The sequence below is a fragment of the Gambusia affinis genome, linkage group LG19 (assembly GCF_019740435.1).
Source record: "Gambusia affinis linkage group LG19, SWU_Gaff_1.0, whole genome shotgun sequence".
Classification (NCBI taxonomy): domain Eukaryota; kingdom Metazoa; phylum Chordata; class Actinopteri; order Cyprinodontiformes; family Poeciliidae; genus Gambusia; species Gambusia affinis.
The window spans coordinates 18,695,540-18,833,862 of record NC_057886.1 but is presented as its reverse complement, the minus strand read 5'-3'; the positions used below and the strand labels follow the sequence as shown (position 1 = coordinate 18,833,862).

The following is a 138,323-nucleotide window of genomic DNA, read 5'->3' as shown; positions in this document are numbered from 1 at the left end:
TTATCAGTAATGATTTACCATGGCAGATATGGTTAATCTTTTTATTTTTTTTACACAAACAATGCTAAATAATAAAGACATGGAAGTGTAGCCTACCTGTATGATCCACGGACAGAGGAGGATGTAGATTCCCAGGTTCAGGTGGTGTCAGACGTCCAAAGGAGGAGAAGGTGAAGCAACAATGTTTGCTTAATTGGGGAACGTTTTCGACTAGATTAAATTCTTTAGCGCACAAAGTCAGGAAGAGCTTCCCTCGCAGTTCTGAACCTTAACCATAGAAAAGAGTTTTATGCATAAAACAATTTATTCTAAACATTTTTTATAATTTACTTTAAAAAATTCTAATTATAAACAAATGTTATTAATTCAATTTAAAAACATTAAATTAAATAATTTCTTTGGCAGTGCTCCCTAATGACAATGGCTATTTTTAGAACTTGCTCCATGGGCGACTGGATGCTGTGTGCACCATGTTGGTGACCCCTGGTCTAAACTATATCTAATATCCATGTTTTGGGTAGGGGGAGGCAAGTGGAAAACCCAGGAGTGATACATGTAGGCTATAAGAGAACATATAAACTCTGCTTATAGCTAATAAATACTCCGCCAAGCAGGTTTAACTGTAACCCACACCCTAGTTAATGTACCCGTAATTTCCGGACAATAGAGAGCACCTGATTATAAGCCGCACCCTACTACATTTTTAAAGGAAACACATTTTCCACAAGCCGCACCGGTGTATAAGCCGCATGTGCATACATTGAAACATGATATATTTACAAAGAAAGACGGTACACAAAAGGTGTTTTTAAAGTTTTAATAATATGCTGTAGCTTCTTTCAGAACAGCAGCAATATAGCAAAACAGCACTAACAGGGCTGGTTTAAATAACATACGGTTAAAAGTCGTCACCTCTTCCTCCTGTGCACTGAAACCATGGAAGTCTTCAGTTTACGTGCAGCAGCTCTGTTTCCTTCTTTATCGGACAGCTCGATTGCTTTTAACTTGAAAGCTGCATCATATGCATTTCTTCTTGCATTCTCCATCATAAGGGTCTGTTCAAGCTAATTTTATTCATGCACAAAGCACGATGTTACATTAGTCTTCCTCTACAGATATATTCCACGCTTACCTTTTCTGCTCCAGCGCCCCTACTGGCCGTTAGAAAAAAATCATAAATAAACCGCATCATTGTATAATCCGCAGGGTCGAAAGCGTGAGACAAAAGTCGCGGCTTATAGTCCGGAAATTACGGTAATTCATCTCACAGTTGAAACACTATAATGTTATAGTATATGAATTCCTGGCTGTGGTTTAGAAACAAATAGAAAGTGATTTTTTTTTTTGCTGTTTTGTTTTTGTAAAAACATGACTCTAAATAGTTATATTATCAAGATTTTTTCTTGGTATCGTGGTATTGTGACAAACCCTTAACTTAATATAGTGTACTGTTTTATTTAAAATACATTGTCCACCATGGTTTAAAATAAATATTGGCAGTGAATTATATGCACTCCCTCCAAAGTGGGTGTGGAACAATCTGTTTCTACTGTAATGAGAGAGCATTCTCTGTCACCCTCCAGTGGGTTCCACCACATTGCTTTTGCTTGATGGTGGATGTCAGTGTGAACAGAACAAATAGGTTTTGAATGAATACTGGCAAATTGAATTCTTTCCTCATTTGTTGGGTGCCACTGTAAATGGATACTTATTGACGTCCATACTTTCCTTGCCAAGAGGAGCAACCCTCGATGTTAGAGATCAATAATAGCAACTGAGACATTTCAATTCTGAATCTGTGTGAACAGAGATGGAGTAAAATAGCAAATATGAGATAATAGGGTGAAAGTAACAGGAATCCGGACTTTTCATGAGTGAGCCGATAAGCTCCCACATGGCCTCCTTGGACCAGTGTGCTTTCTTTATCAAGTCCCTTCATCTGATTCATTATTTCATGCCAACCCAGTGATATTGTACATTAATCAAAAAGAGAAAGAAAAAAAAATATTCAAACAAAGCCAACATGAAGATTATTTTAAAGCAGAATAGTTGTTGAATATAACTATTCTGCTATATTCAATAGCAGAATATAGCAGAATAGCACCAGTACCCTGGCACCAGTACCAGGGTACTGGTGCACTTTCGCCCATGTCGGTTATTCTTTCATATACATGTGCCATATGAAATAAATAGAGCTCCATCTGTTTTTTGAGTCAGTGGCTTGTTTGTAAATCTTTACATTGATTTGTTTTTAGGTAGCTCTCTGAAAAAAAACGGAGGTGGGGTGAATTAAGCACATCATTGCAAAAGTGATTATCTCCATTCTTTAACCTAATGGTGAATTTGACAGAGAATGCTAAATAGAAAGGCCTGATGAGCCTGGGGCATTTTGGAAGAAACTGCCTTCGCTGCAATCACTGCTTGAAGCTCTGGCAAAATGTAGCCAGGGACATGTTGTCAGAAATTATGTCTCTGTCTCCCTGAGTAAACAAGCCAGCACACATTCATTAAAGAGCTCTTGACTGGAGCTCAAATGTGTATTGACCAGCTCAGGGAAAAAAATAGGAACCATTTCCCTGTATGAACTGTGGCCATTTGTTACAGTTTAGGATTGATTCTTTGTCATGGCAACCACCACTGTGTGGTCAAGAAACAAAAAATTGTATCTTCTCAACAAAAATTGATTTAAAACTAAATGCTCCCATCAATATGTGACAGGGTACTGGTGCACTTTTGCGCATGTCGGTTATTTTACTTTTTTCAGAACTCACATATAAGTCATTATTTATAAAGTTGCATGTCTCTGTTGCATGCTAGAATGGATATGAAAAACACTTTTTTTTCCCAAGAAATTATTTAACCAGTCATAGTGTGGTGGTTGCCTAATTACAGGAACCTATGACGTTAATGCAATCAACTCATCTTTTGACTATACTTGTTTATCGTGTAGGAATGTAAGGAACTCAAGTGCCAGCTGACTTGAGTTGAAAGGCATGTAACATCAAGGGCAGATCAATAGTCTGTCACAAGTTTAACACATAGACACAGATATATATTTACTAACATTTAAATGAAATATATTTAAATATCCATGTGGCAAAGTCAGTGTCTGCAATAGATTTACCAGATTATATCCCTCCAAAGACAAGACTTTCATGGATATGCCTGTACGTCTCAATTTAGATTCTGTACTTATAAAGTGACTTAAAAAAAACTTGACTTTGCTCTTTTATAAAGCTTTTATTTTTATCTGAACAGTGTTTGATTCCCGACCTTTCTGTTGTGTTTCTTGGTCTTCATGACGTTTATTTAGAAAATTTGATGAACTGGGTTTTATTTAAAGCATTTTTAAAACTATATTTTAAAAATAGATTTATTTATAAAAAAAGGCTCCTGCTTTTCTGATTCTGCATTCAGCACATCATCACAACATTACTTCTCATTATGCCTTTTACAGCATTCTTTGGAGTGTTGGACCGAGAAGTATTTGTTTGATAAGCTCACCAGACTTGAAGTTCCATTAGAAATGTATGAAAGAATCAAAACAACTCTCCAAGTATGTTTTTGATGAGAGGATAACATTACAACATAAAGCTCAAAAATGTTGATTTTACATAATACTCCCCCTTTAAGAAATCAACACAGACTTTTTTTAGAAAGGGGAATTAAAGTGTAAGAGAATACCATTGGAAGCGGATGGTCAGCTTCTACCACTGAGAGCATGTTAACCTACTGCCACATTCTGTGGTACTCTAGCTGCACTGTTGCAGAAAAAAAGAATCTCCAAAGGGTTTTAGAGGGTCACTGGCTGCCCTCTGACCTGCTCTTGATCTGATTACTCACATCACCCAAGAAAATCCTGCGGGGCCCCTTTTACCTCCTTTTCATCACATTCCCAGCAGGTAGACTCAGAACCTGAAACAAACACGCACACAATCATGCTGTGGAACAGCTAGTAAAACTTCCCAGCCAAGCAGCCATTTTTCATGAATAAAGAAAACAGGGATTAAGTCTATTAATTTTTTGTTATAAAAAAGCCTTTTCTCTCTTTACTTTTTACAGCTAGCTTTTCTTAAATTCTTTATTTTTAACCACAAATCTCAAAATTTAATTAAATCTAACATCACCAAACAACCATACTGTGAATTTTTTTTTTTATATATAGGCCATTTGGCTCACCCATTCTTTCACAAAAAAATTCCAAAATTATATCAATAGCTTTGTCACCTTTGCTTCAAATTTGTTTTCTATTGTTTTTGTTGTGCTCAAAACTGGCTGATGATTTTAAAGTAGCTGTGTAATTCAGGACTCCTATTGGGTGTCATTTTAAATGGCTATTTAATTTTTAGGAAATCTAATCATTTCTAGCAAAATATAAAGTCAACATCAAATCTGAACTGAATCTGAACACTCAAAAATATATCTTTTAAAACAATTTGGGAATTATGAAGCATGTTTTTTTTCTTTCTATTTCATTCTTTAACCTTCTGCTGAACAGCTTTTTTCAGCGAACCCCTGTGCTGTTTGTTTGTTGCACATCTGATACTAAAAGTACATTTATAGGGGGCCCATGTGGATCCACAATTTAAGTGAACTCTGTTTGAGCCCTAAAAGCAACAAGAAAGTTCTCTCTTCCTTCAAAAGATGAGGCAGTCTTATTCTACAAAACAACTCTGACACAGAATAAGTATTTCATTTAACACTGGTTTGAGAAGCCATTACCCTGGCACACACTAGACAGCTTTATTTAATCTACAAGCTGCCTTCTCTGTCCCCTTCCCAGACTGGCACAGCAGGTGCTTGTTCATTCAATCTGCAGGGGCTGGCATTCGTTGAGAAATTTGATTATATCTGGAGCCTGAATAAACTGGCAATGAGCAAAGTTCAAACTGGTGCCTATGTGTGTATCAGTACAGCGGAATCAGATTGAGTGTTGCAACAGAAAATGTGCTTTAAATATGTTTTGCTCTGAGTATTCAAGGTTGATACATGTTTCAAACAAGAATAAACAAATGTATTTATTTCTTGATTCTTTCAACATTCCTTTTGCAAATTTTTTCCTCCATCAAGTCATGCCAAACTTGTGTCATTTGCTCCACTGTTGACTTGAAGTGTCTAACCAATGAATATCTTTGTAATCCACCACTTACATCTCACCGTTCACCTCAAAGATTCAAGCAGCATTTTTATTTTTAGATTTTACAAGATCTAGTTGGTTGGAGGTAAACAAGCATAATGTGACTCCTGCATAAAGGTGGATATTCAGGCTGTAGGATTAAATCCCAGCAACCATAACCAGAAACCAAAAATGTTGCATCTCTGTAGCAGGCTCTAGTGAGTATTTATTAGTCTTAGATGGAATTGAGGTTATTTTGACTTGCTCTTTCATCCAAAACATTTAAAGATACATCAGCTTACATACTCCTTTCTGAGATGTTATTCTGATCAGATCAATTTTAATGACTATTTCCTTGTCATTAAAGGAAATATATATATATATATATGTAGAGAGAGAGAGAGAGAGAGAGAGAGAGAGAGAGAGAGAGAGAGAGAGACGTGGGGAATCTGACCAGAAGCACAGGAATCATGTTCCACAGCAAGAAAAACATACTCAGTCCTGGACAAATGCAATGAATATTTTTCTACAGACAGATATTTTGATTTTTGCGTCTTCACAGCATTGCCTCTCTCGTCCCATTTCTGTGACAGACGGAATATAAATTGAGAATTTATATTGTTTTCTCCTAGAGTTTGATTGGTGAAAGAAAAATCTTGCGACTTTTGAAAAAAGCTAATGTCATTTTTTGTAGGGCTTTTTTCTATTCTTGTCCTCTTAATAAATAAGACATAGTCCATATATATATAAAATCTTAGTGCACATAGAAGTATGAATTCCGAAAGTATACACAAACATATAAGGGAATAGTTTTGGTAAGTCTAACTTTGCAAAAATAGGAAAGGTTTGGTCTTATTTATTGTCTAACAGAGAGAAAAAAATAATTAATAATTTTATATATTGCATATAATTGAAATTGTCTAAACAAGGATTTATACAGGTGCTGAAGCTATTGTTTAGGAAGTTACCTTTTTACGCCACCACATGTTATGACTTCTCTTCTTCCCTGTATGCTAACAAATCGCACCAACCTGGCACACTAAATAGACACAGTGGAACTGTTTGTTTTCAGCATCCTCTTCTGGAGACTAAGTCAAGACTAAATGTTTGTTGTAGCTTCAAGGTGTTTCTCTCCAAGCGACGCCTTGGGTCTATTTGGCTTGTGCTGTAATTATTCTGTTTTATATTTCATGCTTGTTGGTTCTGCATACAACACATAGCGATCACAGAGCCAACACATATTTCCTGAAGCTGTAATTGAATAGAGAAAGGAAGAAGGCAGCTGTGACTGCAATGTGCTGCAGATGGCAGTAGTTGAACAGGCACAAGCTGATAAGCTCTTTCCTTTTTTTTCTTGTCTCCAATGTTAACTCTTCCTGCAGTGACAGATGAGAACACAGAGCTTCCCCAACAGTGTAGTAGTACTTTTAATCTAGTTCAGATTTATGATATCAACAAGGGAAAATTCTCCCTTGCTTCTTGTCAGGAATGAAATGGAGAGTGAGGAAAGACATTAAATAGGGAGGAGGGTGTTTTGGTTGGAAATAATTTGCCCAGTATTCGCCAAAGTCAGTACCTCATGTGATTCATCCCCAGCACCTTTAGAGGTATGACTAAGGAAAAGCATGAGGTGAACAGATACCGAAGATCCACATTGGACAGGACTGAATTGAACGACAAAGTGTAAATTGCAGCAACACCAGGAGATGAAAGACAGAACCTGAAGAAAGTTCAAATTGGAAGTTAAAACAGGCCCTGAAAAAAGATGATGAACAGCCTATATACATTTACTTTATCTAGTGCCTCATTCAACATGTTCACCCTGTGGCTGGGTTCCTCATTTCCATAAAAGTCTGGGCCTTCATCTGTTGAGAGAAAAGAAGAGAGAAAGAGAGAGAAAAAAAGAGAGAGAAATAACTTGCTGCTTGCTTGAAGAGAACACAAACCATGACAGAGATTGCGTCATAGCTTTATTCTGGAGACTCTCCTATGAGGTTACACTTGACATATTCATTCACACATTGCCGTGCCGTGCAAGGACAGACGCATTAAACATTGATCCAGATGAAGTCAGTCCTATGCGGCTGCTGTGCAAAGCAAAGCTGATTAAGAGGACATTTCTAAACAGGTCATGATGAGCCAATCAGGCAAGTCAACATTAGCCACCACTGAAAGGCAAATTTGAATTAAAAGATGGGTCTCTGAAAAAATAGCTAAGTCAACCCATGAAAGATTTATATATTAGAGAGTACCAAAGATTTACAGTCTCATCTAGTGTCAAAGTTTGACTATCCTGCCAAAAGGTTCAAAGCTAAAGGTATCCCAATAAATTAATGTCACATTGTACCGTGAAGACCACTGTTTATTGCATCTCAAAGATCTGAGCTTGACCTTAATGATTCGTGAAATACAGAGTTGAATTACCACGTTACTTGAGATGACCACTGAAATCCATACTGCATGTTATATTTTGATTGTGTGGGCAGGAGCCAATACACTCTCTGCCCTCCTTGTAAGGAATCTGACAGAGGGACACTCGGGGGAGACTTCTGCAGGATGAGGCATTCAGCTGAACGGCAATGCCACACAGCTCTGTAATTTGTCTTCCTCTTCCTCTGGATACACCTCATGAAAACAAATGAACTCTCACCTTTCCTGCTGCAGCCAGAAGGCATGCAACATCATTGGAGGCAACAGCTCCTTGTATAATGTCAGTGTTGTTAGAGCTCTTAAGCACCAGCGCCTTAGGGTTCCGATGGACATCTATGCAGTTGTGACTGGAATAAAAAAAAATTGAGAAGATAGCATAAATAAATAAAAGCAAATAGCACTTTCTAAACAATGATAGCCACTGCTGTTTGCCATCAAAGCTTGTTGACAAGATAAAAGACAGCAGAATAAAGCTGGTTTAAGAAATACATTTTAGGTCAGAGCCTGACTCCTGTATAAGCACTTGTGATGCAGAAAGATCATAAAACAGTGGGTGACCTATTGATTTTAAAGTCTTTATCAGTGTTTCTATTCAGCCAGTGGCTGAAACACTGTGGAGAGAAACATGTCTGTCATCTTTATGTGAACATTTACAGTGCCCAAGAGAAACAGAATGTCAAACTCTCATCTATTGCTTTCTGTCAACTATAGAAAAAATGTTATCCTGTTTGTGTTTTCTATATAAAAAATGGCTAATCTGAACCCCAACAGAATTTTATGACTGTTGTATTCAAAACAGAGAATTGTGTTATTTATTTTATTTTTAAATTGAACAAAGCTGCATGAGCATTTTTATTCTACTTTTGGGTTTGTTTTGCAGGAAATGTGGCATTTTATAATATGGCTGTAACAGCAAATACAATCGGGGGAAAAAGTGAGCAGTGCAGCAAACAGTCATTACTTCAATCTATTTCTTTTAAAGGTAAGGGTGTGAGATTATTTCCATTAAGTTTTTTATAGTGTGTTGCGGCTGTAAAAGCTGTGATCATGATTTGAGCAGTAATTCTTGTTTATGTTCCAAATAATTTTAACCAACCCGGGCGGTCCAGTTAAAAGCTTGTCTGACAGCTGTTCATTTTGGTCCTGTTGGACATTTTAGAAAATTGCAGAATCACTCAAGTAACCAGCAATTAACTTATATGTTGTTGTCAGAAAAGTATGTCTTTATTACTTCAGCAATAACCACTTCTGGCAGAAATAATAAACACTAAAAAGATAATGGGACAATTGTGAGTCTTGAAGATTTTTCAAATAATTTTTAAATGTCAGCAAATGCCTCAAAGCACTCGAGAATGTATCAAACCAAGTTGGTGAGGCAACAGACTAGAAACAAATCTAAAAAATAAATAAAGCATCATGTCCTTATTAAAGTGAGAAAAGGATTATTACCACATCTGGAAAAATGATTGGCAGATTTGAACACAATATAATACTTCTTTAAGACTAAATTACAATTAGGCTCAATTGACTTGATCTTCAAATAAACAGCAAATCATATAATGTTATCATAAACTTTGAAGTTACTAGACAGCACAGTATTTCTTCTCCAGGTCTTCGTGTTTCTGGCAGTAGAAGATCAAACATGAGGAATAAAAAATGGATGAGACAGATTTCTATCAGCCAAACAGTTCACTTAAAAGCTAGAGCTTGTCTGGGTCATGATAGACTCAACAACCGGAGTTCATATTCAGGTTAATTATGTATTTCTGTGTAAATAAACACAGATTGTCACTTTTAAAACCTGATACATCTCATTTCCACTGACTGTGATCGACTTTCTTTGTAGGTTTAGGGGATTAGTTTGACCCTTGAGAAGAATTGGATCAGCTTTTGTACATAGTTCAGCAGTGTAATTATGGCAGGACATCAGGACTCCAGTTATTGAACAAGTCTGTCTTGTCATAGTTTTTGACAGCAATTAATTATTTTCATGCAGGTTTTTTTTCTGTTTAGACAGCAGCTTAAAATTAACTATTAATTTTGGACTGTTATGTTATACCATTTCTGGTCATTACTTTCCATTACCTATAGAGATTACTCTAGCTGTTGTTTAAACAAATCTTGAATATGGACTTATTTTTTCATCCTGTAATCATTTCTAGTAAGAATCCAAAGCACCTGATATTGCAGCTGAATGTTGCTAAAGAGGGATAATGTAAAGTTGTTAAGTTCATAAGATAAAAAATTATATGGTTGTTTATCAAATGAGGATGTGGAAGCCAGGATGCATTTTGTCTGAGAGCTTTATTCTCAAGATCTAAAGTACCAACACTACCCGAGAATTTAACAGCTCAACTTATATTAGCAAGCTGTGTAGGGATTAAGCAGGGAAGCATTACAACCAGAGGCATGCAAGCACTAGAGAAAAAGATAATGATCTGTGAGTTCAGCCTTGAAAAAGTTTTCTATGTACAGGCATTTGAAAATGTGTTGGAAATTTCTGGTTTTATCTGCCTTGTTCAGTTTATTTTGTTTTATTTACATTGTTTTAAACCTGCTTTTTATGTTTTCTCCTTTATATTGATTTTGTTAAGCAGTTTGGTCACTAGATATTGCGTATGTGAAAGTGGACCATATAAATAAATGATTGATTTAAATGAATGTGCAATCAATGGGGACTTGACACCACCTATTTCTGGCCTAGAATAAAAAGACGGTTTTACGTCTTTTGTGTAGTACTTGGCTGTTTAAACTCTCCATAGGATTCCTGCATTTTGACTGGTTGATGGTTGGCAGCAGACGTATGCCATACATTCAGGAACTGACACTGCTTTGTGGTGAGCACTCATTGATTTAACCCATATTGTAGACATCAGCAGACATTTTTTGCTGACACAAGAGACATGGTAAGAACTGTATTTTCTTCTCCCCCTGCGCTTGGAAATGATTGTTCCTTTAAATCCCTGATATGAAAGTACATATCAGGTATGAGGGTCATGACTCAAACAACTTTTTGTAACATCAGAAAAGTGTTTTAAGATTATTTAATCACTTAAAAAAATATTTCAATATTTATTTATTTATGATTTATATTTTAATTTTTTTTACTCCAAAATGTAATTGAAAAATATTTTTGGTCTTTAAACTGAAGTATCCATAAAATTACATTACAGCTTAAACCAGAAATGCAGGCACCCAATAAATAAGTTAAATGAGATCAGTTGGAATTACCAACATTATTCCTATTTGCTAAATTCCACAGTCAGAGAGTAAAATATGTTAGGGATTCATTTATTATTGTCTTCAAAATCTGAAGTTTACATACAGAAATGTTGCTACTTCTTTAAACAATGAGGGACAGATGGTGTTGGTATATCTTTGGAAGCACCTGGTAGGATAACTGACACATTTGAGTTAATTTTAGGTGCATTTTCAGAACACAACTGGAACACACTTGTTTTTGGTTTGATGCCTTTGAAAAGTCAAATGAAGTGTGGAGCTGCACATATCTGGTTCATCCTTGGGAACAATTAATACACTTAACGGTGCCACATTCAACAGTTCTAACAATTACAGGCTATGTCTTTGTAGACATTATGGGTGTGTAAACTTGTAGTTTTATAGTTTTTAGATTTCAAGTGTTCCCTTTAAAACGCCAGCCTTTTCTGTCACGATGAAAGTTCAGTTCAATGTTGATTTTTTTTTTTTTTTTTTTGGGATTTATGACATATTAACTTAAATGTCAGAAAAATAATTATTAAATCAGCTTAGGGCGATGTAATGTAAATGTAGATTGACAATAATTAAACTTTTAGACATGTAAATAGCTACTCCTTTCCACTGAACATGTACCAGCTTTGACAAAATATTTGGCATACAAGAAAAATGTTTCACACTTGTGATAAATGTCAGTGTCAAAGCTGACTGTTAGCAAACACATTAAAATATTTGGCTTTGCCTTGTCTCATTCACTTGCCTTGCAGTCAGAATAAATGGGATTGAATATGGAGGAGTGGAAGGTCAGTGGTACTGAGTGTGCAGGTGTGCATGTGTCAGAAGTTAATAGAGGCAACTGTGGTTTTGTAACAGATTACAGCAGCTCTGTCAAAGGAAGAAGGGAGGCAAGGCCTGCAGCCCATTCATCACCAGCGCTGTCTACTCCTCAGCCTTAGTCTCCTTAAGCCAAGTGATAAAGGTGCATGTCAGCTCCTCTCTGCTGCTCAACTGAATCAACTTCCTGCTGAATCCTAACACACAGGATCAAATGCCTTCTCAGTGTGACTCTAGCAGTAGAAGCACAAACACTTGCATGCGCTTGATAAGGTGGTATGCAGATCTTTATTTTAAGTATGTATTTTAATTCATTTTTTTCTGGTTTAGAGTATAGCTATACACAAATCGCTAACATTTCAAAAATCAGTTCAACAGCTTATTCTTGTCGTAAAATGTGTGCGCATGGTCTTACTACATGCAGTTTTTAAACTTCAAGATCGCTAATATAACCTCACTCAGCTTATAAAACACTTGGAAGTAATATCTGTCTGACCTAGATTACAACATCAGGATATATTTTTTCCTCCATTAGTGACACAAGCTTATATTTGCTCTCAACTATGTGTAGGTGGCAGTTGGTTGAGTCATTTCATAAAGGATAAGCCATTAAATCACACCATGCTCTGGTATAAGTCTTGCATTTTCACGTATTAATGAATGTTTATCGTGTCTGCAAATACTTGTCAGACATGGTAAACCTTTAAAAAGTGAGTCAATCATTTCGAATTGAAAAAAGAAAACCCAACTATACCAGTTCCTAAAAAACTAAATCAATAATCAAAACATATTCTACAAGCATCAAACAGCTCCATATGTCTAAACATATAAACAATTAACTTGATTTTGCGATGAGGAATAACCACACGTCACATTACCTTCCTTTATTATCTGCAACAAAAAAGTCTTCAGTCATCTCTGAAAACATAAAACGATAGACATCTCTTCAGACTAAGGAACTACTCACAAACACTGTGGAGGAGCTACTTAAAATATAAAGATGATTAGGTCTTTTCCAAGCTTAATTAAAGATCTTGACGACTTTTCATTATTTTCATCCAACTGAATCATTCAAAATTCCTTTATTGTCATTGTCCAAGAAAGCACATCAAAATTTAAAGATGACATATCAGAAAAGGCTTTTTTTTCAATTTCAAGTCAAACACAGATTTACTGGGTTCTTAGAACATGTAATAACTTTTGCTCTGTTGGTTTCTTGTTCATCTTTTGACAGTCCACATGTATTATATTAATACAAAGATATATATTCACAATCTAATGACTTCTCTGTTACACACAGATAAGATCAAATATTTTGACACTCCACACAATGACACAAACAGTTTCTTTACTTTCTAAAATTAAAGTGGAAAGGATTTTTTATTACCTTTGGTGAATCCGATCCACTTCTGTAGAAATCAGAGCAGCTCCATAACTTTTATTTGTAATTATGGAGGTTTATGGTTAATTTATTTACAGATTGAAGCATGATTGTAATTCAACAATAAGAATCCCCACATTACTGTTTTGATTCCTTCAACAACTCGGACAGGAAAAGTCAACACATTTCTTATCCTCAAGTACCAGTAGTACCGTTATATACAGTTTTGGCTTTACTTTGGGCCCAAGAAATGGGCCTAAAGTAAAGCCTGCTGTTTTCCTGTAACAGCTAGCAAATTAATCACAATTGAGCTGTTGTTCTAGGAAACAAAAGCCTAGAACAAAGAAAAAAATCCTTTAATAGTGCATAGGACTAGAGGTGCATTGCAACATCTTAAAGGAACCAGTCAGCAGTATAAAGGAGGGCATCTCATAATGAAACTTTACTTTTAATTCTACAGTCCATTTCATTTAAACCCCTTCACTTTGAATGGGGTCCTTGAGGTAAACAAGATGAAATGCTGCCCCAAAGTGAATAAATGTGCAGAGACCTGGTTATTCCTTCATTCATTTCGCAATCAGTTCCTTTCTGTGCCTCCAACATAATAAGGGTACTTGTGTTAACAACTGTGCCCTGTGAAACCTAATCCAGCTACTTGAAGTCCGGTCTGAAATGAAATTCTTTCCGCCACCTAACAATACAACATCTTTGAGATGCAGTCCATATCAAAGTAGTTACAAGAACTGAGACATTCCAGGTGAAACAAGGTGTGCTGTCCTCCAGAGACATCAATTTTTGGACTGATGAGGATTAGGATGGAGAAAATTATTTCTATGATGATGGGATCAAACAGATCACATGAATTATTAATCATCCACATTTTGTCCATGATACCCAGAGGAAAAAGCTGCTACTTCTAACACAATCTGCTTCGCATTAATTTTAAGGAAAGTTATTCAGTATTTAATATTAACTTGACACAAAGAAAAACTACAAATGTGTGCTCCCCAATATAGGCTTAAAAAGTATTACCAAAACACTGATTTATTGAGCAAAATTACATCTGCTGTAAAAAAAAAAAAAAAAAAAAAAAACATTCAGTGAATTTTTATTTTACGGCAAACACATCGTGTAACAACAGAATGGACACTAAAAGACAAAGCAAGACTTTTAAATAAGAAAATGCTTATAAAAGTCTTCATAGTTGAGTTGGTAAGTACTGGAGAATGGTTGGTAAGCAAGTTAGAAATTAATGTCAAAACCAGATACAAAACACTTTAGTAGCTTTGTTAGAGCAAAGATAATGTTCATAGCTGAAACAAAACTTTACATACACCAAAAAAAAAAAAAAAAAAAAAGACACAAACGCCTTTTATTTTACTATCTGAAAAGGCTTGTTAGAGTAAAGCAGTCTACAAACCTAAGTTGTGGCAGTTCTGTCAGGGCGAATGGGCTAGAACCCCAGCAGACTATGAAACTTGTTGAAGGAAACCAAAATATTTGTGAAAAAATTAGCATATGTCCTTACTATGTTTGTTTAAATATCTGATTTTAGCTGTATTAGCCATATTAATCAGAAAATGTGTGAGTCCATCAATTTTACAGTAAGTCTCAAGCATCTAGCATGCAGAGGTGAGTGAAACAGTGTGTGTACATTTCTGTCATGAGTCAAGTGCAGTGATATCTGCAGAAGTCATAAGGTGAATATTGGAAACATAAACACAAATCTGTGGCAGCATGATTTATTTGATTGTCAGATTGTTTATACTAGAGTGTCAAACATATAGTTAAGTGACGTTTGAGAGTTATTGATTATTTATTAGTTAATTATAAGGGCTCTTGCTTTCTTACGCCATGGAATGATGAACAGAAAACTGGAAAAGCAAATATCCTGAGGAAAGGAATCAGAATAAACAGTGTAAGAGCTGTGTATAATCAGAGAATGAGATCATGATGCGACTCAGCTGTCCAAGATGGAAAGGTAAAAACAAATGCTAGAATATGAGAAATCTGACCTGAAGGCAGGACATTCATCTAAGCCTACAAAAACAAATGAAAACGTAGAGATAATAGAAATACTAACAAATAGACAATAAAATGCTACAGATGCATGGAACATAGTGTTGTAATTACTTTAAATGGACACATATTTTCCATTAATCAAATAACTCAAAGGATGTGTGCCAACATTTTCTGCATTTTAAAGTGCTTCAGAACATCTCTGAAAAGCATTAAATCAAATTGCTGCTGTCTTGCTGAATTATTGTCACCCCACATTTTCTGTGTAGAACACACAGTGTGTGTTTTGCCTCAATTTTCATTAATATAACAGCCTTGAGAGAAATATTAATGTGAAGCAAACAACCAATCTTAGGGGCCCAGCTCGCTTGTGTTGATAAAAGCTTGTGCCACATTACAGTGTGATGTAAACTCATTGCAATCAAATGTTTATTTTGTGTTTTTTTTTTCCTGCCTCAGTGCTGCTGGCATTTGTACCTACATTTTCCAAGGAAACATTGCTATGATTTTAAGTGCTCCACTTCAGAGCATAAGGCTTTGTTTTTCTGCCAGCCATCTTGAGAGGTTCCCTTCCTGTGAGGATGTAGACAATGCCTAGAGCACTTGTCTGTGATGGTGAGAGCTGATGAAGAAATACAATGCCATGGCCAGTGGTCAGTAGTGTTTATGAGGAGTGCCATCACATTTGACAGCCTTCCTGTTCTATGATTTATACACTTCCAATCACAACAGAGAAGTAACAACTTGCCTGCAGAAAAGTGTTAAAGTGTTTGGAGATTGTTGCGTCCTTGAATGACTTTGAATGACACACTTCAGTATTTACATTGAACAGCTGGAAAATCATGGAAATGTTTGTAGAGACACATTTTGTCAGGAAATTATCTTATTTACAATCGGACACTTTCATCTCCTCATTTTTGTCAATTTATGCTGCAGTTATATCGCTAAATAGTTCAAATAATTCCCTACTTCAATGCAATATTACCCTTAGGACATTCTTAGATTGTCATGTTATGTAGAATAAGTCTTTCTGGAACTTTGTGCCCAAAATCATTTTGATGATGTGTAGAGTTGAGTTTGGCGAATACATCCACAGTCTGACATCTCAAACTTTTCATACAAAACAATTTTGATATGTCCAATTAATATTTCACCTTGTAACATATTTTGGTATAAATCTAAGTAACAGAAAAAATATTTTCTTCTAATTTGAAGAATTAGCCTTTTGTGCTATTGCCCAAAAGGCAACAGCCCTTTCAATGGCGAGTGTTTCATCTGTGCTCTGTGTGGAATAAAAAAAAAAAGGTCTTTTTTGTTGTTTTTAACTGCAAATGCCATTGTGAAAAAGAAAAAAAGAAACACTTTGATTGGTCTGGAAAAAAAAACTAATTTGAGAGAATGGTATATAGTTTTGCAACACCTTTCCAGGTAACTGAAAATAGGTCATGATTTGCAAAACATGGCAGAAAGGGAGAGGCGGACATTAAACAGCAAGTATTGTAAGAGAGCAAATCTGAAAGGAATATCTTTAAAAAAGCCTTATTCTTGATAATCAACTATTGTAGTATTGTATGTTTCATTACCGATCAACTTGAAAAATCATTATGGCTGAGAATTGATGAGATCATTTGCAATAGTTTTGAAACCATGCCTTTGATTTGATACATTAACTAGAATACTTTTTGTGTAACATTTTCTATTTCTATAGGACAACTGGTAGTAACCCCACAGGCAATTTTACAGTGGTGCCTATATAAACTTTGCAAGACTAAAATACTGTGACCTCGAGTTCACAATGAGCTTCCTGTATGACATTTGATTGGATTAAATAATTATGAACCATGTCAGCTATTTTATGTACATCTTAAAAAGGGAAATTAAGAAAGTTTGTTTAAACTTACCAGTAATTCAAGAATCAACATGAATCCCCCTTTTCACCCACATTTAATCTATGTTAAATATGTATAGGCATATTTACTTGGACTTGTGATGCAAAATGTGAACAATCTCATGTGAGGCCAATTTACCTTAACAGTCCAAACCTTAATTCTCACATTTTAAAGTTCCTTATTTTATTCCATCATAACAATGAACATTTTTTTTAATATTAGTTTTGATAATACAGATTCTAAAAAGTGTCAGCAACCAAAGAATGGCCTCACATGCTTTTTTTTTTAATATATATATATATAACGATAACAGAAGTACACTAAAGAGATGCCTGTCATTCTTTGCTAGCCAATGTTTTAATTTCATTTCAGTTTTATTTTCAGGGATTATGACGTTGCCTCTTATTCACAATTACATACACTATAGACTGAATAATAAAAATTTCTACTTGCCATTACACAACCTCTATCTTGTGGTTGTAACTCAAATGAAATTCATCCGAAAGAAATGCGAGGCCAGCTAAAAATAACTCCTCTCATATTGTTGTGCTGCCCATTAGGAGGTTGATTCGTTTCTGTGTTTGACTTTCTCTTGCTGTTTGATGCCACATCAGGGATTTTGTAACACACCCATTTGCTGTGTAACTCTGTGTCTAAAGCACACAGCAATGTAATTTCTTTTTTAAAGACTGATATATAAATGGACGATTCCTTTGTAATTTAAGTGACAATTAATCATGACTCCCCATAAAAGAGGCAGTGATACAAGAAGAGTTTTGGAATCATTACTCAATTGGTTATTTAATAGGTGATACATTCAGTTCTTGATTCTTTAGACAGTTACAGTCACATGTTTTTATCACCTTTTCTATTAAGTGACGTTTTTTGTTCTTGTGAAGTGAAGATAAGACTAATTTGACAGTTTAATCCTATGAATTGATGGTGTTGCTTGAGCTGCTTTCTTTCAGAACATGGCATGAATTTATAAAGATTTTTCTTCAGTTTACTTATTCCCTATGACCTTCAACAAGGTACAGAAAGTTAGAGAAATATTATAGCTGTTAATTTATTAACCCTTAACAAATTGCTCAGGTTGGAGACAAACATTATTGGTTTCAGTATAATATTGATTTTCCAAAGACCAAAATTGTATGTGAACAAAATAATAAAGTAGATGTTTCTCTCTCTTTCTAAAGTTTTCCCTGTGTTGTTTGGAATGTTTATTGAATAACCAAATTTAAATGTTGATTCCTTAATATACTAATTACATATACATACCACAGAAAGTGGCTGATTGCAGTTGCAGTATTTGTAAGATAATACAGTCATTAGCAGCTTTTTCATGAATAGTGCCCTAGGTGAGCCCCTGCTTCTGTCAGCCACCATCAAACCAATTGACATGCAGGGTTAATCTATCTGAGGCAGGATGAAATACAATGCAGTTCCTCATACAGCATTTGAAATGGTTTAAGCAGGAAGTAGCAAATTTTGCATTGACTGCACATGCATAAAAGCAATAGAAAACTTGTTTAAGATGCAACTGACAAATAGGTTGTATATTTTTAACTGTTGCATCTTCATCCCTTCTTCCTAATGCTACACTGGGCTGCTGCCTGTAATGTCTATATCAAATACCTTCTTGTTATCGGTCACAAATTCTCCTTGAAATTAAAAGATAAAAAATGCAATGAGTAACTTCGCGCCTGGTGAACTTTTGAAAAAGTTGTTCTTGTATTGTTTTACTTTATTAGAAGAAAAAATTATAATTTGAGGTGGCAGGTGATTTGTAGCTTCCAATTTTTTGGTTATGTAAGCTGAACTACTTGATACCTAGAAAATATAACTTTCAACACTTATGCTTGTCAAACCTGGGAATATTAATTTGTACAATTGTCAGGTTTTAACATAATTTCTGATATTTGAAAGCATTTTAGCAGTGTAAACACACACTTTTTATTGTTACTTTTACTAAATTGATTCATGTTACAGTGACAAGCCTTTACTCTCCTTCAAAGAAGAAGCCAAGAAACACATGTCAACTTCAGTATCTCTGGTTTGGTAACTTTAATTAGCTCATCCTTAGCTTAAGGGTAAAGTTAGAAAGGTTAGCTTTCACCCTCAAACACTTTGCACAGTGCAATTAGGAGTCTTTGAAAGAAAAACAGAAAAGTAATAAAGTTAAAACTCACTTCACTTATCTACCTTCTTTGGGTCTGAAGTTTAACTTTAACAGGATGGATTATTTCAATGCAAATGGCCATGAATGAACAATCTGAAATGGTCACAAATTATCACAGTATTACAGATATTATTCCTAGTTAAACAAACCTAATGTTATTTTAAAAGAATGATTTTTAAAAAAAAAGTTTGCTTTTTTTAGGATGATGTTCACATTTTGCCATCATAAATAGTTAGATGGAGCAGTCATACAAATGGATAAAAAATATCCAGTTTACAGTAGCTGTATTTTAACTGGTGAAAGAACAGAGTAATATTCCCAAGTCAAGGAAAAAGACAAATAAAGAATTATTAGCTCCAAGGATTTTTTTAAGCTTCATAAATTATCATGGCCTGATCTGAGTAATCAATATGTAATCTACTACATTGCTTTTCCAATGTTCCAACAAATTTAGCTTCTGTTTTTCACTGAGCCACCCTTTAGTGATAAGGACTCACTATATCCTGGAAGAAATGGAAAAACCAAACCAGAATCTTTATCTCTCGACATAGTGGATAAACCTAACCTCTGCCTGAGTGTTATCAAGCACCTTTGAGCAGGACCATATTTCTTATTCATGTGAACATTTACCCTCTGGTCCTCCCCGTGTGGAAAGCTACTGTATACTCCAAATCACCCATGTGGACAAATGTTCTCTTTGCACCAGTCTTCGCCTATGATAAATCTTTTAAATTATTCCATGCATGTTCAGAGGAAGAAACATAGCTTTATTCCTTCCACGTCTTTCGGCATAGAGGAATATAATTTACAACATGTAGAACAAATGATGGTGGTGCAATCTTTACCTCCTACTAGTCTAATTCATAGTGCATACTCAGAAAAAACTGCTTAGCCACACACTCATCACTGTATAATTAAGATCTTCTAAGAAGGAATTAAATTACAAAAATATCAGCTAACTGAAAGGAGGAGAGGATTTAAAATACCAACACTGTAATTAAAGCACATGAGGTAAAACTGAGGTTAAAAGCCTAAAAAGGTATGTCAAGGAAAGAAAAAATTATGGAATGCTCACTGAAAACACCAATGCAATAGAAGAGGCTTAAGGAGTAGCCTAACCAAAGTGTGATACAATTTCTGAAGACTGTTCATGGTATTGGAATATGGTTGAGGGTTCGTAAATCACAAGCGTTGAAGAGGATGAACTATTTAAGATTCGAGAGCTTCACTGCTGTATCCAAGAAATATGATAGAAGTGTGATAGGCTTTTTATGATGTAAAGCACTTTGAACTGCCTTGTTGCTGAAATGTGGCATACCAATAAACTTAATTGATTAATAAGTGGACCACCATGATCTTATTTGCACGACAGGCAGCTAAATGCTTCATAGTGTTTTACTTTTTGAAAAAACCCTATCAAGATCTTTTAAAAAATATGTTTTATTTGCACATAAATACTTGCAAGGTTTATCGACCATGGTGCATGGTCCTTCCAAAAAGTCATTACTATGAGAAAGAGAGGGAGTGGATTTACATATGCATGACCAACAGAATGCAGATGTAATTCTTTGCCCAGCACTATTAAGGGTGTTCTCCATTCACTGCACATGTTTTGTGAACAGTATAGCATTCTAATTTTTTTTCATTTCAGACGTATGGAGCACACTCTCTGCAGCTCAAGCCCTGGAGCTAGAGACTGCATGTCTCATCTACTGCAGGAGCCAAGGCCATAAGAATAATTTGTTTGGGAAACCCATCATAAAATCAACTGGAAGTATCATGTCACTCTGACTTATGTCGTGGTAGCTCATTTTATCTTTCAAGTCAAAAGAATAACAGAAACATATGGTTTAGTTTCCTACTCTCAGAATCTTGCTCTTAAAAATGAAAATAGCGATAGCTTAAGAAGAATTCTCACAGGCTTGCAGCACTGTGTGGACTAACTGAGTCTTTTGTCACATTTCACAGCAAAGCTGGTTAACAGGTATATTAGAGGCACAGTCACGCTTTGTGTGGTAAAAAGGGAAAATACAAAGAGCTGGACACATGTTCCACAGAAATGAGCAAGTTCTATCAATTTATTTATTTTTTTTAAACTCTGTTGTTTCATTTTATTGAAGTTGTAAGACCGTGAATCTAAAGACTCACATCTATGTATTTCCAATGTGAATTAGAAATGTGCAATGCTATTAAAGAAGTAAATACAGAACCCATTTTGCTGATACCAAAACTGATAGATTCTTTTCATTTAACTATTACATACCATTACTTAGTAGTATTTCTACTCAATAAAAAGCTTATTAAACTGATAATATTGGAAGATTTCTTTATACTCGAGGAGGCAACTTTGACAGAATGCCAGCTGCACAAAGCAGTGGTCTCATGTTGCTTTTTATAAAGTCTCTCATCATTTTTATGGATCATTCAGATATTTTAAAAGTACAAGCTGCAAAATACCACGTTTTGTAAGTATTCATGCTGTGCCATGCTTTTGATGTGCTCCGCTGTGTATTTGTTTATGTCTTGGAGACAGAATATGTGATTTATAGTTAGACTGGTGGGGGTGGCAGCAAGGGAAGCTGTTATGTTCTTCCTTTACTGTTTGTCGTGCGCTGGTGCTGTTCTCTTCAGCTTGCTGTACGTTCACCCCGATACACACCCTGAGGCAGTGTGCCTTTCATTATTTCTTTTGAAACTTTCATCTGAAGTCTCTGAGGGATTAGCCCTCTTGATTCCTGACACAGTCAATGAAAAACAAGCCTCATATACAGGAAGGCTTACAGCTGGAGAAGCGGCACTCAGCCCTCCCTTCATATCTCAGTGTGAAGCTGTATAATGCTTTACACAAGATTTTTATTCCATTTTGGCACATTCAGATTTGCATTAATTATTATGTGTGCAAGTTTTTTTTTCCTCTGTACAACTGGTAATATTATATTTCACCACGTTTTATATATAAATCCTAATTGGTGAACATGTAGTTGTGGCTTGTATCATCAAATCAGAAGACAAACTAAAATTTTGTGTACCTTGCAAAATAAATATCAGTTGTTTGGTCTTGCCAGCCTACACCCAGGCATAATGTACACATGTTGACCTGCATTTGTGGAACCTTTTAAGCCTAGTGTATTTCAATGATTGGCTTAGAGATATAAAAATAAAAAATAAATTACCGTAGAGTAATATGACAAAGAATTAGTTTTTGTAAAATAAAACCTTTGTGTACAAGGTTTAAATGTTAAAAGATTGAAGTCCTCTTCATCAGAATTCTTTGAAGACTGTATTTCAACTTCTTATTCCCTATATTGCAATATCTATGTATACATTTTGTATCTGTCTGAGTTTACTTATTTTAGTTGAAAATCCCATTTTATTTAGAAAAACTGTAAGTTCCTTTGTTCAGTGCTGCATACCAGATCCCTGTGTGCTAACACGAATGCACTGTCGAACCAGCAAACACGACAGACAGGAGAAAGAATTATGAGGCACACTGAAGGGGAGAGACTGTGCTCCCAGTATTAATATTGAGCTTATTTATTGCTAAGAGGTCGTTTGGTGACCTACAGAAAATTATTACTTGACTTTATAGAGCTTTATAGTGATTTCCAGCTCTTTGTTCGTGTGTGCGAGTTATTCCTATATAACAAATAAGTTCTAAACACCCACAGCTCACCATGTGCTCAGCACCAAACAGGAGACAGGCACAGTTAGCAATTAGCTGATTGAGAGACTATAAACAGAGCTATCAGAAAGAACTGTAATTATATTCCCACTGCGTTTGAATGAATGTTAACAGTGATACATAACTGCGGGATATACAAATACTCAGTGAATAGGCTTATTGAGTTTAACTTAAAAGAGGTGAGGCAATGACAGATCTTCCTATTCAAAGTGTAGATGAACTTGCAGTTGTAATGGTCTGTCAAAATAACACAAAGCGATAATTGCATGTTTGCTTCCAGTATATCTCATTGGAAGGAATCACTATATGTAAAAGCGGATTTCTAAAGTAGGAGACAAATATAGTTCAGAGCAGCCATTTTGTAGCTAACTAATAAACTGACATAAATGATTACCAAAGCTGCAAATATTCCAAAATACATGAAAGTTTTGAGCATGAATAATAAGTATCTTGCATTAAATATGGAACATTATGGAGTCTGGGTATGTTGAAGGAAGTAATCAATAAATGCAGTGTGCATAAAGGACAGTTGGAAAATAGGTTAAATTCAAGGACGATGCCCACTGGCTAACACAGAGAAATAAAGAAAATTAAACAGACAGATCTAAGCAAATGTGAAAGAGCCATCAGATGTGACATTAGAAACCACAAGATATAGAGTCAAAAGCTAAATCTGAGCATACATTAAATACTCACATTATACTTGCATCAGACTTTTAAACAAGTACAAGCTATTTACCTACCGCTAATAGTACAAGTAACACTTAACTTTAAGCACAATCAGTGAAAGCTGGCAAAATATTTTAGCTTTTGCTCCACATGCAATGAAAACTTGAGCTATTAATTTAAGTTCCTTTGGGATTTACATGCTGTGTGATGACACACTCCCTCCTTTGAGCTTACTCTTGTCAGCAGTTTCATTACTTTGCACTTTGCTACCAAGCAGGTGGAGCTAATCTATCTAGTTTGCCCTTCAGTTATGGTTTACTGTCCGGGGGACTGGACACAAGTGTCTCCAATAATCCCTTAATTAGGCAATGATGGACTGTTCATTTAGTATGCAAAGCTGCAAATCTTCCCATACACAGAGTGGAGTCCTCCGCAGTCATACGGAGGCCAACGCTAATGATCTCAGCAAGTGGCAGCAATCCATTGGAGCGCTGCAGCAAGAGCGCATTAATCTTACGGGTGATCCAGTTGATGAATAACCCTGGCCCAGAAGCCCTGGCAGATCCCACCTTAATTATGCTGAGAGAGCCACACCTGGGAGGCACCGGGGGGACATTGCTAACTCAGAAACAACGACTCAGGAGAAGGCCTCTGGTCCACAGACAGAGCGTTCCATTCAGATCAGCCCAAGTTCCACTGTATCACTTTAGTAAAAGAGAGAGTCCTTAAAACAATGTCAAAGAGGACATTATTGCTGGAACGCAGGACAGACTGCACAATGTGCAAGAGAAGAGAAAGTCATTAGCTTGGGACACTCAATTGATAGATCATTAGAGAAAAGTGACTCTTAGACCAGACTCAAATGAAAGTCATTTGAGAAGTTGCTTTTTCTGTAACGATGCTTCCCACCGAACATTTTCACCTCTGCTCTAATTGTACCCTGTTATCTGATTGTGCTCCGACATGTTTAAAGAAAAAAGCACAAAGCACAGCAGGCCAAGTGTTGCGTCAGTCTAACATCAACACCCTGAAGATAACGCACTGCCGCAACGGGAGGACGGCAAAGAAGAGAGTGCAATCAAAAAGCATGAGCAAACAATTCGAGAAAATGGGAAGAAAACACTAAGTTCTCTTTAAACATTACAAAGAAAGACACGACCACTATCTTCCTAGTTTACTTTGACATAAGCTGCCCTTAGTTAGGGAAACTAGCTTATTGTATTTTAAAAACCCAAATATTAATTAAATATCTCAATTATTTTAATCCCATGGATTCCATTTTTTATCAAAAAACATTAGGGTGTTAAATGTTTTTAAATGTAAAATATGGAGAAGAAAATCTGAGAATTAGCTTTTGCTTCTGGGCCTTGAATATTGTTTTGTTATGTTCATAAAAAGAGGAAGTCATACTTTTGTCCATATTAGAAAAAAAAGCATGTTGCCTTCTTTGATTCAAAATCCTAAAGAATGTTACTTGGCATTGCTTAGTAATATTGTAATATTGTTCGGAACATTCATGTTCTATACACAATTCTTTTTTCAAACTAAATGGGAAACTGATTGGTTATGCTTTCATAAATCATTACCAGAGGGTTTTTTTTTTAAATTCATATAACTTATTGGTATCTCTGACACGACACTTGAAAAAGGATAATTTGTCTCTTTTAATGAAGCAAAGCCACTGTGACCTATGCAGAAACATCTGTTGAAAATCAATAGTTGTTTATGCTGTTTTCCTTATTTCTTCTGTCTACCCATAATTTTTACAACAAAAGCTCCTCGAAAACTGATCATACTGCATCGCAGTAACATGTTGGATCAAAAGGTCGGCTGAAAATTGGACAATGCCCACAGGATTTCTCTTAAGGGCCTCCTGAATTTAATACACATCCATCACTTTTTATCATCTAATTAGTCTACAGTGTGGCAGCCAGCGCAACACTGGAAGAAGGCAGAATTATTGATCAGGTAAAGGACAGTATCTATCATTTCACTTCAACATTGACCCTCCAGCCACTTAAAAACAAGGAAGACAATATTGTTGCAACAGCACGGGATGTGAATCATGAATGTTACACACAATGTTTTGTTTGTACTCACAAATAGACTTGTTCCTGATTCTATAACCACTTGGCTAACATGGGAAATACATTTCTAAGTTCTTGGCAGCTGGCCCTGCATTGATCTTTCATCTTTCATACAATGAAAGCAGTTTTGCGTCATTGGGATGTTGTTTATAAAGTTACACAATAAAAAATAACAGCTTACCAACTAAATATTTAGTTTATGAAACTAAATGAGAAATTTTTAAGGAAAGGTTTTTTTGTAACTGAACATAAAACCTATTATATTATTAGAATTATTCAGGATAGACCAGACTCTAGAAATTGTCATTTCAAACATATATTATGATTACATATATTGTAAATATTAACACATCATCTTTCCTTGAAGACCATAATGTGACCACAGTGTGATATATCTTGTATTAAGAGAAGCCTGCCAATAGACATCATTCAAAACATCAAAATGCTTTGAATGGCCAAGCTCCAGTATACAACAGCAGACTAAGTCATGTATTTACACATTATATTTATGTGTTTACATCTTGGCTCTGTTTATGTGTAAACCCTGAGGCTTCCTGTCTCCAGGTAGATAGAATTCATGACTTTGCTTTCCCCATTTTTTCCATATCGTTCATGAATATAAACATTAACCAGATTCTTGTTTGTATGATTTGTATACCAGTGAACAAAAAAGAACTAAAGGATTTCACCAGAGATTTCTGTCAGTAAAACATGGGCAAGGAGTGTCCAAACTGACAAAATGCCCAAGGCATTTTATTTTTGTTGGCTTAAGTGAAATTCCTATTCTCAGCTGTGTAGCAGTCCTTGCTCTTTGCTGCTATGCTTAATAATACTAAAAATAATAATTACATTTTTTTTCAGGGTGTTTCTCAACACATAAAATGAAATAAAGTATTCCTTCATCCATTCATTCTGCAGAAAGACAAATGGGAATATGCGTTTAGGTGACACTCAGAAACATTTTCCATGGGAATTCTGTTTTCATGATTAAATATAGACAGCTAAAGCTAACGTAATAGGAAACAGCGCAATATCCTTTATATTTCTACAGTGTATTTCAGTTTGACTTTCACTTTACACATTTCCTCGCAAGATTAAAAATTGCAGACACCCTTATTTGTGACTACAAAGCCTATGAACAATTCAGAGGGTGCAATGAAAAGAGAGAAAATAAATAACACGGTGTTATTGATTCGTCATTTCTTAGTCTGAGGATTGTTGTGTTTTGCAGCTCATAGATCTGTGTTCCTTTATTGTTGTTTTCTGCGTTCAATTGCATTACTGGACAAAGTCCCTTAACAATTAATTTTTCACAGACATAGAGATGGTCAACACCAACTCAATTTGATTGTTCTAGACCTTATTTTTGTATCCCAGGTGATTGCTTTTTAGCTTTAGTTAATAATTTAAATAATTGACTGAGGTGTCAGTATATCTGTACCTGCTAAAGGATGCGCACAGTGCCTGTTTGTCTCAATTCCATCAGAGTTCAGAATCAGGTCATTTCATAGCAGAAGACCCAAATCTCACAGGTGCTGCAGCAGCTCCTGAGCAGTAACTATATTGAGAGGGTGCCTCAGGGTTGATGTATTTTACACTGACAGCATAGGAACATCATGTTTGTTGAATTCTACAAATTTGGACAGATATTGAGGTACAGTCTTAGGGGTCCATGATTTCTTCAAACTCCTCTGTATTATACATTCTGAAGCAGAATCACATCATGAAGGAAATCTGTTCTCACATTAATATGTCATTAGCATATCAATGAGAGTGTGGCTGTTGTTTAAGATGCTAATTACCTTCAGGATAACCAAGTTTAATTCCCACAACAGAACTGCTGACCAAAAGATGTGCACAGCTGAAAGACTCCATACATTTGTTTTCAGTTCATTTATTTTGGTTAAATTAAACAGTGGGTTCATTAAAATATGAGGCGCATGGGTTTTACATATTGAACAATGAGAACGCACTACTGAAGATTACTGCGTTTTTATATTTCCAACAAATCAGGTAAATAAATCTGTTTCACAAACTACATAATATTATCAGGCAAATTTAATGTTAATTCAAGTTGGAGGTACAGTGCCACATGAGGTTCAAAATTAAAACCTGATATTTTACTTTTAACTTACTGCACTGGAGCAACTAACCTTTATCGTATTATATTCAGTGATGTTGTTCTCACTCTACATTTTTGCAATGCTTCACTCACCTCATTATGTTGGAATCTTAAAATTATAATCTCAAGCTTCTTTCAGCACCAGAACATTTAAAATAAAAATTATGTGGACTTTACCAGTAAACAAAAAATCAGTTGTTACTGACTCTTTATTAGGATGTGGAAATCAATATAGCAATGGTTTATCAAAGACTGACTTCCATGACTATGATATTACCCTAAACTAAAATCTATAGAAATCCTGGTGGATACATTGAGGAGATGAGAGCATGAGAGGTACCTGGCTCCTGAATGTTCTGAAAGAAATTTCTCTGTCTGCTCTAAATTTGTAAAATGTTTTAGTAGAAAACTACTCTTTTGCTTTGAATTATGACGGGCACCAATAATTGCACCATGATTTCAATTTCAATCACTGGATTTTTTTCCACCACTCTATTAAGTGTACTCAAATTAAAGGCTGGATTTTACTGTAATAAGCAATAAAATTATCTAAGGGTCTTGATACAACTTCACTGAGGGTGCCGATAAATTTAACAAGCACTGTTTATCTATATTTGAAGCAGCACTGGTCAAAAATTGATTTAAATAACATGAAATCATTTAATCCTATGAAGACCTGTTGGCTGAAGGTAAATTTAACATTAGCCTTTAAACTCGATTTACTGAATCTTATGCAACAGGGCTGTCTGACCCCACCTCATCCTCATTGAACGCAATTTTTCTTGAGCGACTGCTTATTTGTTAACGCAAATAGACACTATCTCATCACAAAGCATCCATGGGGACGCACGATGTCTGAGCGATTTATGAATGGCTGAGATAACAGGCGCAACAAAGGGAAGATCAAACAGCTCAATATATTGTCTCTCGTGCTTAGATAGTAATTTATCATCAGTTGGGAGGAAGAAAAGCCATGTTAATTAAGATACTTCCTACTGTTAAACTGAGATATTCTGCTGTAGCTGTTTTATATCATGGCTGTCTGAGCATGCTCGCAAAACTGTGTCTGGGTGGCTCTTAGACAGGTAGTCGGAAAACAGCAGGACCTTACAAACGTGGCAGTTGGTGTTAGAGAGCTCTGTGCTTCACCAAGTGGCAATTTGCGAATACAACAATTTCAACAAACTCATTGAGCTCTCCTACGCTCTCTTGACAGCAAAACATCCAGGAACCATTGTGCTCCAAACACTTGCCCGTGCTCTCCTCCCACTCACCCAATCACCTGCATTGCTACGGAAAGCTCTTGTTTGTCACGCACAAGATGTTTCAAACTGAGAAATGGAGTTGGGACAGAGATTCTGAACGGATTATTTCAGATTTGATATGTTTTTAAGAGAATGTCGCTTTGTTTTTATTCAGCAGAAGATTAAAGTTGCTCTTCACGGAAACATTGGTGATCACATATAAACAACTAACACATTGAATGTTGCTTGACATATTTTTTATATTTGGTGAAGTTTAATTTGCATTATGTAAGCTCATATTTCATTTTAATTTCTGTGTAAATTAGGCATCAGCATTATTTCATAACTACTTGATATTGCTTCCAAAAAGGATCTTAGCTGTTCTTACTTGTAGTAAAAATACTAGTTTTAGATTTTAAACATGACCTCCTCTAACCTGAGCACAAGAATGAGGCACATAAAGGTTTGCAATGATACTGTTTTCTTCAGCTCTGTATAAAAACTTGAATAGCACCAGGGTTTCTCATTCAGTGGAAGCACACTTGTTGAATGTCAACGTGCAATGGCAGTAAACTAACTTTGTCAAAGATATCAAGGATTTTCGCACTATCCCTCCTATGCATCCCCAGTAAGTAACAGGCATTTAGAAGTAAGTAACAGGCATTTAGAACTGACAAACGTAATCAAGCAGCAAGTTCATATAAATATTTCTTCTTTCCCAGCACAGAAACCCCAGCAGCTTTTGTGTCCAGACAACCAGGCCCCTGCAAATTATTTGTGACTGATTACTTATTGTGACAATGACTCTCCTGGTGTGTGATGAATTAGATTCACTAATACAGGGAGGCATGTGGGTGACATGCAATTTTAGATCATCATATTGTGGGAATGGAGTGTACAAGTTGAGGTCCACTGAATATTCCAGGCAGTAATTACAGTCAGTGCCCATAAATGTGTAATATGTTTAGAGTATGATGTGCCAAAGCAGCGGCATGGTACAGAATACATGACTGCTTTCTTTGATATTTACAGAGGAAAACTTCACATTCCCTTTGATCTCTCATTCTGATATCAGAATATCACAGCACATTCTTTTTTGTGTTATACATCAACAATCTTAACATAGTGTAATCTAAACTAAACACTAATTTCTGTTTTATGCTTATGCCACTGCTCCCCGTTAATCACCTTAGCTCCAGGATTATTTTAAAACACTTTAAGATAGTTTGTTATTCTGAACTATTATGGAAGACTAGTTGGAGCATGCCAAACTCCAACTCTACCCAAATTTAAACCTAACATTTGTCACTAAAGATAGTTCCCACAAGACCAAACCAGATGTACGTGTATACTATGTAATACTGTACTATGTGATACTGTTTCTTCATAGGAAACAGTATCACATAGAAGTAGCATTTTTTTCAGGCTTGTTCTAATCTTCAGGAAAATCAGTTCAGTGTCTAGCAAAAGTAGAACTTATGAAATAGTCAACAAGTCATTTGTGTTTTCTGACAGCAATGAGGAGAATGATGATGTGACTGTCTGGGTCAATAAGAATTGTCTGCATGTGTAGTTGCATTTTAAGTGGATAAAGTTGATCAGTGTCCTGAGAGGATCTTTCTGTTGTGGTAATTGTGAGTGTATATTCCAGAAACAGGAAAAGAAGCATTAGTAACATCATATAGGCCTGAGTATCAACAAAAATGTACTGTCTACTGTCTCCATCCGTACTACGTGCAACTGTGAGACAAAATAAACAAATGGGATGTAAATTTTAGCAAGTATTGTTTATTAACACAGTGCGATTACAAATATGGACACATAAGCAGTAATCATATGTGCTGAAGTACATCAGCAGCTCTGAGTGTTAGATTTTTTTTGTTGAAGTGCAGGTATGCAGCAAGAAGAAATGCATATTTTTACATTTGCACATCAAGATTTTATAGTTATGTTTCATACTTTTTGAAAATGGATTTGTTGTACAGTCTGCAGGTTTATCTATAAAGTACATATTTTGTAACAATTTGCTCGACACACTATAAACTGTATTTTTAATTTATGATAGAATTACAAAAATTTCAATTTGTGGAAATAAATTTGCTAAATGAAAACATGGCAGTTTAGAAAAATAAAAGAATCAAGTTTTTTGATAAAAAGTTGTTGTGTTAGGAGGAGTTGGTTTTTTTGTGGCTGTATCAAAATAGATGGATCTCACCAAACTGCAATGGAAACACTTATTTTTTTTTTTTTTATCACAGGATAAATCAACAGCCGGATGTGGCACAAAGCACAAAGAAGATGGCAGAAAGTAGTAGGAGGATGATGGTTTGTTTTTGTTTATTTTTGTTTGTTTTTTTGGACAATGTGCAGCTGGCTCCACCAGAGAAAAAAAATCGAACAGTTGTGTCTCATTTGAACATACTGAATCCATAGCTCTTCTGGCAAACCACAATTTCCCCAAATGCTGCATATGAAGAGTGCTAGCGCCATGGCTGAAATATGAACCTGTCTCATGTAGCTGTTTACATCTGTTCCTGCCATGATTTTTGATTACTTATCGTGTGAACATACGTATTCATTTGTGATTTTCATGTAATTTGTTATTTAATGGACACGCCACAATTTTTTTTTTTACAATAGCAGAATGTGGACAAATATTTGTGCAATGGAGATGCATCTAGAGCCACAATTTTGATTACAGCTAATAAAGTGATCACAGTATATCCATGCCACATAATGGACTTGTGTTTGTTTCCTCTAAGTAGCCAGGTACACTCATCGGCGCTCAATGGATAGTAGCAAAGTTTGCTCACCTTCATGTGATGTAATGAAAACTTCTCTTTCCTGTTTTATTACCCATGTTCATGTTATATCAAACCATCGCGATCCTCTCTCGTGTGATCAGTGAAGTGGAAAACTGCTTCTCCCCTATCAAGATGGCGATAGAGCACCTAGATGTTGGATGTCTATTAATGCCTAAATCCAAATTAATGATTTGGAGATCCAAGTACTGACTGATTAAAAACACTGATGCATTTTACTAATGATCTTCTCTCCTTAAAGTCGGACATAAAGCAAATGGTTAAAAAAATCTTTTAAAACACAGTTTTTGTTTTGACTTTTGATGCTGAAAAGCCTCATAAGTTCCTTATGTTTTTGTATTTTCAGAGATAGAATTTAAATCACAGTTTATATTTACAGTCAAATATCTTGAAGCGGTCTACCATAAACTTCAAAACTCTGACTCGCCTTTTGATTTTGTATTAGCGCACTAGATGTTCTGCTTTGCTGGAAAGATAATTATGATGTTCACCTTCATGATATATATATATATATATATATATATATATATATATATATATATATATATATATATATATATATTGCTCCTCAATCATGGAAATAGCTTTGAAATCAATTGCATTTGAACACATTTCTTTCACTGTGCGCAAAAGAATCAAATTTTTGTATGACAAGATTTTGATGATTATTTTAGTTGACAAGACTTTTGATTGAACATGCTATTGAGATTCTTTTTAGTTTTGCTTACGCTTCTGGTGATCTTTTCTGCTTTATAATGTGTGTAATATTTACTGCAGATTTAATTTATTTAACTTATACAGTTTGTGTCAGTAGATAAGCATACATGAGATTCAAAATTCCAGTGATTGAATAAAGTATAAATTGAATACCAGACAACTGTATCACTGTGAACAAAACTTTTTTGTAAGTTTAACTATTGCAATTCTCTATAAAAAACCAGCAGGGTGCAGGCATGAGCTTTTACTAAAAAAGAAAAAAAAACATATCTAAATGATGTTTCTGAGATTGATCTTAATTGTGAACTCCAAACACTCCGAGTTAATTCACCTCATGGAAAGCGCTACGAAATCTCAGCAGCGGGAGTCTAATTCCCGTCAGCAACCACAGGAATGAGCGGAATTTTCTCTATCACAAAACTCTCAGATTAGAAAATCTGACGTTTACAGCGCTGTTTTCTGCGCGGACACGAGGAAAGGTGGGTGTACACACTAGTTGTACTGTGTGGCTTTACTGTGCCTCAGCTCAGATGAGCTCACACAGTCGATGCGCACATCGTAGGATCCTACCAATGTGAGAAGGCGTAAGGACACTGAGCGGCAGCCTGGTAGTCAGTGGGAAGTGTGTAAGCTTTTGTGCAAAGGCTGTCGACTTTCCGCAGCACAAAGTAAATAGAGAGAAGCACAAACGCTCTTGTGTTCATTTATTTCATGTTGGAGAGATTCGGTGGATTTGTAGGGTTTCTGTCTGAATGGAAATCCACTCTTTTCATCGCAGACGGGACTGGACTTCAGACTCAGCGGCTGATGGGAAGAAGGCTGTACTTTGAACACTCTGCTTTCTTCTTTCTTCCTTCTTCATAAAATGCCAGGATTCCGTCTATCGTACACTGTCCACTTCAAGCCGGACTGTTCATCTGGAAGGGCGCCAGACCTTCAGTCTCTCAAATATGCAAGTTCAGTCCAATAAATTGTGTCATTGTCTGTCTGCACTGGAATAAGAAATCAATACCCAAGAAAAGAGACGTGATATTCCTCCGGAATTTTAACGACCCTCTCCCTTCTCCCCTCCTCAGCCATCCTGATAAATATGCGCTTTGGTTGGATTAGGGTGGTCTGGTCCAGCTTAGCGCTGTTTTAGCTGGAGCAGCGCTCATGGGGACTGATTTTTACTGTTGATTTTGTCCATGCAAGACTCGGGGTGGAAACATGTCTGGCCACTTCTTTGAGAGGATCGCTGCTATCAGAGATGGCATTTTGGTCCAGCACTTCGGTTTTCACCTCTAAAGTGCCCCGGAAAATCTTATTCATGTTCACCCTCTCCCTTTCTATCACCTACTTGTTCTACAGCTTGATGAGCTGCTACAACTCGCTGCAGTTCCCGCTGCAGGAGAACTATGTGTTTCAAGGCAGGCTGGTAACGGAGGATACAACTTTTGTGACACTGAGGGAGAAACTTTACTCGGCTTCGCCAGGCTTCACGGAATTCACACAGGCTGAGAGAACAACCGCGGCTCCGACGGGGGAGCACGATGAGGCCGAACAAAGGACAGTGGAGTGGATTAGGACGCAGGCATCTCCAACTAAATCTGCGGCGGCGTTTCGCCCCACCGCGCCGGAGAGGGAGCACCAGGAGATCAGCACCACGGACAGCGAACTCAGGGTGAATTGCACCTCGGATTACGGGGAGAAGAAACTTCCCCAAGCCATTATAATCGGGGTGAAGAAAGGGGGTACCAGAGCCCTGCTGGAGGCTCTCAGGGTGCACCCAGACGTGAGAGCCGTTGGGAATGAGCCACACTTCTTTGACAGGAACTACGAGAAGGGACTGGACTGGTACAGGTGAGCTCTCAAATTAAACCTTTTAATGGGCTCAAACAATGCTTTGCAGATTTAATTAAAATCAGCACAAATGAGATCTGTGAATCGCAATTTTTGGCACCTGACTTATGATTGATGATGACAATTACCTTTTGTTTGATTCACAAATTAGTTTTCATTATCTGGCTTAAACTTACTGTGCAGTATCAGCTGCATTTCTTGAGAATAAAAACTTTTACAGACCCTGATATCAATGTAATGTAACATCCATTGCAAAGATTAGAACATTTTGTGACTTCTCTTTTATATTATAAAGCACTTGTTTTATAATAGTGAATAAACTTTTTCCAAAATCTTGTTTTTATCATAATAATTTGTTTGACCTCATCAGAAGTCCAAAAAGGATTTTAAACAAAATTTTTCCAAGTGTCAATTAAAATATAAATATTTTAAAACTAATGTACACAAGACTAGTTTTCAGTTCAGGGCCGTTACCATTTTCTAAAACAAGATAGATGTTTTAAGTGCCAGTGGATTTATTTTCCTGTAACTTTATTCTTTAATGTCACTTTAAAGTCCCTCTTTCTACATTTATACTCTGTAGATATTGTAATAAATGTCTACAGTTATTTTCAGATGCCTTAATGTTGACACCAATAATATTTGAGCCATTCTAGAGTGTTTGTGATAAAATGTTGTCATATATCTGATTTTTAAAAATATTGCTATTTTTATATTACTATATCCATCCAGGGAATATTCAAAAAGTAAATAACTAAACATTTTTATAACACACATGTTCCAAGCTTGTTACCTAAATGTTTCAAAATTGTTCTCAAATCGTTTTGAACTGTTGACAACACATTCACTTTGACTCCAAGTCAATTAGCTGTACATTTTTGATGCTTTCATATGGGAAAGAAAAAAAAAATCAATTTCAGGCCTCGTTCGTGGTTAGTTGGCCATGGCTCATTTAGGTGTTGTTCTCACAAGCTTTTTAACATACACACATCTTCAAATTGAGTCAATGAGCTGATGAGAACGATGCTGACTCTAAGTCCCTTCTGCTCCTTTGTAGAACTTTGTTTGTTATGTTTGGGTTGTGGAACATCTGCTTTCATCCTGCTGCATAGACACGGGAACTCTCGGCTGCTCATTTAGCCTGTGCTAATGCAAGCTGTTTCATTATGCTTACGGTGAAAGGCTCATTAGACGAGAGGACGACATGCTTACATAAATAATAACAAATGTGCTTGTTGCTTTTTGGGTCCCTGAGCTTACAAACTTTGTGAAGAAGGATTCATTTCACTTTTAACTTTACCAGTTTTAAAACATCCACCAAAGGATTTAACTCTCAGAGAAGAAAAAAATAATAATAAAAAATCCTCCATAAAAAAAAAAAGATACACTGAAGAAATCGAGATTTATTTTCTAATTTCAGCAGCCAAGGAATATAGTTAAATGGTTAAAAAGTAGAAAACCACTTTTCTTTTTCATCGATAAAGAAATTAATTTGACTAAAGCATGCCTCGAATGATGCATTACATGTCATCGTTCTCCTCAGCTGGTAATGCTCTGACTAATGTGCACTTAATGGAAGTGAAATTATGATCACTTACAGATGTTTGAAACATCAGTGTAGTTAAATGAGACCAGTGATCTCATAAAGTGTGATTCATAAATTTAGGACTGTCTAAGTAACACCTGCTCCACATCTTGATGGAGATGATATATAAACTACAGAATATGACCCTAACACTTCATCTATAGCTGTTTTTAATGTGTGTATGTGTGTGTTTTTTATTTTTTACCCAAAATCCTAACCTTGTTTGGCACAGTTTCTTAATCTTATTACACAGTCCTACACATATCCAGTTTTAGTCATCTCAAGAGAGAACTGGTATTAATGGACTATATTTATTTATTTAATTATGTTTATTTTATTTTTGGAGTAATTTAATTTAAATGGTGATATAAAGCAAGCAAAAGAAGTACGAGACGTAACTACACAATTAACGTCAAATAAAAAAAAAAAGAATATTTCAAATTCTAACCTAATGCTTTGAAGTGTTTCATCATTAGAGACAAACAAAACATGTGAACAATTTTCAGAAGAAATACTACAATGTTTAATCCTGAAAGCCTTTAGAATTGCTATTGTTTTCTATATCCAGTGTCTGAAAATTCTCCCTGTGAGGGATAAATTGAAAAAATGTGTGTGTGGTGATGTGTCACACCAGTCTTTAGCAGCGCAATGCAGGCAGAATATTGTTTCCAGACCTGCCTATATTTCTTGTACTTACAGTTCTATCTCCAAATACTAAAATTAAAAAAATTATAAAATAAATTATTCATCTAAAAAATTATCTAAAAAAACAACCTTTAAAGTATTTTTTCTTTTTGTAGAGAACAAAAAAAACAGTGTTTCGAAAAATTATTAGAACATTGTTATTGTACCATTCGTTTTTTGCCAGCTATTGTCTTCTATAGAAATTTAAAGTTAAAGCACATAGGGAGAGGGATCTTTGACAATTCCTCCGCACCCTCTAGATCTAGATTGTAAGTTCATTGGTTGCTACACTGAAAGTTTTCGGAGAGAGACTAACAGATTTCTATTACAATGTCCTGGTTTTTCAAAAACATGTCTAGATGACATTTATTCAAACAAGGTAAAATGTGCATATAGAGAGGTAACAAGATACAAGCATCACAGGCCCTCCTCAGTGGTTAACAATGGGTGTTATTTGGCATACCATCTGTTCAACTGTTCTTTTAGAGAAAAAAAAAACCCTGACACATGCAGGCATGTAACATGCGTACCTGGCACAATAGGAAACGGTGTGAAAGTGACTTTAGTCTCTTCCAACCAGAGCACAGTTTCAGTTCATGTCCTAGTAGCATATAGAGAACTCCACATTTTTGCATTTCTGATCGTAGGACAAAGAACCTTTTTTATTCCGGCATGGCATTAAAAAAATATTTAGAAGCATGTTTTACTTCTTTACTATCCTTCTCTGTGTGTGTGGCAGGATAAAGGTGAGTTCTTGTCATGCCCAGTGGCCAAGGGGAAAAAGAAATGGGCTCCTGTGTCTTATTCTATTTGAACCACAGGAAAACAGCAAGCCATGGATTCCTAACTGAAATCATCTTAAAATCAGGTTATGAAGACCTTTTATAAAATACTTAAAATAAGGTATTCTGTTTTTTTCTAGACACATAGTGTGATTTTACAGCACAATCTAGTAACTATGTTATTTTCACTTATTATTTTTTTTTTGAGCATAATATGTTAACTGAAACAAAAAATCTGTATTTTCTCTTCTTTCTTATGCACTTCTTGTTACTGTGCACTATTTTATTTTTATATTTGTATCATGTTCGAACTTATTTTTTAAAAAAAAGTGTACATATCAAACATGACTTTCAGGAGATTTGTCATGGCATCGCAGCCACATCTGATGCCTTAAAATTGGACTCCGTCTCTTTAAGAACCTGGTAACCATGCTGACTTTCCCCCTTCACCACACCATCATAACAACGCTTTTCATGGTGTCCATTGATGCTGCTTTCAAAGAGCACTGGACTGAAAAGTAGTTAGTATAATGATCTCAGCAGTCACGCAGATTTCACGAGGTGTTTGCTGATTTTTGCCACCACTATTCTGGTTGAGTTCTGTGGTCGAGGTGTATGGGGGGAAGCGGGAGCTTGGCTGATGCCTGAAGCTCCAAGGCAGAGCTTTCAGTAAATAGGCAGGCATTGTATGACTAAACGCTAAGACGTCCCCAGGTGGCTGCCACAAGAGATTAAAAAATTAATTTTAAGTTATTTTAGAAATTCCAATAACTGTGGAGACAGCTACTAGATATTTGATAAAGTAATTCAAGTTGGAAATTTGGACAGTTCCGTATTTCTCATTGAGATTACTCATATATTCTTGTAAAAACAGCATTAGCTTTTTCAAAAAATATGAAATTATATGTTTATTAAAAAAAGGCGCAGATCCACAGATTTCTAGTAAAATATTAAAAAATCCAAATACCACAGACAGAGTCCAGTACTTGTTTTTTTCTACTTTGTACTCTTGAACAGCTTATTTAAGCAGTACCATCATCACCACACACACACCGGATCTCCAATAGCGCTTCAACACGTCTATCTTTATTTGTCAGTAAAGAGAATGAGTCATCACAGAAAGCATTTTATCTCTTTCCTTTATTTTTGCCTCAAACTGGTACATATGCTCACTCACTTTGCAATCGAAAATTCCTGATGCATAATAATCAATACAGCCATTTTTATCACAGATTCTCAAGTCTCTGCTGTTTATGCTTTAGTGGAAAGATAATGTAGGTTGTAAATTGCACTACAGAATGCCATTGATTATCAGTCATACATGAAGATGTGTGCCCACCGAGGGTGAACACTCACAGCAGGAAGTTACTCTTTGTAGACATGTTTAATGAGGATGTAATGCATTAGACATGTTGACTGTTTGGTATTTTCACTTTAGGTAAATGTCAAACAACGGTGTTTACTGAAATGTTACCTAACAGAATGGATACCAAAGTAAGAATTATCTATTCAGCTAAAATAAATAAAAAAATAAAAAACATACATACATTAATTAAATATCAAACAGATTTATTCAGTTGATATGGTTGTCACCATCCTTCCAATATGTTAAGAATAACATGCTGTCGAGAGCTGACAGAGACTGTCCATTTCAGGAGCATGTGGGATGGAAAGCAAAGTGACCATGATCAAACAATACAACAGGGGACTTCTTGTCATCCAAGATTATCTTCTGCATAGCATTAATGTCTGCCAGCAACAGTCTAGAACATGTTATTAGGCTGTTCACAAGGTGTAACAATGTTTTGTTTTGTTTTTTTGTAACTGTGCTCGAAAATGTAATTTTTAATTATTGGTAACTATGGCTGGATATTGTAAGCAGTTCCTAATAACTTTCCTTTTTTTAAATTGTTTGTGTGACAGTTAAATTGATAACTAACAAGTATGACTATATGAATGCAAATGCAGAGATTTGAAAAAGCTAATAATGTTCAATTTGTCAAAATTCCACTTTAGAATGAAGCATTTGTTACAGGTAGCTTTCCACTGGCTTTCTGGTATCTTTATGTGGCTCCGTCTGTGCACTGTGCAAATCAAGCAATTAACAATTTAACCAATGGATGTTGGCGAGATGGACATCCATTTCTTTTGTATTCTGCAAAAGAAAAGTTAAAAAAACAACTTACCTAACATTTTCTTTTGACTATGCTCTGTATGAATAAATTATTTAGCAATTCTTAACTTGCTCCTTACAAAAACTGGGTAAAAGTGGCAAGTTAATATACACTCATAACATTTATCAGTATAAAGCTTTACAGAATATAAAAATCAATATATGTGCTGGACTTTATCAAATAACCTGTGCTATGAGGGTTTTGGCACGTAAAGGTAACAGCAGCCTGGAGGAATTGTAACACCCTTAGACAGGACTATAGATCCTGAATTATAAACCTGCAAAAGAAAAGAAAAATGTGAGCTTTAACAGAATAAGCGTGGTCTAAAATAAAAATGCTATTTGAGGTTTTATAAGGTTTTGTTGAGTTGTGACTTGCCACAAAAAGGAAAAATAAAAAATAAAAAAGAGATTTGTACACTGCGCAGAATTCTAACTTCATCTAAATAACAATAAAATGTTGAGAATTTACAAGAAAATACCTCTGTACTTCTAGTGCCTCAGAGGTTAAAATGTGCTCACTTTAGGGAATCAAATTTCTCCAGTGGAAAAACATTTAAATACAAGATAAATCAGCTCCCTGCAAAGCAGAGCCAGAGTCTTACTAAGGTTTGCAAGCTCTAATGTCGCTATGTTATTAAAATGACACTATAACCCCTTTGCAATAAAAGCCAAAAGGATGTTCCCATAAATCTTTTGCAAGAGATATTCCTACCCTTTCACTGCTGCATCCCTGAGCTCAGACAGGAGCCAGCAGTAGTGCTAAACCCAGAGAAATTTAGTTAACACAGACTCTCGTTTCATTTCAGCCAATTCCATTCAACAGACAATGTTTTTATTTTTGTTGTCAGTTTTCCAGTCATCTTTTATTCATGATTAAACATGGCCTTTGTAAATAGATGTCACACTGTTGCCATTTCCAAGGATTTCTTTTTGTTTTGTATGAGTTGCAGTGTTCTGTAATCAATAGATCATTTACAATTAAAACTTTTGGCTCAGGCAAGGTTGCTCAATATGGTTTAGTCATTCCACCTATATCTTATCACTGAGTTACAATATTTCTTTGCACACAGCAAGAATATATGTTTAAAAGTAAATGCCTTTTCATGGTAAACCTCAGTGTATTAAGATGAAATGTGGATTGTTGAAGAAAACGTGGGTTTATGGGTTTAGTGTGTCATCATTATTTGGTCATGAGAAAAGACTTGGTGACAGGAGGAGTTTAATGGAGATGGGAATCCATGGGCAAGTCCAGCAGCAAAAAGTCCAAATCCAACATTTATTCCTTGTTTAGCCCTTCTTTACCTCTCTTGGTCCACTTCATGGGGGCAGCTTAGCTCCTGACTCCTTCCACCTGATTGGTAGCCCAGGACTCCACTCACTAAGAAGATGAGACGGAGTAAGGTGGGCCAGATCCCCAAGCAGGCAGGATGCCATCCTCTCCAGCTGGGCCTATGAGCCGCAGCAGTGCCTTCCTGTCCCACAGCTCCCCGACGTGGCAGAATCTGCCGACGCCTGATAAGACGGCGCCAAGACTCACAAGGACGTACCTCTCAGTGCTCTGATGCCGATGTTGCAGTTGTGGAATTAAACTTTTTAATTAGCAGAACACCCCTGAACTGTCAGGAGAGTGGACCACATCACTCTGGTTTTCCTCAATGCCCACCTCCTTCCTACTTGATCCAACTAACAAACACCACAGAGCTGAGAGACTTGAGCTACAACAGAAGCAATCATTCTTATTTCCTGTTTGCCAGTCTGTTTAAACTCAGCACAGCTCAGAAAGATAACACATTATTTCAAACCACTAGTAGGCCAGACAGCATATCTGCTCCTTGCACACATACACACGCACCAATTTCTAAAATAATGTATCAGGCAGTCACTCTGCCACTATATCATATTTTCCTCCTTGTTAGATCAATATTATGATGAAGTCATGTACTTCAAGTTAGAATTGACTTCTTGTGGTGAAAGGGCACTGGTTGGTGATTGTCAAACAGTCAGCTGATTGCAAAGTGTAGTAGAGTACCAATGAGTGCTTATGCAATCTAAAAGTTAAAAGTGGAAACTCTCATATACAACTCGGTGAAGAAGTAATTGCTCATTTACAGATGTCTGCAGTTTTAGCTATTTTGTGTCAGAAGATCAAAAATGTATAGAAGAAAAAAAACAAACCCAAGTAAATGCACCGTTTTCAAATAAGGATCGACTTTGTTAAGTCATTAAAGCTATTCAAACCTATGTGATCTTATTTCAGAATATACTTACTCCCTAAGCAGGAAAGTAGGGTTTTATAACTTTTGTGGCAAAAACTGCCATCAAGCATCTCAGACAATTGACAATGCATCTTTTATGTCAGGGTACAGGATTTTGTGCAGGACTTCTGTTTTCACAATTGTTTTAATTCAGCCACAATTGAGGATTTTGAGTAAGAACACTACATTTAAGATAATTCCACAACATCTCAATCAGATTTAAGTCCAGACTTTAACCTGAGCAAACCAAAAACTATCCAGCTGTATAACCTGAGAAGCTTTGTCTTATAGTCAAAAGCTAATGAGCAGAGATCAGAATTTAAGGTTCCAGCAATTGTGGTCATCAAGATTTTAAAACATCAAAACCACCCCAGACCATGTCACGACCACCACCATGTATGATGTTTTTTTTTTTTTTTTATATGCTGTGTTAGTTTTATACTAGATGCAACAGGACCCACATCATCCAAGATTTTTTCTTTTTTTCATTTAGAACACATGGAATATTAAAATCTCTTTAATGGCAGGCTATGTGGTGGTGGTGGTATGTTACACATTAACGGAAAGCGGAGTTGATTATTTCAAGTAAAAAAGAAAACATTTCACACTAAAACATGTGCAATGAAGGTGTAAATATTTGGGATTTTTCTGTCCAGTATGAGGTGAAACCTACACATTTTATTAGGTTCAAACACAATCTATTTTACACAGAACCATTTCAAGTGGTTCACAAGGTTTCCATCTGATCTGCAGGAAATATTACAATTTGATAGGGATAGTTTCATGTCGGGCAGGCAAAAGAGTTACATTTTCATTCTGAAGGCTTTTATTTTTACCACTGATTCATTGTTGCTAAATTAAAGTGCCCTTGCTTCCAGAACCACAGATAAGTTTGATCTTTTTTTCCAGAGATCAATGGGAGAAGTAATAACACACCATAGTATTTGCATATGAAGAAAAAATCCCTCTGGAGAAGTTAATGGGTAGAGTCAATTTCATCCTGCCTTTGAAATCTATTTATTTGCTCCTCCTTCTCTCTTATACATTTGTCCTTTTCTCTTAGCCCTCTATAGCTACTCTACAATCCTTCAAGTAAAAGTCTATTTTACTCATGGCAAGAATTTAATTCACCAGTTTCCTCTTTCCTGTTCCTTTGAAATAGCCGTGAGTAATGGTTTTCCATCAAGTCTCATATCCACTGTTTTGTGTCCATCAACATTGTGGGATCAAATTCTTTAGCTGTCTATTCCTCTAACGCTCCATGGGTTAGTGGTAAGGACTCACACTTGTGTTTTTTCTGCCCACAACACAGACAGACTTTCTGAAATAAAATTACATTGCTTCATCTGTTAAATTATTTATTTTAGCCCCAAAATAAAGTATTAGCTGAAGTCATTTTATGCTCAAAGGGATTCATTTCTCCCAAAAGATTATTTGCATGCGACGGAATTGGAGTGTTCTGCTTCCAGTCTGGAGAAACAATGACTCTGCTCGGCAGAATGCTGGTTTACAGACGTCTTTAAATCTCTGCAAATAAGGCTACCTTGGGACAAATACGCATGTCAATCATACTTGTCAGGATTCCAATTTCCCTTCCACATCTCCTGGAGCACTTGTGCTGCCTGTGCTCCTTATTGGCTGGGAGGGATCTGGTCTCATGACACAAGCTGATGCATTTGTTCATTCGAAGGGAAAACCCTGACAGGAATGGCCATGGAGCCAAGATACAGGGGCCTCTGGGAGTATGTTTCAAATGTGTTTCCAGGAGCTGATAGGTGCTTCTGTAGTATGTTATGCTGAAAGATGGTAGAAAGAAAATGTTATCCTCTCTTTCTGGAACTGGGAGTATTATCACGTGAGTATGACCATTACGCACTAAATATATCCTCCAAAATGCTGAATGAACCTTTGTTCTCATCAAGAAAAAAAAAACAAAAAACTTTTGCTGGTTTTGAAAGAAATTAACATAAATGTGTGGTCTTTACCAGAACACATTTAATTTTAACTGCTATAATTCACAAAAAAGCAAAAAAAAAAAAAAACTGACAGACTTAATTCAATTATAGCTGTGTGATGTGTTGAGACTCTAGAGGTGTGAGCTAATTCCTCTGTTTACACCCGTGAGTCACTGTCACAAACAAATACAAACACATTCATTGGCTTCCATGATGTTGTCTGTTCGCCTGTCCCACCATCTTTGAAGTTTTTCATCGCTTTATGTTTGCTCATTTATGCTGTTTCTCTCAAACCACCATGTGGCGTTCTGTATAATTTTAGCACAGTGTGAAACATTGTATGAGCTGTGTATTAGAAGCGTGAACTCCCCTTCTGACATGCAGCTGAGAGATGCCGTGGTGATGGGTTAACTTTGAACTGGAAATCTTCACAGTGCAATCCCGATTCCGCAGCTCTGCGGCAAAACATATTGCTGACATCTCTGCCACGGACACTCAAAGCATTTGGTAACTTGGAAGTCATTAACACAAGCTGTGGCATTTGCCAAACTCCCCTGAGACTTTGGATTAAGCCACTGAAATGCAAAAGGATGCTTTTAGGGATTATGCTAATTGCTAATTGCTGTATCAGGATATGATTGTTTTTCCTGGGTAATTTGGATTATTGGCATTAGAGATTCAGAAGAAAGTTGACGTGTTCTGCCTCTCTAATAACATTGTTACCTGCTCTCAACCATGAAGCCAACTCTTCCCTTGTGGGGGAAATATTGTCTGCAAGCTTATGCAGGCACAGTAGACAACACAATCACACACAATGAAATGAACAATAAAATATGCTGCAGACAAATTGAAAACACTTTTAGTTTAAATTAGTGCTCATGTAACAGCATTAGTCCTGCCCTGGGGTTACTGTGAAGAATTTATTTCTGCCCTCCTCTGGCTCTTCTCATAGTCAATATTCATCAAATGAGTTCTGCATATTTCTTTTTTTATTCTAAAAACTAAAATGTTAGAATCACAACATTGCATGTATAATCACTTTCAAAAAATGCTAAAAGCTTTGTGTCTGTGACCAACAGAGGGCCTTCTTCAACCTTGTCACCCAGCAATAGCACCTTTCAGAAATCAATTATTTTCTAGAGTGAGGCAACCTGCCTTAGCAGTGTTTCCATTTAACTTCTCTTAAAGTTAAGATAAACATCCCAGAATACTATTGTCAGAAATTATTTATTTTTAATCTTCCTAAGAACAGCTTTACTCTTTACCTCTGTCATTAGACAAATATATGTAATTGTAGACAGTTTTACCATTATAAAATCATTTGTTAAAAAAATGCAACAAATAATTCCAAAGTTTGAAGTTGTAGACCAAGATTGATCACCACACTGATAGAAATCTGTGTAATAATTTAAAATCTTTTACAAACATGTACAAAAATTTGCATTAGTATAGAAAATGAGCATTTTTTAAAAGTGATTATAGGGTAGATGTTGATTTTGAACTTTCAGTACATTGTTTTGACCATTCTTGTACAGTTAGAGCAGCATCTGAAAATAGCACCACTCTTGAGGTGCTTTATTTGGTAGCAAAAAACCTGAATGTCTCCACCTTTATCTGCTGGCCTTACCACGGTGAAATATATAATATACACACAAGATACAGTTTGGTATATTTTAATTAAAGACCAATTATATGGCCTTAAGGATATTATGGCAGAACATCAATTTGAATCCAATGGTGAGAAATTAAATTTAATGCCACAAGATCAAGTTGTATGGATGGCTGATTTTCAGGGTAAATTAGTTAAAAAGCACTAACATTTTCCTGACAGTAGGGATGTCCTGTTTTGATGCTAAACATGGTCTCAGCATTTTGATTAAGTTGTTTTTTCAATGGTTAATATTAAAAATTCTGACTGATATAATTTCTCAAGAAAGTGATACAAAATATAGACCTTCAGTTTGTAAGAAAAAAATCACAGTGCATGTCTTGAAGAACAAAAAGTATTGAAAATTGTGTTGTTCATCAATCCAATCTAAATTTTTGTCAGCAAAGTGTTTTTCACTCTTTACCATGATGTTCAGTGAGAAACATACAGAAGACGCAAAAGATCTGTGCTTCTGCATCCTCTGTCTGGTTTGCATTTTGTTTGCTAGAACAGTACCAATTAAATTGCATCATGCATTTTAATTGTTGTTTATGAAGCAGCAGAAAAGTGATAATTTAAGAAGGAGTCTTAAATTACCAAGTTGGCAAGTTTCAGTCGATGGAAGCACATAGGTTTCTCTGCTGAGTTCAGATTTCTATTTGCTATCAATCTCACTGACTTCTATCAGTAACTGTGGCTTTCTGGTAGTACTGCTTTCACAGTTTAAGATTATTAGTTTGATCCCATGTCTATCAGCGTCTAACTGCCCCATGCATATAAGCGTTCATTTGCATTTCATTTTCTAATCAGTGTATGCCTATAAAATATATTGAAAATTAACATTAAGAAAAAGTTAAACAAATTGGAAATATTCATGTTCTATTTGATATATTAATGCATAGATTTGTAATTACTAAAGGAAAGCATTTTGCCTTGTTGCAACTGTCTCACAACATTCACTTCACCTGTCCCAATGCACTAGGATAGAGAGAGAAAAAGAAAAAGAAACCCTTGCTGGACCAAAAATAAATAAATAAAACGTTGTCAACTCGATGTGTTGAAAGGTGGAGCAACAAAGTACATATGCTGTATTTATAGTGATAAAAATCTCATGAAAAACAGCTAACATCATCACAAATTCAATAGCACCTTTACTGCTGATAACTCATATAGCCACATATGCAATATGTTACAAAGCTTACAGGAAGGCAAGCTGTGGTGGCGCAGGGGATAGCGCAACCCACATTTGGAGGCCTTGAGTCCTCAACGCGGCCGTCGCGGGTTGGATTCCCGGACCCGTCAACATTTACCGCAAGTCTTTCCCCCTTTCCTGTCAGCCTACTTTCAATTAAGGGACACCAGAGCCCACAAAAGACCCCCTGGAGGGGAGGAAAAAATAAAAAAAACAAAGCTTACAGGAAAAGAAAAAGGCTACTCCCAAATCTTTTTTCGTAGATTTACACATCTCTCACCTAAAATTTAACCACACAGTATTATGGTCTTATTAAAAACACAGCCAGTGTGGTGGAACTTCACTGCTCACCCAAACAGACGGTGTTCCCCAGATTTAGGCAAGAGACAAGAGAAACAGAATAAATCAGATCAAATACCTTGCTACAGAGTAATAAAACTGTTGGCCAGAAGTCTGTTCAAGTCATCTACCTCAGTAAAGCAGCAAGCTATAAGCATTCTATTAGGATCATTTTGCATTAGGATCCTTGACTGCTCCTTGGTTTCTCTTTTATATGAAATGTGAACTGCAGTAGGTTTTTCATTCTTTGCATCTTAAGTACGACCATGGTGAACCGACAAAAAGTTGCTTTGTACTCTAATCGACCTCTAGTTTGTTTCATGTCCACAAGTAGGGAGGAGACAGAATCCTAACTATGAATTGATTTTTGAATGAGCATACATTTACTCTAAAATGCTTGCATGACTCACTGAGGCTATGCAGTGCAGCAACCCCGCTGTCTTAACTGATTTGAGTAACGAACACACATTCTTCTTTTGACTCAAGGTCATTTTGTCATCGCAGACTTAAGCAGTGTCCTCTGGTTTTTATAAAGGACCAACTTACCATGAAAGTGTATCTGGGCTGAGGTGAGAAGGTGACTGCTGTAACTAATGGGTTTATTTAATTCAATTTATTGCCTCTGCTGCCACATCATATGAGACATGCTGGTCACTGTAGGATTGAGGTTTCATAAAAGAAAGAGAGATTACTCCCTTTTTGAAAAGGGCAGAATATAGTCTAATGTCATGCTGGATTTTGGTGCCTGCAAAGCCGGATGTAAATCTGCAGAACTAAATGAGTATAGGTTTGTGGTAAAATTTTGATTCTTAGGCTTATCGTGGGCAAGCCAACCAATCCGAAACCCGCCGTTGCTATGCTCACAGAGCTGGGAATCTGTAATAAATGAGGGCTTTGTCAACATGTCCACTGTTGGATCCTGGAAGGCAGAGTCTTTTGATTTCAGTGTGTCAGCTGAAAGGCACTCCAGCACACTCTTTTTTTCTCTTCTTGCCCATGTTTAACATTTACTGCTATCTTTTTCATCTATTATTTATCTCTATGGATTGAGTGTGGCATTCTGTCTCTGCTTTAAGCATACTAGAATAATTAATTAATCCTTAACATTATTAAGTTGGATACATGTCAAGCTATATCTCCCTCCAAACACATTGTCTCCAATTAACATTTTCTAAATTTCAGATATAATCTGTAGAATACAAATGAAGCAGTCCGAGCTGCTGGCAACACGTTGTCTTGGCTCAGAGCAAACAGCTTTCTCTTAAACTTATTTTGCATTTTACCTTTTCTTTACAGCAATAAACATGTACACTGTTTTGGGGGGTTTTGGGCTTTGGAAATTTAATGCACCATGATAATTATGTAAGAAATGGAGCAGTGCTTAAGGACGGAATTTCACACCTTGAGTTTAAATAATGCACGGTGTAAATTTCCTAGGCTGTTATGTGCACATGTTTCTTCATGTTGTTTTTATGGCCTTAATGTGCAAAAACACAAGGTGGTGGTGCGGTGGCATGTTTTTATTTAACTAATCTCTGAGAGGGGATTATAGGCTACAAGAATCTGCTTGAATCTATATGTTGAATAAATAAATGTTTGTTGTTGTGTAGAATCTATAAAGACAAACCTTACGATAGTGGAGTGAGTGCTCCAGCATGTTCACAGTATAAACCCTTACACGGCTCAGACAACAAGGAATAAAGCTCTGAGGACCCAGAATACTGCTGTTTTCCTCCACTACTGTGTTGATTGCAGGTAATGTTTTTCACCTGCCATCCCAGATGTGAACAGACTCCTGATTACACATTCAAAATGCTTCTTTTCCCTTAACTCGTCATGTTTTGTCTTTAAAAAATACGTATTTGTACTATTTGACATATACCGATGCCTGAACAATGTTGAGGGGAGGGGAGGAACTAGAATATTTTTGATTTTTTAGGCTTGACACTCTTTACCTCACAGAGGGATGTCTGTGGAGGTGCAGAAGAAAAATATTCTGACGTATAATGAGAGAGTGGGTTGCTCAGGCTCTTTGACATCAGACAGGCTATGCCTCCTGCCCTGTATAAGTGCTAACCCACAGAGTCAGATGTGGTTCTTTTTTCCCTCTATGAATCCATTGGTTTTTGTGTCCTCAGACCTCTTTTCTCTTTTCTTAGCTTTTTGTGAAAGCTCAAAATGTGAAAAGCACAACAATGTCCACCACATGTTATGTCGTTTTATAAAGTTGCCAGAAAAATCATGCAGTGAAAATGAACACAATTATCCAGCCACCCATTGTTCTGACACAATTACAAAAAAAGCACAGAAAGTTTAGTGCATCTTTTGAGCAACTTTCCTACAGAATTTTGAGGAATTGTATTATTTTATTACAGTAAAATATATGTTAGGGTGACTAAAACAAACTTCAAACACAATGTCTTATAGTAAACTGCATATACATCAAGTATAAAAAGAGGTTAAAATGCAAACCTAATTTTATTGTAATTTTTGAAAATCATAAAGAATGACCAAATGTGGTCAATATAAAATATGTCAAAGGAGTGGAAACTTATTTTGCTGTTATTTGCATCACGATTTTCTGTTCTTATGGTCAAAAAGTTTTTAATTTAACACCTCTAGAACATTTGCTTTACTTCTATTTGTAACCCTCACCAAGTCATATTGGAGTCAAACCAGAAACCCACAGTTGACAACAACTAGTCATAAGTATGTGAACATTTTTAGAATCAGGTCTTCACAATCTAGTAGTTCTGCAAACTGTGAAGAATCCAACATTTTTTCTAATCCTGTCACATAAAGTGGTGTATCTTATAATGTTACGTAGGTCACAACCTGTTTTAATGCCTATAAAATGTGAGTCCTGCTTATGGTACTCCTCGTTTTGTAAGCTCCTTGTGTCTTGGGAAAAATGTTGTGAAATTTACAGACTGCAATTGCATTCAGACAGATTGAGTGCTATAGTGTGATAGTTTTCATTGGGGTTTTATGCCTAGTTTTCTTATCTGTAATAAAACAAAAAACCCTGATAATATTGCTATAATAGCTGAAACAGAAAAGGCATTATATTAAATCTCAATATTACAAGAATAGCATAAAACAGTCACTCTGCAAGGACATTTAGTGTTGCTTTTTGTGTTACAATGACATTTAACCCTGGATCTGACTCATATCACAAGCTTAATTGGAAGGTCCTGCTCTGTTGCTCTGCACCAAAAGAAACCATTTTATGCCTTATACATGTCGTATACATTCATTTTTTATATGCCACTTGATTGATATGCTAATTATTGGTGAACTTTTTACCTTACATAAATGCCATGGGGAAATGATTGGAGTGCTTAGGTGATTGGATACTTATTTTTAAATGTATCAGATTATATGCTTGTTTGCAGGCTCTTCATAAAACTTTGTTGATCTGGTCATGAGAAGGTTTAGAGCATGTCAGTTCTTGAACTGCAGTCTGTGATGTATTTCCAGAGAAACAAAAAAGGAAAGAAAAAATTACAATGATGAATGTAAAAACACGTTTTAAAATTTATTCTGTAGAGTTCTCTAACTCTAAATAAGGTTCTACATATTTTTCTTGGTTTAAGTATAGGCCTAAGAACCCAATTTAGGTTCCTGACACAGACACTATAAATTTTATTTTTGGGTATGTTCTTCAGTACTCATTGCCTTGTGTGGGGCTTATTTCTTGTATTCTAACTTACAATCACAAATAAACACAATTTATACATATATCTGTCAAATTGTCTCACTTGTTTAGCAGCTACTCATACTGAGTGGTGACAAATAAACAAAAATCAGTCTTTTATTGTTATGCTCAGTGAGAGGTAAGGAACAAAAGAGCCTAATAAGATGTGGATGTGTTGTTCAAGTTATTTATATAAGGGAACCTTATTTTTTAGTACAGGTAATGAGGTATGAAATTATAATGCTGCATAAATTGGCCAATATATACAGCAAGAAAAAAAATATTTTTGTTTCGTCAGTACTTTCATCATTTGAGAATGATTAGACAACAGCTGCATGGCTTTGAGTATAATTTCTGCCTCCTCTAGGAAAGTGTTTTGAGTCAGTGCAATGCCTTGTCTCTTTATACCTCTATTCCATGATGCCTTGATTTAATGTCCTCTCAGAGGTCAGACAATAGTTTTGGCAACAACAAACCACTTGCTTCAACACTACTCTATTAATAATCGCAAATAAATCAGGACCCAAAAGGAGTTAACTAATTTGCATGCAGTTTTTCAATCCCCAATTTAAAACATGTGGTTCATGTCCAGAATAATCAAATCTGATTAATTGTTGTATTCTTATGTGTGCATTTTTTAGGCTTCTTGATTAACCTGTAAGTGGTGCAACGTGAGCTCTGCTCAGGAAGTTCATGAACAAATGTATCTAAAGCAAAACATTTTGTATTAATTTTGCTTGTCTGGTTTATCACAGAAGTAATTTGTTGTGCATTGTCAGAGATGTTCTTTTGTTGAAGCTCTTTGTCAAATTTTTGCTCATCATCCAAAATATTGGTGTGGTTAAACAGAATTATTACGCACACTAATGTCAATATGGAATTTTTTTCAGTGTAATGTATTCTACCCAGAAAGGCTGTTTCATTATATTGAGTTACAAAATTCTGGGGAATAATTTTGAGTAATTATTTTCACCTGTGTTGCATTATGCAATTTCTGTCTATCCTGAAGGAAAATAGTGTTTGGATATTGTTATTGAGACTCTCAGTATGGGGGTGAAAGTTATATTTGCCATTTAAATTATTAATTTGAATAATGGTATTCAAATAAGATGATTAAATAATATTGGAAACCTCTTATAAAAAATAACATTTCATTTTATATAAAACACAAGCACTGAGTTTGCAAGTTTGAATTTATTGTAATATCTTTAGCCCATATGTGGTCCAATCTAAAACCAAAGGCTCAAATACGCCACAATAATATTTGGTAGAAGTTTGTTAAGTTTGATTACAGAAAATCCACAATGAATTTTCCATTTTGCTTCAAATCTTGTTTATAAAATCAAATCAATGCAAATTATTCTAAGTGTATCTGTGTACGTGTATATAAAGATTTTTTGGAGCTGAGTTTGTTTTGAAAACCGTATTGATACAGCTTACATACAGACTACATTTTAGCTGCATATATTCCAACCATACCATGAATTACTGGAGTGGTGCTCTTATAAACACATACATACATTTGGAATGTAAAAATGTTGTTTCTTTTTTAAGCAAAGCTAATGCTTGACTGAAACTATCTAAATGAATACATGCATAAAGATAAAAAAAAAAGCAATGAGAAGATAGGACACCAGTTCTATGGTTATTGAGGCATTTATATTGTTTATGTACCATTAAGCTCACGCCATATTCTCCCCCTCACTTTTCACATGAAAGCATATATTGCTCCAGGCCACTCTCATTGAACAGCAGCTTGTATGATCCAAGCTGCAACAGAGACATTCACAAAACACTCTGAGATAAAACAAACACTAAAATTACAACAATACAAATTAAGCATATAAAAACAGTGGACAATGTGGTTGAAGGCATTTTCTGCACACATAATTTTGATTTTGTGGAGATGCATTTTGCCAAGGCGAGACATTGGTATCAAACTCTGATGAAAATGAAGCCGCAGTAATCAAAGACTCTGCATTAATTACATAAATGAACAAAGGAATCTTGTTGCTCAAGATAAACACCATCAAAGTTACTGAAGGAAGCTAATGCAAATAGGGTCCTTGGAGAGAGGCTGCGAAAGTGTCTTTATACGCTTGTTGACAAAAAGACATGCATGATTTTACGGCCAAGCATAATAATAATTACAATCATTGTGAATCTGTGCATTTCTCAGAAAAAAAAAAAAAAAAACTGACATTCTGAGCATTGGGATCATTAGCTATTCCATTTTTTCCTCAACTCGCCATTAAAAATGTACAAAGCCACCATAGCTGCAAAACATGGCAGTCGGGACTTTGTCTTGATTTGCAAAGCAGCCAGTAAAACGTCTCGGAGTGGGTGGGCATTCTCTTAGATGTTAAAATGTATGAATTATTCATTAAGCTGCTATTCCAATATATGTATCTGTGTATGTGATAGCCCTTATTGTGTGGGAGGTAGCAGGTATGACGTCACATCTCATGGAAACAGCTAGGTGAATCCAAAGAATTTAATGTCAGAAACAGGGTCCAATTATCTACTTTTCAGTTTTTCAATTACAGCAAACTCATTAGAAGTCTGCAGTCAACTTAAGTGGATTTCAAGAAAGCAACAAGGTAAAGGAAGATTGAATGGATCTCATGTTTTTCACTCCCATGCTTAACCAAATTATGCACTGAAGCATTGTTTATCCATCAAACTAGGCCCTCTTCCAGCAATCCACTCACAAAGAAATTCAAAATTAATTGGCAACACCAAAGCAGAGTCACAGCAAACAGACAACTTTCTTCCTCTCCCCATGATGCAAATGATATTCAGAACAGAAAAAAAAGCAACGCTCGCTGCGTTTTATGTCTTATCCGTCTCGGTTGTAATGCCAAAACGCAGTTGGTCTGTGGAGTGTTTTACCTCTCCACCCACACTTCTCTGGGGTTCCAGCTGGATTTTCCTGAATAGAATTAATGCAGGATAGAAAGCAGCAATCGGGAAGGCAAATGAAGGATTGTGAGTGACGGTCTGATAATTGGGGTCTGGTCCTGCTCTCCATCCTCTTGCTGATCTGGGGACAGGAAACGAATACAATTCATGGAGGAGTAAAGGAGTAGGGCTTACTCAGCAGAATAAACTATTTGAAGCAGGGACACACACACTACCACACTTGCGCTCTTGAAACATCCCTTTAGTGTACTCTTTAAGTGACTTCCTCAGATATATTGCATGTGCCTCATCTGTTCTGAAAGTTACCCTTCAACTGTCATTGGCCCTTGTGGAGCGTGCTTTTCATTCATGTGAGGTGATGAAGGGGAGAGTTGCTAAATGCTGCACCTTGGTGTGAGCTGTTTACTACTGAGCCACTCAGCGAAGTGACACATGCATTTACTTTGACTAATAAATCATTGATGGTCTTATGTGCATCGATGGAAATGCAGTGTCAGTTTTGATACTTGATTAGCATTTCTGTCACTTCACCTTATGTTTAACATAACTCCAGCTGTGCAACTCAATTCATGTTGCCCATGGGCATGACTGTGATGAGCCATTCCTCAAACTGACAGCCAACCATAGCAGCACATCAACAAATGTGTAATTTCCCTGAATATATGCAGCAAATAAAATGCAATGTATGTAGTATTTGAATCTTGCAAAATTAGGAATAGGACCTGATGGTGAATATTCTCTGTTTTTCATAGAAACTGAAATATATCCATTTTGTTTCATAAAACAGTGTTCTATGATCAAAAAATTTTTTATTTTCAATTTTACTCTCAACTCTATTATAGAAATTGAGAGTAAAGCTAATTTCGGTATTCCTAAGGTACATAATTTGTGCCGAACATTCATTTTGCTGTAAAGTCGTACACACATCACTGTTATATTTTTAAAGCAAACTATGAATCATACATTGGGTACATATTATTGCTAAACCGAAATATTAAACTAAACCATGTCTACGAAGCAGGAACCAATCTCTCAGTAACTTTAGCCCGGTAACAAATACAAAAAGAAAACTGGCTGATGGTGGACAAATCTGCTCCAATCCGAGTAATGTGTATCTCCAAATAGAGGCTGTTCACACAACGCTCCACTGCAGACAAAATACTGACTCCTTTTAACACCATATAACCCCACTTCAAAGAATGTAAAGGCTTTCAGGTTAAGAACATATTCAATGAAAAATTCCATCATGCTACCTGTTATGAACAGAATTCAGTGCAACAGTTTACCTCTAAGCATCTCATTATTTGCCTTTCAGCTACATGTTACCTTGAATACATAGGTTCTCCATAGGCAGAGAGCTCTATATGTGCCTGAATCTAAGGTCGTTTCAACTCACTGATGCTAATTTGTTGGACACATCCATCCACGCCCATTTGATGTTTGATTTAGTCAATTATTCTTTGTTTGGTTTGGACTTTACAGGACAATATGGTTACTCAGTATTCACTAGAACCTGACAGAGACACACATTTATATATATATATATATATATATATATATATATATATATATATATATATATATATATATATATATATATATATATATATATATATAATAGATGTCATGCAAGAGTCTGATGAAAGTGTACTGTTTGTATAGTCTGTAATCTGCATTTGTGAACAATACATTGTTTGGATTGTTCAAGACTCTCAACAAAGTATAGTGTGCAACTTTACACGTATATTGGATTATCATGTAATAGAATATGAGCACATGCAATTTTTCAATGAAACCCTGCTGCTCAAAATATTTAAAGACAACACATCTGCAGATATTTTTACCTTATCATATTAGTTTCTACATCAACCAACTCCTCCTTTATATAGAATATTTAACTGTAATCACACCTCTACTAATAGGTTATGTTATATCCACCTTAAATAAAGTTAATATTATACTTGGTGTTTAAGTATTCACTTCCATGACTAATTTGCAAGAAAATCTGTCTGCTGAGTTTCAGTCTTCAAGTAAACCTGACACTAATTGCAGCGTAAGCTAAATACACAAGATAAACAATTATACAATTGTTGAAACCCATCAATAAAAAAACTGACATCTTTGTTTCCTTTTTCGAGATTTAGAGATAATGTGGGTCTGACCTTGGAAGTTTGCCATAATTTAATATGCTTGCGGCACTTTTTCATGCACGCATTTAATGTGGTGATGAGAGGATATGGTAATGTCCACCTTTATTCTTTTCCTCATTCATCCTGGTAGTGGTGATTCCTGTCCATGTTAATGTCCGCTGCATACCTCCTGATGAGGGTTGGTCAGCTACGTCACCATTTGCAAAATTCTTGTCAGGTCAGAACCCCTCTGTGGACGTGACAAGCTTTTACTTCTCAGTTCATTAGTTTATTTTGAATCCACATGCTATGGACCTAAGCTATCATTAAATAATGATACTCTCCTTCATAATGACCAGCTATAAGATTTTGAACCACTTATATTTTCAGCATTAAATTATCAAAAGGTCTATTTTACTTATTCAGTTCAGAAAGCAAAAAGCTAATCAAAACCAAATCATGTAACCAATAAAACCTATTTTTTGTTTTTTTCTTTAAAAGAGATGTTATCTACTAACCATGTCATTTTACTGACTTGACAGTTGTTCAATAAACAGTCTCTGATGCCCTCCACAAGTAGGATCAGCCACAAAATGACATTGCTATAGAAGTTGGTTGTTCACAAAGTGATATATCCAATTACATTTTTAGAAAATTAAGTAAAAAGAAAAAGTCAATGCAGTAAAAATGCACAACCAAAAGGGATACCTACAGCTTAGAGAGGATTGCAATCAAAATGGTTTTCAAGAGTGATGATGAATCCTTTAGTGTGAACTGTGCAGAAAAACATTGCTTTCGTAATCACCACACACAAACATATCTAGGAGGCAGACTGCAACTGGGTTAGACCCTTCCCCAATCAGAGACACTCTCAGAAAGGTCTAATGTGAGTTAATTAATTAATTTTGCTTCAGTTGATGATGGTTCACTGTGTTTTCTTAGATCCAAAGTAAGGGCCATCTACCAGGAAGTGTAAGGGCACTTCATAATTATCCCTAGTGAAAAGCTTTATGGAGATGCTAATGTCAATTTCCAGCAGGACTTGGCACCTTCTCACACTGCCAAACATATAAATACTTTGCTTAATAGTTATGGTATCACTGACTGGCCAGCAAATTTGCCTGACCTAAATTTCACAGTGTATCTACAGGTTTTTATCAGGAGGATAACAAAATGGCAAAACCCCACAATTATTAAGTCGACCTGGGCTTCCTTTACCCTTCACCAGAGAGACGAGCTGATACTATTGTGGTGTTTATCCTAGCTTCTAGTTTCCAGTGTCAAACATTCTCCCCATTTACATATCAAGCCATGCTGGTTCCGGATTGAAGCTAGGGAGTCATGTGTTGTCGTAGGAGTGACATCATCAGGACGTTGTATTAATTGAGTGTTTTCTATATATTAAATTGAGCATTTTATTTTGGATACAGATTTCTTTTTGTGTGTTATGGTTATCGTATTTATGTTATTTTATTTATTTTGTACTTACTTTGGTAGGTGTCTACTTGAATTAGAAGTATTTTCTTTTTGTCTTCTTGTGGACGGAGCCTCTGCCTATAAAAGGGGGCTCTACACCGCAGGGAGGCAGTTTGATTTTAGATTCCCAAGAGGTTATGCTGAAGATGATGAATTTCTTTTTATATGTATATATATATATATATATATATATATATATATATATATATATATATATATATATATATATATAAACATGTCTCATGCCCATTGTAATATACTGCACAACTTCTCCAGCATTTTTTACCTTAAGATGAGCACAATAAACATCATCTAAAGTGAACTATGGTACCTGCTTATCAATTTCATTGAAATCACAACAGAGCCCTGCCATATGTGTGTCTTACAAACAGAGAGGCACTGTGGCATAATTGATAGCATTATTCCCTTGCAGCACGAAGGTCCTGGGTTTGAATGCCAGCCTGAGTTTTTTTCTGCATGGAGTTTGCATGTTCCCTCTGTGCATATGTGGGTTCTTTCTAGGTATTCTGGCTTCTGTTGTTTTCATTAATGGACCACTAAATATCCTGTGCGGACCCGATACCATATTTAAGAATATTCCAGTCTTCAAGATACTTAAAAGTCCCTTAATAAGATTAATAAATACTTCCATGTATTCTTGTTGAATGCAAAAATAATGTAAGTAAAAAAATGCTACAATTGAATCCATGACTGTCTTCCAAATTAGCGTATGATAATGTTAAAAATACAGTTAGAATTGCCCACTACATAGATTTGAAATTGTAAAAGCAAGAATAAGCCCTTTCACTGTAAAAATAGCTTACAGTTCATATGAAAACAGACCAGAGGTGAAACAAAAGAAAGAAGCATGCCTTACATAACAAAATAATGTAATTATGTTTGTTCTCTCATGGATTTTTTTGTTTTACCACTGTATGTAATAACATTGGAGTGTACAAAATCCCACTAGATAAGTCTAGGTTTAGTGGTTTTCTCTGATTCTCTTCCAGAGCAGGTCAGATAATACTCTCTGGGGCTTGACCCTTGCTTTAAGGCTTATGGACTACGTTCTACTGAACAAAGCAAATCTTCTTTATTTTCTCCTTTGAGAATTTCTGAATCTGAATATAATGAATACAAACAGAAATAGTGTTGCTGTGTGTCTTTTTGTTTTCCATTTGTCTGTATTATATTTAAAAACATGTTTTCTTGTTCTGCACATGGAGATAGAATTGCACAACACAACACTTGCATTGTCAGTTTTTTCTTTGTAGAGAACTCTATATGACATAATTCTGTAGTAAAACTGATGTTTTTATTCAGGGCCTTCCCAAATTATTGGCACTAATGGTAAAGATGTGTAAACAAGTACCCCATTCTTTACTTCTCCTTACTCTTATTATTTTAAAAGACAGCTTCTGTTTTATTTTTTTAATGGTCCTTGCCATCCTCCTCACTCTATGGGCTTGAAAGGTAAATGGATGCTTATCCAGCCTTGTTTATCACAGTTCCAGTTGTTTCAAAGTGTTGTAATTGTTGCTCAAACTGCAAACATAGGCAAGTTCAGGTCAATAGCTTTTTATTTATTTCCTGATTTACGAAGATTAGCATACCTGCCTAACTTGAATGGGATGTCCTTTGTTTGTCCCATTTTAAACAGAGGCTTAGTGAAACTGGCCTTTGTGTAAGTTCATAACCTCAGGAGAAAAAAATATTAATCGACTCCATGATCTTCTTAGAAAATAGAAGCATACATATTTTTTTTTAAATTACCCAGTTCCAACATGTGTGTGATCATTAAGATAAGGCTTGTATATTCTAGAAAAAATAGTGTATAATTATATTCCCTAAGGTTTTCTTTTTACATTTACCAAAAATTGCTTCTAAAGCATTTTACCCACAAAAATCACGTTTCCTCAAATTATTCAACTATCAAAATCACAGGTCAGTCTTTTATACTCAAAACTGAAACACATTTTACTTTTTAACTCCAGGATTGAATGTTAAAACGATTTTCAAATAACAGAAGTATTTTCATGCTTGTAACATTGAAGCCCTGGGCATAGGGGTTCAGACTTTGTACTATGCCTTTTAAGTGCAGGTAAATATCTCTTTTTATGTCCGTATATCTTATTACTGCAGTAACCTTCATAAGGCAGTAATATGTTTCACATCAACCAGCAATGATTAGGTTTACAAAGCTGAGAAGGGGTGCAAATGTATGGCAGAACTTTAAAAAAAAAACAAATAAAACTTTAATATACTACTCAACAATCACGAGCAGCGGGTACAGTTTTAGTGCAATCATTCTAACTGAAAATAATGATAGAAAACATCCATGCTGCAGGTTGCACTGCATTTTAAATGAATCTATGTGACTGCATTGTATTTTTAGCTTAACAAATTCAAAATTATCAGATGATGTACCAACTTCTAATGGGAATAATGGGAACTTTCTCGTTTCATTTCTTTTTGACACCCTGAGTGCCAGTTCTGGCAGGATGTAACTTTTGTGAGACAGTATCATCTGGTACACGAGAAACACTCTAAAGTAGGGTGTTGCACATCAGCAACTCTAACTCATACTAATATATTCAAAGAAATGTTATATGGAGTTATTTTAAGTGCCTACATTGGAACAGTCAGGTTATTAAATCAGTTTGGGATTGCAACAATATTTTTCTGGCCATTTGCACTACCGTTACAAAAGCACATATGAGCAACTGGCTGTACATCTTTCCCGCTGCTACAGGCTCTGACAGGTTTAGTGACAAAACTGCATTAACCCATTACCGAGGAAAAGAGCTGAGTCTGCCAGTCCTTGCTCCCATTTTCGCCGACTGATCTCACTCTGGACAAAGCCTCACACTTTGATCTGTGGAGCGAGCTCTGCCAGAACATCTTAACTGCCTCAGACTTTTTCCTCCTGAGTCTTCTGTGTAGCTCGGATATGTGCTTGTTTTACAAAGAGCCAAGGAATGGCTCAAAGGTTTGACTACCGCTGTAGGCAAAATGGATATTCTGAGGTGACGTTTATCACTTCATCTTCGCTTTGATGACAGTTTGATCTTCCAACTCATTTTTAATGTTGTTCATTGTAATTTATATTTATCCTCAAAGAGGCAAATAGTGACGACTTTCCAATTAGAGAGTGTGAGGTTGATTTCATTTGGACGTCCTTCTCCATTTTAATGAGGTAATTGAAATGGATTTCAGAGGGATTTTTCTGTGTTAAAACCTTGAAGAGAGTTGATGCTCTTGAGATCCCTCTTTTTAAATTTATTTTAAAAAATACCTAAAAACATGTCTCTTACTTAGAACTAATTCAGTTGCTTTAAGCTGTTGGCATTTAAGCAGCAAAGTGAAACTAACTGTAAGTAATGCTAAGCAGTGGGCAGCCTTTGTACCTCTTCACATTTTGTCCTTTACAATGCTCTCTTTTTCTGGTATAGCTTAATTCCATTACTGAATAATTAGGGCACCCTAACTGAATAGTTGCAATGTCAATTTGGATACCATTAACAGAAATGAAGGTCATGTATTTGTAGAAATTGTTACTCACTCTCTGTAATTATGTCTCTGAATTGCTAATTAAAATCCTTGTTAGAGGTTGTGATATTCCTTTATTTATCCTCTCTCTCAGGAGTTCCATGCTCTTGTCATTCCTTACAGCTTTGCATGAAAGCAGTTCTTTGCAAGCACACACACGTACACGCACGCACACAACTCACACACTATCATCACCGCTGCTGCTGATCCCATGTCTGCTCTTGCCATGCTGGTTGAATAAGAAATAGTACTGAGCTCAAGAAGACAATACGGGGTGTTTGCACTCTCCCATTCTGGGGTTATGGTCTGAGGAAGCTGATTAAATATCTTGGGAGCAGCTGTCCAACCAGTTTAATCAGGAAATATAGTAAGTTGGTGCACAATGTTCCAAAGTGTTAACACCCGCCTATGCTAACGAATGAAAGTAGCCACACATTCCACAGCTTCAAGCCTTTTCTTTCTCTGAAATTTACTTCTGCAATTTTTAGTTGGAAACAGCAACTATATCCATTGCAGAAATCTTTCTCAAAGCAGACAGTTTACATCAATGCGAAATCCAAATGAAGACTTATTCAAATGTTTCATTTGCTGTCCTTATGTGAGCAATAAAAAAAATTCAGCTGGATGGATTGTTTATTTTTTTATTTTGGGGAGGAAGAAAAACACAACTTAGCAAATCTAAGAGTATTTATTGGTGCAACGTTACCAGGTGTTACGTATAACAAGGACACAACATATTTAAGGACATGTAGGCAAAACTGACGGTTCAATTTTGTATTTTGTTGTTTTTTTTTGCAATTAGCACATAATAATCCACTAGTTGGCCCCTTTGGTATAAGGAAAACCTATGATCGCGTTTTGCGTCATTTATTTTGGCCAGGGTTGAAGAGTGATGTCGTGCGCTACTGTAATTTGTGTTATTTCTGTCAAGTATCTGGAAAACCCAGTCAGACAATTCCCCCCGCTCTGTTGTATCCCCTTCCAGCCATCCCTGAACCATTTGAACGAGTGCTGGTTGACTGTGTTGGTCAGTTGCCTCGAACCAAAGCGGAGAATAAGTTCTTGGTAACACTGATGTGTACATCCACTCGTTTTCCAGAGGTTTTTCCGGTGCGTAAAAAATCTACGCCAGTAGTGGTGAAAACATTAAAGAAGTTTGTTTCATTGTTTGGTTTACCTCGGGTTGTGCAGACTGACCAAGGATCTAACTTTATGTCTAAAGTATTTGCGCAGGTTTTAAATCAACTTGACATAAAGCACTCTCATTCCAGTGCTTATCACCCAGAAAGTCAGGGCGCACTCAAGCGTTTCCATCAAACATTAAAAACAATACTTTGCACCTACTGTTTGGAGTTCGAAAAGGACGGGAATGAAGGGGTACATTTACAACTGTTTGCTATACGGGAAATTAAAATTAGAATGATACATAAAATCCACACGTAAAAATCATTGTGATTTTATTCCTTACTTTTACCTTGATGTTAAAATCAATGAAATAAAAAATCTAAAACATAGTCAACAAACTGTATCAAAAACTCTACATAAGATCATAAGATCATCTCATTCAAAATGTGTGTTTGTTGATGTTCTTGTATTCGGTGCCAGTCTTGTTGAAGGACAGGCAATCAGTGGATGAAACTTGATGAGCTAAGAGAAGTGAAGCGCCTGACAAGCAACCCTTTACCTTTTCTCCTTGTGCCTAATTCACAAGCCAAACAGTTAACACTGTCCTTAGACATGAGGTCTATGTGTTTCTAACCATCACATAATCTTTGGGTGGTTTAACAGTTCTTCTGCCTCCTTGCCCGTTACCGTAAACATTCATTCCGCCATCCAAAGGCATTAGATGACATGAAGGCCTCAAGGTTGTGCCTCCAACAGCAGCAGGGTGAGGTTGTGCAGCTTCAAAGGCAGATTATATTTTTTCTAGGTCTGGCGAAATATAAACATTTACTCTTTTCCTGGTTTTTATTTATCTTCAAACCAGTACAAAAATAGAAATTATGTACTTCATCATAAAAATACTTGACACAAACAAAATATAACTTCAAAATGTCACAGAAGATATTAAGTATATATATTTTTTTTTACATGTATGCTGTTATAGGTGTCTGAAATAATTTATTCAAATCTGCTGCCTGACTTAAAGGTAAATAGTGGCGCATGCTGTTTAAGCTCACAGCAACTACATCACAAATGTTCTGCCACTGGAACCCTGGGGGGTTTCCAATGATGGCACGGTGCACAGCCCATGATGCTATAGAAAAAGTTAGAAAGCCACAGCTGATCCGCTCTCATTTCAGTGCACTCAGCACTTGGGCCCATAATGCCTTGAGTGCTTGCCTGAGCTCATGACATCGCTCAGTGCAGCCATTCTCCAGTTCTAGTTTCTCCTTCGATATTCAGGCAAACAAGAATAGAATAACTGGAAGAGAAAAAGGTAGAATAGGGGGTTTTGGCAGGGGGAGGCAAAGAATGAGAAAGCTTGCCCGGGGCAGAGCACACCAGAGAGCTCTCTATGGTACACACTAATCTGGCCACCCACTAGTTGTGAACCATGTATTCCCTGTGTGAGTAGTGTATTCCAGGACAAGCCCACCCTTCCATCACTGTCACAAGCTGCACTAATGAGTGCCAGAGGGCATGAGGTCAATGACTAAGCTGATTTGCCTGCTGATAAGTGATCCCCATGAGGTGCAGTGGAACAACTGAAAAGAAGTCTTTCCTACCAGGATACTCTCAACCTCCCTTCACTTAGGAAAATGAAACATGTTGTCCCACTTCAGTATTCTCCCATATGTTCAGCGCTAAAATTTTCAAGAAACAAAATAAAGAAAAAAAAAAATCACTGGGCCATGCTTTTTGTAAGAACTGACTTGTAGAATGACTGCTTTTTTCTAACCACAAATACTCTATTTGTTGTGGAACAGGGTTTTGTGAACCATGTATTCCCTGTGTGAGTGGTGTATTCCAGGATGATGACCCTAAACATTGACTTTGTAACCAGTTTGGTAGTATGCTAAGGGTCATTGTTCATTTCAAAGATACACTTGTGCCCAGCATTCCTGGTTTATGTCTTGAGATGTTGCTTCAGTATGTCCCAATACTCTTCTTTCTTTATGACGCCATTTATCTGCCCCTTCCGCAGCAAAACACCCACACGACAGGATGCCACCATCACCATACTGCAAGCACTGTTTGGATGATATTCTCAGGAAGATTTTCTGTTTTTCCTCTAACTGTAGTAATACTCATTAATTTCAAACACTTCAATTTTAGAGAAAATGTCTTCTAAATTGGTTTGTCCAAGTATGGCTTTCCAAACTGTAATCTGGTTTTAGAGATTATTCTTCTTCCTCTGATATCAGTATATTACATATGCGGGACACTACTAAGAACAGTTCAACAGGTAACAGAATTGATAATGTGCTGTAAAACATAATTCAATCATCTATAGTACCTCAGATTTACAGCATACTTTTCACATTGTGCAAAGAAGCATCTTCAATCACAGACCCATTTCTTCTAGCAGCCATTAGCCTCTTTAACAAACAATAATAGAACTAAATATTACATTCACTCATTTATTTAGTTGTGTACATATGTATAGATAAATTACCAATTTGGCCTCTTTGCACAGCTATTTTTATATTAAGCATTACATACTAGTGTTTTCTCAGCAGCTCATGGAAATGGTAAAGGAAAAATACTAATATAGTGCTTCTAATCATATGAAGAGTGAAACTGATTTTGTAATTCTCTAAGACATCTTATTTTGATGCAGAAATCCCAAATTCAAACTTGTAATTATTATTTTTTGGTTGTGTTGGTTATATGTAAAAATGTTTACAGCTAGATTTAGTTAGAAAAAAATGCTGAAACCCAGAGTTCCTTTAAATCAAGGTTAAGACCTCCTTCTTTAGTGCTGCCTTTGATGATAATGTCTAGAATAAAAATGTTCTTTACCTTCTTTCCAATATTTTAAGATTATGATTTCTGATTAGTTTGATGATGATGATTTGATTTGTTGTTAATGTTTTTACCATATAAAACACCTTTAAATGCTTTTTGCTGAGATTTACTATAGAAATAAACTTGCCTTGCCTTGGATTGCTTTGCAACTCTGGTCACTTTTCAAGCTGTTTGAAAAAAACACCTTTAATGCCATAAAATGTTTGTTTTTTTACTGCATTTTGTAAGATTTCTGGTAACATTTAAAAAGCCCATTGAGATTTTGTTAATGTCAGCTTTCCTGTAAATTACTGTACACAGTCTGACAGAAGATATCATGACGATCGTTTATGTAGCAAATTGGAATGAATCAAGACAATTATTCCAATTATTTTTAATATTAAGTTTTGTTTTTGTTTCCTGTATATAACCCTTATGCTATCACTAATGGGTGAATAAGTAATCTGAGAATTACATTCTCAGTGATTTGCACATGCTATTCAGATGTGTAAGTGATAACAGTAATCAAAACTAATTTGCATATGATTATTTAGCTGTTATTGTGGAGAACAAAATATAGACATAATTGTCAAACTTTTAGCACCCAATTACACAAGACTAGACACATGAGAGTTAAACTGTTTGATTAAAAATGGATTGTGTTGATATATACCGTAGGTCTTAACTTAGAACTCCTAACATTTGTCTTTTTAATTTTACCTTCATGTGGCTCTTAAATGAGTCCAAGACACGGTTATGGCTTCCAGCTTTCCCCTTTTAAAAGTATTTTCTTCTTCACTGGTGTAATTATCATCTATCTTACAAACCAGAACAGCTTTTTTCTTTTTCTTTTTTTTTTTAATCTGAATTCTGGGGTTGCCTCGCTCAGTCATAATATTTCCATCCATCTGGCACGCTCTTGAAACTGTAGCTGAAGCAGCATTAAAGTGTCTGATAACTTTATTCTTAAAGAGATGAAATTTAAGAAAATGTAAAACCCGCAGTAAATAAAATTTTAGACACTGAATGTTATATGCAACCAATGTGTAAATATTTGAAACTTTGTAACTATAGAGACAGATCTGATGCTTTTATTTTGGCAGGACATTGAATAGCGGTTCTCAGGCAGACTGAAGGTAGCTGTAATCAATTTGGTCATCTGTTGTCAGAAGAAAACAAATAAAACCAGAGATGCCCTGTTCACCTGGAAGTGAAGAAGACATCCCACTTAGAGTACATACGTGCAAATAAATAGGTTGTGTAAATTAGCCAGTGCAATGCCTCTTTGGTTTTATTAAGCTTTCAATATCACTGAGGTTGCTTAAATTATGTATTAGGTGCAGAAACAGAGAAAGGTTTTACAGGCTCCAACTCAGAGCTTTTATGCCTTAGAGATGAAATAGTTCAGGGATCTAAACGTTTTACATCAGGATGGGTTCAGGCAATGTCAAAGGAATCTCGTGGAGACATGTGCTTTTTTTAAGTGAATCAGTATAACTTTTTTTTTTCATTCTTCATGTTGAATGAAATAACATGAACCCTGTTGCGAGCCTTTTCCCTAGTCTAAGCCAAATAAATTGAGAAACAAAGCTTGCTAGTAACCAAATATAATTGTATGAAATATTTCACTTTTTGTGCCTAATTTTTCTTACTGACTTTAAGTCAACTTGTACAGCAGCGTATTGCTGTCATATGAAAATATGCTTTAAACGCTATCACGTTATAACATAACTATATTGTGCTAATGTGATAGTATATTATACAAACATGATATATTGTGCATACAAGATAGTATTTGTGCACAAATAATAATTGCAAAAATGTGATAATTAAATTGTATAAACATGATAATTTTGTCCAGACGGGGGTGGAAATGTGCTTTTAGTACAAGCATAATGAAGGCTAGCACAGGGGCTAATTTACATGGGTTAGTCAACTTCTACTTTAACTTTTGTCTAACACATGGAGAGATACTGATGCTGCTCCACACTGTGGATGAAGTCATTATTATTATGCAGATTTTGTGAGGGATCCTATAAAAATGACACCATACAGAAGGACAAAACAGTTTGATCCCCTAAATGTGGTGACATTTCTCACTGACCAGCTGTAGAATATGGTTTTTGGTTTTGACGGGCACTGCCACAACAAAGGGTCAGCCATATATTTAGCCAATCATTCCTTACTACATGTATCTCAAATTAAAATTGTATGCTAACTTCTCCCTACTGTTGAGTCTCATTTTCAATGCAGCATAAAAGCATATACTGCCGTCATCTGGAAAAAATGATCACATTTATGCAACATAATTATCACGTTTGTACAAAACATGACAATATCTTGTGTTAAGATGTTAACACAAGATATTGTCATGTTTGTTCAATATAGCTATCATGTAAAACAAGTGTTTAAAAATAAAAAGATTTAGGGGAATATAATAAGACATGAAATATTCTAACTTTTGCAATAAAATAAAACAAACTTCTCCAAGGTTCATTCCAGAAAACTTCTGCATAACACTTAAGAATATTTTTATTGTCCAACCTTTGCTATGTGAACTTTCATACTGGTTCCATTTTGAAGTTAGTTCAGTTTGTTTAGTCTTGTAGAAGAATAGAAACAACATATGCCACTGCAGGTGGTGTCCATCTGCAGGCCTATAAAACTGATTCCATTCAAATTTATTATTCATTTTGTTGGCGATGCACAAGCACAAATTAAAGTAGCAACAGTCAATTTGACTAAATGCTTCTTTCATACACCTGTAGGCTGGAAAAAAAAAACCTCAACAAGTGATCTTGTCAAAGCTACAGCAGTGCTTATTTAAAATTTTAATAATACCGATTTTGAGGCCTCAAGCCAAATAGTGAAAATGAAAGAGTATTATGATATATATGTATACAATGTGTCTTCCTTCTAGAAGATTTCAACAAAAAAAATAAATTTGTAAAAAAATTATGTATATGAATTTGGAGCAGGCTCAGTTTTTAATTTTTAAAATTAAGCAATCACAAACAATTTCAGAGAAACTACAGCAAACATTTATTCACTAAAAGAAATACATTCACTTTAGTTGTTTTGTCAGATGTACCTACGTCTGTTGCTGTTAAACTTAAGCCTGCTTTCACATGCTGCTTTAATGTTCCTGCCTTCAGGATTTTTATTACTATTCTTTGTGTATGTGTGTCCAGGCGTGGGCGTGTAGGGGTGTGTGTGTGTGTGTGTGTGTGTGTGTGTTGCCACTAGTCCATGAATGATGCATACACATGCAGAGCTGCAGGGGCTCTCAAACAGTGACCCTGTGTTGCTTCACTCCCAGGACTGAAAGGGAGAAAGAAAAGAAGGAAGGCCTGGAAGTGTGTTGTGACATTTTGGAGTGAGTGATCCACAACGAATGTCCATTAATGGAATGTTCCATTTCATGGAAGTCTGTTGCATTCTTCCAGCATGGCACAGGTCATCCCAACTCAGTCAGCAGAGGTGACGCTCCACCAAGCTGTGCAAATCAGTTTCCTGTTTCACTTTGCATGAAATGCTGTTTAAAACCAGATTTTGATTCATAAGTACCTGTTTCTCTGATAGGAATGAAAGTGACACTTCCTCCAGCGTCAGCCTTACTCTGCAGTATTGTTATGTTTGTGCTTTCCACCTGCAGGGTGTTTTGTAGTCAGTGCTCAGAATTGGAAGAAAGAAAGTCATTAAAGTTAATAGATAAGAAACAAGATGTTATTAGTGCCCTTGTGTTCCACAATAAAATTAGGGTTAATATACAAGAAACCTCCTGGAATGTGTTTTTAGCTGCAACTGTGCCTCCATTATACATTAAATTTAAAATGTAAAAGGCAACAAATCTTGGACATCTGATGAGCAGTCTAAAATTACTCACACCCATCCAACCAATTTAAAGCTAGTTATAAGCTATCAACAACAAGGCGCAACATTTGATCCTGTAAACTTAGCAGTTTCAGGCAGAAACTGATCAAATTTGTTGTGCACAACATAAAAAATACAAAGAATGCACCAGAAGCATTACCATCTATTATCAACAAAGAAGATCCCCCAGCTTCTAAATAAAGATAATAATACAAAAACACTACTTTAGTTAACAATGTTTTCAATCAGAGGCTTCGTCATATTTGCTGTAACACAGACTGCTACAAGAATTCCTTCCTGCACACAGCCTTTAGTTTTAAAGGAGCAGTATTACATAGATTTCAGGCAGGCACTGCCATTTTTTAGCACAATCAAACAGACATATCCCAAAAATTCCATGTTTGTCTTATCAGTCCAGAATATTTTCATAAAGGTCTTCAGGATCATTTTTTGGCAAATTTTACATGGACTATTACCTTTTCTTTGGTCAGTAAGGGAGGTTTGGGGGGGGGGAGGGGGGGGTTCCCTTGAAACACTCTTGTGGATAAATTTTTTGCCTTTTTGTCTCTTTTTTTAGTGTTGAGTCCTAATCACAAATGTTAACTGAGCCAAATAAGACTCCAGTGCTTTAAGTCTTCAGTGAAGTGCTTTTGGAACTTCACTGAAGTCCAAGATTTTTTTCAAATACAGACATGGCATGTTGCTTTTAAAGAGTAGTTTGGCTACTTGATACTGTTTAGATTACATTTAAATAATTGATTTATTCTTTGGATTGTACTCAGATTTTGTTATTAATATCAGCTTTTTCACAATTTACCAAAAGGGGAAATTACATTTTCACACATGGGCATAAAAGAACATTAATGGGTCTTGGACAAAATATTTGTGATTAATTATTGAGCTTCAAAAAATTAATTTTAGATTAATTAAATTTTTTCTGCATTTCCCACAAATAAAAAATGCTTAATTGATTAAGATTTAACTTCATTAACAGACTAATTAACAATTGAAGAAATTGTCTTCTAAGGCACTCTGCAAGTGGAATACTTATGATACAGAACAAAATATCTACAAATATTCTACCAAGTATAAAACAAAAAGTTTAATCACATTTGCCAATTGCTCTGTCAGTCAAATCAATGGAAATGCTCTTTTTCCCATTAATAACCATCATTTGAATTTCTGCAAAACTGCACTCATTACAGAATTACTTGTATTATGTCATATGTTCAGATTTTATCATGAAATAAAGTAGTAAGGGGAAAGTGAGTATTTGCTTTTCCATCTACATATCCTTTCACCAGCAGTACTTATACCATGAACCAACATTGGATCTTGAAGCTGCAAGGAGCTGCATGAATATGAGAGCCAACTTGCTAGATTACATTTAATTTGTACCATTTATCCAAGGAGATAGAGGGACTCAGACATTGTATTTCTTGAAAAGCTTCAGATGAATCATTAGAATAATGTCAGTGTGTTGGGAAAAGATGAAATAATATTCCTTCCCACATTCAGACCCACTGAGGAATAAAGGGAGACTTCTATCTTGCTGCACAGCTATTCTCATGAAAGATTGTTTTGCTTCTTGGTTTTTTTTAATTGAAAACAGCACTAATGTCCAGCTGTAAATTCAAATTGTTAGAGTGGAGATAAAGTGAAGCCTCAGGTAGCACCTCTTTGTGGCGCAGTTATCTTGGGGTGTGGAAAGAATTCTTACATTCTCTGTCCTCATGCATACAAATAGAAGTAACACAGAACATTATCCTGCCAAAGGTCCAGAAATACTAATTACCTGCTGTTTACTGGGCTTTGAACACCCCACCTTCTTGGGAAAATCAATAATTACATACAAAGGCCGAGGGAATGAATTCACCCTGATAACCATTAGCATGAAAGAGGATGAAGTTCATTAGTGATTCTATGTGCATGGCGAGTAATATCCAATATCGGAGACAACTAGCTCTGTTATGCCTTTGTTTTTTGTTTTTTTTATTCCCATCAAGGGGCGTAGGCACACAAGATGGTTTTCTGTGACAATTAATTACACTCTTACACAACAGAAAAAATGAGCTGTTTATGATACATCTTTATACTGTTTACATGTCCTCTGTCTCACTCTTCCTGGTTTGAATTACCAAACTGACTGACAATTATTCAACCCCCTCGACCCCCCCACCCCCATATTCCCCCCAGAGTGACATTCTATCAAATTGAATGCAAATGTGGAGGAGATTAATAAACAAAAAAAACAAAAAATCATCATGAGTTTGGGTTAATGGAGTAAAGTAAAACTGGTTGCTTCAAAATTTTATTCTAGGTACTTGCATGAGTCTCTTTTATTTTACTATTATATGTGACAAGCTTCAGGATCACAGTTACAACCCTTTTCACTGTCAGTGTCTTTCTAAATGCATTTAGTGTCATTTACTTACAGGCACTTAGTAAATCACACCTACATTTGCACATTATGAAAGGAAATTGGTGAAGCAGAGGCTTTTAAACTAATCTAAATAATAATTATAGAACTGTGGCACAGTAATCAAAGAATCTGTTATGCACCTATTTCCATCAGCTAAACTATTCAGACCTATTCAGAATTCATGTATGATCCTCTTATAGTTCCTCAGAAAACTCAAAGAACTGAAGGTTGATGTATCCTGGTGATATTATGTATGCAACATATATACCATTCATCTGCAAAAAAGGTTAACTGTAGTGAAAATTCTCCAATTTTTGTTACTCATTGGAAAAAATGACTTCATTTCAGGAAATAAAATTAATTTAGATTTGAAGTTTCAAACACATAAGCTAAATGAATTTCTCTCAGATAGGCAAAGACTTTTCTAATTTAAGGCTTTCAATCCATTTGGAATATATCTCCAATTTAGCAGAGAGAGAAATGTACAATAACTATTTATTTTCTTTTTTAATTAAAAAAGAGAAAAGATTTAAGGACAGTTTTTAAATGGTATTTCTATTTTAAAACAGTATAGATTTTACATAGTAGTTTTTTGTTTACACATTTATCTTGACTTTCAAGTTTTAAAAATATCTTTCGAAAAGTAATGTAACCAAATGTCAAAAATCTAAATAAACTGAAAAATCAATCTCAGCACACAACAAAACAATGTAATAATTGAGTACCACTACATAAAAAAAAATCATGAAAGTCAATTGAAATATACATTTTGCCTCCATATCCCCAGAAAATGCAGAGTTGGTCTTTCCATGTCTATTCTATTCTTCGGTCCAAAGTTGGTAACACAGGACAATGTAAGCATTCACTGTGCCTGGATGTTGAGTCCTGAGCACTGTACAGATGACCTGGCTTTTCATATGTTTTCTCTATAAGGTTGATGTTGGTTTTGGCTGGTTTCAATAGAAATGTCTGAACAATTATGGTTTGCAAAAACATGCACAGCTCTCTACAGATATGTCTTGCAGTATATCTACAGAAATTTAGATTTTATTTACTCAATTTACTTGTTTAAAAATATGGAAAATAAAGAAGTTGCATTTTTTAAAATGGAACATGTGACAGCAAAGGGTGTGTTTCAATATACATGCATATATACTTAATTTATCTCTCTATCTATTACTAGACTCTTCTTTTTTCATATTTATGTTAGTAAATATTCAGAAAATTGCATTCAGCACATAAGGACATGCATGCTTGTCTTTACGTCCAGCATTATTCCACTTTTTTGCAATACCTTTTGCAATCCCAATACCTTGTCATGTCATGGGAAGTTGTGAGAAAACCCTGCTTTATTTCTGGAAGGCTCTCCGCTACTTTATCAGCCACAGAAAATTGTGCGTCTAGGAGAGGACGTAATTCCTTTCAAGCAAGGTATGGTTTAATGTTACATCTTTGAAAAGCACATGGTTCTGAAATTAGTGTTGCAAAGCTGTAATTAGTCAAGGCGATTTGAATAATTGCTGATGTGCACACAAATTACACAATTTGGTGCACACTTTTAAAGCAATGGGTAGCTGAAATGTCATAGGAACAGTTGAAGTAAATACTTTGAAGGGATCAAAGCACAGTGAAATGTTGAAAATACACAAAAGCTGTAAAATAATAAACCATGCAGTATGAAAACTAATAGCCATGTCTCACTGCATGGGCTTCCACTTGAATTTGCAGGACATTGAATAAAAGTCTTGGCATGTAAACATTCTTTTTCATTCTGGATATAAATAGATCATTCTTTAACAGATGTCCATCCTTCCCTCATGTTCCACCTGTGCTTCCACAGTTCAAAGTGAAAAATGGAATTTATTGTCTGCTAAAGAACACTTTGCTTCACTCTGGCAAACTTGCATCTTTCAAGTTTTCGTTTTCTTTTGTTTTTTTCTAGTTTCGGCAGTAAATTAGTTGATTGTGGTTCTGTTTTTCTTTTCTCCATAGACACATTTTGTTTCAGTTTTCTGAAAATCACAGATTTATTGAGGCTTTCAAGCTGTTGTTTACTGCAGAATAGACCCTGCTTTGGAGGAAAACTGTCTTGCAACAAATTACTTGTTTTGAGAAAAACTGTATGAAAACTACAAGGGCTTGTATATACTTCTTTTTTTGTTGACCGAATGACCCAGTGATGATGCAGTGAAGCTCCAGGAGTATTTCGTCATTGAATGCATTGTGAAAAAACTTGTGAGCACCCTTGTTATTTTAGAAAAATAATCTTGATTTATAGTAAGAGCAAAAATCACATCAAAAAGACTAAAAGACACAAGTGTTGAAAAAAAAAACAACTGGATTTTCAAAATTGTCAATTAACATATTAGTGGAAGAAGCTCTATAAGTTACTTTATATCTGCCAGAGAGGTGTGAGATTGTTTTCACACTCAATGAATGTGGACTGACCAAGGCAGACATAATGTAACAGATATAATGGTATCATCTGTTGAGAGATTTTATTTATTGATTTTCTTTATTTTTAGTTGAATATCATCACAACCCAATGTTCCTGCGGGATTTCAATTTTGTCAACTAGACATATCAAAACTTTCATTTTTATCTCAACAGTTAAAAAGACAACTAGGCAGGTTTGAACTATGAGGTGCTAAGTTGATTAATTTGGACTTATTTATTCTAAATTGTCTGTCCTGGTGAGGTGCAGCATCCTGGTGGCACTAAAAGTTCAAGTGCATTTCAATGACATTTTGTGCAATCTTGTCCTTACTCTTGCCAAAACCCAAATGCCATTTAATATATTTTCCGTCAACTCAGACAGTCTTGTTCCAGAGCTTCAAATCAAAAATCAAATCAAATTTTATTTGTATAGCACATTTCAGCAGCAAGGTGTCCCAAAGTGCTTTACATCAAATCAAACACAAAAACACAATGCAACATAGAATCAACAATCAAAACAGAACACCAAGTCGGATTCCGTAATTAAATTTGCAATTGATTACGTTTCAAATACAACTATAAACAAGTGGGTTCCTGGTTTAAATGCAGGCACTCAAAATTCTTTCGGGGGCACACTTAGAAAAAATAAGTGATTGAAGCTACACTTATAAATACATTCACAAATAGGAGTATTTTCTCATTTTAATCTATTTTTACACTGGAGCAAATTTAATCATTTTGACCTATTGTTAATTGTCTTTAAAAATATTGAAAACATTGAAACATAAATCTTGTATCTCACTTCTTAGTTTTTTGTTTATGCCGATGTATGAGTGCATACATCCAAATTTAATTTAGTATACTTTAGTAATTTAGAAAAGGAAAATAATATTTTATTATTGCTGTCTATTCTGATGTGTTCCATTGTGTCACTTTTTTCCACTATAGTTGTTCTTCAATAAAAATTATTAAAAAATCTCTGTAGTCTGTGATGACCTTGTTAACCAGTTACATGACACATATTGAACACTCGTCTCTTTATGTACAAGAAATAATTGATAATTAATGGTGAACTGGCACCAGAAGCGGTGCCCCATTTTGCAAAGAAATATTTAACTGTTGCTCTTTGTGACTTTAAATGTAGTGCCAAGGGACAGGAGCAGGCGTGGGTGTTGGCATAACATTAAAAATTTGGCTCTCCCACAAGAAAAACATTATTTTTATGAGCCCATAAACTGACATCAAAAGACAGATTGATTTATATTTCTTTTGATTTTGAAACCTCACAAACTGAAAAAGCATGACACTCTTTGACCTCATTAATTACTCAAGCATGTATGAGTTGAAGTGCCAGACCATTTACTTTTACAAACATATGACCTTAAGTGTTTCCATGCCAGTAAACATGCACTGGAATGGACAAAATCTTTGACCAGACCTTATCTTAGCTAAAAGTCTAGCTTTTAGCGCCTTTTCACCCCAGGCATATCACTTACAAGAGCAGAACAGAATACTTGAGCCAAAAAAAGAAAAATTCTATCATATATGCGGGGCGTTTCACTATTTCAGGGGTTTCTTTGAAATGTTTCTTCTTATGAAATAACAGCAAAACCTATATTAATAAACAGTATCTTACAGAAGTTAAAATAAAGTCTTTCACATTTTGTAACATTGCAACCACAAATTTAAATAAGTGCTAGTGATATTTTATGTGATAGAAACAACACAAAGTAGTGCATAACTGTGGCTTGTCAAAGTTGATGTGAAGATTGTATTGAATATTGGACAATCCTGGTTGAAAACCAGTTGCAGACTGCAAAAGACCTGAGATGAGGCCAGAGGTTCTTATTTAGGCATACAGTCCAGGGGTGGCCACCTCCATTTCTTAGGAACCAGTGGACTGAATGCATATGTAGTACATGCCTCAGATTACAAAATTTACATAAGTGGAATATTTTTAAACTATTTCTCAATCTCAATATGATACATTACTTCCATAGTTTTGTGTTTAAAACTATCCTTTTTCATTTGATTCAGCTATGTTACTTTGTGTTTGTCTAATAATGTTGTGGCTGATTACATCAGTGGGAAAAGTTATCTTGTGACTGGAACATTGTGGGTTTGATTACAGTTTTCTCCTGTGCTGTGTGTTGATGTAGTCTTGATTAAGAGTCTTCACCCCAAGTGTCGCATCAATAAATTTTATGCTGCAAACACTATACAACTTGGGGGATGGAACTTTAAGGCTATAAGTGATCAGTTGATAATAAAAAATGTTATTTAAATGTACCGGTAGATAAATTTTTTTTATAAGGATGAAAAAGGTTTAAAAGCTTATGGGGTATGAAGACTTTACCAAGTCACTATAAAGAAAATCTCATGCTGTTGTCCACTATGCTTCTTCTATTAAACCTTTTCACTGCAGTTTATATTATGGAGTACAGCCATTTAAAAACAGCTATCGTATTTTGACAGGAATGTTTATTTTAAGACATGATCTGAGCTGCAGCTAAAATTGTTTGCTTGCTCAGTTTTTTTTGTGTTTATCAATTTGATTCCCCCATCCCACCTGGATTAGCTGTAAATCGGTCTAGAGAGGGTTAGCGCAACTATTTTCCCTGTTTCTAAAATGATAAATGCCATCAAAGAATCAGAAGACTCTGCTAATAGTGTCTGGCTTACAGCTTCTCAAGTAATTAAATGGGTGAGCAGCTACTTTTCTAATGTCAAAGGGATTTTGTTATCACTCTCCCAAACTGCTATAAAATAAGCCTCAGTGAGCTGTAGCCTTAGCTTGTGTTTCCTTTCTTCATTTGGGCTAGAGTTGTGGTTTTTGGACAAGATTACCGTCCTGGGCCACATGGCTTGACTATTAAAAGGTCGGAGCCACACAACAAGAGACTGATCACACAGCCACCCCTCAACAGGAATCATCTCATCTCGTTTACAGCACAGTGGGTGGCTTTCACGGTGTTACGCTCAGAAATGTGACCTGGCCAACAGTGACTGCTTGAAACATACATAAGACGCAGCGAGAGTTGGCGTTCCATCATGCCCACTGAAAGAAGATTTGTTTTGAGATGCAAATTTTTCATTAAGTCTCGTTACACCTCACTTTTCTTGACAGCGTTGTCACATGGCTGAGTGCCACTCACACACCGTTCAGCCTAATGATGTTGCCGTTAATGAGGCAGTGTTTGATGACACACTGCTCAACATCTATTGAATCTGAACACACAACACATGCAGTTTATAGAAACGGGATGAAAACAGACATTTAAAAAAAAAGGTATTTTACATATTATGTAGTTTTATTAAGTGTAGTTTATTAGCATATTTCAGCAACGAGGCAATTCAAAGGGCTTTACATGTTGAAAATGTGAACAACAAACAGGAAACATTGCATCACAGAGGCAAAATATAAAAGCTTGAAACACAATGTAAAGCTAAAAATCGTCCAATTTTTATTAATCAAAGACAACTTCTTAACCTTGATTAAAAAACAAAAAAAAACTGTGTTTCAGCATTTTTGCAGTTTTATGGAATTGTGTTCCAGATTAGAAGAACATAAAATCTGAATGCTGCTCCTATTTATTTTTGTTTCCGATTCTGGGAATGGAGCATAGTGTTGACCCAGAAAACCTGATTATTCTGGAGAGTTAAAAGGCTCAGTAACAGGTATCTTATGCATGTTGATATTCAGCTATTCAGTGATATATAAGAAAACTAACGTAATGTAGAGTCCATTTTTAGAGCTACAGGAAGCCAGTGTAAGAACTTTAGAAGTGGGAAGATGTACTCTATTTTATTAGTTTCACTCAGCAGCATTATGGATTAGTTGCATGTCTGATTGACTGTTCAGGTGGGCTGGTGAAGACACTGTAGCAGTAATCAATGTAACTGAAGATACATGCATGAATGAGTTTATCAAGATCTTGTTGGGACATTATTCCTTTAGTCCTTGAAATATTCTTCAGGTGTTAGATGACTGCCTTTGTAATTTTCTCTGAAGGTTCAGATCTGAGTCCATCACTATTCCCAGATTCTAGGCCTGATTAGCAGATTCTAGCTGTAAATGCTGTTTGCTGAATCTCGATCGTAACTGTTTTGATTTTAAAATAATTGCTTCGGTTTATTTTCTCTTCACCTGGGCAATGTTATGCCACATCTATTCATTGATTTGTTCTAAGCGTCAGCTCAGTACTTGCTTGAATGGTCTCAAAGTCATCTGGTGAAACTGTGATGTAGAGCTGTAGAAAAAGAGTAATTATGGTAACTTATTTTATTATTTCCTATAATCTGAGCTAGTAGATATCATATAAAAGGAACCCAGGATGGAACCTCAGGATGCCCTGCATGTGTGCTTACATTTTAATGTTTTTTTTTATTCTGAGAGGAAAAAAGCATTGTATATGTCATTAAGCTGAATGTCTACCTAAGTTTTTTTAAAAATCTGGAAATAAAAATGTATATTTAGTTGTCATTGTGCGTCGTCACACAAATGAGGTAAGACTGCTTTCCCCCTTCATACTTCCCCCCTTCCCTCCCTGCAAAAAACAAAGATGCATAATATGAAGAATTTTTTTCAGTATAAATAAAAAATTTTCACATTTAACAGAAACTCTGAGTCTGTTCTATGCCTTAGTCGAGTGCTGTAATTTGCATTTGCAAGATAATCTGGATCGGCTGTAATGTTGCTGACATTCATGCCCTATTTGTGTAAAGCTGGTAATGTGACTTGTTAGTCTCCTACATCAGAATTACTACCAATTTTTAAGAATCTATATTTTTCATACAGTCTGCATGATACAGAAAACTATAGTTTTTTCTGTCATGCAAAAAACTAGTTTAACTAGTGTTTGGTTTTCAGACTCCAAAGCAAAAGGTATCATAAAACCACCTAAATAGAGTACAGAGGAGTGTAGTATGGAAAGCAGTGCAATGTGCCAACTCTAGACTGCACACATTTAGTTTCTGCAAAGAGATTTGTGAATTTATCCGTAAGTGTCAGAGTTTCGTCAATTCAATATCTGCAGCAGTACAATAATTCAGCCTTAGTCAAAGAAAACATCCACCAGGCATCAACCCCGCTACACTTGTCCATGCAGATTTCCAAAATCAGGGACATCCTTTCACACATATGCTGTTTTCTCCCAAAAATAACCTGACACAAAGTGATGACGCGGATCATCTCAAGACTTTCCCTACAAGCCCATTTCTAGCCGGTAGCTGAGATAGTTGTAATTTACACGGCAGGTTTCTGGATCTCAGTCATGCTGAAAGTGACTCCCTGTGAGATGCGTGTGCACGCAGACACACAGAGTATTATGATGTTACAACATGGTGACTTGGCTGGCTACCAAAGCTGAGTATTATCCCTAAAAGTGCCACATCACTGAAAAAGGCATCAGGTTTTCCTTCTCTGCAGCTTTGGGGAATAATTAAATCTGGTGCATATGTTGCCACTAAGTGTTTAATTATATCAGCCTTCCACTCATAGGCATGACTCTTAAGTGCAAAATAATTTTAGAAAGCTCTGTTATGGAGTTTCTAGCAGAAAGGCTGAGTTATGTTTCTGTGTGGATGCAGGCTTAAGATTCTATGGATTTATTTGGCATTCCTGAAGCAGTCTGTTTTGTATCCCGTCAGTTTTTTATACTTGTGTCTTGGTCAGTTGTCAACAAGAGATTGGAATTAGTCGATTTGTGAGAGACAAACTGGCCAAATTGAATGGTCCACTTTGTGGGGTTTTGCAATAAGAGGTTTTAGAGATAGTTACTGAAAAGTGAGCAGAAATGACCACCTCTTCTTTCAGCTTCCATTCCCCAAACCCAGCTTTTTTGTCTTCTGATTGTCACTCTAGCACTGTTTTTCTCTTGCTTTTAGTGTTTTATGACAAACCTCCTCTCTGCCTCTCAGTCTCTCCACGCTTACAAAGCTTTTAAACATTGATAGTGCCTGCAGAGGGCACAAATTTCCACGTGGGAGGACAGTTGGTGACCTCAGGTGATTTTGAGCACCTGGCTCTCAGAGGAGATGCGTGAGGAACGACTCTGCAGTTTCTGCTTTGCTTTTAGACTGTGTACTGCAGACCCACTTTCTCCGACTGCTGATGAATTCTTTTTCTTCTCACCAGTCCCAGATGTGCCTTTGATCATTGTCTATTTTTTACAGTCTTTCATTGTCACCAAGAAGCAAAACTAACACAATGTATAAAGAGAAGCTGTATTTTGCAGCAAAGAATTTTGATAGAAAATACTCTTTTAGTGACTGCAGCTTAAATTTATCTCAGATGTCTGACACAAGCTTTGCAAACGAACATTTTCATCTTGATTTTCTTGGTCTAGCTGCATTTGTCACTGGTTCGAAAAATAATAGACAACACACCATGGTTTAATGAGAATGGCAGACAAGCATATTTAGAATTTTTTCTGTATAATTAGAAAGCATGGGATTCTGTTGATGGTTTTTTTGTGTTTGGCATGCAACCATGGGCCTTTATCTCTTTGGTTACCCAAAAAATGTAATGACATTCTGTGTTCCAAAAGCTAATACACCTTTATTTTTCTAAGGCCTTTATCTCTTTGGTTACCCAAAAAATGTAATGACATTCTGTGTTCCAAAAGCTAATACACTTTTATTTTTCTAAGGATGCATGTTATCGTACCTCATTTGGTCTGGGAACACTTAACACTCTCCATTAGTTTGTCTTTTTTACCATTATTTTTTAAAACAATTATTGCCTGCTCCACTGGAATAATTTTGACTTGCCCAGCACATTGATTCAGTGGACCAAATGACTGAGTGATCCTCACCAGCAACCTGTAACCAGCTTAACTTGGTGAAGCTGCACATTGCAACTTGTGCCAAACACTGATTTAGACGTCAAAAGCCCTTCTCTATATCCTGTTAAACTAAAGCAGCACAGCCATGTGAGAGAGGTTAAGCGTGACATTAGTTTCCCAAATTCCCTGAATTTGTTGGGTTTTAAAGGATTACAAAAAAGAGTATGTGGCTTAGCGACGCTGTGCAATTTCCAGATTTTGCTGTTGTAATGGCTGATCTTTTTTAAGCCTGTTTTGAATCTGTTGATGCACTTAAATGTGTTGCAATTTACAGCACCACAGTATATTAAGAAAGAAAGTTAGTTAACTAACTCCTACTGTGAATGAGTAACGAAATTGAAATTTAGCACTATCTCCCCAGACAATTTTCTTGGAACAAAGAATTTAAGATTAACAGTAAAAAGAAATTTCATCCAGCTGAATAAATTGTAATTACTGTAGATATATTTTTCTTTCTTTCAGCTGTTGGAAAGAAATCAGTTTGCCAGTTAACAGAAGGTACAGAGAAACATTATCTTTCATAGAAGCTGTAATAAAGGTTCAGAGAAGAATTTAATAACACCTTTTAATTGCGATCACTAAGCTCCTTCTCATTAGTAGTTACTGAAAATTTATGGTTTTCACATCTAGGCATCAGTTGGTAATTAAGAGCTGTGCAGGGATTGGCACAACTAACAGGCCTCAGGTTATAAATGAACATTAGTTTGGGGATTCAGTAAATTCAAAGTTTCTGTGTTAGAGTTTTAGAGAAAATTGTCAACATGTTCTGTTGAGTGAAGATTTGTCACACAGTAATAGCTTTATAAATTGAAAAGTCAAAAGTTGCTCATAGTATAATTCTTATTAATTAGTTTTACAGTGAGAACTAAAAGCAAAACTACTACTACTGCTTGTCAGTCTAACGATCCTAAGAATGGTTTAAAGGTATCAAATTGCGAAGTCAGATTTTTTTAAGCTTTTTTTTTTCTTATAACAATTGAAGTTATGAATGAATGAATGAATGAATGAATGAATGAATGAATGAATGAATGAATGAATGAATGAATGAATGAATGAAATATGCCTGAAAAATATACAATACCCACCTCCAGGTCCCATTACTGTTTTTCACTGGGTTCTTCACTTTTTTTCTTTGACAGAACAACACAATGTTTAACGTTAGTGAGAAAAGCATCATGATCCTCAAAAACACACCAGACATGTCAAAGATTAAGATGTGGATATGTTTATTGTAGAGGATATTTATTAAAAACATATTCAAAGCTTTGAAACAAGCTACATTGTTTGATCTCAGATGAGATCAAACAATGTAGCTTCTTACCCAACATGCAAAACTCTATGTGCATTGGAAAAAACACCCTTAAAACTGTTCTCCCCTTCAAACATGGTTGTAACTAATCAGAGTTTAAGAATTTGGCTAAATATAGGGCAATGCTCAAAAAGAATCTGTTAAAGGCTTTTATAGACTTTTATAGGGCTGGTAGAGGTTTATCCATCATAAGGGCAACAAGCCTAAACATAGAGCCAGCAATACAAAGGTATAACATAGATCAAGGCATATTCAAGTGTTGGAATTACCACATAAGAATCTGTGACAAGATTTCTAAATTCATGTTTATATGTAAGACGAAAGATGTAAATTTGGAAAACTGATAGAGGCCAAAGATGTTCAGTGGCAAGAGGAGAAATATGTGGATCGACAATGCATTGACTCAGGAACTGCATGTATGCCACACTTTTCAGATTTAGCTTTGCTTAAAAACAATGGAAACGACTTCACAATTATGCTCTGTATTGTGGTATTCAGTTGCCAATAACGCCTTATAATGTTTGCTGAACTGCATGTATGTTCCATGATGTAAATAAATAAATAAATAAATAAAACTACAGGGTGTATTATTGCTTTTACAAAAAGCTAGTGGAATTTGATAATTTTGCCACTACAGCTGAGACGTACTGAATCTGAAACACGCACAGTTTAAAATCTTACTAAGATTAAATTTGATCTATAGTCAATATGCTTCTTGATGTTAGCAGAGCCTTTTTTAAAACTGAGTGACATTGGCTATGTTTTGAACCTATGAGATTAATTTGTCAAACTTGTACAAAGCATATAAAGCAGAGTCTTTCTTTGTTCTTTCTCTTCAGGACTTTTTCCTCCAATGAAAACATGCCCTCAGTATAATTCTTACTTATTGTTCCCATGGTAACAACACACTGAAGGGACAACCTTATCTCTCTTCCAGGTCTTAGTGGATATGAGGTCCACATGCCTTTTCAAATAAATCATGTAAACATAAACTGCTCTTTAAAAGAAAATATAAAAATACATGCTATATATGTACTAACATATTATATATATATATATATATATATATATATATATATATATATATATATATATATATATATATATATATATATATATACACATATATGTGTGTGTGTGTGTGTGTATTAGCCATGCTTCTTTCTTTAAATACACCCACACTTGCCAGTAGATGTTTTTCTGCTTTTTTATTTGGGCACATCATACTGTCACTGCTGTAGGTGTCATTGGCAAGCACATTTTCCACTTTTCCTTCAATTTCTTCATCTTTCCATGAAGTGTTTTTAACATGAGGATTATTATTATTTTTAAAAAAGTAAGGCTGGCTAACATAAAAACAACAAAAAAAATTGAACAGGTGTCATTCTGTCGATGAACAGATTTTACACAAAATTATGGAGAAAAATTAAAATCATTTATTCTAATTTAATACAAAAACTACATAAGTAGTATTTACTCCTCACAGAAATTGCTACGGTTGTTTAGTTTTATTTTACAACATGGAAGTTACCTTCTTTTATGCTGAGCAGATGTCTATATTTAGACCTCATCACAACTGTGAAATCAAATTACTCAGAGACTCATTCAGCATTACGTCCGTTAATACTTATGGATGGAAGTCCTGTTGGATGTAAAAGACATATGTTCAGTAGAAGTTAGCAGAGGTGATGAGGTTTACATAAATATGTTTAGTAAACTGCAATAAGTTGTTCTATCAATTGTGATTCCCTGCTAGGTGTGAAAGTGTTACCTTACTCTGAATTTCCTTCTACTGCTTGACAACAAATCATTGACATGTTGATCCCACAAATTGAGTTTCCATTTCTACAGAATTATTGGCATAAAATAGTTACTTCACTGCACACTGATATAAAATTCATCAAACTGTCAGCAAATTAGTACACATACATAGATAAGTATTGCCTATCTAGTTCTGCAGAATTTTTTTAAAACCACAAAGTTTTGTCCGAGAGAAGAGCAAACCAACATAAAAGTCAATGTTAGCAAAGGCGTTCTCTCCTACAGCTATTACCCACTGTTATTAGCGAAGTTTAAACATATCCATTTAAAAACATCACATTTGTTCCTCTCCCAGTAACTGCCTGCTCATCCTTTAACTTGAAAGGTACAGGGAGGAAAAATAAGTTGGTTTTCTTTCCAGTAAGAAAGCCAAAACGGCTACAGAAGTTTTTCAACAGTGTAGACAATGAATACTGAATATTATAATAGGAAAACCACAGAAGTTTAAAATGTAAAATCTGTTTAAAAGACAATTGTAATAGCATTTGAGCTTACACTTCTGTTGTACTAGTAAAACACAACATATAAATATTATTTTTTGTTTTGCTGCGATCATATAATCTCAAAGGGCTGCCTTCTTTTGCTTGAATAGCCTTCGTTTTTATGCCTCAATTGCTGTGTGAACAATCCATTACTTGGTCAAATACAATGTTTACAAAAAAAAGACAAGCATCCATATTTAATGTTATTGTTTGTATCTGAGTCTGTTGTTCTTCTCTCTTGAGTGCCATCCAGTCTTGTGAGTTACACGGGTAGAACCAAGTCCTCCCAGTTCAAATGTAATTTTTATGTGACAATGTGTGAAAATCTGTTCTTTAATGTTGCAGACTGATTAACCTGGTAAACTCCAGACAAAGTTGGATGGCTGCCTCACAAATCTGACACGAAAACATCAATAATTCAGTTACTGGTGAGCTGCAAGCCAAAAGCTGAAGAGTTGTTGAATTTTTTGTTTAGTTGTAGCTACAGAACATAAAATCTGATTTTTTGCTGGGAACATCAAACTTTACGACAAATCCACTTCAGAGCCACAGGGTGATAATGCACAAAGTAACATAAAGAAGACAAAGTATTTTTTTCTTATCAGTTGTGTTTCTAATGATGCTTTAACAGTAATGTGATGTTAAAGATGATTTCACTGGAAAATTTAAAAGCATTGAATAATTCTATGTGGCAACATGAAAAGTAAATAATAATTTATATCTGTATATCTTTAAGCAAAACAACCATCTGAGTCTGCATATTAATATTCAAATGATCATCACTTCCTGTTCCAACAGTCAGGGTTCATTAGTTTTATCAGGATCAGTCCTCCAGCCATTAGTTTGCTGCTTATTAGCCAATCTGTTCAATCTTTTTAAAAACTGTTGCTTGCCCGGAGTTGTTGTCTGGTCAGATTTGGGTTTCCAACTGCTAATTATTATCTGTTTAGTTATTTTCCCCTTTTTTCCCTTTTTTTGAACTTAGAAATCCGGGGAAATGGGATACAAACATTGTGACAGTCACTAACAAGCGTAATAAAACATAAAAATAGAAGCTGCATGATAACAAACAATATTAACTGTGTGAGCCTTTAATATGTGGAATATGTGAAATTCTTTACATGAGGACTTGAAACTGATTCCTGACCATTTCCGTATTAAGACTGAAGCAGTTTCTTAAAGAAGATCAATCTTGTAGTCATGGTTAACAACCAGCCCATAATGTTTTTTATAATGTTTCTTGTTTCATTGTGTCTGTTTTAAGCTAATTTTAGGATTCATGTTTTTTTTATGATATTGTAGCTTGCTATATTGTTTTGCTGTATTTTAAACTGTTTTATGCTAAGGCCATCTAGGGCCAAGAAGTCCAAATTAGCTAACTTGAACTCCCCATGCAAATAAACAAGAAAAATAGGAAGAAAAATAAAAATATAACACGTTTTTCTGTAATTGAAAATATAAACAAAACCCAGCCCTGCCAGCATTACTAATATCAATAATAATTATCACTATGATTATTATCTAAAAAAAATAATTCATTACAATTATATGGGAAGATTACTCACAACTTAATGTGTATTTTCTGTTTTATATCTATCAAAAGGACCAACTTTGGTAGCATGAGGTCCTTATTAAAGAGACGTCCCCCTTTCCACCCAGTGGGGTCATGACAGATCAGCTCTCATTGTGATATGTACAACCCCTTAACTGTTAAAAGCACTGAGCAGAAAACACGAAGAAATTGGGGCAGTAAAGGTCAAACCTTTTCAATTGAGCTAACTGATGTAATGCACTCAGTTTAAACTCCTAATGTTACGTGAGAAACTCAGCCTTTGCAAGCACTTTGACAGTGGAGCGTACTAATTGCTTGAAAGTTAGAGTGACCTGATAACCTAACATCTCTTAAAGCAGTGTGTGGCAGAGTTATCTTTAATTGGCTGCAGTGAGGTTTTAGGCCTTGATCCATGCTGTACGTTCGATAGCATTTAACTACAATGACTGACATTTGCTTCCTATTCTCCTTGACGACACATCACAAGGCCACCCTATCAAGAAAGCTATCAAAACACTTCTGTCTATGAGGGTAATAGCCTCGTCATCTTCTTTTGTGGAACCTTTGAAAGAGCTGTACTCTGAGGGAATGACAGCCGTTTAAACAAGATCTATTCAATTTTTTTCCAGTATTACGGTAGGTACAACAGGACTTCATGCAGGTTCACAGAAGAAAAAAGCAGAGTAACCCAGGAGTCAGTCAGACTGACAAAATTTTCAAGTCGCTCATATGGAAGAAAAAAACCCACTAATATTTGTATTTTCATATCTGTGCCATGTCTTGACAAATCTAAAAATATTCCCGTTTTGTTTATGGTAAGCAGAACACGGATGGTATTTCAGAACGCTATTCCCTGAACAAATCCTGAGTGAGTTGATCAGTCTCAGTTGGCTGCTGTTCAAAATGACAAAGGATCTCCATGACGTTCAGTCAACCTGCTGAAATAACTTGCCGTTGAAGACAAGTAATGTGAAAGACTAGTTTTGGCACAGCATGCCTTTACCTTTACAACACGGTTAACAAGAGAAAGGTGCATAGCTTGCACTCGGATGACTAAGGATGAAGGCTGCAGTCAGCAGATCTGACGGTATAGAATGTGTCTCCAGTTGGCTACATTTGTTGAAAAGTTGTCAAATGTGAATACAACCCTGATCTGATAGAGAAGAACAGTACACTCATGTACTTTGTGAAGGAAGTTGAAAAAGGATAGGTATGTGAGAACATAAAACCACAACCCATCAAAAAACTGTCTCATTTTACAATCTCGCATATTGCTTGTGGAAAATATGCTCTACACACATTTTTTTTTTAACAAACATTTCTTTTTTTTCTACATAAACATACATAACTTGAATGTCACATGAAGACCATAACCACATTATTTAGCTTATTATTCATGGTTTAAATTATATGAAAAAGTTTGTTGATTTCATAAATTAGGGTATACAACTACAAAAGACATGCCCTGCTATTTGTGTTAGCTACAAGTGAATAGTTTTAGTGACCTGGTCAGAAAAGTTATAAAGGTGAAAGCATGTAACTTTAGCACTCAATGCTAAATTTAATCATCACCAAAGTAAGAATTTTTCCTCAAAAATTGTATGGGGGTCAATGTTTATTTGTAGCTGACCTACATGCCTTTACCTCAGTAAACTGAGTTCTTATAATTTTTGTGAATTTCTCTCATTTTTATGTAGTGCATTATACCTGTATAGACTAAAATGAGTCATATTCACAAAGCTCACACCTATACTTTGTAGATGTCACCATGAACTACTATGGCAGACCCTTCAAGTGCAACAATACCTGATCACCACCCTGTACTACATCCACAAATCAGCCAGTGTGGAAAAAGAGTGAGATGTTTATACTAAATAGTAAAGCTACTGTTTAATAATTCAATCTCAGCCATTGTTCTGGGGAAATTTAAACGAGAGCAAAATCAATATTTTTCTCTTTTCACTCACATTTCCATCATTCTAATAACATTAGGAAAGTGATAAATAAACAATCTGATTAGTTTATAATTAATAAGATAACAGCTAATAAGTATCTTGATTTTGTGTGTTCTATTTATTCTGATCCTTTAAAACACCGTTTTAAAGGATGCTCACTGGCCATCTTATTTCTATAGAACATTATTAAATGAACACTAACTGATTGAATAAAAACTAAACGGGGGCTTTAATCTTTATTACAGTTACAAATACTTTTTGGCTTTGGGATTAGAGGACAAAAATATCAGTGTTTTGCAATTGCAATGTTGCATGCAAAGAAATTAAAAAATTTGAAAAGAGTATTTATTTTAGACGATGAATAAGGTCTCCTTGAGCTATTTATTGAATAAAACATTCAAAAACATCAAATAAAATCCCATGTTTACCTGGGAAGTTTTTTTTTTTCTTTTACAAGATAAGTGCATCAAAATAAAGATATAGAAAGAAATATTTCTTGGGTCTCCGACAATATTTACCTATTTCCACTACTGAAAACAACTTGCCATTACCCTGTGGTAGCAAAAGTGGTATGTTTATTACAAGGTTAAAAAGAAGGTTGCTGGTCTTTATTTACAGAGCACTTTTATATACAACAACGTCAACACATAGGACAAAACAAAAGTCTATGAAAAAAGGAAACTAAAGAAAAATACATATTCAGTTTGAAGTTTGAAAATATAAGTCAGAGTTTGAAAGAAATTACTTCAGTTCATAACGATAATTAACAGAACCCTGGAAATAAACAATAAATCTGGGAAACTTTTTAAAAATCATAAAAATGTAATTAAATCTAATATTCATACCTAAGAAAGCAGAATGAAAATAATTAATTAAAATCCACCTTCAATAAAAAAGTATAAAGATGTATTAATCACAGCAAAAAAAAAAAAAAAATAAATAAATAAATAAGAGCATTAAATAAAGGTTTTTGAAATCCATGCAAAACTGAATAAAGAAGATAAGTTGTAGCTTTTCTCTTGACCCAGACTTTTAATTTTGAAATAATTTTAGAAATAATATCATAATATCTTAAACAATAATAAAATAAATATAATGTTTCTTAAATTCAATTTAAAAAATCAAGAATTCACATCTTGTCACTGGTCAAAGCTGAAGTATGTAACATTTACAAAAAAAAGTGTTTTGCTAAAACTCTAACATTGTCCTGACAGTAGATTGTGAGACAGATATTCTGTGAAGAAATAAATCTGTGTTGCCTCCTTTCAACAACCATCTGTAGAAATACATAGCTCAATCTCCCCCAAAGAAATCATGAAAGAAACCTTTGGATTTAAGCAATATCAATATACTTTGAGTTAGTTGTTAGCTGTTAGATGTGGCTATGCAGCACAACTAATAACCTTCCAATAAGTATATAGTTAAAGCAAAAGACTTGTAACACATTTTATTTACTTTCATTTCTCAATAAGAAGAGACACATTAACAAAAATCAGACTGCAGTTTGTACATTTAAAACTTTGCCTGAATCATGATAAACTGCCACCTCTGCCGATCTGATATTTGTGCTCTTATGTAATTCTTGTTTTTATGTATTTATTTATTTTGTTGTTGTTTTGCAGTTTTGCCCATGCTTCCAAGTTTTAAAATTTCTCCTATGGGAGACTAATAAAATTATCTTATCTTATCTTATCTTATCTTATCTTATCTTATCTTATCTTATCTTATCTTATCTTATCTTATCTTATCTTATCTTATCTTATCTTATCTTATCTTATCTTATCTTATCTTATCTTATCTTATCTTATCTTATCTTATCTTTAATAAGAGTTTGAAACAGGAGCGGCTGAGCATTACCACCAGCCGACAGCTCTGTATGGGAGCCGAGAGCAGAGGGGCTATTGCAGCTGACAGTAAAACAAAATAAAGTATACCTTTATTTCTTATTTTCTTCAACGTAGAAAATCTGAAAGCAGCTTAAGTTAAAATTTAAATAACACATGACTTGCATTGAGAACTACTGCAATAAATTAATATTTATGAAAAATTGTATTAAGTGGAGTTACTTATCAAAACTTGTTTTTAGTCAGAGCCTTAAGTTTTTGTAAAGATGTACCAAAGACAAGATCAGTGATGCTGAATCAAACTCATATCTAGGCAACATTTTAATATTATTTTGACTTCTATGGGTCTCAACAGGTTGTTTACTGAGAAAAACACTTTTGTTATTCATTGCAACATGCTAGACATTTTTGGTGGTGCAGCTTGAACACTTTAAGAAAAAATTTTAAACCACATTTTTACGTTGCATTTGACTGTAACTTTGCCGACCCCCCCAAAATTGCTCTTACAAAATGTCCCTGTTTATGGTCCCCCCCAATAATGAGATAGGATTTACGCCCTTGTTTACAGTACAGTGAAGGTAGGTCTACATAAAATGAAGAAAATGCTTCGGCAAAAGCAATTAAGCCAATGACTTATTGGTTAATTAGAAAATATAGACAGGGGAAGTAATTTCAGGCCTGGTATTATGTAGATATTACTGTGTCTTTATTAAAACATACACATGCGTACCAGCAGACGAGACTGTCAGCTTTGGCGCAAGGAGTTTAGCTCAGCTGTATTAGCTTCCATTGTGATTTGTGGGGTAGTGGGGGTGCGGGCGTGTGTGTGCGTGTGTGTGTGTGTGTTGCTGCTGCTTCAGTTAAAATGGTCATAAGGAACAACAATGATACGTCTTGACAGGTATTCAGAGCCACTTCAAAACTACTTCTGTTACAGACAGTGGTGTCGACTTTCGGGGTTTGCACACTTCTCATTCCGGCTGAGATAAAATGTCAATGTTTTACGCAGATTCAGCGCATGGGGATGTGTATGCAGCTCACAGCCATGTGCTCCTCTGTCACGGTCAGGGCAAATGACAGCCAGACGGGACTCTCTGTCACATCAGCTTGCAGCAGAGGTGGAGGATTGTCTGGGGCCAATAAACACGCACTTGAAAACACTGCAAGAGAGTGTCATATCATCAAAACACTATGCCTGCAAGGAAATGTGATGTCTTTAAAGCAACAGGGAATGTATTTAGACAAAATGTATTATGGTCTAAATAAAATATTTGTGTATGCTTTAAAATGGAGGAAATGTACTCCCTTTAGCTTTTCTTCTAAGTATAGCAATACTGGTAACTGACCACTTTGGAACAAGTTCAAGCAATATGCAGCTGATATACATAAATGCATGGATTTACTGTGGAAGTTTTTTAAACATAAACCTTAGATTGTCATAATCAATCTTTAGAACATGTGTGAAACCGTGAAATGCAGAATACTGCCTTCCATAAATGTTACAGTGTGAGAACTCTACCATTCAGTTTGCTTCTGTTTCTGAACAGGTGTAAATATCTTGATATGGTCTAACAACAAAATAAACCTCTGCACCATATTCACAGGAACATGCAGCAGCAGCATTATTAGGTCAGAATCTGGTAATTCTGTATCATCTAAGTAAATAATATATATTTCGCTCCACCTTAGCAATACCTGATGCAAATAAGTGGTTTTTGTGATTTATATCATGTACAAATCATATTTAGACCAAGAAATCATTTTTTAAAAAGTTAAAAGCTGCTTTTGTATGTGCAGCCTCAAACTATTACATTGCTAGGGTTGAATATGATTTGATTTCAACATCATGTTTTTTTTTTTTTTAACAATCTTTTGAGAGACGCTATAATTCACCTAAACTTTAATATTCTATAGTCAGTGTAGAACTGCCTGAGCTGAACGCATTGCTTTTTATTTGGTATAAGACATATTTGGCATGAGTGAGCAACCATAATCCCCCAGTTAATGGGAGGGAAAATCATGATGCAGGAATGTCTGGAGCGCCGGTGTTTATTTCCATCTGATTTCTCTGAAACTTCACCTGATGTCAAGGAGTTTGTCCAGTCATGACTCAGCACATTGGAGCACATGTCTAAAAGCAGATTGGTGCAAAACATTTGGGCAACTATTTCCATAATAATAATAATAATAATAATAATAATAATAATAATAATAATAATAATAATAATAATAATAATAATAATAATAATAATAATACCGGTAATAATAATAATACCGGTAATAATAATAATAATAATGTAAGAACATTCATATTGTACTTCACCAACAGCTGGTCAGGGGATAGCTGTTATTATGGATATGCTATGTTGCAATGCAGTAATCAAATCACTATAATAAATGTCTGATTTGATTAGCTGCATGTCAGGCACATAAAAAAACTGATCTTTGGGAGCAACATTAACCTTTAAGAGACACAAATTACCAGCTTCTTCTGGCACTTTCAGGGATAAAGCATTTGTTTTACACATGCCGACACTTTAGCACTAACCCTAACCTTAAGCTTCACATAAACTTCACAAAGCTTTGCTAAGAAGGAAAGGCACATAATAGCCTTCAAGAAAATCTTTGTAATGCCAGTCAAATTAAACTTTACTTTCCCTTTAAGCACTTAAACAACAAGAATAATTACAAGTTTCAATGGAAACGTCCAGGACTGTGGTCATGAGATTGGTGCCTGTCACAAGCTGCACATTAAATTGTCATAAATATAGAGCTGCTCAAATGGCTTTGTGCTTCATCTTTTTAATTATATAAATCTCTCACAGATTTCATCATTCTGTCCCAGAAATGTCTCAAGCAGTTGAAACAAAGCCCTTGTTTTCCTTTTCTTACTGCACACTGCAGATCTGTTTAAGAAATGAGGCATGTAAAAGAACAATTGTTTGCAAAAAGTCATTATCATTATTGTGCATCATAATTTTTGGGACATTTACAATAAGTGAAAACAGCAAAAAATATATGCATAAGAGGCTTATCTGAATTTTCCCTAACAGGCCCGGGGCCGGTCAGTTCAGGGTTTTTATTTGAGAGCTGACAAATAATGAACATGCAGAGAGAGAATAAAGCATTCTCTAATAGCCTTCTGTCTCAGTGAGGTAAAAGTCAATGCGGAGACTATTTATAATGAGGCAATCATCAGGTGGAGTCTGCAATAATATTGTTTCTCATAATAAATCCTGAAATTCTTCTGGCTAAGAAACCTTATGCCCCTGAAAATCAGTCATTGCTCTTTCTCAGCTTGTTAAAACTAGAGAAATACGGTGCATTCCAGGGCAGCTGGTGAATATTAAAATGTATAATCTAAATTGCTGAGGTTTTTAACACCATGTTCATATTGAGAGGATTAATGGAGAAAATTCATCCTAGACAGGTTTTTAACCACCCAGAAACAGAAACTGTCCACTAAAAACATACATAATCTGCACCCATTTCACTTTATCTGAGATTATCTGTGCTGAAAGTATTCTTAGTTTCATAGGTTCCACAGCATCTAAGCAGTTAGAATTGCTGTCAGCTGATAGTTGCACTTTGAAAAATGGATGTAATAATCCAATTGGTACGTGTTGCTGATAACACCAGCATCTGTCCAGAAAGATGACAACTTAATGAAGATCCATGCAAATGTACTAAGATGTAGCAAAAACTGTGGCAAATCGCTTGGATCTCTTAAATGTGCAAAAGATGTTTTAAAATTAAAAATTGCCAATGGCTACAAAACAGACACTGGATTGCTAAATATCACAGATTGTAAATTTTCAGAGGGCTTCTAACTGTGCTTTAGAGATTGAACTCAACTGTTCTGTTTATTTTCTATCTTTCTGGTCAGTTCACATTTTGCTGAATTCATTAATTTTTGATAAGAAATTGTAATTTCTTTGTTTTCTGCTTCCACTTTTGCCCCTGTGCCACAATTTTCTGGGAATTTAAATACTTTTAATGGCATTTGGAGGAAAAAAATTGATTTTATTGTTATTTCCTGAAAATTTTGTATATATTCCATTGACTGTTTTTAATCAGCGTTTGGGTCAAAACTTTTATGAGCAACCTCGAACTAATACCATTTGTCACAGAAACAATTTCTGCATTTGTTTTATATCAGAGGAAAACAGTCTAAAAGTATTGTCATGACTATTGTGCAGGCAAGCGCTGGCAGAAACAGATTTTAGGGAAGGAAGACCTAATACAGTTCTGAAACAATCCAGAAATAAGCAGTGAAAGTGTACAGTGGGGACCAGTGTTGCAATTTTCTCTAAGTCTGCATTGTCTACTCTCAGTTTATCCCAAATATTGCTTCAAACAGATGTAAATAAACAGAGATGACAGTTTCTTTTAACACATTTTTAGCTTTCGAGTGACAGAATCTCTCGAGATTTCCTCTAATGAAGCGGTTTTTCTATTTCCTTTAGCACTTATTGCTTAAGTAGATTGTTATTGAAGAATTTAGTGATATAGTATATCATGTTATGAGTGATAACTGAGTATTACAATACACGTCTGCTGCAAAGAGCTTTTGTTCCCTGTTTCTGTAAGCTCTCAAATAAAAACATGGAGCTCTCTGCTTTATGACTGCTTTTATGAGAATATATTGCTTGTATGTACAAGAGTCGTTAGGAAATTAATTTATTGTGTAACATTACACACCCCAGTGTCCTATTCAATTTATGAGCTAGGAATGATTGTGAAATTAGATTCTTCAAATGAGCTGAGCTTTTATTTTATGAAAAGGGAGAGTCCATATTCACTGGAGCGCAACATGAAGAGTTCAAGGATTGGTCAGATTGGTGTTTATACCGGGACTGTTTTATGCGGATGATAAATCGGTAAACAGCTCGGAGGGTTTAATGATGTATAGAGGCACAAAAATCAGTGAACTGAAGGAAAGCTGAATATCAACAGTACAAGTGTACAAGGTTTTTTATTTCAGTTTCAGAAAATGGTGTTGAATTAAAGCGATCTCAACACTTGACATGCCATATTTTTATGTAAATGGGATGTCTGGAACGTTTTTTGTTTGCTTTTATCTTCATGTGCTGGGACTGGTTGAAGAATATATCTTTGGTTAAGGGTATTTTCAATAGAAGAGTCCCTGCACAAGAGAGGAAGAAGCTCAGAATAGCTGCAGTGCAGTTTGCTCTGCCAAATCATCTGATCACAAGACTTAATTGAATACTGATGTGAAATGCAGAAGGCTGGAAATAGTGAAGCAGGTTTCAAAGTAATTAAAACATGCTACTCAGCCTATGTGGGTAAATTGCTTTAACTCATTTATGCACCATGTTAGATGTTAACCTGTTTTAAGAAGTAGCTATTGATAAAGAATTTTCACGTCAGCAGTTTGCTTCTCAGGAAAATTAACATGCAGTCAACTGTTCAATAAAGCTGCACCTGTTTTGCTTTCTAAGTAATCAGGATTCAACCAAGTACTGTCAATTTGCATATAAAGACAGATAATGTTGACAGAAGTGATTCGATGGCAACATTTCCTTCAGTTTGACACACAACATCAATTTGCAAATATGCATTTATCAGCTAATATGTGCATGCATTCAGGTACTGTGGAGCACAGTATGACTCTTGGTGCATTATCCAGTCAGCAAGTTGTCTTTGGCAGAGATAGGATCCAAATATGGCCACAATTAATAACCCAATAATGGTTCATATCTGCAAAATTTGGACTGCAACTCTGAATGAACAAAAGGTAAATGTGCACTTTGGTTTTTTTTTTGTTTTGTTTTTTTTTCTGTGTTTTAAGAAATTAGGGAAATCTGATTCCAGGTACTGCATATACAGTGAGACAAACACTTCACAGGGCAAACAGATGTACAACTAAGAATCTGAATGCAACTGAATAGGCAAATATGGAGACACTTTAATGGTAATAACAGCTGAAAATGGCAAGACATTTTCTAACAATAATAAACCTGGAAGTAATTAGAGAGGAACAGCAAATGAAAATCGAAACACAAACTCCTGTGTACCGTGACAAACACTATTTTAACTGTGACTGAATAAGATGCCAGAGGTAAGATGTGTTTTTTATTTAGCTTTTTTCTTAATTATCCAAAGTCATATTTATGAAGTTATTATAATGAAGCTACAAGTAAACATATTAATATGAACAACTAAAGGCCCAAGGTCTGTGACTAAAACGCACCCATTAACAGGAAAATCTTAAAACTGCAGTCTGTGACAGTCTATTTACTTAAAATCCCTGCACCATGATTAAATTTTTTTAAAAACAGACAAACTTTTAAACACTTTTATTGACAGAATATGTCAAGAAATCTAATAGCATAATTTGTTCCACATTATTATCACACATGGGGGAAAATCAGATACTTATAGTATTTAGATGATGTGCACTTACCTGGTCTTTTTTTTTTTTTTTTTTCCATAAGAATCTCTTGCTTTCAGAGCACAACAGCACAAGTAATATCTCTAGTCTGTTTTTGTGGCTAAAGCAGAACTAAAGTTATACAGTTTGTTTTCTATGTCAGAAAGAATTATTTTGTCATATTCAGAACATCAGTTGTGTTATCAAACAGCAAACTGATCCCACGGTGCTAGAGCCAGTCCCATTTACACTTACTGGATGGCTGTTCATGCACAGACCTGTTGAAACCCACAGCCTTTGACAGCATGAATATTGTTTAATACATGAGGCAAAATACCCACCATCTCAAACAACACAAATAAATCATGTTAAGTGGGCCAAGTGTGCTAAAAATCAGACATTTTTCCTGTGCCCGCCTTTGCTTTTATGAATCAGTGAAATGAGGTCTTGTGATGCTCAAAGCAGTTTGTGGGAACAATAAAGTAAAACTTCTGTGACGGGATTTAATCAAAGAGTAAATTTTAAAATCTATCACCCACTAGCCTCCAATCTTCGCACACACCCCCTCTAATTTGTCATTGTGGAATATAACAACATTTCAAAACAGAACAGGATTCTTTCACAAGTAGGAGTAGTCGCAAACAGTGTTTTGTTTTGGCTTTAATAATATAACTATTAGAAGTGAGATGTGTTTTTCACTCTCTTATTTTTTTCATATGAACTTGTCCAATTAAATTAGCAGTTCATCAGATCCCAAAAGAATAACTTAGGTGGGAGTGCTGCAAAAAAAATTTGCTTTTGCGTCTGGTTAAAAGTCAGATGTTTTATTTATTTTTTTTGTGATTTCCAGAATTAAAAGTAATTAAGTTTTATACAAAAACTAGCTTAAATAAAGTTGAAAATCTTCAAAAAGAAGTGCGTGTATCACTTAAATGTGAACAAATGAACCTGATTCTTCCATTAGGATGAACGTAAACATGTGACAATAGAAAATAGCTTTTAAAGATTAAGGTTTAATACTAGGTTTTATTCTATATATAAACAGTTGACACTTTTCTCTTTAAGCTCTCCCTTTGGCAGTCTGGATTACAGAAGCTAATCTGTATATCTCCAAAACATTATCCTGCATTTGTTGTGTGTTTATAGCAGATTCACTTGCTGTGTAAAACTACCTCTGCAGGGGAGATTAAGGGTGTGTACCAGGGTTTACTGAAAGTGCTCAAACAAGCTGCTCAAAGGGCTGAGGGGTATACCGAGAACCATTCAAGGATTACATCCTCATATCACCCACCATCTTGAGTATTAAAAACAAGTGAGATGTTCAATGACTTATAACAGCCATTTCACAGCTGAGGTGTTTTCTGTCCATTTCCTCAGTGATAAAGAATATCTTTCTGGGGGGGCTCCAACTGCAAGCATCTGAAATAAAGCAGAACCACCATAATAAATAGGTCAGAGGTCTAGCAGAAGGGTTCTGTGCAGTGAGAGCTTTGAATGTTGTTCGGCTGGTAAAACAGTTTTTGAGTTTTTGAGTGAGAAGAGTGGGAAGGGGCTTGCCTTGCTTTGATCTTGAAAATGATTAAATATAGATGACAGAAGCAAGAAAGCTCAGAAGCCATGATATGAAGTAATTTTTGCTATAAAGAGAGGCATTTAGTGGAGCGGTTGTTTAGGAGCTGTTTTCATATTTTTTCTCTGACAGCAGCCCACTCGTGCAGCTGAGTTAGGTCCTGTTCATAGTGGACTCCCTGTCTAATCCATTCTTTTATCCCCTCAGTCTTTACAGCTACGACACTCCACGAGGAGGAATGGCCCGCAGAGATTATAGTGTTAGATTAAATCTAACAGTGATTGAATAACCAACCATTATATGACTGTGGCAAATTAATTTCCCCAGTGCCATGTCAGCTCGGGTAACACGTTTCATGTATGGAACAAACTGTGAGCTGCTAATATTAGGTGTAGTCATACATAGAATTGTGATAAAGTAGTTAACCTATAGGATGGTCTTTTTTCAAAAGTCTAATTTTGATTGAAAAAAGAAAAAAAAAAGATATACTCAAGCCAAACTGGGCTTTCACATCCATTAAAATTGCAGAAACAGATTAAAATATTTAGAATCTGACATAAGATGTGCTCATGTCATGGCTGTAAATAAAACTGTCACTCAACTGATTGGAGCATGATGCTACAACAAGTACAGCCATTTAATCTGCATAAAGCAAATGCAAGCTTTAGGCATTTTGAACTGGTCGTAGCCGGCATTTACACGGAGAACAAGAGTAATATCCATCACAAAAATGATATTACCTAAGTGGGAAAAAAAATACCCCCTGTTCATGTGCTTGCATAATGCTGAAAGATAAATATCTCATCCATGATAGCAGCTCACATGGCAGGTGAACTGTTTCCTTTTTTTCCACCTCTCCCAACAGTCTGTCTGAACTGAGCAATCTCTGCCAGCTAAAGCACAATTTGGATTAGCAAAAGCCCGACTGATAGGTCAGCTTAGCTCCTAATGGTGCAGCTTAGTCCTTGTCTGCATGATTATAACATTCTTAGCAGCCTATTTCCTCACATCCAGATGTTACAGCTCAACATCCCTGTCTCAACAAAATCACTTAGTTTAGAGGGGCATAAAAATCATACAGCATGTCGTCACACGCAGTTTGACATAAAAGCTAATTGTAACTGAGCATGTTGTTTGCTATGATTCCATTGCTGCTTCTTGTTTTTTACAAATATGTAAATATTATTATCTTTGAACCATGTTTACAGTTTGATCATGCAGAATCAAAGCACCATAAATATTTTTTTAAACACTTCGTTCACATTCTTTACTGGATTAGATTCAAAAACAAGATATGTGTCATAGCTTTCAGGAGTAATTCAGTTTTTAACAATTTACGTGTGTATGGGTGTGTGATGGTTTGAAAGAACTTAATGAAATTACCTTTGCTTAAAGTTTCAAGGGTGTTTTTTTGTGTTTTTGTTTTTGTTGTTGAATATAATTGAACATGGTTCTCCTCTAAGCACCATGTGATGATCCTCACTACAATCAATACTGCAGTGCAACAGGCCAGCAGAGGTTTAGAGGTGTTAAAGGTTCATAAATGGTGCTGTCAATAATGGAAATAAGTTGAAAGGAAGATTACTTGAAAAATCAATAGTTTATTCTTGCATGGTATGGTCTGAAATTCATGCAAACTATAGTGTGTGTGTGGGGGGGGTTTTTTGTTGACTTTTTTGGAGTTCAACTCTCATCTTTAAATACGTTTCTTAATCACTTTGACTAAAAACTTTGATTAGGTTTCTTGACAGAAAAAAAATAATCTGCTTTTTTGTAATTAGGGTGTCTCTTTCACACAGCACACTTTTACTTTATGGGTTCATGTGCTAGAGAGAAGTACGGTGGTTTGGGTGCTAATTGAATACACCAGCAGCACAAACAGGCAGCAACCCTTTTCTAACCAGCTGCTGCAGGGCAGCCAAGAGCTTTGTGAAAGAAGGTGGCAGACAGATAAATATTGTGCTGTTGAACGCTTTGTGTAATTCGTTAGGATCAGAACTGGGATTATCCAGCATTATTGTTTAATCTGAGTAATCTGACCCCACTTCTTGCTGATTTTGCAACAATAAATGGTGACTTCATGCCACTGTGACACTCTTATGGATTCAGCTGACTACACATACCATCTGGACTTAATAACACATCAAACTTCTAATGGAAGTAAACTGTAAAGAGTTTGAAATTAACTTTTTGTAAAAGTTCTGAAATATAGTTTTATAAAGGTCTAACCAACATTTATATTGTTTAGGAAGGAAGTCGTTTCCCTAATGTTGGTCCTGTCAATCTTAAGAGCTTGAAAGGCTGATGCTGTCACTAATGTGAAAAGCTTATCAGTGTGGGCCAACAATTGAGACAGAGAGTGCAAATCCATTAGTGGTCAATGATTTAAAGTCTTTAGGAACAGAGATCTAAATTTACTAAAGTTGATAAGGACACCAAATTACACACTGACAAAGACTTTCTTCCCAGTGTCATTTTTGCTATCTTTTAGTCCTACCTCACTATATTCCACTTCTGGCAGCACAGTGGATATCAATAATTTAAGGTGAGTAATTCGATGAACTAAATCCTCTGGAAAAGCGTCCTGGGGTTGTGCAAAACAGTTGAACTGAAGGTGCACTGGCATACACAGAGCTTTCTCCTGCATGTGTTGCAAAAATAAAACAGGGAACATGGTATTTATTGTTAAATATTCTTTATTATTCTTTTTCTTATTTAGTTTCCTTAATATTTGCTGAATGCAAAACACATGTGCTCAAGGACACGAGATATACGGTATGTTTCTTATGTTTGACAAACCATAACCCTAAATTGCATTCAAAGAATCAAAAATGTTAAACCAAAGTGAGCACATCAATGGCAAAAATATAAGACAGCATAAACATGATACACTGGCACTTATCATTCGAGTCCCACCATATTTAAAATGAAATATGTTGTTTACAAAAGACTATCAGAGCAGTCTCATAAATATGATCAAAATCTAACACCACACACCAGCAATCTGCCAGATAGAGTGACTGGCTCCCCTCCTCAGGAGAGAAAATCATTTCTGTTTGTCACATTTAGTTGCTGACCAGTTAACAGCTAAAAATCACAGAGTAAACATCTCACATACCCTTTTTTTGTTTTACATTTTATTTCAGAGAACTAAAAGCTGCAACACAAGTGAAATAGTTTAATCTATGCATAAACCTGTGCAGAGAGTCTTCTTATGGACAATTTTAAGACATTTGTAGCACTTTCCATAATAAAACTGCTTATGGTTTTATTATTGATTCTTTTAAATTACACTACTAATGCCATGTATCAAAAATACTTACATTACATTTATATATAGTAAAAGTACTTACTTAAGGGGTGTCAGGGCTTTAGTATAATAGTTAGAAGTTCAAATAGAACAATGTGAGATCTAAATGGAGGAAAGATCTGTAATGGTGATAGAGATTTTAGTATTTTTGTGAGCTGCTGTATACTTCTTGTGAAGGCAAAGACAGCTAAAATCATCCCATCTGTCTTCTAGTCATTTTCACTTGTCCACAAAACACCCTGCAGCGTTCTTCTTCTGGGTGTCACACTGACCTACAGTTTCATAACGAATCACAAAAATGATAGAAAAATAGTGACTATGATTTTTATTTCATTGTTTAAAAAGTTTTACCAACATTTGATGCACCTAATATGAGGAGTACACTGGTAGAAACACATACTGTACAAATAATTAACATTTATCTGCATGTGACACTTAAAATTAATCACTTGCTTTAAGAAACAATATGAATCACAGATGTGCCATTTAGGGACATTTTATTTTAATTAATTTGTCAATGTGCAATGGTTTTGTTAGTTTTCTTATACACAATTTTTTATCTTCCATCTTACTGTGATGTGGAATTCTGTAACAGAGCATCGTGTCCTTAGAAAAACCAGATAACTTCTTATTTTAAAGATTTATAACTTGGGCCGTTATAACAGTTAATTGGCAAGAGTGTCAACTAATATGAGTAGCACATAAAAAATAAAATAAATAAATCACTGTTTACGTGACTGTTCATTTGAACCAGTACCCCACATGCTACAGTTAAACAGGTGCAGAGTTCTGTCAGCGGCCAACTTAAATGATTGGATTCAGCCAGTTTTCTCAGGCTAGCAAATCTATCATGTCCAAACTGTCATATTAATTGGTTCTGCTCCACTGAACAGGATCTGCTACATTTCCAGGATGTAAATTTCAGCCTTTGACTCTGATGTACTCAGGTGTAACTTTCAATTAGAGTGGTAGCTTTTTTTGTGTTTTTCTTTCAACTAATATGCATTTTGATAAGGTTTTCAGGCTATAAGTGAATATCATTGGAGGAAGCAAAAAACAACAACAACAACAACAAAATATTTGTCCTTATTTGGACAATATTTGTCCATATGCTGTAAAGTAGCTCTGGGAGTACTGTAATCAGTGTAAGGAACAAAAGAACTGAAATCTGTATTTTGTATGGACTTGCCTGTTAATTGTACTATTCCATTTCCTATGTAGCCTTTAAAATGTGTCCTTGGAAGGTGTCTGTTTTTGTTCTGACCACAAAATTAGCAAATGTGGTTGTTTTATGGTCCTCTGGCAAGGGAACTAGGATGTCATGAAAGCCTTCGTTTTAGCTGTGAACATCAGTGGGTAAGTATTGAGGTCAATGCAGATCAAACAGGGGGAGTTTTATCCTGAAGTGCTCCCATCAGCCCATCATGGGATAAAGTAAGAGGCAAACAAGTAAATCTCAAGTAATCTTCAAGAAAAATGACACATTGAAGTTCTTCTACTGCACAGATGAACTATTATATAAGGATCTGTGCTTTATGTTTATTTCTAGATTTATGAGGAGAAATCAGAGCTCCTCTGTAGGCAGTGATGACAAGAGTAGAAACAGGGGTTTAAAAAAGGAAGAAATCTCCCGGTCTGGAATGCAAGATAAGATTGCCCACATTTTCTATCTGGATTTGATTGCATAATACAATAATTCCTGGCTCATACTATTGAGAACATAACAATGAACATGAATGGCATGTTCCTAAACATTCTCTTTACTTCCCAAATTGTCTTAATTTATACCAGTCTTCTATTTCCAATGGCCATCTGAGCCGAGATTCTGATCTCAACAATACAGTCTGGTGATGCAAGCATAGAAGTACCTGGCTTATCCACTGTTGGAAGTGGGAAGGTCTTTGGGGGGAACTCAGGAAGAGAGTAGGGAATAAGGTTTTGATCAGGACCAGCTGTCACTATTGTCCTCAAATATTCAAGTCCACAGTTTCTGCAGAAGCACAAGATTATGAGCCTATTTAGAGAGAGGAATGTTTTTGATGTTTTAATTGGTTAAACTCTTTTATTTTTTCTGCAGTGCAACATGTATAACATTGCTAAAATAAATGCAATAAAAATTAGCAATGTTTTAAATATCTGTGCCAGTATGATTGACATTCTTTTTTCTACCAAAAAAAGAAGAAATACAATATACATGGATTGATAGCAAAAATATTTATATGCCTTAACTTTTTTTATCATTAAGTCAAATACCCAATATCTCAATTCATTTAATAAGGATTTCATATAAAAGATGAACAAAAAGTGACTTAATGTGAAAAAAGTGGTTTAAAACTGAACTGTAATTTTACAGCTATCTCACAGTGCAGACAGTAACTGCATGTCTTCTGCATCTTTCAAAGCGTTAATGACGTCAACTTCAGAGAAACGGCAGTGCTAAAAGGAATATTGCTGCTATTATAACACAGCTTTGCCAGACACCATTGAGAACAGTAATCTGCGTAAATGTGAAAATAATTTGCTGCACTGTTCAGAGAATCTTTTACAAGACTGGAGAGAAACTGCATGAAGGTTTAAAACACAGCAAATGCAATCATGTTTAATTGCAAACAAGTAGGTCAAGGAAATACAATAGAACTGAAAACCTATAAAAATTCTTTGCTTCTAATGAAATCTACATTGTTACCAATAATTTTATGATCATATGTTCAAAAGAGCAAGGTCAGTCTGTCCTAAAAATGTGATTTGAGAAAACTGGTTTGCTTCTGTTGAATCATTGCCTAAATGATGCACCAGAGTGGTGTATATAAGACATATATATATATATATATATGTATATATATATATATATATATATATGACAAAGTGCCTGTACTTGAAGGATGACGAGCGGTCTTGGCCTGATTTTTCTGCCTCTTTCTCACTGCTGCTCAAAAGCTGTAGTACGCTGATAAAATATTTAATATGCTCTATCATATTGCCTCGTTTCATGTCTTCAAATAAAGAAAAAAGAAGCAGTGTTCACATCTATTTTTACACATATTTAGTTTGAAAGGCCTTAGGATTAAACTACTAAGCCAAAGGATGCTATATAGAATATGCAGAAGATATGGTTTTAAAAAAAGCCAAGAAATAAATTGACAGTATGTAAAGATTGCGATGGACAATAAGGATAACGGATCTTAATGTGAATATCGGCGAGACAGTATCCTTTTAATCTTGGTAATGTAAAAGTTAGAAAAGATCCCTCTGATCCAAGTTTCATTCCGGGAGTCACAAGAGTATTTTTATTCATTGATTGACCAAATAAATAATCTTCATTAGCTCTCCTCCTTTCAGAATATTACAGAATTATATCTAGTGAGTAACTTTAAGTCTTGACCCTCAAAGAAATAATAACACAATGCTCAAGTGCCGAGGTCAGATTCAGTTTGCGGGAAAAAAACAAAAAACAAACCAAGTTCTCTGCTGTTACTTTATCCTGCTCTGATAGCTCTGATGGCTGTGTTTTTGTTTTCCTCCTCAAAGTTTCACCTTTGCAGTACAACGCCTCTTAACCACAACAGACCCACCAGGACCCTCCGCTCTCATCTGTGGGGCATTTTACGAAACATGCACGCATCCATCGTCGATAGCTAAGGAACAAATGAGTCATTTGACTAGGTTTTGAGGGAGAAATGTTTTTTACTTTTTGCCCTGAAATATATATATTTGTTTTGTTTACATATGCTGCTCTAATCAGAAACATGTCGCTACTGGGAAATTATTTGTATTATGCATTGCAAGATGCCCACAATATCTTTCCCTTCAAATGTCCACATTGACTTCTGTTTATAAATGGATGTTCAAACCCGATTGATACTGTCAGTACTACATTGGACAATACAATAAAAGTTCACGTACTCCTTAAATCTAAATTGTTTGCCTGCAGTCAAAAAAAACAACATATTTTAGCTTAGAGAGAAACATATTTTGTATATAAAATGACTGAAAAATGAAATGAAATCGTATTATATAATACAGGCATAAATGTAATTCTATCTTTAAAAATAAAATGTTCTCTTTTACGGAATTAACATATGTTTACTTTTATTTATATTTATTAAAATGAGGTGCTTGTATTTCAGTAAAACTGTCTTCAAGTTATGCACTTCAAGAACTTTCCGGCTTGTTATGAGTGTCCTCCTGAAGAAAAGTAGATTCTAATTGACATTATACAGAGGAACTTTAACCCACTGATATTAAACAGCTAAAAATTTGATCAATACAAATTAAAGGGGGCTTTTCATTTCCCTGTCTTACTTTATCATTTACTCACAAGTAAATATGAGCTATTGGCATCAATAGATGCTGGGGAGAGCATCTGTTGATGCAAGTGGCTGGGGAGATGGAAGTCTGGGCCTCTCCCCATCCACTGGGCCTCCCTTATGAAGCTGCTACCCGTGACCCGACCCCAGATAAAGCAAAAAAAAATGGATGGATGGCATTAATAGAGATCAGAGAAGACGGGCTAGAGAAAGTCTAGGTGAGAGCTCTGTGAGGGCATAAGAAATATGCTTCTAAATCTCCATATACAAGGTAAAGACTTCAGGAATCTGAAGCAACTTCATGTTTCTGTTGCCACAGCTGGTATTATTATTAAAAGCTATGTTGTTCATGGAGAAAGGTTTATGAAATGCATAATGTGGATGGTTAAAAAAGAGTTAAGCAAGCCATCTAAGACCTTCTAAGCTTAGCAGGAAGGTCAAGGTATATCACTTCCTGTCACTATCTATGTCATTTTAAACCATTTTGTTAATTTTACTTGCACTCCATCAGTTGATCCTTCAATATTAAAAAAGCAAAACATTAAGATTAAGGAAAATGTATGTATCCCATAGTGACACAGTGAAATATTACAAGTTCCATTCTTGATCCTTCTATACATAAACTATTCAAATCTATAGTGTGTCAGAGGTGATACACATACTTTAAAAACCTGACAGGATGTGATCTTCCTCAATATACAATTTTGACTCATAAATACAAATACATAAACTGGAAACTGTGACACCAGTAGTTTTTTTATGCAAATAATATGCAACCAAATCAGTAATGAAAAAAACCTAAATGTCATTTGTGATCACCATGGCATAAATAATATTGGAAGCTATTAAACATTTGTCAGTTTCAAATTGTTTCAGAGGAAGTTTGTTGTTGTTTACTGTGGAATGGTACCAACAAATTTCTGCATGTCTGTAAATAAAGACTTGGGCATCCTCCACAATCCTTTTTGATGTGGGTGTTTGGATATGGATGGACCTTGATTATCTCCCAAAAATCGCTCTTAACAAACATAAAAAATTTATATAATTGCAGTTAATGTATATTCTGAATGATGAATCAGCCTTTGGAGATGACTGGGCAACCTCCAGGTTTGAATTGTACAAAGTGTAGGTGTGAAGTGGATTTTCCAGCCAAGTTGTTGTACACAACCCTAATCCAACAGGGGAAATATAATTTAAAAGAATAACATAGTCTTAATATTAATGTATTTCTTAGGTTATTATTTTCCTAAATGTAATAAAGTTTTTGCCACCAATTCTTGATGAATGACTCATGCTTCTACAGCACACAGCATTAAATATTACTCATTAAAGAGAATGGGGCTGCATAAGTGTGTCTTCACACTTCTGTTTGCTATGTAAATAAATATATGGACATGTGTTAAAAATTCAAGAAAATAAATGTTGCGTGTTATATTCTCAATGTGAAACAGTAAACAGCAGATGGCCACGAAGGCCTCTTTAGCGCTATGGATTTTATCTAACTACCCACCTGAATGACCTGTGCTTGAGCACAGCAGCTGATGTAGAGAGAGGAAAAAAGTGAGAGTTAACTGTTTGCTCGTGTTTACTTCAGTTCCACTAGACTGCAAGGCCAGAGGAGACATTTACCATGCATGAAGAAATTAGCTTGTTTATCAGCGTTTGGATTTCCATCCCGCCTCGCCATCCCACTGACATTTTAGACGTACATGATCCATGACTGATTCCCAATCAAAAGCATAATGACAAAGTACTTTGCTTGTGCCGTTTCCATTGTTGTATAATTAAATGTTTGACGATAAGCACTGAGCATGATTAGGTAAAGGCCTTTGTTATGTACATGCTTTAAAAAAATAACCTTGAACAGTACATATCGGTGCTGTCAATTGGACATGCTCCAAAGATTGCCAGTGAGATATTACACCTCATGTCCATATTGGTTGCTTCAAGGTGATTTGAGGTGATATATTAGAGTTTTATTTATTTTTCCACTCCATGTTGATGTTGCACCCTCAGACCTCCCACTGCACTTTGGAGTTAAATAGAAGACAGTGCCAAAGTCCTTGAAAGGTTACAAAAATCTTTAGCCATTCATTACTGTAGAGGGAAGGGGGTGGCGAGTGAGGAAATATAATGAAAACTAATACTCTTTCTAGTCACCAAGCTATCTGTAGATATGTTTGATATCCCATTACAGGCCCAGAAGTAACCACAGTTCTATACTGTCAAGAGACAAACATAATCCAGAGGGAAATTACCCATCAGGAAGGCAATACTGCTACTGAGATGCAATTACCAGGCCACTTGTGAGACTTTCAGCCCAGTGTCCATGGATGAATGTGTGTGAGGGTGGTCGATATGTGCATAACACCTCTTATGTTTAGCAGACTAAATTGGATTCTTTCTTGGAGAACAGTTAATTTAGAATATGTCCAAGATGCAAATGATTGATGTGACTATATGGTAACAACTGTGGGTTTGTGGTGCAGGGCAGTGTAATGGAAAAAAACATACTCCTGCAAGAGGGGGGGGAGTGGGGAAAAGCTTTAATACTAGAATGATGGAGAAGTTCTTGCAGACTTTCAGGATGGCTGGTTGTGCACACATTTTCAACAGCACAATCCTTGCTCCTACTTCATGTTACACCACATCAAAAAATGAAGCAAGAGCTGTGTTCATATGTGTTAGTTGTTAAATAATCTGCATGTCTCACACAGGATTTAGTGTACCAATTTAGCACTAAATCACACAGCCTACAAACAAAGAAAACCACACGGATTGAAATGAACATGAGTGTAAACATTTGATAAGGTTTCGCCCATGGCAATCGCTATGCTTTATTATTGGCATAAAAATGTAAACCACAGAAAGAAGATTTGCCCTTGCTCTGTGATGCTGTACATATTATTTTACAGGCCTGGTGAGCTGCACAGAACATTTAGACCAATTGCAAATGGCTTCCCATTACCCCCAAAATAAATATTTCAACTTCAGGCCAGTGCCAGCAAACTAGGAATCATTTCCTTTAGTTTGATAATTAATTATAGCTGCCTTCCATGTAACCTTATATGTAGTACAGGGGGGAAGAAAGAGCTGCTTTCACCTATCGCAATGGAAGTACATGTGGATAAGAAATAAAACTGCCTGCACGGAGTTTGAGCCTGGCATGCATAATAAATGTATGACAAAACAATACCCCAGGCACCCCAGTATTAATGATATGCAGTGAACTCATTATTAAAGTTCCAAAACAGCTCCTGGAGTAACACAGATGGAGTCAATTAAGCAATGAGCATACTTGCTTGCCTGCCGTTTCATCTTCCTTCTTTTATCTCTGGCATATTACTCCATGGATGTAATTAGCTGTATGTTTCTCCTTACAACATAATGTCCAGTGATAATACCAGTTCTTTTCCCCTTGTAATTTCAAATAATACTCTGCTAATAAACGTACAAAATTTGCTTTCACCATGTCCTTGGGTGCTGTATTTACACTGCAAGAGGTGTTGGGGATAATGCTATCCTAAGCTGCTCTTTTTTTGTGTTCTCTCTGTTCCCAGAGACCTGATGCCTTCTACGCTGGAGGGGCAGATCACCATGGAGAAGACACCTAGCTATTTTGTGACTAACCATGCCCCCAAGCGCATCCACTCCATGGCCAAGGACATCAAGCTTATTATTGTTGTGCGTAATCCTGTCACTAGAGCCATTTCAGACTATACACAGACCTTATCTAAGAAACCCGAGATCCCCACCTTTGAGGTTCTGGCTTTTAAGAACCGGACGCTGGGGCTTATAGATGCCTCTTGGAGTGCTTTGCGTATTGGAATATATGCACTTCACCTGGAGAGCTGGATGCAGTATTTCCCTCTTTCCCAGATGCACTTTGTAAGTGGGGAGCGGCTGATCGTGGACCCTGCCGGAGAAATGGCTAAAGTGCAGGACTTCTTGGGCTTAAAGCGGATTGTCACAGATAAACACTTCTACTTCAATAAAACTAAGGGATTCCCATGTCTAAAGAAGCCAGAAGACAGCAGCACCCCCAGGTGCCTTGGAAAGTCCAAAGGAAGAACTCACCCCAAAATAGACCCGGATGTGATTCGGCGGCTGCACAAGTTCTACAAACCCTTTAACATGATGTTCTACCAAATGACTGGCCAGAACTTTGAATGGGAGCTAGAGGAGGACAGTGTTTCCCATAGCTCTCAGGACTAGCATGGCACCGCTGAGCCACACCACCAGCCTTCTCACTCAAACAACCATTGTCCCACTTCATCTTAAGAGAGTACTTGAGTGGCCCAATCAATCATGGCTCTCCTTGCAGTTTGTGTATCCATTAGCAAGAGTTTACTGACATGCTTTTTCTTGAAGATGGCAAATCATTATTGTGTATACTAAACATAAAATATATTTATATTTGTGTAAATGAGATGATTTATTCCTTTTGTTTTTGAAGCATAGAATTGATAAAAATCACATTGACTATGGCAATGCATGTGATGAGTTAAGTGTCCTTACCTCATAAGCCCTAAGGGTAAACTCTGCCCGTTTCTTCTCCCTTTACTTTCCTGCTTTTTGTTGTCCTCACACCCACTCACCAGCATCCAGCACAAAAAAGATATTCTATTTCAACTATCAAGGCCATGAAGTGTCCTGTATTATTTCTTTTACATGGTCTTGCTGCTTTGGAAGACAGAAAGGAGAACATATAAAGTACTATTATACTTTGACCTGAGCTCATCCTTCATGTTGTCCATATTGTGAGTGGAGACAATCCTTTTAAGTTTACCAAAGTGTTCACTTACTCTGTTCTGCCACTGCTCTAGTTGCTTGGCAATTAATAATTGCACAAAAATTCAAGTGACTAGCTAGATCACACTGGCCAGCTTTCAAGAATTGGATTTTTTTCAGAGCAGTATTAAACATTAGCATACTGATGACCATACACTTTAATGGGAAAGTTTCTGTTGCCCTGTTTTAAATTTAGAAATGAGTCCAAACTTTTCTTGCATATCTGTCAGAACATAGCCAGCTAACTGCTATCCTTCTGTTTTCCTCATGACCCTTCTTTTGTCACGTAATACATGTCAACAAGGGGGAAGAACAACACCACAGGACTGAGCAGGAGTTTGTTACCAAACATCTGCTGCAGCACGGTCCTCTGTCATTAGAGATTAATGGTGTGTTAAATAAACTGCTGCCGCTGGAACAAAGTCAATGTCAGACAGAATTTGCTGTCAAGGTAAAGCCACATACAGGCCCAGGTAAAATTACCAAGCCATTACTGTATGTGCTTAACTTGAACGAGACAGTTTCTGCCCGGTAAATGTGGTGTAACATGAAGTTTATTAGCAAAGGCATGATCAACAGGGTTTTGCTGTGAAATTAGCCATTTGTCCAAGCACTGAAGCACCATAACCCATCACCTTATTATTTTTTGTTTTGCATAACTCACTGTGTGTCTGTGCTTTGTCTCTGAACTTTTCATCAATTGAGACAATCAATACAGTCAATGAGTCAATAAATACAGTCTGCTTCACATCACTGGTTGCTACAGCTATGATGCATTGCTTTCTTAATTCTTCTTGTTCTCTTGCCATGGATGGCTGGATTGGTTCACTCTCTGCAGACCTCTCTGTCACCCCGGGGAGGCCGACACCAGCAGCTACTTACACAGAGCAATTGATTCAATCAAAGTAAGCTCTGCGCTGCCCTTTACAGCACCAAGCCTGAACACTCACCTCGGAGTCGCGCCATTGCAGAGTTACAACTTCCACTTTGAGGCTTTTCTGTGCAGCCCTCTCTTGGTGTTTTCCTGACAATCTCTCAGCACCTCCCAACCCCCCCTCTGCTCAGACGTTCTCTTCGTAGCTGGTGTTGCATACGGGAATGCAGCTTCACAAAGGTGCTCCGCTGTGAAGATAACCGAGTTGCAGGGATGACATATTAATCGTACATTTAGAAAAAAAACCATCATAATTTATTCAATAACATTGTCTCTTTGTGGTTTAGAGCATGTACAAACCACCTTCTAACCCTGAAAGTCCCTCCTACTCGGTGTAAATATGCTCAAAGAAATCCACAAAAGGCCCCCCACAGTGTAATTAGGACAGATGAGGACTCAATTTTCGTTCTATGAATATGCACTTTTGCTGTCATTTGCATTTCTCAGGATTACACGCTTGAGGGAATTTCTCTCCACAGCGAAATGTGGAGTCCAACCTCTCATTAAGAAAAACATATATGCACGTACACCTTTTGGGTTTATATACCCTCGGCTTGTTTAGAATCAGTCAGGGCACCGGGGTACATCCTGCGAGTATTATAATACATAAAAGACATGTTAAACTGCTCTTCATGTGCTCTCCCAGTGAGGGTAACTCCATGTGAATATATATATAATATACGGCCCTATATAAAATATATTTATATAGGGCCGTGATGCATTGTGGTGCCTCTACAACAGCTTTAGAGAAAATGGCCAGTACTACAATGTTTCTCAGGGCATCTTTAATTAATTGATGGTGGGAAATTAAGGCTCTCTGACAAAATGGGATTATAATGAGAAAAAAATAAAGTACAATAAATTAAATGTAACAATGGGAAGTGTACAGAACTAGGAATCATCCTATAAAATCCTGTAAAGAAGTTTTATTCAAACAGTAAATTTGTTCGATTAAGATTTGGGGTTTTCTTTTTCTCTTTCTCTTTTTTTTTAAAGAGAAAAAAAGTGCGGCAGTGTGGCATGCAGAATTTCTTTCTGAGTGTCAAAGGGAGGCACAACAGATTTACTTTCACAAGTGGAGCATTATGGCTTTTATTATGATACTCCACTTGATGTATACTGCATAAATGAAACTTTATTGTAAATTGCTTTAGGTTTATTTCAAATGTAATAGATTCAGAGACAGAAAAGAATGGAGAAAAGAAAGAGGGAAAGGTAAGAAAGAAGTTGTAAAGGGAAGAAAGGAGAAGTAGAGGTGACAAAGAAGAATAAAAAGAACAAAAAAGAACACGTGAGGAATCTGCCTTGAAACCTGCAGAAAGAGACAAAAAAGAGACACCAGAACAACAAACAACACAGCAAAAGTAACAATTATAACATCTCTGAAAAGAACATGGTACAAGCTAATATAAGCTGTATTTAGTGACAACTGTGCCAACATAGAGTGTTTCTGAAAGTCATCTGAATCTAAACATCTGTGTATGTGTGTGCGTGAAAAGGACAGAGAGAGAGAGAGAGCATGAGAGAGCGCACTTGTGTATATAAGGTTTCTCCATAACAATGTTCAATTGTAGGTGTGGGGAACCAGAGATCCACTTCCCAGGACCTGAGGCTGGAGGAAGACAGCAATCACATTGGGCCACCGAGCATGGAGTCCCTGGAAACACTCCGGGGACTCCATGCTCCATGCAATGTTGTAGGAACAACATTGCAACCTAATATATTTTTAGCTAAATATTTGTTGCCATAATTCTAAATTATAGTGATTGAGCATGATCATTTGGTGACCCCCGACAATATGGTGCCCTACGTTCAGTGCGATATGCACATGGGCAGAGCGAATTTACGCTGGTCTCTGCTGGATGAGGACAAGTGACTGTCATCAAATGATTTTGTTTACATCAAATCCTGGAAAACAAAGAATATTCAGACATGTTTGGTTTAAGATAATAAAACATTACACATGCACAAGCTATACTTTCTGTGAGTAACCCAAGGGGAATTTTCTCAGGGTGGGTAATGTCATGGATTTAAAAATTCCCACTGCCCAGACTCGGGGACAAATCTTTTTCTTCTCCTTATTTTTCTGTGTTTTTACCATAACTTGAATGTGAGAGGATTGACGAAGATGACACCTGCTGTAAGTGAATGCACTGCAACTCAAAACTCAAATATCTATCTCTTTCCCTTCAGCATAACTCTTCATTTCCATCTGAAATGTATTCAAGCGCTGCCCTGGTTTGTGAAGTAGAAATAATTTTCCATGCATTTCAGAGTTGACACTGATGTTGACACAAGAACTGAAGCAACTGTATTAGTCATTACAAAGCCAAAAATCAAGGGGCTGAAATCATTTTAGAAGCAACCTTCTATTACACATGGTTCCAGTGGCCTCAGATCAAGAGTTCCTGCCATTTCCAAGGATCAGAGTCTTTACTAGAAGTAATCATTTTCATCTACTTCTTCTTCCGGAGTCAGTAACTTCCCCTTTAACCACCTCAGGAGAGGAAAAGCATCCTCTCATAAATCTTGTCTCAGTTCTTTCCTCTCCTCTGTGATGGGCAATTTTTCCATCCCAGCTGCCTTACAGCATTCTCTCGTTGTGACTTTTTTTACACAAAGTATTATTTACAATAGTTTTACTGTCACCATTGGTGAAGGGGGAGATAAGGAAGAGTGATAACAAGGCATGTTTAAAATCTATTTAAATTTAAAGACTAGACTTGATTTGACATGGACATCAGTGTTCACCGAATTACAAACATAAAAACACACAAGAATCCAACACAAGATAAAGGAATGACTAGAACTTAAATACAATGTGGGACAAAAAAACACACATCATGCCATTTACAGAGACTCCAATGGATTGTACTTCTAAAGAAGGAAAACCGAGATTTTGGGACTAAAATATTTCCTTTATGTATTGGTATCAATAATTTGGTGTTTTAGAATTAGCAAAAAAAAAAAAAAAACTTTTCACACTCATTTTGCAAGAATGCAGATTGACTCACCAACAAATTAAAATACAAAAAATTCTAGTATGGTACAGATAGTATTTTACATTGTGATGCTGTGCTGCCAATAACTTAATCACTTCTTGGTTTGAATTTATGTGATTTGTGTTCAAATTCAGGTTCAGTGGATGCCCTGAAAGAAATTTAAAGACCCTATTTAGCAAAGATGGCTTAAAGAACAAAAAAGATAAATGCATGACACAGTCCGTATCAGTGCTCACAGTTATCATCTAATAACCAATTAAATGGTAATCAGCAAAAGACAAACATGTTGATAACGCAGACCAATAAATTGGCCGTATATAATTAATGTGGGTTTAATGACTGACAGAAAATAGCATTGGTTTTCTAAAATATGCAATGCGGATTAATCTGGTTGCAACTAAATGCCATTGATCCTGTGTTGTCCCAGTAGTTTTACTTTATTAATTCTTTTAATACCAGCTACAGTTCCCTTCTTAACCCACTAATGCACACAAAATAATTTGACCTTGTTGCTTAATTATTATTTGTAGTGTTGTGTGTCAATGTGAATAAACACATTATAATCTATGAAGCACTTACGATCTAAAAAAAATGCATCTTCTTTTATTTTTTTCAGAGTACTCAGAATGTCTTTGAACATGCTCATAGCAACAACAAGTCAATGTATATCTCTACTCATATAAAAATAATACCTGATCTAAATGTTTTCACATTTGTCCAGTTCTTGCCACAGGCCACACACAGCTGCCTGGAGTCCCAAGTGCTGAAGGGGGAGGTGCAGTGACAACTAGCAAAGAAGAAGAAAAAACACTGACTGAAAAATAGTAACCATCTGCCTGTTGCTGTTTTCTGATGCTCTGTTCAAAACAAACAAACAAAAAAAATCAGTAAATAAAAACAATAATCCTACTCTCTATACCTTGTTGTTACACATTCTGGTGAACTTCAAATAGCTTTCTGATCAAATGCTAAAAAGGAAAATTGAGTATACCTACCAATGTGCCACAATCAACTGTTCCAACTAGAAAAAGTAAAAAAAGAAATGTTTATATGAATTTACAGTGTCTCAGAATGACTGACAACCTTTCTAACGTCTTCTAGCTGAGCTAAATAACGTTAGCATGAGTTTTGTTATTGCTACGAGCTAAAGTTAGCATATGATTTGAATCGTTCCCAAGAGCTGTTTTGTAAACGTAACAGTGGAATTGGTGGGAACAAATCTGAAGCTAGCTTCAACGTCATGTTTTCCACCTGAAACCTGTTAATGGATATTAGAAAAGCTTTATAGAGATAAGTTTTCCTGCTGAATGGTTTTTTGACAGTATTTCCTCTAGCGAATAAGCCAAGAAGATGTAGCATCAGATAAAAAAACAACAAAATAACAAATTTTAAATAATTTTAAAGAAATCTTACAAACATACTTTACTCTATGCATGCTATTCTTGTTCTGTTAAGAAACAGGTCATTGAGAGCGCTCCTGAACACTCACGTCAGTGAGATTTTTCCAAACCCTAGCCCACCTTGCCTTTACAGAAAATATTTGGTACTTTTTGGAACTTAAACTAGGACTGTGTTAAGAACTGTTTAAAAACTGTTTATTTTTCTATTAGTTTTAATTTAAAAATATTTTAAAAGTTGTATATTTATTCTTTTTACACTTGAGAACACTACTTGACTGAACAAAGACATGTAAAGAGCAAGCATAAATCTGATATTACACTATGACAATGGGGAGAAACATTTTCACAGCTACTGGCACTCAGTTCCTGTCCATCGGGAGCTAGTGTCCTGCAGGTGTTTGATCCTTCCTGACAGTTAACAAGCCACACCTGGTCTGTATCTGCTTGGCGCAAGTCGTGGCACATTAACCATCAAGGAGGATCAGAGGGAGGATCAAAAACTTTGAGGACACCAGCCCTCCGGGGGAAGTTTGCAAGCTCTGGGACAAAACAAGCGGAAGGCTAGACTCCTAACATTTCACTGGAGAGAAATTCTTTCTGTAACATACTCCTCTGTTACCCATATTGAGATGTATAAAGAGAAAAACAAGTATGAGCACATACAAAACTAGGTTTTCATAAAATGTAATATGTCCTTGAACTAGCTTGTAGTATTTTGCTTCTTAAGTATTTCTTAAACATAAAAAAGCACATTTATACCTGTTAATTTGAAGTCTTTTTTTTAAAGCAAACTGATTGATTAAGTTTTTTTCTAAAATTAGCTAAATTCCTATCCAAACTAAATGTCATTTTACCTTATGAAAAAAATGTTGCTTCACTCTGGTTGGGAGGATTACTATCTGCATTAATGTTTACATAATTTATAACAAATGTTGCATATAACATATGTCATATAACATGTATATATGTTTTGTTAAATAAGTGAGAGTAAAACATATCTGCAATGAGACATAATTTTCCGTATATTTTAATTAGAAAATATTCTATTAAAAGCACTTTTTTATGAAATGTGTCTTAAAAACTATTATGCTTACAGCTGCTGTCTTGAAAACAATGTTGACTGCTAGTCAGGTAGAAGACAAATCAGCATCAAATAACCATTTCCTGAGGGAAAATTGAGTTCCAACAGCTGAGAGACCAATTACAGAAGCAGTGGAGGTACATTCTGGATAGTTAGGAAACAGTATTTTTCTGATAACAGTGTGCATGTAAGCATGGCAGGATAATGGTAAAAACAAGCACTTCCATGTAACCGCAGAGAAGTGCCACTTGGAATAATTGAGGCTGGTTCCCCGGTTCTACTGTTCTTGCTCAAAACTGAAGTATCTCCAAACATTTCTGTCCATAATATAAATTCAGAACTTACAAATATTGCTGTATAAAATAACACCAGGATCTTATTTAAATATTGCTTGTCAATTACCCTAAGAGCGCATTTTAGGTGTAACATCAATTAAATTACAAAGTTTTGCTTATTTGTAGACTGAATGATTATAGAAGCAACACTATCAACATTTTTATGGATAAAATGCAAAGGCTTAAAAATGGGGGTCAAAAACATGAAATAAACAATGAACATCGCAAAGCATCCAGATAAATTATTGAAAAACGATTACAATTGCTTATTTTCATAAGAAAATGAGAATTGGTAGATCAATTATCATTTGCATTATTTATTTACAGACAAATTAATTTCACCTTGATAATTCTTCCATTACAAACATTAAAAATGTACCCCACAAATTATACGTACTCATAATTCATAGTAATAATTTGCAAGAAAGTTGACCCTAATTGGGTAATAGCAAGGTGATCAGTTGCTTGGTAGTAGTGATCTTAGTTCTGTTACCCTAAGAGAACAACAGGTACAGCTGGACCATGTTGTTGAATAGTGAATTTAACTTTGAAATCCAATTAGAATAAAAAACACTGTGTTTTGAGATCTTTTCATATAAACCCATCTTTCTTGTACAACAAAAAAGTGCTTCATTCCAGTCCAAGCAGATCTTTCATTGGCTCTGACCTCCATTACAATGGCTTGCTTAGTGCAGGACATCTGGTCAATGGCTGTACCAACAGATGCATTATTTTTCTGATCAATACATTCACATCCCAGACAGTTCTGCTTTGAACTAATTTTGTTATCAATCCATGCAGGTAATGATCTCATTAATTCATTGTTGATTCATTTTCAGCAGAGTGGATATTAACCTTTAGCCAGTAATCATTAATTCTCTGTGGGAGAGGTGTGGTGTGCTGTGATTGGAGCTGCATAAACAAAACAGTTATTAGAATCCCGACAGTAGAGGTCCTTCTTGATGTCCAGCTGACTTCTAACACTCAGATGATTGATTTATTGATCGCAGTACGCTTCAACCACCCGAGTTGTTCATCACTCATTTCACACGGCCAAGTTCTGGCCCAGAAGTGATGAGGGGAATCATTTGTGCTGCTTTGTTCAGCCATGCGTGTGTTTTCAGGACAATTATTATGCTCTGAATATTCATAGCTCTGTAGTTGGGGATTTATCTGGCACCACCTGGTCAACATATTCCACTTAGTCTAATCACGCAACCTAATTTTTCAAAAACATGGGGCACTTTATAAAAAGCCAATTAAACTTAACCAAGATAACTTTGCTTTAAAACAATGATTTTTTTTGCCCTCAAGAAAAACATCAGAAAAACAAAAAATATGGAGAATGCCCTGCAAGTAAAAAAAAAAAGAAAAGAAGTCAGTTACAAGAAAATCATGACATTAACTTTTCTATCTAAAATCCTGTGAGGAAAGGGAAGCATTCTGTTTTTCCGAATTCAGCAACTATTCACACCGGTGATTAAATTCCTCAACCTTGATGAAATAGGACTGTGTTGCTATCCTCAGAATCATTAGAACAAGTATTAGTGATTGTTCTTGGAAAAAAAAAATCTGTTTCTTTGCTCTGCTTCATTTCATGAAGAGTCTGATTGGCAGTTTAGTCTTGGGCTTCTGTTATTTTTGTGAAATCCTCATTCCTTACCTGTTTAATATGCAGATTAGATTCATATGTAAGTTAGATGGTACATTTATGCAGGTTGCTATGCTACAAAGTGGTTGTTTCTTTACAGATGTTTGCATGGTCTTTGTTGTGTCACAACGTGTTGTAGTTAAGTGCTACTTTTTTGAGCCAGCTACAAACACATCCACATATTTATTTCTGTAAATACATTTAATTATTATATCCATTTTCATCAGTTATTCCTTATTCCTTTATAACATGTCAGTGTAGAACAAAATCTCTGAAATCAAAGGTTCTGTCAGTGAGTTTGGTTGTAAACATTACCATGGATGCTTTGCAGTCATGCATAAGTACTTAAAACAACATCTGCCCTTGTTATGAGGAAAACAAAGTAAGTCGGTAATTAAGTATATGCAGAGGCTCATTTTGAAGGCAATTATTTTACACATTTACCTGACTTCCTTCTTTGTACACACACCAGGAGAAAACATGCTTCTAATCAATGTTTGGTTAACCAGACCTTCTCATAAACAGCCTTGTATTGACACCTGGGCCTCAACCTTAAAGCAGCAAAGCATCCACCTAAAATCTGAGGATCAACTTAGATTTGACTTGACACCTTTGAATAATAAGGCTGATGGTGATAATGTGGTATTCTACATCTGACTCAAGATGAGTTCTGCTCTGCTGATTGGCTAATTAAGCAGCTATCAACTTTGTAATGCTTCAAATTTATTTTTATTTAAGGAGGCTTTAGATTTTTGATTGACCTGCATTCATATAGAATACTGAATGCAGGTGCAAATGAGATAAAATAAACATTAAATTGGTGCAAATGAGATAAAATAATCTGCGTACTATTGTCTAATTTTGAATTGTGATTCAATGGCAGCCACACTATTTGGCTGCCATTGAATCAAATAAAATGAGTAACATGCAAAACGGCACAAAATTGTCTGTTCTTGCAATAATATAATCCCAAAAAGATTTATTTTTTTTTTTTTTCAAAATTTAGCCTTTAATTTGAATTCCTTCATTCAGAGGTGAGAAAAATCCCATTTTAAGAAATTATTGTACTTTAAGAAATACTCACATTACTTACTCTTTTTTTTTTACATTTCTCAAGTTTGCAGCAGACAGACAGATCTTTGGGCAGTTACCTTTGCACAATCTCTCAAGTGTCTTGAGTCCTGGGTCATCTGTGCTCTTTTCTTCAGAATACAACTGTTTTTCTACAGTTTGGAGACAGAGAGCCATTGAATATGGTTGTGTCATTCCCGAGTTAGCCATTTGTTGTGAAACATTATATATTTTTCAATATATAATTGAAAAACCCTATTATATATTATATTTTCAGCTTTTTAACAGAGGTGAAGTTTCTATTTCATATATCCTAGAATTTGCTCTGGATTGGTAGAGAAGCAGGCCCACAGTGACACTCCATCATGTAGTGAACGTGAGATTATTTTTCTGTAAATACGTCTTGTTGATGCAAGACGACCAACTTGGATTGTTTATTTGAAAAAAAACAACAACTTAGTCTTATTTAACCGAAGTGCATGGTTCAAGTCAAAGTCCAAGTGCAGTTTAACAAACTCATACAGTAAATGTTGTATGTATGTATGTATGTATTTATCATACAGTAAATGTCCACATTTACTGTATGATATTAGGAGACAATATATCATACATCCATTAAACATGCTGGCATCCATTAAACATTACTTTAGGTATAAGCATATAGTTGTTTTGTTTTGTTACCTCCCTTACAATTTTACTCTGAACGTGTCTGATAAACTAACATTCAGATAAATACTGAATGTGTAAATACTGAATTTACTCATTAACATTCTTAAGTTGTTTTACAATAAATTAATTAAATGTTAATCAACTGCCTGAGACTACTAAAAGTTCTGTGTACAACTTCTAAATCCTCCTTCAGGTTTTTATTTTTTTTCAAATGCTTTTCTGAGAAGTAAAGGCAATATATAACATCAAACAAAACGTGGCACATGGAGTTGCAGTCATTGGATTAGAAAACAGTAAAGAAAAGTAAAGCAGTCACCGTGGGCTGGCATATGAAATATAAATGAAACGTGTCAATATGGTTCACCTCGCTCATCTTAAATCAAACCCTGGTCTAAGCTGTATGGGGAAAAGACTGCTCTTTCATTTCAATATGTTTGATTGCCTGTTGTTACTTTTGGCCATGGCACCAGTTTGCATTCTCCATCATTGTGGTTTCCCTGCTAATTGCCTCACAATGACACACCTCTGCACCAGCGGTACCTGTCTCAGTCAGGAGATAAAGTTTGAAGGAGTACACTTGACCCTGTAAGTGGCAGCCATAAATCTTACGGTGGAGGAAAGCATCCCAGTTTTGAATGCAAATAAGACCAGAATCGTGATTTGATGTACTGAGTGGAGCAGAGTCAGAAATGCAGCACTTATCAGAGCAGATGGTTACAGTCTTGATCTAAGATTCAATTTATTCCTCCACCTCAGGGCTTGTTACATCTTCTATAATTTAACGTTTTACTAATGTTGTTTAATGCACTGTATGTGTTCTGGTCCTTTGCCTTGAAAAACTAAGTTGTACAGGCCTTTAATGGTCTTTGCGCAAGTTCCTAATACATTTAATCTCAAGGAGGGGGCTAATATCTTGTAATGTAGTCAATTTTTCTTGACAAAACTTTAATTTTGTTTTCCCCAAAACACAAATCAAACAATTGGTTGCATTTAATCTTTTTGTGTGTAAAACATCATGTCAATAGGTTTGTTCACTGCTACTCATTCTGTTGCAACCACTGCATGCCAATGCTGACAATGCATAAATGATGCAGGAGTCAAAGTCATGTCAGGTTTTAGCCTCGAGCAATCCAACTCCAGAGCAAAATACTGCAGACCAGTGCTGTAGTGGAGAAAAACGTGGTTAGAGCCAGAAAACATAAAATACGTATTTTTTTCTCCCCAAGAAGACTGCATTATGTGTATCTTTCTTGCATCAGTTGGGAATACGGTTTCAGGAGATCTATTATAATGAGCATCCTTGGAATCGTACAACAGTGAGCAGGTATTCTTGGCCTGCAGTCCATGGGGTCAAGCAACATGAATGTTAATATATTCAACAAATAAGCGTTTCCTGTTTGCAGGAAAAGCCAATTTGTGGATTTCATTTCACAAGAGAGAGTATACATGCAAAGACTGTTTATAATCAAGGAAAAAGAAGTGGATTCCCAGAGAAGCAGAGAGATTCTGCAAACTATTGATTAGTCTTCTAACTGAGAGAAGCAAACCAGCACAAACCCTTGCATAGGTAAAGGTACTGACAAAAGTTTAAAGAGAAATATTTTTTAAAGGAAGTTGTAAATTAAAGTATCCCTCCCTTTTCTGAAAACTGGTAGGGCAAACAATAATTTGAATATATAAAAAAAATCTTATCATTTAATTGAAAACAGTCAGCAGCAGAAATCACAGACAGTAAGATTTGGATGACTTTAATGCAGTTTAAAAGACCAAGGCTCACATACGGAACTAATTTAACAGAAGCTATCCATAGACAAAACCGACAAACATGAAACAAAGCAATAAGTTGTTGAAATATGTTATAACGACTGTGCTAAATTAAATGTTTTGCTTAAGCAAACATATTTCTGATCGCTTCAAGGCTAAAAATATGTTACTATTTGATCTCAAATTATTTCTTATTGATTTTGTAAGGATTTAAAAAATAACCCTTCCTTGATAAAGAGAACATTTATTTACAGAAAGTCAGTCTGGAGAAAACTGAATGCATCTCGCCACTATGACTGAGTGTCCAAAGACATTTACTGTGTTGTGACTTGAGTCAAGTGGAAGCCCGAGGCCATGCAGACGCTAAAACATTTTGAAAGCCATTACGGCTCCTTAAAACTCTTCACCTACCCACCTTTAAATGTGGTTTGTTTCCTGACCTATTTTTGGAAAAACAAAACAACTTGACATTGGTGGTTCCCCACGGTTTAGGGAAATATCCACGGAGAAAAGCTTACAAATTTGATGCCTAAAATACATCTTTCAGACTTTGAGACTGATTTTGTAGCAACCAGAAGGTTCCAGAGGATAGGAAAGCACACCTCCTAAAACAACACGCAGCACTTTACGTTTCTATTTTAACACCGGCTCCCAGGCTGGAGCTTCTAATTGTAAAGTGTTTGATTTGGCTTAGAGTCAAACCCCATGAATTCTGCATACAAGCACAGTATGGCCCTGTATATTTTTGTCATCACAGTTCATACTAAGCAGGAGCAACTGCTCAAACACTGTAGAGAGGATCTCATGCCAACATCTCTGCATGTATTAACTCCTCACACCACTTCCTGATTAAAAAGAAAAAAAAAAGAAGAGACTTCCCCATCTCAGCAGAAATGATTGAACTTCAATATGTTTAAAAGAAAAAAGAATTACAAGGATGACAGAGCACTATATGGTTAGTGTATTAAGAATTTATTCATTTAAATAGATGTTTGCACTATTAAAAAATGACAAATTGCTTGTAGGTATTCCAGCTTCCCAAGCTGCATTTTCTTTGGAATATTTTAGACATACTCTACCAAAAATAAATAAATAAATAATCCATGAACAAGTTAATCCACAAAGACTGAACCACAAATAGGCAGGGGTTCAATGTATCAGGGGAAAAAAAGGCTGGAATTCTTTAAAGCTCTATCTAGTGCCCTGAACCAAATCTGAAAGAAGATATGTGGGGCCCGATAACGATGGTGTAAACAAGATGTGTTTCAAAAATCTTTGTAGTGAAGAGAGGTTAAACATTAAGTCAAAATGAGATATGCTGACAGATGTTTACAAAGAACACTGAAAGCTGAAATTAAATCAAGAGGTGATTTGACGGGCGTGCTGTGGTGGCGTAGGGGATATCGCGACCCACATTTGGAGGCCTTGAGCCCTCGACCTGGCCATTGCAGGTTCGATTCCTGGACCCGGCAACATTTGCCGCATGTCTTCCCCTCTCTCCTTTCCTGTCAGCCTACTGTCATATAAGGGACACTAGAGCCCACAAAAAGACCCCTGGGTGGGGAGAAAAAAAAAAAGTAAAAGTAATTGTCAAGTAATTCAACAAAGAATTACTTAAAAAATGAACACAACCATGTTTATTACAACTTTTTATCATCTGCATTTTCTTCCATAAATGGTTTGTTGTTTAAGTTGAATTGTGCAGAATATACACAGAACACTAAAGAAGGGAAAAAAAAACTTAATATATTTTTGTGGTCTTATTTTTACATTTCAAAAACCTTCACCCTACTTTGTGGCTCTAATAAACACACACTGATGCTTTAAAGTAATTTTGTTCTGGAGCCAAAAGCAAATGTTTGTGCAGCATGCCCAGACAGTCCCTCTGTTGTTTACAAAGCTTAGAAATAAACTTGAAAGGAACACATTCCATGCAAACCAGAATATTAAGATTCATATTACAAAATATTTTTGTTTCAAGCCAGAACTCTCAATTTTTATATATAGCTATAACAAATTGAGGTTACCTTGTGCCAGTATAAAACATTGTTTAGTTTCTGTGGAAGTACTGTTGCCTGTTTTACAGGAAGAAGAAAAAAATTCTCAGTAGCTGCAGTTGCTGCAATAGGCCATAGATGACAAGGTCAGAAGGAGATGGCAAAGAAGTCTTAATTAAAAGTCGCTGGTGATGCGACCCAAATTCAGCGTGACCACTAATTTCTTTACTGACAAAGAATCATTACATTAGATGTCAGAGATGGATCAATATTCTGACAGGGTGAGGTACCCTCATTCCCATCCTACTCTCCAAACCTATGCATTGACTGCAAACCCAAAGCAACAAGAAGGATGAGGTCAAAGAATTGTTCAAATCAGCACCTCCATCCCCGCAGCTAAGACAGGGGGAATCACTCTTCGTTTGTCGAAGCAGACTGTACCAGTGAGGCATCATTAAATTCCTTCTCACTGCTTATTGTGCATAATTCATATTCAGCCACTGAAATATAAATGTTGCTGTGTTGCAGAAACTCTGCTAGACCCAAGCACAAGATCAGGGCCAGAACCAGACCCCAAGTGGGAATTCTGGTTCAAGGAAAAATGTACAGGTGAGCACTACTTTGGCCATCTCTGAATCGCCTGCAGCAGAATCAATTTTGAATGTTATCATGAGACATGCAGAGAGAAGACAAACTAGGAAAACCATTTAATTGGATGTTATATGGTTTATTTTTTCAATTTTCCATTATGCTTTGCAAAAGATCTCTGTCACATCCAACTAAGATATTAAATTCTCAGCAGTACCTTATAAAAATGCATTGAAAAAATAGAGGTGTGGTTTTCAATTTTCTTTTGAATAGATCAAGTACTAAATATTCTGTGCAGGCTTTTAGACCATCTTTCTGTTTTAGACCAAGTAAATGATCCTGTTGATTTTAAAAGTCTAAATAGGACAGAAAATGTATTTTATATTAATATACAGACATTTAAAAAGAGAAGTGAAAATTTTATGAGAAGAGAAAAACATTACATTTCCAAATGTTTTTTGTTTTCTTTTCTTTTCCAAGACAAGGAAATGTGAAACATGCAGTTTGCTGCAGTTGTAATATGCAGGTCTATTAGGGAGTGGTTGAAGTTAGCTCAACCAACCAAAAAATAAAAAAATAAAAAATAGATGATCACAAGAGACAAAATGAAAAATGTGTGGAAAAAAGAAAAATGATGGATGAGAAGCAAAGACAATAGCTGCAGTGGACAAAGTTTCACTCTGATGAATAGTGGCTCTTTCTGCAGTGGAAAGCCACAGAAACAAAAATGTCTTTCTGCAAGTGCAAGGTTAAGAAATAAGAGTGATTTTACCAGCTCAACATATTTTTGTGTAAACACCAAAAGAAACAAAAAAGTGGAAATACGGAATTTATAGTTTTTTATTGTTTATCGTCTACTGGGTATATGCAAAACATTTCTCTATATGCAGTGTCAGAGCAAATGTTGCAATGCATGACTAATACACTTTCAACACAATTCCTTTCCTGAACACCCTGTATTGAGGGACTGTGTTTAAACATTTTGCATATTGTATTTTGTTAAAAAAAAAAGACAAAAAAACATGTTTGTAGTAAATATAAACACTTGATCTCACTTTTGACTCACAAGTACTGTGTTCCTCTAAGTATACCAACAAACAACTTCTTATGAATATTGTTGCTTTCCTGAATCTGTTACAAACTCATTTATCATGCCTGAAACGCCTTGTCTCAATGTCAGTTAATATGACAAAATCCATCTTATGGACAGACTCTTTAATGGTTAATTTTAAAATTTGTTTTATATGTTTTTTTAAATCTTTCTTTTCTAAAAGTGAGCATGATTTTTCATTCCGCAGAATAACTGTATGTTGGAAAATTTAAATGTGAAACAGTGTCAGACATGAGATAGTGTTTTGTCTACAACGATAGCTTGCTTAGTAGGAAAACAGACGATGCCAATTTACTTTTTGACCGCTTAGTCTGATGCACCCACATGGTTCTATCTGATCACGATAGTTGTGATCAGATATCTTTATCTGCCAGCTGATTTCTGATACACGAAAAGGAGAATGCATGACCCAGCAAGAAACTAGGAAGTTGACCCTGAAGCAAGCTTGATCTTTTGCAAGATTGTCTGTGATAAATGTTTTCGTGGTTTTATATACTTGATGCTAGACTCACTTTTTTATTGTCCCCAGAGAAAAAATTGATTACTTTTGACCTATTTTTGTGTAAGGTGGCTGAAGGATTTGTTTTCTTATTCCTCCCTTACTCCTTCATGCTCAATGTCACATAATGGCTATGTTGAACAGATTTTTTCCCCTTTGTGTCAATTTCGGGTTCAGAGTGATACAAAGTGGGAAATTACCAACATATACAATGAGCCAAACAATAAAAAATGGTTGTTCCAGCCTGAGTGACCCTTTCAGGTGAAATATCTGGTGTGCTGAGATTTCACCACCCGCTGAGTTGAGAAATAGGACTGTGAGAGCTGGATGAACTGAAGTCCAAGTTGTTTCTGTGAGTGAGCCATCAGCCTGATTCTGAACTCACTAATTCTGTTCTGTCATTACAGTTCACATCTTAGGGCAATTAAGGTAAAATAGGTTAACCAAACAATCACGTTTTTCAACTGTGAGAGAGAACTGGAGCATCCGGAGACACCCCCAAAAGCAGAGCGAGAACATCCAAACTATGTGCAGAAAGACCCCAGGCTGGAATTCAAATCCAGAACTGTCTTGCTGCAAGGCATCAGTGCTAACCACTGTCATTGTGATGAAACACTGATTATGGTAAAATTACAGTCTTATTTGATAGATTTGAGTATGTCATCTGATGAGCCATGTTTAATACATCATTTCTTTGTCTTTGTTAATTTTATACATTTTTCTTTTTTTTACATAGATTTTAAAATGTACCAATGGTCTTGTCCCAGAACTAGTGAGCAGAGTGATTTTATAACCTGAGTACTGGATTTGTAACTAGAGGTGCAGTTAATGGAGACTGCTAACCTGTTACAAAACCTTATTTGGACAAGCTTCCTTCTCATTTAAAGGCCCTCATATCTGGAACAGTTTACTATTTCCCAGGTGAAACGAAAACAAATATCTGAATATTGATATATACCAACCTATTTTACCATGGACAATTTGTTTTTCTAATATGCAGTTTTGTGGATTTTTTTATCTATTTATAAAAGTGTCTGCGTGTGCGTGTGAGTGTGTGTATGTGTGACGGGAACCTTTCATTTTAATTTAGCTGTCATTTAAAACAGGTCCCAGTTAAGAACCAACTTGCATAGAGCTTATGTCTCATTAAAATGTTCCTTCTATTTTCCAGCAGACACTTCTGTCTCCATGTAGAGAAAGAAGGTTGCTGAAGTGCTGCATCTTATATTCACTGCAGGAATCTCCAGTGGATCAGCTGGTGTTGAAGTCCCAGCTTTGCTTGCCTTCAGGTGAGCTTCTCCTCTGGTGCTCTGATCCCTACAGAGTGATTCACTGTGCTGTCAATTGCCTACATCCAACCAAATCCCTCTGAGTTGGCCCACTTTCAAGCCCCTGCTGAAACATTATCAGTCAACAAGTGTCTTGTTCACCATCAAGCCACGAAGCGCCATTTACGGAAACATAACACATTCCAGCTGTTGATGCTTTTCTGTACCGAAATGAAAAACTTCCAAGAATGAAGTGCCACCTGTGCCCATGCTGATGAACTGGAACCTAATCTTTTCAGCATATTGTGAACAATAGATTTTAGAAATAAGGTTTTACTTTGGACAAGCTTCCATTTGCTTTTAGCATTAAGCTGCCAAGGCTTAACGTCGACATTAAAGCGGTCACTGAGCAATGGCCTTGTGAGAAGGTTATACTCTGGCAATAGCACAGTATTAATGATGAGAGCATAGAGTTTGTGTAGTTGATCCTATCTATGGTGCATGTTCATTTACCTTTCCTGTCACAACCGTGTGTGGAGAAAGCATGTAATGAATAACATAGCAGAAGACGAACAGCAGGGTAATTACAGGATAATGAATTCACCTGCATTTCACTGTCAATGCGGAAGGGAGGGAAAAAAAAAACACACAACTTGTTGTGTGCTGGAAATTGCTACCTCTCAACCCGATAAACTAATTTATACCATATGAAAAACCTACAGGGTTCTTTACTAAAATGTTTACAAGTTTGCATTTTAATAAATGCATTTGGGGAGCTGTTTGTTAAGACAGACTTTTTAGTATTTTGTGATTAAAATTTTTTATTGCTGTTTTGATTAATATCCCAGCTGAAAAACTGTGTAACTGTGTAATTCAGCATTTAGCTATTGAAACACAATTTAATGGCACATAAAAATGTACTTTCACATAATTGCACAATACGTCAAGATTGATACAGTTGTGTAAGAGAATAGATCTTTCAAATGTGAAGCGTCTTTGTCTCTGCAAAAGGGTAAGAGTCCAAAATAAGGTCTTAAAAGAAAAAGTGAGCCATTCGCAGATGGGACTCATGCCAATGGTCAGTCTGTCTCTTCTGTAAAAGAAAACCTGGGGAAGCAGGTCCAGCAGAGGGCTTAGTAGAAACAAAGCTCAACAAAACTATGTTTGACAAAACCTAAAACTACAGTGTAGGTAAAAAAAAAAAGTTGGAAAAGTTGGAACTTGTGAATCAACTGGCTTGATTCACAAGCCAGTTGATACTTTTGCTTGTTCTTGTGAATGAAGGCAGTCATAAAAGGGCTTCAGGAAACAAACTGCATGTTTTGAAGTGGCTATTACAATGGGTAAAAACTTCAAAGCAGAGCTCAAAAGTAAGAATTATTCGATATTGCTGAAGGATACCCAAAATATTAGTGTTGAACTGTGTTGTAAATAACTTACAACCTTATATGAGGGAAATTTAAGTAAACTTGTGAAATCAGAAAGCCTTTTTTCACATTTTTCCTGGTAGGGTTTTTCACAGGATCTCCAACAGTCCCTCCAAAAACTTGGTTACTCTGTTGTCATTAGGAATGAGTGTGTATGTGCATGATTGATTACTCCAGGGGTCTCAAACTCCAGGCCTCGAGGGCCTAGATGTGCCTCTGCTGCACCACACCTGAATAGAATAATTAAGGCTCTGGAGAACTGGTCTACACAAGGTGGAGGTAATTGAGCAATTTCATTCCAGTGTTTTGTACCTGTGGCACATCTAAAAACTGCAAGACTGCGGCCCTCGAGGACTGGAGTTTGAGACCCCTGGATTACTCTATGCGTCTCTTTCCCTGAGATGCACTGGAGTGACTTGTCACACCAGTCCAAAAGATCTCACCAAGAATGGATTCCACCTTCTTCCCAACGACCGGAGAATATAAACATCATATAAACAATATAAACATTAACTCTGCCAGGATTAGCGATAATGGGCAACAGACGGAAGGATGGCTTACTCAGGAATTTGGCTAAGCAAAAAACAAAAAGTTTGTCTTTTAAAATGTCAAACAGTGATCAAAAAATATTATGCGTCTTTTTTGTACACTGAAAGTGAATATTTGAACTCTCAATTTTAATGGTGTTTGAGATTCAATTATCACCCTATAAGCTTTAAAAATTCCCCACATCTATATTTTTGAAAGAGGGCATTCATCCAATGTGTGATGGGGTGTTATGGACATTTTGATGCCAGCTGAGAACATTTTGCAGTATAATTTGCAGAAAACATATAGATCTTGAAGAAGAAAATCTCTGCATGCAACCGGTGCTTCATGGATTTCTCTAATAGAGTAAAAGGCATCATCATTACCCAATAGTACAGTTACTGCTTTTGACCAGCCGCATAAAGCTACTGCTGAGAACTTGAGTGTTTTGCTTTGTACTGGTGGCGTAGTGTGCCATTCATGTTTGAAACTCGCATTGATTTCCCGTCAATGAAAAATGTTCTTTTCAGTCTGAGCAGATCATGGTTAGCATTTACTTACTCTCCAAAAATACTGTAGGTAATTGATGTTTGTTCATATCAGAGCAGACTGACAGGACTGTTTTGTGTTTCGCTGTTGGAGTTTTCAAAAAATCCCACCGATAATGGATTCATAATTGCTCATATTCTTGCCATTCTTTCATGCTCTACCCTGTTCTAGTTTGCTTCAATGATCTTTTAACATGCAAATTATTTGAATTAATGAGGGACAGGAGAGAGAATCTCAAAAAGCCAATCCAAACCTGTGTTATCAAGCTTTAGAATAAATGTTTGTGACTTAGAAGCAGTGTGTTTTTCAGAAGATTAAATTTGATAGCGAGCTTATATATAGGGGAATTTAAAACATGACATTTAATGCTTAGTTGGTTGCATTTGTTGACTCTCCTAATAGTGGAGATTCCAGAAAATAAGTAGCCCTCATAAATGTTGTCAAATATTAAATTTGTCTTATAAATTACAAAGAGTAATTTGGCACATCAGAACTCAAGGTTCGTGAATAGTTCTATCATGCTGATTTTTCACCATAAATCATCTTGAAATCTGTTACCATGGTAGCCCAAAAAAAAGACACCATGTTGCTGAAAAGAGAGATGTGGTTTCAAACAGGTTTTACAGAATGGCAAATCTAGTGAAATCTAGTTTCCCAATCCTCTTAATGTGGAATCACATCATTACCTGGGGATTTGCCTTTCTCCCTACCCTTTACCTTATTTCTTAATTATAAATGCAGCTGCTGGTGTCTAAGGTTCTGCTGTTAAATGTAGAAAATCATCTGGCTTGCCAATAAAATGTGAATTCTGAGCCAGCACAAGCTCTCATATCACTGTATATTGTGTCAATCATGAGGTGTCTTTCTATTGCAGTAACCTTTTCCAAGCAACAAGGTTAGTTTTCTGGGCCATTCTTCTACCTCTCTTACATCCACTGCAGTAGACGTTCTGCATCACATTTTTAGAGTGATCTTCCACACATGAAACCAACTCTGGTATAGACCTCAGAGCATAGTTGACGTTTTGTGGTGGGAGGCTGCTAAATGTTTGTCCCTGGTTATTCCCAGCATTTTGCTTCCTTCTATCATCTCCTTCATATTTTAAAATAAATTTTACTACATGAGTAATTGGTATGTCAATTGTAATGCACACCATCCACATCTAGTCATTCATCTTTATTATCACAGTGTGATACACTGCTGCAGTACATGCATAAAATAGTTAACCCTAGGGAAAATTTTAATTAAAAGAAATAAATAAAATCTGGGCTTTCACTCGTTGTCTTCTGCAGAGTGATGGACAGCAAACACTATTGGCAAAGACAATTTTTAAGATTTGTTACAGACTTGCTTTAAGTAGGAATGAAACAGACATGCTGCAGCTGTATGGATGATTAACTGGGGCTTTGCTTTGAGGACTGTATTAATGGACTACAGTCTTCCTCTAAGTTAGGGCACAATTTGGATTCAATTCTAGAGTGCAAATGGTGTGAATTAATCATAGGTTGTGTCTTGAGATTATAAATTCTGATGTTGCTTTTTCCGTCCAATATTCACTTCTTAATCTAAGGAGGAATAAACACAGAAGTCTGCCTGTGTGAATTTCATTAAGGGTGCATTCATGTCAGCCCTGTTTATCTGCTTTAGTTGAACACTAGTCTGTTTTAATAAAAAGTCAGATTTGTTTGGGGAGGTGTGAATACAGAACTGAACTCTGATGTGGCCCAAAAAAGTGAACTTTGGTCTGGCTAGAAACCTAGGTCTCAGTGGGGTCGAAGTGACCTCAGGTGCAGGATGATTACGTATGTGAATGCCAGGTGAACTGGAATTTGGTTCAAAAGCAGAAAGTGGATAGTAGCAGAAGGAATTCTGGGTAAATACGAACAACACAAATGCTCAGTGTTGCCACCACACATGAGAGGGTAAACAGGCTTCTTGAAAGGTTTGGTTCATTTGACACAGTGCAGTGTGAAAGCGAACTGCATGAGGTAAGATTTTAATAAATATTACAATATTTTTCTTGAAATCAAACTGATTCTACTGGACTATCAAGTGTTAAAAACACTCCTTAAGTTTGGAATTGCTGCAGTAGACGTTCTGCATCACATTTTTATAAAGTTACTCTATTATACATAGGTACAGCGAGATCCTCTTCAAAAAGTGTCTCACTGAGCCAAAATATTGGTCTTATTTAGGTCATTTCTCTGTAAAAATGATCATAAGGTGCCGTCCAGTCAGCTACACAAACAGGAAATGATGCAAACCAAAACTTGTCATTTTATTGTATAGCTTTTAATGAGTAAAGGAGACTGGAATCGTAAGTACTGGGAGCCCTTAGAATTTGTGGATATAAACTTTTTGCAAGGAAAGAAGATTAGCATTGATATATTTCATAGGTATGCTTAGCTATGAAATATTCCATTAATGGAGAAGAAAAGAGAACTCAAAGTTTTATCTAATGAGCTACCTGAGGGAGTTAGCGAAGGCTGTTGATTTTAACTGCACCCGCAAGCATTGGCTGCCAACTGGTAATACTGAGAAGATGTCCAGACTAAAGAGAACTTTTGTCTGGCTTATCTAGCTAGAAATATCTATTTTGAAAAGTTTTCAGCTTTTGTCCCTTTTTTTGGTAAGGTTATGAGCTTCTGTCTTTTAAGCCTTTGTCATAGAATCCTCTGTGAACCCAGAATTGCAGTGGAATCAAACCATGCATATTTACCTGCTGGAGGGACTTTGTTTTAAGCTGGCCTGGAAAGTCCGTGGGATACCCCCCAAGGAGCTGGCCTAAGTTGCTCGGGGGAGAGGAATCTGGGCCTTCCATCTTAGGCTGCTGGCCTCTGTGATCCAACCCCGATAATCAAAAAGGTAATAAAAAAACAAAACATATTACAAGTCTTGGTCAGGGTTTATTTTCCAATAGCCCATTACTGGTGTGAATCTGGATTATGGAAAATGCTGTATTGTGATGGTAATGTAAAGTAGCCATGTGTTTCTTTCAAAAATGAATCTCATTGGCTGTAGCCAATAATATAAGCATTGTATTGAGATATATGTATATGAGATTAGGAGCTACTCACAAAACATCTAAGGCTTCAGCATAAGATTTAATATCTAATGATGCCTATATATTTAGCTAAAGAGGATTTGCTGAACAATTTATTTATTGTTCATAATAAATGATTTTTAATGATAGCTTGCTTTTCCTTTATTGAGATTATTGCATTATGAGCAGTTTCAGTTGAACAGATCCTCAAGTTTTCCTACTTATTTTGTCTGTTTTGCAATGTTGCTGCTGTTGCAGACATTTCTATATTGTTGCATGATAAATCAGTGAGTGAACAGTGCCCTCAGTAGAATAAATTGGGTCTATAACAGATGGTTGGATGGACTGAATGATCTTGTAGCAGGTAATATTATATAGAAAACTATTACAATTGTCAGATTTGATGGGAAGCTGATCTCTCGATGCAACACTGACAATTTAGTTTCTACATTGAATCCCATAAAGCAATAAATTCTTGCATCTCCAAATTTTGTTTTCTATCAGAAAACATTATCTTGACATGGCAGCATCCATGCAGCTATGTTGCAGACAAGAGCTCAGGCTGAGACTTTTAAGGTTTCAGTTACTCTGTAGTTACACTCACTATGATACTTAACAGCAGTAGTTTCAGTGAATAGCCAGGCTTAAGTTGGTGTTTGCTAATGAATGACTTAATTTTTCTTCTTACGATTTGATTGTATCCCCTTTTTCATTTCCAGAGGTGAGTGTTTACATTATGCATGAACAACAGATAAATAACTGAACCCTGTGTTTGTCTGAACAGAATCTCATGCCATTTTAGGAGCTCTGCAAACAATTTCCTGTCAGGTCAAGCAAACAAAGCTTGGTTTATAGGTTGAGGAGAAAGAAACTGTATCTCAACAATATTATTAGAGTTTCATAGTGCTATCATTTTTACTTGTGGATATCTCATTAAATAAAGTTAAAAGGAGGTCTTTGTCTACATCTTCCTGAGGACTGTTCGTTCAAATCAAGCTTCTTTGCTGTGACACATAAAACTTCCTTTAGTGTTTTCCAGCTGCCTGTGGCTTCCGTATGATCACCCGGAAACTACTGGGACACAGTGACTGAGGACTGACCTTGTCCAGAACAATCGTTCAAAGTTATTGAGCTGGGAGGGCAATGACAATTGAGAAATGCTCGGCAACACCAGCGAGAATACATCACTAGCTAAAATTGTCTGGATATTGACCCACACAAAATGAATTGACTCATTTTTTGCAGCTGCCATAGCAGAGATCCAAGGGAGGCATACAAGAGAAGACATAAGCAGCCATTCTGTGCAGGTTATGCAAAATCCCACTTATTCTATTCCCATTCCTTTACTTCACAATACTTCACAAAGGAATGAGAAAATTTGTATATAAACCATAGTCTCTGCAATCATAGTGGGTTTCCCTTACAGCAGTTGTAGGGTGGTTGTGCTGACAGAATGAGCCCAGCAGCATTTCTTTCTTTTTGTAAGGGACCCTCAATAGTTAGTATGCTGTTGGATGCTTTTTGTTTATAAATTTGCATTTTCTGACTTGATTACCTGGCCTTTGCCGGTAGATGGTAAGAGCAGACATTTTCCTGAGGAGACTGTTGTTGGACCACAAGTTCACAACAAAACAAACTATTAACATAGCTTTAAAGGGTGTTTTCATGTACTTTCCAGGCACATAGTAACTGTGTTACTTTCAGCAAGAGTGTTAAAAACACAGTATATGTCAAGCATAACTTATAAGAAAGTTCACTTGGCAATTTGATGCCTTGAAATTGGCCTTGGTCTCTTTAAGAAGCTCTTTCTCTTTGCAACACTCCAGGTATGTTTTTGATGAGTTAATGTCATTATAACATGATCAAAGGCTCAAAAAATTAAATTTTACAAAACGTCCCAAAACCCCCTTGAAGATGGAGATAAGAAGAAAAGTATTTAATTTCTGCACGACTGAAATCTTTAGCATGTTTTGATAAAAAAAAAAAAAAAAAAAACAATTCTTAAAATCTTGTCCCAACTAGACACACCAAAAATGGGATGAACATTGACTCAAAGCGAGAAAATAAGATAAGACAGGCCCTTTCCCTGAAGCTGTCGGCACAGACACGCAACAAAATCAGGAATGGTCGTAAAATTCATGTTGGATTTACAATGGTAATTGTAAATTACACACAAACATTTATCACTTGCATGTAAATTAACAGTTAATGTAGCAGTAGTTAACTGTAATTTATCAGCACAAACAGCTCTTTCAGTTGAGCAGTAACAAAACACTCACTCACTCTCATGCAGACACACATGCACGCACACACATCTAAACCCACTCAGCTCGAAGGAAAGGAGGAAAACCCATCAAGAAAATGTTACCTGTTTGTTTACTGTAGCTTGCAAATGTGGGTGTGAAGCTGTAGTAGTAATTTTTAGCAGCAGAGTTTTATAAGAGCAAGGCTCACAAATTCTGAATAAAACATTATAAATGTTGGTTTTGTTCTCTTATACTACAGTATATTTTCTAAAATTGTTTTCTTTATTTTGCTTTGTGTGAGATTAGAAGGGATTGCAGTTTGTAGTCGTGTTTCAGTGTAACATGTTTTGTTAGTACAGGTGGCTCAATGCTGAACACTTTGCCAATCAAAACTCGAAAACGGACTGAGTACACAAGCTGGTGCTCCTGAATGCGGCAATTTATTGGGCTCAGCTTCAGTAATATTGCCATTGTAGCATTGCAAGAACTAAGATGGTAATTGGTAATAAACCTTCAAAGTAAACCATAAGACATATCTTTGTTGTAAGTTCTCTGAGTCATTGTCATCATATTTATTTGAAGCATTCAAAAAATTATCCCAAAACAATTTGCTTGAACATTGTTGCCAAGCTCTTGCGGAAGCAACTCTATTCATGAACATTTTTAAAAACACATTTTGATCACACATAGTTGACTTATTTTGTTGTACAATGAAATATTTATCTTTCACATGTGGTCCACTGCTATGTTGAAATTATGCAATGATAAAATTGTTCCCCAAAAATTGAATAAACTCAATTTCATCTCCGGTCTTTTTTGTTCGACAGTCTAACCTTCCACACTCCATAAGTGCTCCTGTTAAGCTGATTGTAACCTTGTTTTCATCTTTTTTGATGCTGGAAATGTTTAATAATTTTTGTGTTTGCACAATGGTGCATTCGTTTGCATTGTTACACATCAAAAACCTCTCCAAATTCAATCTTTGCCAGGGTTTTTCTGTGATAGAGTTTGCACGTTTCTCTTCAGGTACACACATACACAGAATTTTTCCAAATGTTTTAAAAACTTGTAAAGGAAACCATCGCAGTGTGTTTCCATTAGTGGAAGCTTGTCTCACTTATTACCTTGCTGTTGCATATTTTATTGTTTTCTGTGTTGAATATTTTCAAAGCATTATCTAACTCTATTATATTTTACAAGTTTGATTCTCTAAAAATTTGTGAAATAAAAATTTTAGATCAAGCTTACCATGCAAAAGAGTGACTAAATTGTCTTAATCTTTGTAAAGTGCCTTGCTTTATATTACTGAATTGTTTTAAAATGCTTGAATGAAGTTTAAAGTACTATACTTTTCAGCTCAAGAGTTCATTCAGCATCTATTTTACTTTTTTCCCCAACATTTTAATCTAAGAACAGTATAGAACCAATTGGAAGTATACACTGTCCAAAAAAAATTTTGCATAATAGATCCCCTTAAATAAATAAATAAAAAACATAGTTTATATTTTGTGTTGCTAGATAGCTTAAATTCTGTTCTGTAGTTGTATTTTTCAATTCTGATCCTCAAGGCATGAACCTGGATGTTTTACATATTTTACTAGTCCAGATAAGCTGATTTAAATTGGTGGCTGATTAATAGGCATTTTCTGAATCATCTGAATCAGGTGTGTTAAAGTAGAGAAACCTCTAAAACATGCAGAGCAGTGTGTGTTGAGGATCAGTGTTTAAAAGCACTGCCATAGAGGCTGGAACACCAAATCTACTTTGAGTCCATGACTACAATTAAGATGCACTGCTTGTCAGGATTTGTTTGTGATAAGGCAAGGGAATCAAGTAAAACTGATGTGAATCCTAATCTAAAGATGAAACCTAAGCTGTTGGATGTGATTGCATTTCAATGTGTCAGACAGGGAAGTTAATATACTTATCTGAAAAGAAAAAGTAAAATGAAATAATCTAGTCAAAAATGGTTGGTTTAATTAAAATTTTCTCAAAACTGTGTTTTCTGTCAAAAAAAACCAGGAACAGTTATTTTGAGGCTGAAAAACCTATATAGCACAGGCTAAATAAATTGCACTCTGAAACCTGAATACATTTTGAAGCATTGTCACCTTGCTGCTCACCTTGTCACTGTCTTGGTTAGAAAGGTCGTAAATGTAAATAGGAAATCATAATAGGCTCTATACAGTATGCTAAATGAAGTGCAACAGAACCCATTAGAGGCTCTAAACTGTTGTCATGAAATTTGGTTTAAAATGAGAACAAACTGAGGGGAATTTCTTATTAAACCAGGCTTTCTTTGCACACACACGCACACACACACAAATTTGACCTCTGCATTTATCCTCTTGCTAAATAGCGAACATCTAACTAAGAGCTATGAGCACTTCCAGCTCACATACCAAAGGGAGTAAGCACATGCAGTTTTGCTTCCAACAAAAGAGGTACCCTACAGTTTTTTCGGAGTACTAGAATCTGAGCCAAAAATTTGTCAATTTTTTTGTCATTTAATTTTGGTAAAGGAGATAAATGATAATTACTTTTCAAACTCCAATTGTTAATGATAAAATAAGAAATTAGTTTCATGACATTGCTGTTGTTCGGTAGCTATTTTTAACAACAACAATATGTGCACTGAATTTCCACCAGAACTTTTATGTAGTCATTGTTAACACATTTACTTCATAGTAAGAGAGAGTAACAGTAAAAATACAGCGCAGTGGTTCGAAGTCCACAGGATGAGGATGGGATACAAAAAAATTATGAAATGATGCTTCCTATTTAACCATAAAGATCATTTTTGTTGTGTTAATCATTTTAACACAACAAAATCACATGACTAACATCTGTCTCGCTCTCCCCAAGCGTCAAGCTACAGGAGGTTTAAGACACTCTTAAGATCATTAACAGTACTCCTTGCTATTTGTAACATTTTGTCTCAATAATAGCTCTCTAAGATACTTTGTGTACATTGTGTTTTATTTACTGTGTGAAATTCAAGCCCATCTATAGCTCATATTTGTAGCAGAGTGGTCACTAAAATACAAAAAAACAAATTAAAGGCAAACAGGTTAAGTCCTGCACAAAGTCAAAAAACACAGTGAATAGGAGAAACTGCAAAGTAACTAAAGTGAGGGGCTGCAAAATATTGATGCTCAACATTGTCAAGGGAGTAGCTGTTGTGGAGGTTTAGAGCACAGATGGCAAACAAGCGTTCCTTTCTAAATCATAACCTTGTCCTCAGGATAACCTGGCCCTGGAGAGAGGATCAAAGAGGTTTAACATTTTATAGAAGGGAAGAAACAGAAGCATTTGAGGCTTTAACATTTAGATTCTTGAATTTAGTTACATTCAGCATACCATGTTTTAATTATCTGTGCGTCATTGTTTTGTATGCTTTGCAACCGTTTTTTTTTTGTTTGTTTTTTTTTGCTGAGTTTTAGTTACCATATTGTTTTTTTAATGTGTAGATTTAAGAGTATATTCAAAATTTGTTATCTCTATGCACCTCACTTTATCTGGGTCTTCCAGATATAGCGAAATAAATTCCTATAGTTTAAGATTAAGATCAATAGTCTGTATTTTTATTGCAACAATGTAAATTCCTTTTACTTTGCAAAATTCTGTTGATTTTTAAAACAGAATTGTAAAAATCTAAAT

General features: G+C 35.7%; 1 protein-coding gene and 1 long non-coding RNA gene across 3 annotated transcripts; one reads left to right on the top strand and one right to left on the bottom strand.

The window, feature by feature from the left end:
* The first annotated feature begins 32,963 nt into the window (after positions 1-32,963).
* Positions 32,964-110,603, top strand: hs3st4 (heparan sulfate (glucosamine) 3-O-sulfotransferase 4). The gene is made up of 2 exons (XM_044099475.1): positions 32,964-34,249; positions 108,270-110,603. The coding sequence occupies exons 1-2, from the start codon at positions 33,657-33,659 to the stop codon at positions 108,922-108,924; spliced, it is 1,248 nt and encodes a 415-aa protein (XP_043955410.1). The 5' UTR covers positions 32,964-33,656; the 3' UTR covers positions 108,925-110,603.
* LOC122821502 lies at positions 110,538-119,137 on the bottom strand. 2 transcript variants are annotated; one of them, XR_006369031.1, is made up of 3 exons: positions 119,055-119,137; positions 114,129-114,223; positions 110,538-110,622 (listed from the first exon to the last, which is right to left on the bottom strand). It is a non-coding gene; the product is annotated as an uncharacterized LOC122821502 (long non-coding RNA). The 2 variants fall into 2 exon arrangements; XR_006369030.1 differs by lacking the exon at positions 119,055-119,137 and adding an exon at positions 114,432-114,667.
* Positions 119,138-138,323: the final 19,186 nt, after the last annotated feature.

Bases quoted from the DNA above. Each gene is read 5' to 3' on its own strand.
- hs3st4 (XM_044099475.1), top strand. From the start codon at position 33,657: ATGGCATTTTGGTCCAGCACTTCGGTTTTCACCTCTAAAGTGCCCCGG. The intron at 34,250-108,269 runs GTGAGCTCTCAA...CTCTGTTCCCAG, and splicing joins AAGGGACTGGACTGGTACAG to AGACCTGATGCCTTCTACGC.